Source organism: Chanodichthys erythropterus, chromosome 7, assembly GCF_024489055.1.
Source record: "Chanodichthys erythropterus isolate Z2021 chromosome 7, ASM2448905v1, whole genome shotgun sequence".
Classification (NCBI taxonomy): Eukaryota; Metazoa; Chordata; class Actinopteri; order Cypriniformes; family Xenocyprididae; genus Chanodichthys; species Chanodichthys erythropterus.
The window spans coordinates 33,801,104-33,923,645 of NC_090227.1; the positions used below are offsets into that span (position 1 = coordinate 33,801,104).

General features: G+C 37.9%; 3 protein-coding genes across 5 annotated transcripts; 2 read left to right on the plus strand and 1 right to left on the minus strand.

The window, feature by feature from the left end:
* Positions 1-35,461: 35,461 nt before the first annotated feature.
* n4bp1 (nedd4 binding protein 1) lies at positions 35,462-51,345 on the plus strand. The gene is made up of 7 exons (XM_067390297.1): positions 35,462-35,960; positions 38,501-40,035; positions 47,937-48,067; positions 48,171-48,267; positions 48,589-48,696; positions 49,700-49,801; positions 49,908-51,345. The coding sequence occupies exons 1-7, from the start codon at positions 35,652-35,654 to the stop codon at positions 50,212-50,214; spliced, it is 2,589 nt and encodes an 862-aa protein (XP_067246398.1). The 5' UTR covers positions 35,462-35,651; the 3' UTR covers positions 50,215-51,345.
* Positions 51,346-57,455: 6,110 nt separating this feature from the next.
* siah1 (siah E3 ubiquitin protein ligase 1) lies at positions 57,456-78,682 on the plus strand. 2 transcript variants are annotated; one of them, XM_067389280.1, is made up of 3 exons: positions 57,456-57,613; positions 70,800-70,856; positions 76,614-78,682. In XM_067389280.1, exons 2-3 carry the CDS (start codon positions 70,847-70,849, stop codon positions 77,462-77,464), a joined length of 861 nt encoding a protein of 286 aa, XP_067245381.1. In that variant the 5' UTR covers positions 57,456-57,613; positions 70,800-70,846; the 3' UTR covers positions 77,465-78,682. The 2 variants fall into 2 exon arrangements, with proteins under 2 accessions (XP_067245381.1, XP_067245380.1); XM_067389279.1 differs by lacking the exon at positions 57,456-57,613 and adding an exon at positions 66,192-67,012.
* Positions 78,683-80,392: 1,710 nt separating this feature from the next.
* On the minus strand, positions 80,393-120,692 carry lonp2 (lon peptidase 2, peroxisomal). 2 transcript variants are annotated; one of them, XM_067390298.1, is made up of 15 exons: positions 120,374-120,692; positions 115,552-115,786; positions 112,783-112,914; positions 112,529-112,651; positions 112,280-112,443; positions 103,825-103,919; positions 101,149-101,407; positions 98,763-98,904; positions 93,276-93,426; positions 92,835-93,078; positions 91,392-91,519; positions 86,271-86,389; positions 82,107-82,314; positions 81,483-81,667; positions 80,393-81,390 (listed from the first exon to the last, which is right to left on the minus strand). In XM_067390298.1, the coding sequence occupies exons 1-15, from the start codon at positions 120,604-120,606 to the stop codon at positions 81,169-81,171; spliced, it is 2,640 nt and encodes an 879-aa protein (XP_067246399.1). In that variant the 5' UTR covers positions 120,607-120,692; the 3' UTR covers positions 80,393-81,168. The 2 variants fall into 2 exon arrangements, with proteins under 2 accessions (XP_067246399.1, XP_067246400.1); XM_067390299.1 differs by having other exon boundaries at positions 80,394-81,390; positions 92,952-93,078.
* Positions 120,693-122,542: the final 1,850 nt, after the last annotated feature.

Consider the following 122,542-nt stretch of genomic DNA (forward strand, 5'->3'; position numbering starts at 1 on the left):
AGTTTGAGGCTATGCTGCATGGCTAAAGCTAACATTACACACTGTTGGAGAGATTTATAAAGAATGAAGATGTGTTTATGCATTATACAGACTGCAAGTGTTTAATAATGAAAATAGCGACAGCTCTCTTGTCTCCGTGAATACAGTAAGAAACGATGGTAACTTTAACCACATTTAACAGTACATTAGCAACATGCTAAAGAAACATTTAGAAACACAATTTACAAAAATCACTAAAAAATATCATGGATCAATTCAGTTATTATTGCTCCATCTGCCATTTTTCGCTATTGTTCTTGCTTGCTTACCTAGTCTGATGATTCAGCTGTGCACAGATCCAGACGTTAATACTGCATCCCCTTGTCTAATGCCTTGAACATGGGCTGGCATATGCAAATATTGGGGGCGTACATATTAATGATACCGACTGTTACGCCTGTTCTTCGGAGGTCTTTTAAACAAATGAGAGTTACATAAGAAGTAGGAAGCAATGGTGTTTGAGACTCACTGTATGTCATTTCCATGTACTGAACTTATACTTATTAGGTAAATTCAATTTTCAATTCTAGGGCACCTTTAAGTGGTTTGCCGTTGATTGCTGTCGTGACGCTCGTACAACTTGAAACATATTGTTATTCTAAACCTTTCATTAATTTCTGTAGGCTTTACAACAAAGGAATTGTAATTGGAAGCTTTTTCTGCAGAAATCTGATCTCTAGTGATGTGTGCAATTTTTTATTGGTCATTTGTTGGTAAAGGGTGAGAGACCTGGCGACATGATTTTTGTCAAAGATTTTGTGTTATATATGCACATAATATATTAAAGCATATTCAGTGTTTCCATGGTTGCTACAAAATAAAACTGGAAATCGAGGGTAACGTGGGTATGATGTTATTGATAGGCGACGCACAAACATGGTCCATGTCCTGGTTAAAATGGCATATTTCTCTGGATTTAAACATTCTTGGAAACATTTGGGATAATGTAAGTACACAAGTCAACAAAATATATAACATTGTTCTAGTGCTTTTTGGATATTTTAATCCAAAAATCTTACATATTGTTCACTGAACTGGAGCAGGAATTGTTTTGTTCTTAATGATTCCCTTCCCTACTGAATAGGGACAGTTTTTGATGGATTGTTCCTGTACTGGGTAAGTGTAAAATGCAGTGTTTCTGTTGGCTTTCAGGTGTCACTGATGTCCTCGTAGTGCTGGACAGAGAGGGGTCAGCGCCTCCCTGTGTCCCCTATGTCCTGTCTGTTTGCTGACAGGGAGGGCATGGCCCATTCTGACCCCTGGCTCTCGCTCCCCTGAGGTGGCTAACTTCATTTCTGCACAATTGAGTTAGAGCCCAGATTATCTCTGCATATTCAGCAGCCCTCCCTGTTTCATCTTCCACCTACACAAAACAAAAGTGAACACACACACTATTTCAGATACATATTCATGTTTACCAACCTTGAAACAATGCCATATACGCTGTTTTTTTTTTTTTTTTTTTTTTTTTTTTTTTTTTATGTAGACAATATTTGGGACAGAGCTTATATTTATACTGCGTACTTGACATGACAACTGTCACATGTACAGATTCTCCATGTGTTTTTAATAAATCAGCTTTACCAGAGTTGTGCAATGCACCATAAATCACTTATTGTCTTGATGCAGACAATTTCACAGGATCTCTCCCATCTTTCGCCCTCCGTTGCCATTTTGTGTGTGCGCAGGGAGCGCAATGCCTCGTCTTGCCTTGACTCTTATGAAAGCTTTATTGGATTCCACCATCCCCGAAGGGAAAACGCTTTAAATGTCTTTGCAATTATACCTCTAATAACAGCGCTGTGCACTTGGGCCAAGCCAACGATAAGGAACTGCAAGTTAGTCAGTCAATAGAGGGGCTATTAATCTCTGTCACCTGCCTGTCAAGATGAGTCGGCAACAACAGAGGCGTCTCTTGACCTATGTATGCATCCCGGCACCGTTGAGGAACTCAGTCAAAACATCAGTCTTTATCAGAGAGGGTGGCGTATGTCTACGGATCGGAGGAAAGAATTTTACACGCTCTTTTGGGACTTGCTTTGGGCTGAAGCCTTCAGACAGTGAGATGAGGAGAAGATGGTCATGAATGCAGACGATTATTAGTTGCCACCGTTTGTAATTTGCTTTGGCCTTATACGCTCACAGGCTTGACATCTTTTCTCAACATCACTCCCATATTGTTAATACGTGCCCTGAAGCAGTTATTCACCATATAATATGCAAATTAGGATAGATATCCATTTTCTATGATGATTTTAAAGAATTAAAATTATAATTGTCATTTACTCAATATAATGTCAATCCAAACCTGTATGACTTTATTTCTTCTGTGCAACACAAAAGATGTTATAAATAATATTTTTATTTTTATTATTTTTATTTATTTATTTGTGGTTAACAGACCTAAATTTATTGTTAGACTATGGCAATCTGGGCTCTCTATCACCATCTGTGGTTGAAATACAAAAGTTCAGATTACTTGTGAAGTAACATTTGCATTAAAGGGTTAGTTCACCCAAAAATGGAAATTCTGTTATTAATTACTACTTAATTACTCGTAAGACCTTCGGAACACAAATCGAGATTTTTTTTATGAAATCCGAGAGCTCTCTGACCCCTCCATAGACAGCCATTTAATTATCATTTTCAAGGCTCAGAAAGGTAGTAAACACATAAAAACACGAGAATACTTTTTATGCGCAAAAACAAAACAAAAATAACGACTTTATTCAACAATTTCTTCTCTTTCCTGTCATTCTCTTACGCTGTTTATGTTGTAAACCCGCTTCCGGGTTCTAAGTCAGAATGACAACTCAGTATTGGTTGACTCCTGCGTCAGCATCAAAACGCATGCATGCTCACGTGAACAGCGTCAGCCAATACTGAGTCGGCGTTCTGATGTAGAACTTGGAAGCGCTGCACCGTATCTACAACGTAAACAGCGTTACAGATTATTTGTGTATCCAATTGGAATCCGATCATAAATTATTCACTATCCACATTGTGTGATACAACTGTACAGGGGTGCGTTTCCCAAAAGCATCGTTAGCCAACTAACATCGCAAGTTCCGTCGTTACTTACATAGTTCAACGATTTGGTGTTTCCCGAAGCCATAGCTCAAACGAACATTCGCAAACTGCATCACAAACTTGTGTGGTTGGAACGACAGCACTCGAGCTGTGGTTAGAAGAATAGTTTCTTGTTTTTATGACGTGGACTAAATAAATCGTTATCTTGAGCAAAATAAGCAAGCTGACATTAAGTACAATGCATATATTTTATTTCGAATATATACAAATGTCATTTATATATTTTAGTTTGTCAAGAGAGCTAAAGCACCATTTTTGAAGAGTGCGCATGTACTGTAGTACGTCAGAACAAGCGTTTGATTCAATCTGGAAATAAAGCAAAATAATGTCCGTAATTTATAGCAGAAATTCTAGCATTAATTCGATCTAGGGATGGGCATATCGATATGAAGTATCGATATATCGATACTGATGTTAGTATCGAAAGTATCGATACTCAAATAAAAATATCGATACTAAGGTGTTTTTTTTTACCAGTGATTTTGTTTAATTAACAATAAATTTTATGCATACAATATGCATTGAATTGGACAAATAACCTATGTTAGCGAATAATTGTGTAGTAGAAGTATTTTCCTGCTCATCTGAAAACACAAATGCTGCAAGTCAGAACCAATCAATCACAGAGAGCGTTCGCTCACTGCTGACACTACATTCAAACGGCTGCATGCGTTTAACATTGTAAGAAACCATTGATGCTTTTGGGAAACGCAGCCCTGAACAATGCTTAACAGCAGACAGAACAACATAATATGTTTGAGTTATTTCACAACAAACAAAATAAAATAGTAGCCTACATAGTTTTTGCAATTACATTTATTTAAATTGAACATTAAAAGTTCGTATTGATGTTCTGTTCTGTAACTACACTATCAGAATACAAAGTTTGCATTACACCATGTGTAAGCAAAAATATAATCTAATAAACTGCAATTAATGCGAATTGAATGTTAAAATACCTTTCAAATATAATGTTAAGTTACCATTACCTATTTAACTCAAAGTAATTCAATAATTTAAGGACTTAAATTATTAGTAATTTAATAACTTAAATTCAGATTAGAGGTATCGTATCGGTATCGATATTGGCGATTTTGGCCTTGAAAGTATCGTATCGTATCGAAAACTAATTCGATCTCAAACAGATTCATTTAAAGAAGTTATTACTCCACCACCTGCGTGACGTCATTCACCAACGTGGTTGAACGACAAGTTTGCGACAATACGGTTTTGGGAAACAGTCGTAACTAGCTAGTTGATTTGTTCAACGATGCATCGTACTATGGTAGTTCAGCAGCGTTGTTCGGGAAACGCACCCCAGATCCGATTTGTGTGTCCCATGCCGCTCTTTCGTTTTCCGGAATATCTGCATTGGTTTCTGTGGCAATGACGTTGCGTTGATGGAGGGGTAAACGTGGAGGGGTTTGCAATACGGATGTTATCTTATTTACAACGTGATAATGTTGCGCTGGACTACTACATTTTATGAGGCTGAGGCAGAACCATAGGAGGCTAGTATGCGTGTCTTTATTCTGGGTTAACACTTGGGTGACACCAAAGAACTGGTTCTCACAGTCTCATAATTGAACGCAATGTGCCAAGTTTAGATATGCATCCCGTCGTTTCTTTCTTTCTTCCCTCCTCATCCCTCCTCCCATCTTCTGTTCGTTCCTCAGATGGGCTTCTACTTTCTTGTTGCCATTTCTCATTCCTGGATCAAACACTCATCATGTCCAACCCTTGTTCTTTCCCATCTCCCATCTTTCTTTGACCTTCCTCTCCTTCTCTCACTGTTTGATGAGGGGAAAGAAATTTGAAATTGCCCCCTGCTGTCACGGTTCTCTTAAATGTCCGGGTCACGCAGACTTGGAAAGACACTTTTTGAGCCGGATAGGAGATAAATCTGAGGAAAACGAGTCAAGCAGTCAAAGAGAGAGGGGGGAAATGCATGAAGTAGATGATTGCTGCTGCAGTTTACATAATGAAATGTGTGACCTGGAAGGTCTCTATATATGGAAATCTTTTTGAGATATTTGTTGTGATCTTTACAGATTTTATAAAGGTCACCTGGTGTTGTGAGAGCACACTGAAAGGGAGTTCGCTGCGTTAGTGCTGATCATAATGCCAGGGCACACCGTGACCCCTGAAAACAAACAGACTGTTGAAATGTAAGATACAGGATGAAAGTGAGAGAGATACACAGAGAAGTGAAAAATTCAGCAGGTACGCCAAAGAGGAAGCACTGCAAGGTAAAACACAGTGTTCCATCCAAGACATTCCACCTTTCTCCATTCATTTTTAATGTGCCATATATCTCTGCTACACTGGAACATGACATCTACCCTGAAGTGTGGGAGACTTTCATCAGAGATTCTGTGTGCATATGTGTGTGTGTCTGTCTTCGTAATAGAAATGGGTATAGAGGTCTGTGAGTAGCAATACCTTCTGAATGTGTATTTATGTCAGTGAGGCTAAAGATTTGCATGTGCGTATCGAATGAAAGATTAAGACAGAAAGCGTAGTGCTTTAAGACACGATGTTAGATATCTCGCTCACACACAGACTCACACACACTTACACACCCCTTCCATCATCTGTGCTGTAAAAGTTAAATGCCTTGGGCCGTCCCCGCTCGACTCTAAATGCTGTTGAACGTCATTGTTTGACTGCCGCTGTAAAAACAGAGTGCCTCACTCGTTCTTCCAGTTATCACTTCATCCCTCCATCTGATCCCTCCCCTCGATATCTCGTAAATCTATCTATCCTCATGCGCTTGCTCCCTTTCCACTTCATAAATATCCTTATCACATTCATTTATTCCTCCGTATTCTGTATCAATGTGAGCTTTACAGCTTTATTTTTCTTGTCTATGTGCACTTTTTTATCCTGTGATTATTTATTTTTTTGTCTTCCTATACCTTAACCCTTCTCATTTCTGTTTTATTTATTTATTTTGAAGCAAGTGCTTTATCACATTTGGGAATGCAAGCTTAAAGAGATGTGAATTTATGTAAATGTATGGCTGAAAAATGAGTATTCGCCTTCTCGCCAAGTACAAGGAACAGCAGTGACTCGTTATAATGTTTTCCCTTTGTTATGAATCAGCAGAATAATTATTAAGAATGATTTGTGGACTGAGCAAAACTTTTTTTTTTTTCTAGTGGGTAAATAAATCGTAAGACTTTAGCTAAACCCCAGCTGATATTCAGCAGTCTGGCTGATTAGACTCCTGTGTAATTTCGCCCAGTGGCAGTTTTTAATCATACCACAGGTAGTTGCCAGCACTTATTTCCACAATTGCCACTTCTGAAAATTAGTCCATACACCCATGTTTTTCTCGATGAGACTGTGCCTGCATATGAGTATGTATCGAGAAAATATGCATTCATTTACGTTTGTAAGGATCATTGTGGAACTTTATACACGTTTTTTGGAAAACATTAAAAAAAAAATATTAAAATGAAAATACTTGACAGTGAAATGAGTGTCATTGCCACCCTGAAGGACCTTCTATCACATTACACTGCTGACAGTGATGATGCAGACTGCAGTACACTACCCAGCAGGGGTCAGAGGTCATGCAAAAGAGGTCACTGCAGATTGTATGCCCTGACACAGTGATTGACAGATGGGTATGTCTCTGCAGTACAGGTCAGGATGCACAGTGTGGCATTACAGCGGGTCAACTGATGCAGCACTTGGCTGACACAGCAGGTATGATTTTACTTACTCTGTGATGCTCTTGTCCAACCTACTGCTGAATAACATAAGCTGTGTTCCCTTCACAGGGTCCTAAGCAGGGGGTATCTGTAGAAGTTCACAACAAAATCGCTCAACTGGAATGCCCTGCAACGTCATTAAACAGACAACACTTGAGTGACTCTGTCGAGGTACGTGGTATACTTGTGTGAATACATTTTATATAAATGACCATAGTTTTATATATATAAAAATATGGTGATTTATATAAGGAACAGCTGAATCTAATGGAGCCTCGTCACTACCGCTGTTAAATGCTGGTCTAAAAATTTATATGAATATAAAATAATTAATATTAAATATTATATATTAGAATCAATATTAATAGTTATTTATATCAAACAAAATAACTCATATAAATACATAATTAAAGGGTTAGTTCACCCAAAAATGAAAATTCTGTCATTTATTACTTACCCTCATGTCGTTTCACACCCGTAAGACATTCGTTCATCTTCGGAACACAAATTAAGATATTTTTGTTGAAATCGGATGGCTCCGTGAGGCCTCCATAGGGAGCAATGACACTTCCTCTCTCAAGATCCATAAAGGTACTAAAAGCATATTTAAATCGGTTCATGTGAGTACAGTGGTTCATTATTAATATTATAAAGCAACGAGAATATTTTTGGTGCGCCAAAAAAAACAAAATAACGACTTATTTAGTGATGACCGATTTCAAAACACTGCTTCAGGAAGATTCGGAGCACAAATGAATCAGAGTATTGAATCTGCTCTTCGGAGAGCCAAAGTCACGTGATTTCAGCCGTTGGCAGTTTGACACGCGATCTGAATCATGATTCGATACACTGAAATTTTTGGGTGAACTAACCCTTTAAAGGTGCCCTCGAATTAAAAATTTAATTTATCTTGGCATAGTCAAATAACAAGAGTTCAGTACATGGAAATGACATACAGTGAGTCTCAAACTCAGTTTGAGTTCATAAACACAACTTCATTCTTTATAAATCTCTCCAACAGTGTAGCATTAGCCATTAGCCACGGAGCACAGCCTCAAATCCATTCAGAATCAAATGTAAACAATATAACAGTATACAATACTCACATAATCCGACGCATGCATGCCGCATGCATGACGAACACTTTGTAAAGATCCATTTGAGGGTTATATTAGCTGTGTAAACTTTGTTTATGCACTGTTCAAGGCAAGCGCGAGCTCCGTGGGCGTGGAGCATGAGAATTAAAGGGCCAGTAGCCCTGAATCAGCTCATTTATAATGATGCCCCAAAATAGGCAGTTAAAAAAATGAATGAAAAAAGTAGAAGCCCATCTGAGGAACGAACAGAAGATGGGAGGAGGGATGAGGAGGGAAGAAAGAAAGAAACGATGGGATGCATATCTAAACTTGGCACATTGCGTTCAATTATGAGACTGTGAGAACCAGTTCTTTGGTGTCACCCAAGTGTTGTTCAGACTTTCAGTCCAAATGAAAAAATGAAAATCTATACGGTATTTTGAGCTGAAACTTCACAGACACATTCAGGGGACACCTTAGACTTATATTACATCTTTTAAAAAAAAGTTCTAGGGCACCTTTAAATAATACAATAAATATGATATAATATATGGTTTTATTATTATTATATTTTGTTTAGGCCTATATTTTTAATATTATGCTATATGCTAAACATTCATCTTACCTGTTGTACTTCAAACCCCTAAATTTTGTTCAAATCAAATTTGATATGAAAATAAATGTGGTTAATTTATTATATATGACCCATTGTCATAATGGCAATGTAATTTCCTATAAAGTCATATTTCAATGTGTATTCAGTATACAAAAAATACTGAGGAGTGTTCAAACCACTTATGCATTTAATTCTATACTTTTAGTCAGCAGGGACATGATAGGACAGAGAGATGCCGGCTACACCAATCTTTTTAATATTCACCAACTGTTTGGCGGTGCTTTTAACTGTATCTGCATATTCACAGGGAATTGTGGGAGATGTTGTCCTCTGGGGCTCGGAGGGGTTGCATCTGCTTTGCTCTTGAGAGGTCATTGAGAGAGTCTGAGAGGAGTCCAGGCAGATGGAATCTTCTCTGACTGCGTTGTCTTAAACTGCTCAGCTCCACAGCATTAAGCATCCTCTCTGTTTAATGAGCGTCTGCACAGCGAGGAGAAGTGCGTTGACGCTTTCCTCGCCTGTCATTAACGTGCCGACAGAGGGGACACGGGATGGGCTGAAATGGAGAAATAATAGGCAATTTAGCAATGCGTGGAGAGAAGAGGGGGATGAGAGGGAGGGCAGGGTCATCCCTCGCTCTGTTTTTAGGGGATCCTTTCCTGTCATCCCTGCAGAGCCGCAGGCAGATAATGAGGAGTCGCCTGCTGCATAAATAGGCTTAAAATAGAAAGAAGGAATAAATAACTTTAATAGAACAGCATCGGTGATGGGAGGAGAGGGATGAGGTAGGCGGCTCCTGTTCCCTGTCCATCTCACCCCAAGTCCTGTCCCATTGTCCTGCCTCTGTCCTTTTATCCAAACTCATCCATAGAAGGACAACCTGGCACTGACTGAACAGTCCAAAATGGGTGAAAAAAAGTGTCGTTGTCATTGTTTGGGTTCCACCCAAGCAGCAACCTCCCACTGAAGCCAACACGGAAGTGACTTAAACTGCAATTCATCGACTGGTCACTAGAGACAGAAGGGAGTCAAATCTGTACCTCCCCCATGTTAAAATGCCCATCTTTACAGCAGAAAAAAGTGTGTTTACAGCCTGGTACAAAAAGAGGTTTTGGTCTATACAGCTAATTTTGCCCTTCATGACAACTGTGAGGGGGGTGAATTTTTTTATAACTCATCCGTTTAAATTATATTAAGCCTTAAAGTTCTGCATAATTAAGGGTGTGGCCACTTGAGTGACAGGTGGATTGCCGCTGATGTCACTATACTAGTCGTTTGTCTGCTGTCTGTGAGCCGTCATGTTATTCCAGCCGGCATCTCTGCTGTGTTTGTGCTTTTTTGGGATTATTTCATATAATTATCAAATAATATGGCTTGCTGTGCGGTTAATGGTCGAGACAGATGTGTGTCTGTGTGTACAGGTACAAGCATGTGGAAGATAAACAGAACACACGTTGTTGGATCGTCTTGACATTGGCTAAAAGTTTTGTCTTTCAGATTTACTACAGTAACAATGGCTGGAGAATATGCCTCTCAAGACACCACAAAATCCAACAGCACTGCTTGGATATTATAACTAAAACTGCTGCACTATTTTGAAAAATTTTAATTTGGATGCGGGTTCATTTGTTTCTGAGAGTCCAGTATCATATATGGTTTTTACGGTGCATAATTTCTTGAAGAACGATGATGAGAGCTGATCATTCAGAAGAAATATGACGCAAGCAATGGACAGTATATCAATATTTTATAGATTTTATGTGTTTGTGGACAAAAAGTGCTGTTGGATATTTTTCAATGGACGCTAATCATGGACACTTTAAGTGTGATGGATTTGATTCATCTTGCAATCACTATTTCATTACAAAGGTATTAATCATGTTTTGATTTTGCATGTTGTCATTTGCACACCCGACACAAATTACAAGGTTACTGGTGCTGGAGCTTCTGTATCATAAAACAGACATCTTAGATTGACAGTAAACCTTTATAACTTTCAAATGATATATCTTTATTAATATTTTAGATGGTGTCTAAGATAAATAGATGGCTCCTTAGCCTGAGCTAACTTGGTCACATCGAGCTAGGTAGGCATTGTTTCGGTTACCAGGCATCTCAGTTCAAACTACGTCTCACCTCTTTGCCCATTTTCAGTTATCCGGGAGTGATGCGCGGTGATGTTCTGCCAAGATGGCGATGGCCCACTTTAGGCTTCAAAAATGCTCTTCAGAAACTTGCCATATAAAGTTCACACTAGGGGGACTAGTTCATTTGTAAGTAAATGTTTCAACATTTGTTCTTAAATTCGACAGAAGTTGAAATAGTCTTTTCTTCTCTATTGTGATGTATATATGAGTGAAATGGCTTATCATACAAGAAAAAATGTAGAGCGGGGCTTGATTTTATCCAGTGAGAATTGATTGGATGGTTGTGGTTTACTATTGCAAGAGAAGAGATGTCACTGCAAGAGGGAGGGGAATTTATTTTGATTAAAGATTACAATGGCGCTTTTTTTTTTTTTTTTTTAAATGATGTGCACAGATAAATCATTTACAACCTGAATTCTGGAAATGTTGGGATGTTTTGGGACGTTCAAACAACACTGATTCATTCGGCATGATTGTGTCAATGACATTACTAAATGGGCCCAGGAATACTTACAGAAACCACTGTCGGTAAACACAATCCGCCGTACCATCTGCAGATGCCAACTAAAGCTTTATCATGCAAAAAGGAAACCATATGTGAACATTGTCCAGAAGTGCCGTTGTATCCTGTGTGCCAAGGCTCATTTAAAATGGACTGTTTCAAAGTGGAAAAGTGTTCTATGGTCAAACGAGTCCAAATTTGACATTCCTGTCGGAAATCACGGATACCGTGTCCTCCTTGCCAAAGAGGAGGGAGACCTTCCAGCGTGTTATCAGCGTTCAGTTCAAAAGCCAGCATCTCTGATGGTATGGGGGTGCACATTCACGAGGACACATTCATTTGTAAAAAATAACATTGTGCACAGATAAATAATTTATAATAAATGCTGCAATATTCCATAAAAAATAAGGTGTCAATTTTTTGTCACATGTTCATTCAAAAATCATTCTAGAAAACGTTTTTTTTATCAATGTTTAGAACAGTTTTTGCTGATTAACGTTTTTGTGGATACAATGATACCATTCAAAAGAGAGAGGAATGAATACTTTTATTCATCAATGATGTGTTAAGTTGAGCAAAAGTGACAGTGAAGACATTTATAATGTCACAGCAGATTTCTATTTAATAAATGTAATAAATACATTTAATAAACGTAAATAAATGCTGTTCATTGAACTACCTATTCATCAAAGAATCCTGAAAAAAGTATCACTGTTTCCACAAAAATGTTAAGCAGCACAACTGATTTCAACACTGATAATGATAATAAGAAGAAATGTTACCTGAGCACCAAATCAGCATATTTGAATGATTCCTGAAGGATCATGTGACAATAAAAACTGGCGTAATGATGTTGAAAATCCGGCTTTGCCATCACGGGAATAAATTACATTTTAAAATATATTAAAATAGAAAACAGTTATTTTAATTTGTAATAAAATTTTGCAATATTACTGTTTTTACTGTATTTTTTTTATTAAATAAATGTAGCCTTCGTGAGCATAAGAGACTTCTTTCAAAAACATTTTAAAAATTGTACCGAATCCAAATAGTAGTGTACTTTTTTTTCTTTAGAAAGAGAGAGAGAGAGAGCTGACATGGTTGGAGGCTACCAAGGTTTAACTTACACAATCAGAAATCAGAAGAGTGATTGGCAGTTAAGAGCACTTATGTCTGTTTCAAAATTTGAAAGATTCTTACTAAAAAGCTCTGTTAAAATGTATGAAAGTACTCTTAACAACCAATACCTCCTATCTGTTCCAGGTGTGTTTGAACTCAAAGAATAACTGTGTTAACTCATGATTGTGTCGTCTCTGATGAGGTGAGATGTGATAATGAATATGTTTGACGGGTGAGAAAGGAAAGGCAGTGGGAATTTGAAACGTTCTGAACTTAAATACATTTTCGGAGATAGGAGTTTTGTTTTAGCTCCCCTCACCTGTAGCTTAGCTTTGTCTGAACCGGTGCTTCACGGGAACGACAGACAATTAGTAACTTGTGTCTGTGTGTGCGATAATAAATCAACAGGCTAAGGTGCACAGCTGTGAGAGAAGGATAACTGGGTTTTATTTCCAACTTGGTGACTCTGATGTGTGGCAGTGGCAGAGAGGGGAAGAGGAAATCGGTGTAATTATTCTCCGCGTGCAACAGAGCCAGCTGGGGACCCCTTCAACAACATAGGCTAATTTATATCTGCATGGCACTTTCCCGGTTTCTGACAGAGCCCCTCTCTGCTCTCCAGGCTCTCCTGTCCGTACTTCTGGGACTCTTAGTGCAGCTAGCACACTGCTTATAAACTCCCTCCAATCTCGCTCTTCTGCGGCACTGCACTGTGAAGGAGCGAGTCATTATGAGAACTGGCGGATGGCACAGATCGAGTGAGTTACTCTTGGTTCAAATGAACTATTGCCTCATGAGACTGAACTTTTAATAATTGGCTTTTAAATGAGAGGTTACACTGGGTTTTTTGAATGTTTTTTTGAATACTTCAGTAATCATTCACCCATTCAGCTGTTCATTTCATGAAAAATGTACTTGATCTTCATTTTAAAAGTGATCCATTAACATATTAGCATCAGCATTAACATTTGTTATACTCTTAAAAATAAAGGTACCAAAAGGGTTTTTTGTAGCAATGCCATAGAAAAACCATTTTAGTGAACAATTCTTAAAAGAAAGATTTTTTTCTTAGTGTAAAGAACAATTTAATAATCTAAAGAATATTTGTACACTATAAAGAATCTTTAGTGCAATGGAAAGTTCAATGACTGAATTAAAAGAATGATAATTTTGCTGTAAAGTCAAAGAGATTGTATATTTTTTGGAAGATTGCAGCATTTATTATGCTACCCGAATTCCGGAAATGTTTGGACGTTTTTTAAATTTGAATAAAATGAAAACTTAAAGACTTTCAAATCAGATGAGCCAATATTTTATTCACAATAGAACATAGATAACATAACAAAAGTTTAAACTGAGAAATGAGCTCATTTCAAATTTGATGCCTGCTACAGGTCTCAAAATAGTTGGAACGGGGGCATGTTTACCATGGTGTAGCATATCCTCTTTTTTTTCAAAACAGTGTGAAGGCATCAAGGTTATGGGTTTCTGGAGTTTTGGTGTTTGGTCCCATTCTTGCCTAATATAGGTTTCCAGCTACTGAAGAGTTTGTGGTCGTCTTTAATGTATTTTTCTCTATAGGTGAAAGATCTGGACTGCAGGCAGGCTAGTTCAGCACCCGGACTCTTCTACGACAAAGCCATGCTTTTGTAATAGCTGCAGTATGTGGTTTTGCATTGTCCTGCTGAAACACACAAGGCCTTCCCTGAAATAGACGTCATCTAGAGGGGAGCATATGATGCTTTAAAACCTTTATATACCTTTCAGCATTCATAGTGCCTTCCAAAACATGCCCATACCATCAGAGATGCTGGCTTTTGAACTGAACGCTGATAACACGCTGGAAGGTCTCCCTCCTCTTTGGCCCGGAGGACACGGCGTCTGTGATTTCCGACAGGAATGTCAAATTTGGACTCGTTTGACCATAGAACACTTTTCCACTTTGAAAGAGTCCATTTTAAATGAGCCTTGGTCCAGAAGCGCCGTTGTATCCTGTGTGCCATGTTCACATATAGTTTCCTTTTTGCATGATAAAGCTTTAGTTGGCATCTGCAGATGGTACGGCGGATTGTGTTTACCGACAGTGGTTTCTGTAAGTATTCCTGGGCCCATTTAGTAATGTCAATCATGCCGAATGAATCAGTGTTGTCTGAACGTCCCAAAACATCCCAACATTTCCGGAATTCAGGTTGTAAATGATTTATCTGTGCACATCATTTAAAAAAAAAAAGTGCCATTGTAAACTTTAATCAAAATAACTTCCCCTTCCCTCTTGCAACGATATCTCTTCTCTGATGACGTGTTTACCGGTGTGAGGGCAGTTTAACCTGTCACTCACATGAGATCAACCAATAGCAAACCACAACAATGCAATGATCCAAAATCAAGTCCCACCCTTCATTTTTTCTTTTTTTCGAGAAGCCTTTTCACCTGGATATGTCACAGTAGGGAAGAAAATATGATGGCAACTTCTGTTTTATGCCGACTTTAATGCCTTTTGACAAATAATTATATTGAAACATGTAGCTAGTAGTTGTAAAAGGTTATTATATTCTACTACAAATATTGTAAGTTCAAAATGGCATCAGTGTGGAGTACAGTTGTGAACATGCTGAGAATATTGTCATCTCTATGTGGATTCTGAGCACGGTTTCATATTTTCCTTCCATGTGTACAGCAGCTGCTGATTTGATCTTCCCTTTCAGCAGCTAATTAGAGTCTTTTAGTTCCTGTGAGAAAAGGTCACTTTCTCCCTCTGCACAGATGCATTAACAAGCCAAGTATTAATACACTCACCTCCATGTACAGGTCAGACAAGAGCAGACAGCTCCTTCAGTTTAAAACAGCCTTTTCCCTCTGGCCTCTCCCCCCAATTTAACTCTCAATTAAACTGTCTTTACGCTTTTGATGTTACAAAATGGTTGATGTGTGTGTAGTGGTTTTTTTTCTGTGAGTATAACCAATTTTTATGGATTTATTAATGGGAAGGTCTCTGATTTCACAACAAAATACATCACTCGCTAAGTCACTGTGATACTGCATTATGACAAAACACACACACAAACACAAATTTTTTAAAAAATTCTTCCTTCAGAGCCCATTGCATCTTTGTCCTCCATCAGAACTCACTTCTTTCTCCACTCCTGACAGCTCAATTACAATCCCGAGCAACAGAGGAACTGCTTAACCAGCCTGCAACTGTCCAGAACACACATTCACAGTTCACATAATAACATTCACATGTTATCTAGTGTTCATTCAATTCATGCAAGCACCTACACAATTAGGCAAAGGGGTTGTGCTATAAGGTTGTTGTTTTTCTACTGCTCTGGCTCATGCTGTTTTCGTCTTCCCAGCAGTATTGATTTGTCTTTGGTTTGTCTGTAGCAAGTACCTATTCTTGTCACAGAGACACTTAGGTGAACATCCTTTTAATTGCTTGCCATCTATTCTGAAATAAACACTGCCCCGGGGTCCTGTCGCCTTTGTATGGTGAGATTTAGTATGAAGAAAGAATGCAAGGTAGATGTTTTTGAGAAATCATCAGGGAAAGTATTTCTACCGTTAAACTTAATTTAATTTTCCACAAAACTTAAAGGGTTAGTTCACCCAAAAATGAAATTTCTGTCATTAAGTACTCACCTCCATGTCATTCCACACCCGTAAGACCTTCGTTCATCTTCGAAACACAAATTAAGATATTTGATGATTTTTTTTATATCCCCCATAGAAATTTCCATCATTGGAGGTCCAGAGAAGTAGTAAAGACATTGTTAAAATAGTCCACGTGACTACAGTGGTTCAACTTCAATGTTACGAGTGATGAGAATTTTTGTGCACAAAAACAAAACAAAAATGACTTCAACAATTTTTTCTCTACCCTGTCAGTCTCGTACGCAGTTGACGCAGTAAACGCAGTTCAGCACTTCCGTGTTTACGTCCGAACGCTGGTTCAGTATTAGCCGATGCTGTTCACATGAGCACCATGATGCGTTCAGAAGTTAACAAACACTAAACTGCATCAACTGCGTATGAGTCTGACAGGGTAGAGAAGAAATGTTTTAATAAAGTTGTTATTTTTGTTTTGTTTTTGTGCACAAAAAGCATTCTCGTCGCTTCATAACATTAAGGTTGGACCACTGTAGTCACGTTGACTATTTTAATGATGTCTTACCTTTCTGGACCTTGAATGATGGTAATTTCGTTGCTTTCTATGGGAGATTAAAAAAACCCTTGGATTTCATCAAAAATATCTTAATTTGTGTTCCAAAGATTTCGAGTTTGAAACGACATGAGGGTAAGTAATTAATGATATAAATGTCATTTTTTGTTGAACTAACCCTTTAATTTTAAATATTGTATGCATTGGTTACTTAGTGTATAATAATTACTATAGTCCTATACATTATATATGTGTGTAGGTAGGTATGACCGTCAGTCTGTGCATTAGAGTGACTTTTCAGTGATTTTAGTAGGTGGTAACCTCACACTCTTACAAAAAAAGGTTCAACTGTAGAACCCTAGGGTTCATGACTTATTTTTACAAAACTCTATGTGCCAGAAAGGTTCTTTATAGATATTTAAATGTTTTCAATTATTGCATAATAGAACAGAGAGTCTCCTGGCAAAAAGAGAACATGACAGAGCGTGTAATAAAACCAGAATCAACATTGGCTTGGCTTTTCGGAGATGCAGAGAACTGAGGGGTTTCAAATGTTGTAATAAAACGGTGATGGCATTTTAATATTCAACAGATGAGTAAGGTGTTTTATTGAACAGATAAATTACCATATGTAACTCTCTAACAGAGTTCATTTTAAAAAGTGTTATGTATTGCGAACAGTCATTTCATTATGGGTTGTATCGCAGTGCTGGAATTTATTCTCAAGGAAGTCTATTAATGGGTATAGCTACAGTAACGTCTTAAGCTAGTCAGCTTGAGATTTCCATTTATAAACTGTTTATATCTCTCAAATCTAGTAGTGAATGTTTTATGAGCAGTACAGTCTCTCTTTATTAGTTATGAGAAGTCAAGATCAAATGCACAACCAAAACCATGACGAAAACGTACTTGTGGGCACGTTTTTGCGAGTCGCGAAAAACGTACCAATGAGTACATATCGCTGCAGTTTCGATGCGAAATGTCCTCTGAACGACGCTAAAAGCGTGTTCGTTTTTTTTTTTTTGCCAGAGCAGATAATAGGGTGAATGTGGTACGTTTTTATGACGTTGCTTTTTGGACGGATCGCTGCAGTTCTTGATTTGACATTTGCGCTCCGTTGCATTTTAAAATAACTTCCCACCGACGCTACGCCTAAACCTACCCGATAGCGTTAACAAAAGCAAACGTGACGTAAAAAGCGTCTGTGATCGAATACCGTTTTTCAGCTTGTTTAGATCTCTCTTTGAGCTCTCTCTTCTTCTTTTTTTTGCCGTCGGTCGCCCAGGCAGGGGGGGCTCGACTCCTCGTCATAAGCCCAACTCCGTATCGGCTGAGCTACCGAGCAAGCTTGGTTGCGGCCAAAAAAAGTGAAACTCATAGAGCCGGAAAATCCAAAGTATGTTCGTTTACAAATCGGGCACTCTGGTAAGAAGCGTTTTGAAGTCGTAACATGATATTGCACGAGGAGACGTGAAAATTAGTCTTTATGAATGCATAATGCGACCCCGGCTGTCATCGAAACCGCGTGTGAAAATGAGCCAAAGTGCTCATTGACGTTTTACCGGCCTCTAGCGTTCATTTCAGGTTGACCAAAACAATGTTCTTCTGCAAAAATGAATGCAGTTTTGTTTATTAACCACTAGAGGGCCAAAAGTTACATAGTGTATGAACCTATTTGTTTAAAACATTCAATTATAAACAAAACAAGGGACTGGCTGTAGAAACAAGTCATTAAATCATTCACTAAACTGATTTGTTCAAAATGCCACTATGTTGCCCGTAGACACTCAGCGGTTAATTATGCTTTGGCTTCAAATTGATTTTTTTTTTTTTTTTGCTGACTCTAAAATGACAAAATTCTTGTTTATTGAACTGTTATAATAACGCAAACTATATGTAATATTAATCACAAATAAACAAATATTTTAAAAAGCAGAGATGTTTACTTGCACATGCCGTTCACTGGTGAAAATGTCACTCTCTCAATATTGGATATATCCTTATGTGTTTCCTCATGTGGAAAAGGATTATTGAATATTTCCTTGTGTGTTTCCTCATGTGGAAAAGGATTTGCTGGCATTGGTGTTATTTCATTCTCACCAGCACCAGGATCTTTACACCTTTTGTGAGAGTTTTGGATGGAGTGAATCAGGTGGAATGACAGCAGTGGCAAAGTAAATCCGAACCATTTGAGCTGCAGCAAGGAAAATCTTTAAAACAAACATGGTAACTGCTAACAGACAGAGAGAGTGACTGAGTGAGGATGATGGAAAAGATTTATGCAAAGAGATAGATAGTTGGGGGTGGATCAAAAGGAAGACATGGAAGAGAAATAAAATGAGATGAAAAGATCTGCTCTGACAAAGAGAACAATTGGACATATTTGAGAGAGTTTGATCTCTGAATTTTGATCATCTGTTGTTTCAATAATATATGTTTAATATTTTAAAGCTGTAAATATCAGTCTAGACATCTGAGGGAAGCATAAAGTGAGATTCATTGTACAGTGAACCTGTTTCTCACAAGCACAATGAAAAACATCATTTGAAAAGACTGCATAATTTGCCATCCCTCCATCCCACAGCCTCCTCCACCCGATGCAGGTGCAAGCGGCTTTATCATATTTCTCTCATCTGAGTCTTCCTCTCTAGTTGATTTCTGAAGAAAGACTTGTTATATGTGTTGTTACTTAAACTGTGAGCACACGCGCACACATTAATACATCAACCAAATAATATATATCCTTGATATATCAATCTCTTGGGGGCATAAGAATATGCATAATATAATAGCAATTCTGCCTTCCCCAAAACTCCCTAGGTGCCTGGTTGTGGGTAACATCATTAATGTAGGAGCTGATGGAACAGATAAATAAAGTGGTTAATCTCTGTCAGATTATTTTTGTACCCCCCACATAGTCTGCCACCTCCTCAAAGCCAACACACGCATGCAGAAATGCTGAATATAGTCATTTTACCCTCAAACAAACAGTGCTGATGACTTATAATTATGTATGGTAGGCATTACAGTATAAAAAGAATAAGAAATATTTAATTTTGCATTAAAAAAATTTTTGAACCTTGCTGTATGTTTAGGCAAATTTTATAAACTTTGGGTGACAGCTCTTTCAACATATGTAATCCGTAGTACCTTACCATCTCATAAAATGCTAAAACTGTTTCTCTGTGCTGAATTCCCCAGGGCACAATATAACCTCTATAGCCTCATATTATTGCAAGCTTCCATTAACTGTTAATAGGCGGTCAATAATCAGTCAGTTAAGTTAACTGCGCGTGAATGTGCAAGCGTATTTGTTTTCATAGATTATTAATTTCCATCACTACAGAATTGCACACCTGTGTGCCATAAATATCTCTCTCTCACACACAGTGTTCACCCAGGTAAGAATGATCTGTGCGCTCCTGTTTATCCCTGAATTCTCAAAGCTGATAGAGAGGTCTATTTTTGTTGATTGCTGGGGGAAAAAAAGCAGACTTTGGCCGTCCAATCAAAGCCCTCCACACATTCTGCCTGCCATGTCAAGGAGTTAAATGTCATGAATTCTTAATGCTTAATGAGCCCATCAACCCTTGAGTAAAAGTCCTCTGTAGTGCTTCTGCTAATTGGCTCCAGTGGCTGCTCTCCCCTGCTGAGCTGGACCCTGAGAAGAGGAGGAAATAGCGGGAAAGGGAAAAACAGGTTTTGGGAAGGGGTTCTGAGATGAGTGGGTCAGTCAGGTCCAGTGGTCTGGAACGACTGGTATGAGTGACACAAATACGCATGCACATTTCCCTACCACTCTACTGCTCTTATCAGCTTACAAAGTGTGGCACTTAAAGGTAGGATAGGCAGTGTTTTTCATTAACACTTTTTGTTATACTGGTTGAAACTCACTTCACATCCTGATAGCAATAAATATAAAAAAAATGTACATATATCTTCTGTGGAAGTCTGGATTGTCAACCCTGCCTTTAAATGGAGGATGTTGTTATTTTTGTATTGGAGAGTATTGAGAATCTTTTTTATTTGAGTGATACAGTATGATGCAGATGCATTCTTTCTTCTGTGGAACGTAAAGGAAGATATTTTGAAGAATGTTTGTTCCTAGTGACTTTTATTTTATGGATATATACATTTAGAAACTTCTAAATATCTTGAAAATAATAAAAACTCTTCAAAATATCTTGTATTCCTCAGAAGAAAGAATTGTATACAGGTTTGAAACAACATGAGGGTGTAAATGATGAGTAAATGATGACATAATCAATCGGACTTGACAACTATAGAAAGATGAACATGCTTAATTTAAAGGTGCTAAAGAGGATGTTTTGTTTTATACATTTTTGCAATATTACTTGAAACTGTCTTTACTAACTGATAAAAGACTATTTATTAGGTGCACTGAAAGGAATAATATTAATATACATCATCTGTGCACGAGGTAGAGCCTTAAAAACATCAGCCAATCATTTACGCGATCATCTCGTAAACGATTGGCCCTCTGACTTGTCAATCACTGCAGTGAAGTTCCTTGGGAGAGATGTGCGCGGCTGCAGTAACTTTCCACACTCCACAGGCGCCGCATGCAATGTTTTTGTTAGGAGACAGCAGTAACAACTGCAGATAATGAGTTACCTGCGGTCACTGGCGGACTGGGATAGTAAATCAGGCCGGGAATTTGACTCCACCCCAGGCCACCTCTGCTGCTGCAGTCACCACCACCAAATTCATGTGTCCACCAGCCTGCTAAACTTATAGGGTAACCCTGTTAGTTGATGTAACAGGTAGACTACCATTCATAATATGAATGGATAAATAAATAAACCCTCAAAAACTCACTAAGAATAGACCATCTATACTACCACGCCAAAGACAAATATAAAATTGGCTTACACATTTTAAGAAGGGATAATAAAAGATACATATTCACGTTAAAATATTTATATATTTCCAATGCTCAACTCAAGTATATCAAAAGTATCAGAAACACAAACAAAAACAACACAAACACAAAACGAACGGTTCGGTTTGTTTCATAGTTTTAGAGTCACGGTTTCGGTACCGTTGTTACAATGGCGTTGTATGTGCTATATTTATCGAAAAACTATACTTTCAAAAATATATATATTTTCTCATATTATTTAGAATATTCTAACTACAAAAAAACAGCACAATTAAATATAATAGATTAAAGATACAAATAAAATAAACTGACTTCAGTTTTTTTTTTTTAGGGAGGTCTAGCATTAGTTTTTAGGTACAGAAATTGAATAAAGTAATAATGTAAAACAGCATTGCATTTTGGACTATACATTAAAGATTATTCTTTATTAAAGTTACAAAAGCTTTTTAATCAAGAGCAGTGAGTGATTTCTTCGTTGTTGCTGTTCAATTAATATAAAGACTGTCACTTTAAGAGAATGCACTGATACTGTGTTCGTATTTAACAAGAGTGTGTGGTTTGTCCACGGTTTTATTTTATTTTTTTCATCGCTGTTGTTGTAATGTCTGGGAACCCAAAATGTGCATCCATCAACAGAAACATATATTAACTGAACCCTGATTGTTTTACGTGTTATTTATATTAAACCATATTACAGATGCTTCGTCAGATTTAAGTTGAACAGCGGTCCGAGCGCGTGCCGAACCGAGTGTGGAGAACCGAACGGATCGATTTTTTTCCCCCACCCCTGGTAAATATTATGTAAATGTAATTCTGACCGACCTGTTCCCTTACCGGCGAACATGGCTGGGATTGTGCAGCAACTTGCTGCGTCTGTGGCCAGGGCTTTTCTCCTTTTTATGCGTTCCCTCTCTGCTCCTCCTTTGCGTTTACGCTCCATTTTTTGCACTATTTTTCAAGATAAAGCCTGCATCTGGATATAGCCAATTAGGCAGTGCTTCGCTGATGTTGGGTCATGTGGTGGTGTCATTTTCACTCCGCGATCGCTCTGATTCGAAGATTCACGTCAATTAATTCGCATTTGCATACAGCCTATTGCACGTCAGTCTGATCGACAGCACAGCGGCAGCCGGCAGGCCAGAATGACCATCAGGCCACCGGGAAATGTCCCGGTGCTCCCGATGGCCAGTCCGCCCCTGCCTGCGGTGAATCCGACATAATGACTCCACTAACACACGCAGCGAATGCCGGTGGTAAACACTCGTGTTCCAATACTCGTGCACGAGTTTTGGGAGGCGTTCCTTTGAAATGAGTTGTGAAGGAGGGGGGTTGTTCTTACGCATGCGCTCATTTCAAAAACTCAGTAACAGTCTTTGGATTCTCAGTCGACGAAAAAATCCTCTCACCTTTAAACAGTGATGTTGATGTTTGGACAACTTTTTTGCGTGAAAAAAAAAAAATTACACTAAAAGCTACTGTTTTGATAACCCTTAGAGCTGTAGAGTCACTGCGATTACAACAGTTAATCGCCAACACTGTTTATTTTATAGTAAGCAATCGCTCTCCCTGTGCTTAACTCAAAGCCTGTCATGTGAAGTGGTATGATATCCATAAATGAACATGCTGTAGTTCCTTTTGGTTATTCATTTTCATTTATTCCATCCACCTGCAGTTCACAGAGGGGTGTCACTCTGGCGCAGTGTCAGCTTTAAAAAATGCCGTCTACAATATGCAAAGCTACAGGGTGGGGTTAACATATCAGACGGCCGAATACAAGTGGATAAATGTGAGATACAATGAGCGAGTGGGAGTTTAGAGAAGAGGGATGGAGTGGAAAATAAAAAGGGGAGGGTGGGGTGGCGTGTTGCAATAGGTAACATGAGGACTTTTACTTCTCATTCCGGCGACTCCCCTGCACGCTCATTGACAAGTGCGCACCGTCGCCGCCTCCCCTGCCGTCCGTGGCCAGCTTCCTCTAACCACTGCAATTGGCGTGAGCGGCGAGCAGGCACACACCGTCCTCCTCTCCCCTCCCTCACCTGCGACCGCTGTGCCATTCCCAGCAACTCTACCAATTACCTTCGAGCCCAGCTGCCAGGTCTAAATCTGTGGCTGAGGAGAAGAGGCATGTCTGCTGATTCAGCCCCTGCAGAGCCTTTACTCCCTGAGTATGGGATGCAGACTGGGCCGCCACCAGTGGATGTCTGACTCCCTCAAGAGTGAGGATACCGTAGCAAAGCCTAACCTTCCCACGTCACTCTTACACCCACCTCAGGCTGTTTGCTTCTCCGTGAATATCGATCGGATCAAGATAATCATGTTGTGATGCTGGATTTGCAGTTTTTCTTTTGTAATATTTCATTGCTCCATGCAGCTTCGTCCTCAATTGTTTTTTTGTTGATGTATATTCTTATATTTGCTTTAGTCCCATTTTAGAACAGGTAAAGATGCTGTGTTTAGGGGGTTATGTATCATGTATCCAAGATGTAGGTGACTTTTTTTCTTCACACTCTAAAAAATGCTGGGTTAAAAACAACCCAAGTTGGGTTGAAAATGGACAAACCCAGTTAAATGTTTGCCCAACCTGCTGAGTAGTTTTATCTAAACCAAATATTATTTAAAAATTGCTATATGGCTAGCTTAAAATGAACCCAAAATAGTTGGGAAATTAAAAACCAGATGCAATTAGAGGCAACAATAATAGACAAAATGTGAATGTTTATTAGTAAGATTTAATATTTTATTAATATAAATGTAATAGTTTAATAGTTTATTAATATAAATGTATTAATAAGCCTTTTAATAAATGTTTATTGTTTAATAATTATTCATTGAATATTAATAAACGTTCATTTCCAACATACTTTGGGTTAATTTTAATTAAGCAATACAGTCATTTTTAAACAATAATTGAGTTAAATAAAACTACCCAGCAGGTTGGGCAAACATTTAACCCTACCGCTGGGTTAAAACAACCCAGTTGCAGGGTTTGTCCATTTTCAACACATCTTGGGTTGTTTTTAACCCAGTATTTTGCAGTAGATCAGTAAATAAGCTGAAACTGTGGTCCTTTGTGATTCACATAATGGAAGTCAATGGGTGCCATCACTTAGGATACACTTAAAAAATAAAACAATCAGTCTATGCAAAAAACTGGGACACTTTTGGCCATTGAGATGACATTGAGATGTCCCAGTCATGCTGAATTCACCCCTATTGCATTTTCTTGATTGTACAGCATGTGTTGCTTTCAAATGTGCTTTATAAATAAACTTGAATGCACCTTAAAGGGTTAGTTCACCCAAAAATGAAATTTCTGTCATTAATTACCCACCCTCATGTCGTTACACACCCGTTAGACCTTCGTTCATCTTCGAAACACAAATTAAGACATTTTTGATAAAATCCGATGGCTCGGTGAGGCCTCCATTGACAGCAAGATAATTAACACTTTCAAATGACCGAAAAGGTACTAAAAACATTTAAAACAGTTAATGTAACTACAATGGCTGAACAATAATGTTATTAAGTGACGAGAATACTTTTTGTGAGCCAAAAAAAACAAAATAACGACTTTATTCAACAATTTCTAGTGATGGGTGATTTCAAAACACTGCTTCATGAAGCTTTACGAATCTTTTGTTTCGAATCAGTGGTTCGGAGCGTGTATCAAACTGCCAAAGTCACGTGAACCATTGAAATTTCTAAATGTTTTGAAACACTTATGACGTAAAAAAGCCTCGTTTACTGAAATCATGTGACTTTGGCAGTTTGATACACACTCCGAACCACTGATTCAAAACAAAAGATTTGTAAAGCTTCGAACTCAATATTGTCATTGGTAACTGTAATCTCCCCATCGTATTTCTGATCATTAAAGGTATAATTCACCCAAAAATGCAAATTTGCTGTTAATTTACTCAGGCCATCCAACATGTAGGTGACTTTTTTCTTCAGTAGAACAGTAAGATTTTTAACTGAAACTGTGGTCCTCTGTGATTCATATAATGGAAGTCAATGGGGACCGTCACATTGAGATTCAAAAAAACATATATGCAGACAAAGCAAAATTAATACCTGCAGCGCTTGACGATATATTGAGGTCCTAAGAAGGTCTTCCTGTCACATAATGACGCACAGGAGCTCAAACATTGAGAATCAATGAAAATTCAATCTTCTCGCTTTTGATGAACAATACAACACACGCGTCTTCCCTCTCTGTTGTAAACGATCACAGCGTCAGCTCACGTGTGAGTTTGCTCCCGCACATGTCATTATGCGACAGGAAGCTCGCACTCCAGACTATCATGAACGCACTCAGGACCATTTGCCAACGCTGTGGATTCGAGGTAATAATGTTGTAAATAATCTCCAATCACCATGAATTGACCCTAAATACAAAATTAGACAGAATAATAGTTAATACAGTGTTAAATAAGAAAATAACAAACATTATACAACATATACATAAAATCTCTTTACATAACAAACAACATCAAAGGCAATGAAAAAAAATTCTTCAACCTAGAGTTCAATAAGTGCAGAAATGATCTCACAAAGCTTGATCTAATTTCAAATTTTTTAGCAAAAGATGTGAGATTTCTAATATATTATAAATACAAAATAAAATATTTCTCTTAAGCTTTCAACTAGGGGCCACTAAAATGCAACCATATAACCATATAATAAGCATGCATAGTTGTTTAGGAAAGCAAAATAAATAGTCTTATCAACTTTTAATAGGAGGAGGAACAACATTTGTTACTGGTGACAGTATTTTAGCTCAAATTCATGTCACTTGGTTATATGGATAAACCTAATGAAATATTGGCCCTAGAGGTTGTTCGGTCTTTTACGCTGGTTTGAGATGTATACTGTTGTCAATACATTTACAAAATTGTTTGTTTTGCTACTCAGCCCGTTGTGTAAATACATTTCCATATTGGCAGGCCTATTGGGCCTAATGAATGTAATTTTGGTATTGTGTTGGGTCACCACTTCATGTCCTTTGTAAAATCTGGGTTTGAAGCAAGACCATTTGAAGCAAAAGTAGTTGAAGCTGAACCACGAGTATGGTATGAATTGCAAATGAAAAAAACAACAATAATAACAACATGCAAGCTGCACTGCAATTGGTACATATATTTTCTCTCCAATAAGTGTTTACCAGGCATAGTGTGACAATTTACTTTTTATCAACAGGCATCCTGCTGGGGGAACCAACCTAGTACATTTTCTCTGGAATCTTATGAGTCCTGTTCTTGTACGGGATGCCAAGGGCCGCCTGAAAGACCCTATTTGTCTCCCTAATCTTACTCGAAATAACATTTGCATTCAGCCAGCTGCCTGTAATAAAGGCTGGCAGTTATGAGGCCTCCTCCATGCATTACCATTAATCACAATTAAATAGAGCTTAGCGCTTGTCACATGAATATTTACAGTTTGGCCGGGGCCATCTCACACTGTAAATTCATAAATCATTTGGCCAGATTATGGAATTTATGGCTGTTTTATTATTCATGATCTGCCTTTTATGTGGTGTTATATTTATTTCCCTCTCCACCGGACGGGCACGTTGAGCTGGGTTTAGTGGGCTGTCCATCACACCTGTCACACACACATCTGGGCTGTCACAGTCACACACCTACAGGGACTGCACACTTCTCCGGTCACTTGCATATCTCTTGCTCTGACTCTTGTATGCCAGTTTTCTCTACACCACAGCATGTCGGAGAAGCAAATGAGATTTTTCTGCCATAGAATGAGTGTGTGCGAGTGTGTTTGGCTGCCTTCAAAAATAATCAAATCTGTCTTCTGCGGTTTCATTTTGTCAAGAGCTCCCTCTGGAGGACGGGCCAAAAATGCTTCAAGGATTCACACAGTTGAACATGTGACATGGCATCACTTCCCCACCAGCTTTCCCTTTATGTTCAACAAAAAGCAGCAGGTGTCTTTGCCATGTATTCCTATAAGAGAGACTGTGAAGTCACCATCCACCCCCTCCTTTTCTCACTCTCAATGGGACAAGTGACTGAGAAAGCAAGTGGAAGATCAGAATAAAAGATTCCGAGTGAAAACTGCTAATTGAAAACCACTCATTTTTATCTGCTCTCATTTTTTATACTCACCTTTATTCTTGGAGTAGCTGACATGCTTAACCTGTTAACTGTCACCCTTTTTGAGCATAGAAACATAAATTGTTGTAATACATGAATGCTTTGGAATACAGACCTGTGGATGGACTCTTCTTAAAGACAGTTATAAAAGTTTAATTTTATACAAAATATACACTGCCCTCCAAAAGTTTGGAAACACCCCTGGCAAAGTTTGGTTTTGGATGATATCAGCATAAATCCTTATCATTTTTTGGTGTAAATACATTAAAGTAACTTGACATAATCACTGAAGACTAGCAATAATAATTTTCATTTTGATTACAACATGTCAAAGTCAGACATGCCCCTTTGCCAGCTGTGATGCCTGGTTACTGGTTTAAACTTGGCCCGGGTTTGTAAAAGATTTTTGGGTCAGCACACCTTAATAGCTTCAACAATTGATTGCCAGTTAAGTTTAGAATACAATGAACCAATTAGAACCCAGTTTAGGTCAGATAGCTGCTAATGGTGGATATTTTGATGAATCGAAAATGTAAGTTTTTTCTATGTATACACTGTTTATGTAATAAAATATGTTTTCGTAGTTTGTGTTGTCCCTTATCAGTGCAAAATTATCACAAATTAAAAAGGATTCATCCCAATATTGTCCAAAACCCCACTTTTCTAGGGTGTTTCAAAACTTTTGGAGGGCAGTGTATATTGTACAAAATAATTTGGACTCTAGCATTGCTAGTAAATGAATGCCATATGTCTAACCAAGTTGTGTTTCAAATTTGAAGTTGATATCACAAAATTCAGGTTCCTGTGCTGTGAGAGTTTCTTTAGGAACTATATCAAAAATGCTAACTTGCTAATTTGCAAACATGTTAACAATAGCATGGTAAAGCACTTGCTAACTGAGTTAAGAAATATAAAGCATTTAACATATTGCTCTTAAACCAAGTCGCATGCACTTGTCACCATGATGGTAACTCTCCAAAAACCCACATTAACAGAAACTCTTCTGAATTAGCATAACTAAACATTAATCACTACTAAATCTCCCACTTAACATTAATCTTGCAAAATATATATATATATATATATATATATATATATATATATATATATATATATAAACACTTAATTTTAGCATTTACTCTCCCTTTCGAGTGCCATGGGCAAAGCATGCTAGGAAATAGAAACCCCAGCCCAGTTTCAGTTAAACTTAAAGGGTAGGTAACACACACAGTCTCTGCCAACCTCATGTTAATCTTGAGTACCTCTTCCAGGAGAAGTGCCAGTATAAGGAATTCCGCCCTTTATTACGTGATAAAGGGCCATGCTCAAAAAAAACTGTCCGAAATCTGTGAGAAATCTGCTAGTTTTGTGGTTTTAGCGAGTTAGCATTTTAGGACTTCCGGTTCCAACGCCGTCAAGTCTATGGGTTTTTTGAATGGGTTTTTGCTAAATCACCTGGTCTGTGGTTAACAAAGCCTCTAAATACTTTCACGTTTTGATCTATGACATAAATCACACCAGTTATAACCCATTTTTTTTTACTTTTACTGTGTCTTAAAATCGGCGGTTGCTAACAAATTGCTAAAAGGGACTACTTCCTTTGGCGGGGACTTTAGACGTCATCATTAAAAACAGGACATTTGGACAGCATTTCTCATGGAAAAGTGGATAAGTATTCATACACAGCGCAGATCATAATCAGCGAGCATGTTTGTAAAAAAAGTTGTTTTTTAAATACAGTTTGAGGAAGCTTGGTGGTGACGACGTTGATCCACGACCATGGTGTGCTGTAGTCCGTTTATTGCCTACTGTTAGCCTTTTATATCTGACGACTTTATTTAGGCTTCAAAATCTATAAATGTTGTGTTAACTTGTAAAGATTATCTTGATAGACAAAACGTGTAAGTGTCATAACCCTTTGTTAAACACAGAGCTTATTTTCTGCGATTTTCCAAAAGTCTATGGGAAAAATGAATAGGCTTTTTCAGTCGAGGGAACCCGTGCGCCGCTAGCTTCCGGGTTGGCCTACAAAAACCATAGACATATGAGTTTTGCGGCTGACTGTACAAACAGATTTGACACAAACCCTGAGGTATATATTTAAAAACTAGAGAAAGCTACAGGAAAAAAAAGCAAATTGATTACTGCAATTCACAGAAACAGCTGGACTCCAGCAGAGAAACATGGATTTGCAGTTATCATTTTGTGTCGAATTGTTGGATTTTGAGGTAAAATCATACATTATATATTGTATTGTTATATATTATGTTGACGACTCATAAATTAAATATTTTCTATCTTATATTATGCATAATTGGGTGTTTTTAAATAAACAACACTGTCAAAAACTATATTATAAAAGATTTAGGGCTGGACAATATGACGATATAACATTGATATAAGTGATTAAGCAGATTTAAATCTACCGATATTGTAGTTATATAAAATATTCACAGCCAGATTTGCTTTATGTATTTCCCGGCGTCAAATCAGGCACATATATATGTCAGGAAACACGACTCCTGGATGCATGTCAATATCCATGGATTAGGTTTATTTGACAGGTTGTAAGAAACACTTTCGAGTCCAACCTTTAGGGTAATTCGTTAGTTTTACTCGCGTTTTCGCCGTTTCTCCTATTAATCCAGTTACGCAGCTGGTTCTTTTGCCACTCAGTCCAGCTGAGGGAGCGCGTTTTCGGCGGGAAAGTGACGTCGATGCATACCCTCTAACGTTACGTCTTTTTTTACAGTCTATGGTCACAACCGGTCACAACACTGGAGAAAACTCGTTGGCAACTTCCAGTTCACGGGGACTTTAATGCAGTCAATTTTGTAAAATCTAAAACATGACAGCGCCCACTAGGGATAGGAGCCCGCTAAAAAGGTTTTAAAATACCGTTTCCGTGGTAACACAGTGTCCAGTTTCTAAACGGTTTTCACAGGATGAATCACACCTAATTTTATTATGATATCTAAAACATGTTATATAGAGGAGAAAAAGGCAATAAGTTCTACCGGGACACTGACAGTTAACAGGTTAAGGCGGAGATTTGCCTGAGCTTGATTCCCGTGATTAACAGCTGATTCAGCTGATGACCTGTGCTGTGCACAGCTGTGGCCTGAGCCCAGCCAATCAGAGCTTAAGTGGACCATGTGTTCAGGGTCAAGACAGAACGGGCCCAGTAGCCGAGAGGCCACCAGCTGCCTTCAGCTTGAGAGCTAGCCTGCGCCGTGTCCTTAATGAATGCCCTATAGCAGGTAATGCCTAGCTTACAATAGTGTATTTGCTGAACAAATCTTTTGATTTTTCTTCATTATAAATTACTGTTTTGTTTTCTGTATGTAAATGAGGAGAATTTTGGAAGGAAGATTTGGCAAATGCATTAGTCCTGTTTTGTTACTGTGTACGCACAGATGTGATTCATAATGTGTATAAGAGGGGGTATGAGTGTATTCCGGAACCAACTGACTGACAGAATGTCAAAAACATAACAGCAGCATTAAGTAATATTTGCACACAAACGGATCCATGCCGCCTTCTTCTCCAGTAGTAAATTTGCGAATATTTCAGCTGTGTGTATATGAAGGACAGCGTAGTCGCAGATATTACAGTCACTCCCATCTCCCATTGGATGGACATACTTTCCTTTCCTGTACTGTTCAACACTATCTCTTCGAAGTGAACTTTAATAAAAACTGTATTCCCCTGTTCTGTACGTCTGGACTCCAAATAATGAAACATATCGATCTGCGAATTGCATCTCGCTCAATAGTCACACTGCAGCTGGAAGGGAATCTAGGCAGACGTGGTCCAAAATGCAGGTGGAGAGACAGACGGAGAGAGGGAGAGAGAGAGTGCACCATCTAGTGGTTATAAAACAAACACTCGTGACAAATGTTAGCTTTGTGGACAAATTCATCAGTATAGAAATGCACATTTTGAGCCTTTAAATACTAGATAGATAGACAGAAAGACAGAAATCTGAATGTTACAGCAAAAATCGAGACCATCAGACCAGGCAATGTTTTTCCAATCTTTTATTGATCAATTTTGGTGAGCTCGTGTGACTTGTAGCCTCAGTTTTCTGTTCTTAGCGAACAGGAGTGGCACCCAGTGAGGTTTTCTGATGCTGTAGCCCTTCTGCTTCAAGGTTTGATATTTTGTGCATTCAGAGATGATCTTCTGCAGACCTCGGCTGTAACGAGTTTTTATTTGAGATACTGTTGCCTTTCTATCAGCTCGAAGCAGTCTGGCTATTCTCCTCTGACCTCTGGCATCAACCAGGCATTTTCGCCCCCCACAGAACTGCCGCTCACTGGATATTTTCTCTTTTTCTGACCATTCTCTGTAAACCCTTGACAAGGTTGTGCGTGAAAATCCCAGTAGATCAGCAGTTTCTGAAATACTCAGACCAGCCTGTCTGGAACCAACAACTATGCCACATTCAGATTCACTTAAATCATCTTTCTTTCCAATTCCGATGCTCAGTTTGAACCTCAGCAGATTGTCTTGACCGTGATTGGCTGATTTGTATTCAATATTCCTTTTTAATACTGATGTTTCTTTTCCAAAAACGGATGTGATGTTGGTCTAATATGTGTCAGGTTTCATTTTGATTTGCTTTTAAGAATTACACAGAATTTTTTTTTTTTTTTTTTTTTTGCTGATAAAAATTGTATAGTGAAAATATACCTTTTATAGATAATCATCATATTATTGAAAAGATGGAAAGAGAAGTGAAAGACAGGATAAGGAGTACGACGTGTGGGTGTAGTCACGCGAGCTCGCATAACTGCATGCGTGTCTGAATGCGAGCACTCTTTTGTGCTGTCTGAATATTTGTCATCTCTCGTCTCTAGAGAGAGTGCTCCGCTATGGCCCTTAGTGGATAACAGACTGTTGTCGTGAATGGGCTGTATAGCTACTGCCTCTGCTTGTGTAGCAAACTGCCTCATGGCCTTGCACTCTTACAACAGTCTACTTTTGTTCTAGTTCCTCTTCAGCCCCTCCCCCCTCTGCACAGATGCAGTGCCCACACACTCTCTGTCCCTGAGAGCTTGAAAGGAAAAAGTATTTCTTTTGATGCACAAGTTTTAATTGTACCCTGAAACTCAGGTGTTCAAGTCGTATGCCAGTCCTGTGAATGCGTGTGCTGTCACTTATGTAAATGCAGAGATTATGTAAATGTAGGTGGGATTTCACGGTAATTTTCAAAATGTCACTAAAGTGTTTTATTTAGAAATAAAATTTTGAAAGAAGATATTATGTCACTGGCAACTTTGGACCCTACTGACTTTTATTATATGGACAATAAAAAAAAAAAGAGAAAACATTAACTAATAATAAAAACCTTAGGATCTAAGGTGTGTGTCTACGCAGCACCATCAATTATAATTTAACTTTTTTTTTTTTTTTTAATTTAATAATATTTCAAAGTATCATCTTTTGTGTTCAAGTTTGGAACACATGCTTTGATAATTTATAATTATGACAAAAAGTTATAATAATAAAAAATCAAAATTATGAGAAGATATACCTAGTTCTGTCATGAAACTCTAGATGGCACAGGCTGGGTCCTTAACGCAAACTGATGATATTCTCAGTGTTAAAGGGTTAGTTCACACAAAAGTTAAAATAATTTATTACTCGCCCTCATGCCGTTCCACACCCGTAAGACCTTTGTTAATCTTCTGAACACAAATTAAGATATTTTAGTTGAAATCTGATAGCTCCGTGAGGCCTCCATAGGGAGCAATGACATTTCCTCTCTCAAGATCCATAAAGGTACTAAAAACATATTTAAATCGGTTTATGTGAGTACAATGGCTCAATATTAATATTATTAAGCGACGAGAATATTTTTGTCATTATGATTTACCAAAACATGACATAAAACATAATTATGACACAAAGTCTCAATTATGAGACACCAAGTCAAAATTATGAGTCACAGTTATGAGAGAAAATATGAAGCTATGACATACAAAGTCATAATTGGAAAGCCATTTTTTCATAATTGACATTTTATCATAATTGACTTTCTAGCTAATGATTTTAACTGTTTCATATTTTAACTTTTTAATGTCATAATTATGACGTTCATGTCATAATTTCAGATTTATATGTCATTATTTTGTATCATAATTTATTAAAGCATTTTTTTTTTTTTTTTTTTTCCCCTTTATAAGGGTGAGTTGAGTATATAATTTTGGTTAAACTACCCCTTTAATAATTAGTAAGCATTAGTTTAGCATTGAATCTACTGGACTTTTCAATCAGAAAAGATGTTTATTATGACAGTGTTGTGAGCAGTAACTCAAAGGATAGTCCTCCTTTCTAACATCCAGCAGGCCCCTTCAAGGTCATGCATTTTCTATATTTTGACACGCCATCTACAAGAACATAAATATTTGCAGGGTAATCAACATTTCCATGGAATGAAGGAGCGATTAGAATAAGGGCCCAGAACATCCCTTCATCTTGTCAAGGCCATCAGCTCTTTTGAGAGATGAAGATACTGCAGCTGCTTGTTATGAGAAGCAAGAAAAATCAGGGAGACACAGAACAACTAATGAAAAAGTATTTGCTAAATGAACAAATCATATACTACAGTAATGAAAATAATTTTTGGATCACATAATTGGGTAGATAATGAATGAATTTTAATTATGAAAAATAAGATGAGAAATGATTATAAGGGTGAAACTGTTTTTTAATAAGATAAATATTGAATTATTTAATTAGGAAATTAAAATATATATATATTTTTTTTTTATTAATTATATATATTTTATATTATAAAATTATAATTATTAAATATGAATACAATTTCAAATAAAAATTTGCCTTTGAATTAGTTTAATTTATCATCTAAAATTATATTATATATATTAAGTATTGATTTTCAGCATCATTACTCCAGTCTTTAGTGTCACATGATCCTTCAGAAATCAATCTAATATGATTTGATGCTCAAGAAACATTATCAATGTTGAAAACAGTTGTGTACAAGTTTTTTTTTAATTCTTTGATGAATAGAAAATTCATATCTGAAAGAACAGCATTTATTTAAAATAGAATATATAAATCTATAATTGTCTTTATTGTAACTTTTGATCAGTTTAACTCATCCTTGATGAATAAAAGTATCGATTAATTTTATTTCTATCCCCCAAAAATAAAATTAAAATTCTTACTTACCCCAAACTTTTGAACGGTAGTGTTTAATGTTACAAAAGATGTAGATTTCAGACAAATGCTGTTCTTTTGAGCTTTCTATTCATAGCATCATGAAATGTAAATGTAAATGTAAAAAATGTAAATAACTGTTTTCAACATTGATGATGATCATAAATGTTTCTTGAGCATCAAATCATCATATTAGATTGATTTCTGAAAAATCATGTGACACTGAAGACTGGAGTAATGATGCTGAAAATTCAGCTTTGATCACAGGAATAAATTACACTTTACTGTATATTCACATAGAAAATGGCTGTTTTAAATTGGAATAATATTTCACAATATTACTGTTTTTGTTTGTATTTTTAATCAAATAAATGCAGGCTTGGTGAGCAGAAGATACTACTTTTATAACATTAAAAAAAAAAATCTTACTGACCCCAAACTTTTGAACGGTAGTGTGTGTGTGTGTGTATATAATATAATACACACACACAGGCTCCAAATAGTGAAAATTTAACTCTTTTACATTGTGATAAAAAAATCTATAGATAGCATATGTGTGTGTGCATTCAATTTGATACTATAAATGGGCATAATTCATATAGTTATACTATAGTAACCAACAGCTGCTGTAGTGTGGTATTTTGTGTTGTTATTTTTTAAACTATGGTTACCTCTTTCAACAGACTCTTATCTGCAATCAGAGCAATGACTTATCAGCAACTATGATCAGCAAACGTCGTCGTCTGCTGATGACGTGCGCGGGGTTTTCCGGGTGCGACGATTTGAGATGTAGGCTAACAGGCTAACTGAGAGCAGCGTCAAAACACAGATACTACAGCGCTGTTGACAAACGTCAAGAGACAGCGGGTTGGAAGCTAACATGAAAGGGGTAAACGATTCATTTTATAAGTAGTGGTTTTAAAAGTGAAGTCGCCGTGGTCAACATAGATTGATATAGCTTAAAAAATAAAATGTCAACAACGCGGCCCCTCCTCGGGATGAAGCGGATCACCGAGGTAACTTGTACGGAGCCGCCGGGAGGCAGGCTGTCCCCGACCGCCAATAGAACACAGTCACAGCCGCTCACCGTAGATGAGTTCACGGTGCACGAGAACAAGCAGGCAGAGCTCAGATGCAGTAAACCGAAGGTCGAACAGGTTTTCCAAGTGACGTTCACGATTATTGGGCTCTTGGATCCCACTGGAGCCCACGGAAGTAAGGCTTCCAGACAGATCTGGCTCCAGCTGAAGGGGAAAAAGGAGGATGTGTTTAAAGCGAAGGTAAACGAATTGAAGATGTTTATAGTGAACAATGTTGCTGTTTGTCTTTATTTTTTGACTCTCAGAAGGGAAATTGATGACCTTAAACTTGTTTTGAGGCAAATTTGCAACGTAATAGCTGGAGGAAGCTGATGTCAGACTGAACTCCGCTGCTTCTGACAACAACAGTTTGTCTTTATTTGACATTTAAACCATGACCATTATTTAGCTACTAATGTTCATTTTCAGACAACTTGGCATGTAAATAAAGTTATGCAAAAGTTCACATAGGACTGATATTTAGTCCTCAGTCTATTTAGTCATAGTCCATGCTTTTAGTCATAGACTGGTCTTTTTAGTATTTACTTTGCTTGGTGAAACGCAAAGCTTGATGCTTTGGCTTTATTGGATCCATTTTATTTTGCGGAGTTGATAAACAGCAACTAGTCGGCCAGTTTTTGTCAAACATAAGTTCGATATTATTTACTTGTTTAGATATGATATAGACACAATCATGTGGTATTATTGACTGAACATCAGCAACGTTGTGATTCATACCTTTGAATCACACTGGCCAAAACCCAGTTGTGCTGTTGCTCAGTAAAACGGCACAATTGTAAGAGGTTATTCAAGCAATATCAATCACAGTTGTACTTAATTATATACTTTGGGATTAACTGTCGAAAAAACAAACCACATAGATCCAACATAGCCAATGCAAATGGATCAATGCATTTCATAATGTCTCCACAGACATAAACACTAACCCTGTACATTTTCACACAGATGTTTCCCGTTAATGTTGTGTTGAAAAAATGTTACCAAGACAGCAACAAAAGACGTGGTTTCTCACTGAACATGTGGCGTCATTACCTAGTTCTGACATGCCATTGTTAGCAATTCTAGTCCAATCTAATAAGGAAATTATAACCACCAGTGCCAGTAAACCTGGAATATCCTTATTGTTAAGCCATGAAACGGAAACCACTCAGTGGATGTGTTTCACCACCATGTGTACTTCCTCTTTGTCTAAACATTTTGATTTTTTTCTAATACTTTTTCACAGGTGTAAATATAATATCCCACATTTACAAAACTAAAATCAGATTCACATGCAAAAAGCTCTTGTCTCCACATCTCAGTGACTTTTGAATATCTCTCCCCGTTTTAATTAAAAATAATCCGGTATGTGCTTCTCATCCAAACTGTGTCATGAATTTTCTCATGGGTCTTTGACAGAGACCTGTTTGCTTAGTCAGGACAAGATGGGAGGCCCCCAGTGTATTTCACTTTCGGTTTTAGTTACTACTCAGAGTAGTGGCTTTTAACCTAGTGTCATTACTGGTACTGTATATGAGTATTTCTTTTACCGTAACTTGCCTGTCAGATCAAAGAAACAAAAAGTTCAGCATAAATGTGACACAATGGTCTACCCCAAGGGGTTCCTGGGTAGTTGTGTTTTTTTGTTGTTTTTTTTCAATGTATGATCTTTAACTGGTAGTTATTTGCTACCCAGGCCCACCCTCCTATTCAAAGCCACACAATCATGTCAAAATGATGAATAAGAAGCTAAGAAACCCCAAAGACGCCCAGTTATACCCATTATTTTGAAGCACATTAGTACATTTTAGAATACAGTACTTTTAGGGCTGCACGATTTGGGGGGGGGGGGGGGGGGAAACGCTCTGAAACATGGGAATTCATCCTGAATTCCCAAACAGATATTTAATGTCCCTTAAAACAAGATTTGGTCAGTGGTGTTCACCAGATGTCGTATAGGTCATACAAGATTGATTATTTTTGCTTAAAGACAAAGATTTATGTATGTTTTGCCTCTTTCCATTAAACATATTTTATTGAACTGTCCCACTTTTAAAGCAAGTAGAAAACATTTTTATGAAGTAAGCTCACTTAAGGACTTCAGTAAGATTTTGCTAGAAAAGGTTTTAGAATTTTTCACATGTTAATGTTAAACCTTGTATTATAATTTCTGTATTTATTTTAATTGTGTATCTGTAACTAATATTTTTGTAATTCAGTTTTTGGCCTTAAGATAGCCACAGATGCTGACATGGCATTAAATAAAATTATAGTGATACTCTGAGACACACATATAATATAATATTTTATATATATATATATATATATATATATATATATATATTAGCCAGAAGTGCTTTTGGAATTTAATACTGTACACAAATATGTATACTAATATTTAGCATAATACATTCACTTATACTCTGTGTTGGCACGTTGTGAAATGCAAAACACAGACCAGCTCTGTATTTTAGCCAGTAACAGTCTAAATTTGGGTGTGTATGTATTCACACACTTTCGTCAATATGATAATGAGCATGTGGAATCTCCCTAGAATGACAGTGTAGTTCTTGGTCATTTGGTCTCTCAAGGCAAATCATATGTGCATACTAGTTTAAAATAAAGAAGCTAGTTTGACTTGTTTTGCTTCTGTGAGTATACCTTACTGATTGTAGAAGTGAAGTTTCCTATCTTTTGCAATGTATGTGTTGTAATCATGTTTTGCTGTGATTGTTTTGCAGGAGTATGTGAAAGGCCTGTGTGACCCAGAACTTCAAAAAGAAGAGTGGTACCCAGTGGACATGCACTGCATTTTCGCTGGTGCTCGTGGACTTTTTTTGGACCGGCTGCTTAGAGACACGAGTGCAGAAGTCCAAGTTTTGGAGCCAGGCCGACTGAGGTTGAGTGGGAGCGCGGAGGCTGTCGTTATGGCGCAAAGTCGCGTTCAACAGTTTGTTGCCCTCTTTCAGGAGAAGCGGAGCTTGCCAGCTGACAGGGAGCCCTTGGTAAAGCGCACTTTTAAGACTTTTGTGGAGGACCGGGCTGATAAATATGCCATGGAGCTGCTGTTGCTGCCCAGTGCTCTCAAAGAGGAACTTTTGGGCTTGGCCCAAAGCCCCACACAACCTTTAGCTATCATAGACCTTGAGCAGGACCGCTCTCAGACCAGCACACCCGTAACTGACCTCTCCAACCGTATCTTGGACACCACTTTTGAGGACAAAACCTCAGGTCCTGTGACCACTCCTGACATTATGCCCGGTCTCAATGGTCGTTGCAACAAGCGGCGGTCCTCAGAAAGTGAGCAGAGGGACACTAAGCGGCAATACTCGCTGGAGAGGAGAGAAGAGGAGCAGTGTGAAGAACGGCAGCGAGAGCCGAGTCAAACTTGGGCTGTTGCTCCTACAAAGGGGACACTATCTGCTAGTGAAGCGACAAATGAAAGCGAGGCGGTGACTCCTGAGACTAACTTACGCTGTCTTGTTAACTTCTTCCGAACCATGGGCTACCAGCAGGAGGTGGTGGAGCGGGTGGTACGGGAGACGGGGCAGACGGAGGACACGTATTTACTGCTGGAAAAAATTGTGGAGGAGACCCAGAAGACCCAGAGCACGCAAGGATCCCAGAGCACCTATTGCATACCCGACCCGACCTCCTGCGTAAACGCCTCGTCTACACTCACCTCCACCAGGGTCAAGGAGAAGGAACGGGTACAGATGCGAGTTCTCGAGAGATCGGAGATCAAGTGCAAAGAAAACATTAGACCTGCTAGTATTAATGGCATAGGTCAGAAGAACCAGACAAGCACCGTGCCACTGGCCTCAGCCACTCTTAAAAGAAACAATGGTGCACAGAATGACATATGTGAAGTTATCATCATCGATGACGATGATAACGAGTTCACAGAGATGGAGAGGAAACCCAGAGTGGCTACACTTGATTTGAAGTCGGAGTCTCGGTTTGATTACCTACCCCGTGGTAGCTCTCAAACAATAGTTCCTGTGCGTACCGAGAGTGTGACCAATCTCCGTAGTTCTTCTCAAGGCCCTCCTCTCCGGACTGCTGACACACGACCTGGTTGCTCTTACCAGACGCTCCCTGGAAGGGCCCCTTTTCTTCGCTCTGAGGCACATGGCACCTCTGAACCAGCACCCCTCACCGGCATGTCTCGTTTTCAGCAGTCTTTGCGAACCCCCTACCGACTAGTCCTACAGAACGAACCAGGCTGCCCCAATCTTCGACACATCATCATTGATGGCAGCAATGTGGCAATGGCGTAAGTATCCATCAAATTGTATAATTTTTGGGGGGTAATTCTCATTCTTTCATGTAGGTCAGCAGCGGTATTTAAATTTGGTTCCATCTATGGCTGTACAACGATTAATCGTGATTAATCGTTTGCAAAATAAAAGTCTCTGTGCTCTGTGTATAATAATTATGTATATATAAATACATGCACATTTATATATATTTTGTATTACATATATATATTTTTTTTTTTATTTATATATATATATCTTTGTATATATATATATATATATATATATATATATATATATATATATATATATATATATATATATAATATTATACAACGAACGCACACATATTTTACGTAACAGACTTTTATTTTGCAAACGATTAATTGTGATTAATCGTTGTGCAGCCCTAGTTCCATCCGGGCCTTGGGACATAATTGCGCCATTTTACAGTTTCTACAGATTAAAGTGAGCAGCGCGTCAAAGCAGAGAGGTTCACACCACAAGCGCTCAGGGTCATTTAGGGTAATGATCTTTCGGCTAGTGTTGCACGATATACCGGTACTAGAAAGGTATCGCGATACCCTGCTTTTAGAAACGGTACGGTTCTTCATTTTATTAGTACCGGTACTTTGAGTGCCAGCTGTATTTCCTAATGTGCGACAGCAGGGAGCAGTGTGTGTGCAGCGCGCTGCTTCTGAGGCACATTGAGTGCGTGTTTATTCCTGTCACCTGCGCAACGGCAGATGCACAAAGCAAAATATGGCATTATTTTGCTTACATTGCCGACAGTCAGGGCAAGCCCACGGACACCACAAAGCCCGTCTGCAAAATACGTTACAAAATAACGCAAGCGAAGGGAGCATCCAACTTGCCAAACATCCCGATTTGTACAGAGAATTTAAAGAGCGACAGGTTAGTGAATGTGATACCAGCGTTATGTTTATGCTCTCAAAAATTAAATGAGTGTTATTTATATTACTCATGCAAGCAGACATCCGCAAAGAGGTGTATTATTGAGTCTAATAAGTGATATCTGGTTGCTAAAATAAAATTAATTTTAAAAAACAAATATGTGAAGGGACTATACAATTATATTAAACCAATTTATGCTTTAATAACATTGCTCTAATTATTTACAGTAATCAATATTCTCACTGTCAAAACACTTACATGCAGGGCTTGATGACAGCCACTCCCACTAGCCACTTTGGCGAGTTGAATATAATTTAAGTTTACAGCCAAATGGTCGTCGAAGATCGTCGTAGCACAAAATTACAATCCAATCACACAATTCGTTATTTACATGCAGTTAGTGAAGGAGGGATAGGCGGAATTGCGCTGAATGACACACAACAGAAGCGCTCTCTCTCTCTCTCTCGCTCTCTCTCTCTCTCTCTGTCTGTCGCGCGCGCGATCAGTTTTCCACGCGTCTGAATAGTCAAATACACGTGCACACAGATGTCTAAATGTCCATCATGTGGAGTATCTCGCGTGAATACAGTCGGTTATGGCTTAAGTGGACGTAAACAGGTGGGTAATAACTGGATATTTGTCAGTTACGTCCATGCATTCAGCAGCCCAATTAAATAGGCCTGTCCATCATTAATGTTAATCAAACAACAAAACCTGTTAAATATGTTAAATAAACTTAGTGTATCTGAAAAAAGATTATTTTTAATTTACTACTGTTTTTGTAATTTGCTTCTTTGTTCTTTTATATAGCATAACACAAATAACTTGTTCTCATACTAGCTCATGCTCATACATTGTCCACCTCTTGCCCACCTGTACATACCAGCTGATATAAAATGTAATCTTGATTTGGGTGGTCAGTCTGCATTTAAAAGTTTGAAAGTGTTTTAAATCTTCTAAATCAAGTAAAATGACTCAAAGTAATTTAAGCATAAGAAAGTCAGCTTTAATCATATAAAATGTAATTTACCAACATCAAAATTGTGGCCAATAAAAATGCTAGCCACAGTTCTGTCATATGTTATTTATTTACTTTTCCTACTGTTTTAGGTTTTTGCCATAGTATCGTTTAAGTATCGGTATCGTGATACTGAAGTTGGGTATCGTATCGAAGTCAAAATTTTGGTATCGTGACAACACTACTTTCGGCGCTATAATATTTATATCTAGAGCCAAACGTGCTTCATTCAAGCCTGTGCGTGTTGCTTCTGCAGATGACTCCGTTATCTTAACAACATTTGCAGAAACACGGTGAGCAGAAAAATAGATGCTTTTGCTAAAACGATGCAAAAAACAAGAATGCAGCAAATACAATACGACTCTGATCGTTTAACTAAACCAGGTTTGTGATATTAACGCGTGGCACCTTTAGAATTTTCCCCCATACATTTGGCATTATTAATCAGCATATTAAGAGCATTTCATAATAAACAATGTTATAATTTGGAAAATTATTTAGAGATAGCAAGGGAAGGTAAAAAACTTACTAGTTAACTCATTAGCACAAAACAAAGTTTTGATTATTAGATTATGTACACTTTGTTTTTAGTAGTTTATTGCGTTGAGCAAAATATAAAAATGATGCATACTTTTCTTAAGAGGTAAACTATGCACCCCCAGTATGTTTTCTCAGTCCCATGGCCTTCTGTGTGCCTCCTAAATGTTTAAAAAAAAAAAAAAAAAAGCCTGATAAAACATCTGTTCTTACCTTTTTCTTATCAATATCCAGTTGGAAAAAATATTTACTTTCTTGGTAAATATTGGTGTAAATTTGTAGACATGACTGCTTTGGCTCTCAAGGCCCAAGATTCTCATCTTTGATTTTTTTTTTTTTTTTTTTTTTTTTTTTTTTTTTAAGTACTATGGTTGCCCCAATGGAAATCTATAACTGTTCCAAAAAAGTATTTTCCAGACCTCTGCTGGGAAGGAAATATATATATATATATATATATATATATATATATATATATATATATATATATACAGTATATATATATATATAGAGAGAGAGAGAGAATATAATATAGAGAGTGGACCTCTTGGAACTTACTGAATACCTGAACTGATGTATGTGAAAGAATATTTCAAACAATAATAAAATTCTGTGCACATTAAGCCTGGAATACACAACAAGAATTTTGCTCAAATTTATGCCTTGATTTGCAGTCTTGATGAGGTGACGCTAGTTGCCAAAAGTCATAGCCAGTCTGCAGATTTTGAGCTTTTGGAGTTACCAGATTTTACAGAAAACATCCTAGCAATGAGGCGTGTGTTTCTGTTTGAGTTTATTGTTTTCAGATCATCTTAAGTCTGGTGGTGTGTGATCCTCAAACATTTAGTTCATGATGTTTTTCTCTATAAACATTTACAAAGTTGGCAAATGATGATGCATAGTGTTTTAAAATCTGTTCAGATTTTTATGTGGTGTATTCCAGCCTTCACTCATCTTTGTTTATTATTAATTATTATTCATTATTTTTGGTGATTTTTAGATATTTTACATTTGCTAGCAATAATCATTTACATTTGAGTGAGTAAAAGTCTTTGTCAGTTCCAAATTGCAATGGCAGCTTTGTCAGTGAATAGTAAATTATTTCTTCTTTTGATTCTTTTAGTTACTTCTGAGTGAAAGTTGTGTAAAATAAAAGTACAACTTATTTGCTATCATTTAGTTTTATTATATTGACATAACCTTGTAGGTTCCACCCATTGTCAAATCCATCTTAGAAATTTGGTTGACGGCTAGTTACTGTCAAACTCCAAAAATGACCAAAAAAGCACCATAAATACAGCCTATGCAATTTATGTGCTATATTCCAGGTCTTCTGAAAGCGCACAAATTTTATGTGATGGAGAGACTGAAATCTCAGTCTTTATAAACATTTTTGGCCTGTTCTTTGTACAGTGCTATTGTATGGCTTGAAGACTTTTATGACACTTTATGGTCTTTTTTTTTTTGGAGCTTGACAGATCCGGGCACTGCTGCTTTCATTGTTTGGAAAAGAACAGTGTGAACATTCTTTATAATTTCCCCTATTGTGTTCCTTGGGAGAAAGAAAATCATTAGGGTGAGTAAATGACAGAATTTCGGGTGACCTAAACTTACTAAAACGAAATGCGTTCAGTATTTCATGCTTCTATTATGAAACCATTGTAAAGGACAGATGTGATTGATACTTTTTTTGGAGTCAGGTTGAGGGAGTGTGAAAATGTAGTGTTGTGTGAGTGTGTGTGAGTACCCATAAAGGTTAAAGTAAGTCACTTCCAGTAAGGTCTGTGAGAGTTTATGAACTCTAGTCTGTAAATGTTTGTGTTTGAAAACCTAAAACCAGGTGCAACCCCCCTTCTTTCCTTTCTGTCTTTCTCACCCACACCCTCCCACCTAAAAGGCAATCTCTCAGTGGGTCTCTCCCATTGTCAGCCCCTTATTTTGCCCTTTAAGTGGCTTACTGGAGGCGACTGTGCTTCTTAGAAATACTAGTATGGAAACTGAGGTGTTACACAGGGGTGAAGGGAAGAAAAATATCTTTTTAGACCCTACTGGTAAAGTCTGAGGATAGAAATCGTGGGATAAGGTGTTAGCTGGGAGTTTTTAAAAGGTAAGACCTTTACTTCAACAAAAGATGTGGGCATATACTAGAAAGATGTGAAACATGGAGTATTCTTGAGTTTAAGAAATGTTCCCACTCAAAAGCACTCGCAAGAAACAAAGGGGTATGTGTGACTAATTATGTCATATTATCCATGCAGAGCACCGAACAGTCACTCTATCACATGTTCACCCAGACTTGAAGACAACGGCTCACACAAGGTTTCTCATGGCTGAATTGTATGCTTGCATGATATTTGAGATTTGAATCCTCAGGTGAAATCTTGTTGCCATAGCAGCCCAAATATGCAGTTACCAAGAACCGCTGCCACAGCAGGTCAGGAAGGATCTCAATATCTTGCAGTTAAAGATTAACCTTCATTGTGAAGGAGAGGTCAAATGTCATGAGCTGAAACTGGTGCAACTTATGTACAGTTCCTGATCCTGCTGTAATGATGTTGCTCTGATTTGGCACATATCCAGGATTTTGTTATGGTTTCATTTCTCATATCTCTATCTCCGTTTTCTCAGTTGGTATGATTGTTTTGGAAGGAACACACCTAGAGAGTCACTGTTGGTAAACAACATATATCTGATGGGCTCCACACGCTTGCGCTACTTCTGACAAATCGGCCTGGGTTACTTTAGAGGTCTGGTACAAACATAACATGCAAAAATACATATGCTTATAGGCCCATATGTATGCACGATTAATCCTTAAAAGATTGCGATCTTATTCTTAAATGACAGTGATTCCTCTAAAGCTTTGAATTAACGATCACACTGGAATAGTTAATCCGGCTTTTTTTCTTTTTTTCAATTGTTGACATCTCTTACCTGTCCTTTCAGTTTAAGAAAATTAGGTCAGAGTCTACAGTCACTGGATAAGATCTTCATAAGGATGAGTTAGAGGTGAACCACATGGGTTTTTTATTTGATGTTTTTTTGTCAGAAATACAAGGGAGAAATGAAAGGTTTTTTTGCATATTTAGCAATTTACATTTCCAGACTGGGAAAGTTATCTGACTCTTTACGTCAACGGTCGTTGATTTTAGTAACACTTCCTGTTTAAAATAACTTTCTCTCGTAGAGGGAACTTCCCCGTGACCCCTCTGTGGTTCATTTGTGTGTCTGTGTGTGGATGGATGGGTGTGTGTGTACATGGCTGCACATCTGTATACGTGTGTCATTCTGTCTGAGCGTTCTGAATTGATGGAGATGTGCGTCTGTTTTTGCACCCTTTTGCGTCAGTTGCATCTAATCGAGAATTGCTGAAGTAAAAAAGGAAGTAAATGGTTGACCACTGTTCTCAAATGCATTTACATATGCACTTATCTCTCTATCAGTGGTAGATGCATTGTGAAATTGAATGCAGAGCTGTTTCCTGATCGAGCAAATTGATATTCAAGAGGGAACTTTGGTCTTTGGTTATATAATCAGCCTTCTAGGTGAATTTTGCATTTGTATTACACCTGTTACTTTTCTTGCTGCATATGAGAATATATTGTACACTGCCTACTATTTAAAAATTAAGTATGCAGAATCCAATGATAAATGTTTCAAACAGCAGTTTGTTGGTACAGTACAGTCTCTTATAATGTATTAAGCACTATTTGCAATGCTTCCCACAGGTTTGGAATATACTTGCGGTGGTAACCAGGTGAAAAATCCTCATATTACACACGGCACAAAAATGGTCTACTACATGTGACAAACAATGTGTGATTTTTAACAGTATTTTTATTTATTGAAATTTTAATTAAATAACATTACTTTTAATTACATACTAATTATGCATTATGCATTGTAAATTATGCAAAATTACAGCATTTAAATGGTTCTCCTTGCTGTCATATAGTGTCTCTCAGTGAATGGGACACAGATTTTACTAGTAAAATTTATAAAATGAATAATATGTCAAATAATGTTCTTAGTCTTTTCTTTCTGTGGGGGAGACTACAATAATTTACTATGAATTAAATGGAAATCAAATTAAATACAATTTATAGTGTAGCCAAAATACCAATAATGCCCAAAAGAGAGAACTTGGCGTGTGACTTTTAATTATAAACAAGCCTGAAATACACCGGGACTCTTATTTTGAAATGTCTGTACTATTGCAGGCTGATCCTGCAGGTACGAAACGACTAGTTAATCGATCGCTCGATGGTTTCATTATCTTGCGCGGATATAAAAGTATAAGAGGATAAAAAATAATAAAAGCAAAAATGTGTCTCCGAATATACTTGGGCGGCCGTTATTATACGTGGGCAGCCCGCCCAATTAAAGTCTGTGTGGGAAGCACTGATTTGGTCAATCAGTTAGAAAAAAAGTAATTTGCATATGCACTGTTCCTTTTTTTTGCTCTTCGGCTGCGTCCGAAAACCTAGGTATCTGTCTTGCTGCCTCGCTCCTTTATAAGAGAATGACTTGTACGGCAGCATTTGTGCATGAAGGTACCTCACGAAATTGATTTCGGACAGACTTCTGAGGCAGCGTAACAGTTTAATGATCTACAGCAATATAGCGCAAGCTTTGGTGAGAACTAAACAAATATTTAATTATTACAATAGTAATTTCTCGATAGAAATGATATCATAATTGAAATATGTTGGTCAAAATCGTACATTTATACACAAACTGAGCAGCAAACGCAACTTTCGAATGCCATCTTTATTTTTTAGCTCAACTGTCACAGAATGGAAAGCACAGGATTCTGGGATATCAAAGGCAGCTAAGGATACATCCATGCTTCCTTCAAAAATCGATCTGTGGAAGGTATCTCAGCAAACAGGAAGTGAAGCTAGCATTGGATTTGGACGCGCCTTGATGCCTTACTACCTTGAAATGTGTCCTCAGAAGGCAGCATTTTCCAGTTTTCGGACGCAGTCTGCGTGTTGTTGCAGTTAGCAAACCACGCTGTATTACAGCATGCGCCCCCTTCTGGATTGGAGTGTGGGTCGCCTGTGATTGTATTCATCGTCTAACTGCATGAATCGAACCGTGACATCCGTACTGTATGGTTCGAGACAAATACACGTACCTTAACACTCCTACATCTTAGTAATGTTGTGTAGCATTTTTATTTCAACTGTCAAATATGAGTCTAGAATGAGATTTTAAAAAAACAAGTTGTGGTTGATCTTTATGGCTGCACATCTATAAATAGAGTGGAAAGTGTTGCACTGTGATCTACATTTTGGTATAAGTAGGTTATCCAAACATACTATAAACAGAAAATGTTCACGCAACATACATTTAGATACTTCATGCTGCAAAATTTGTACGAGTAGTTTACAAGCATGTTATTCCAAACTGATCATGAACTTTGACCTCCCTATTTGCTCTCACCAGGCATGGACTCCATCGGATCTTTTCTTGTCGTGGGATTGCCATAGCTGTAGAGGCTTTTTGGCGCAGAGGGCACAGAGAAATCACTGTCTTTGTTCCTCAGTGGAGACAGAAGAAAGACCCCAACATCACTGGTAGGAGCTCAGCTTTCTCCTGTCACTAGACCAGCAAGACGTCTGTTTTTATTTATTTACATATGAATTTAGTCAAAAATTGGATGCATCCTTATTATTGCAGAACAACACTTTCTGAACCAGCTGGAGAACCTGCGACTTCTTTCTTTTACCCCGTCTAGAGAAGTGTGTGGACAGAGAATTTCTTCCCATGATGACAGGTACAAGATCCAGTCATGTAGATTTTTTTTTTTTTTTTTTTTTTGTCTGTTCCTCAACACCTTATCAAATAAAATAGTTTTTAGCTTGTGGATTCGATTCATTTGCATGTAGATTTTCAGTGATGCTTCAGGAAATCACACAAATGTATTTAGTCTATAAGAAAGTTGTGTATGCATAAAAATAGTGATGGGACTTCGAAAAGTGTATAAACCATTTCACTATGTCTTGTGCACACATCAGAAAAAACAAAAAATAAAGTTAGTACACTACATATTGTTGTGTTGGCAAATTTATTTACAGTGTGTATCATATATTAATAGGTTCCTGCTTCATCTGGCTGAGAAGACAGGAGGGGTCATCGTCACCAATGACAACCTGAGGGACTTTGTGAGCCAGTCAGAAGCGTGGAGAAGGATTATTCAGGAGAGGTAAAAAGAACACCTTTACAGCAAGATGTCTTGAAGAACATCAATTATTTTCTCAATTCCTAATGTCGATATCATACACTACCATTCCTTTTTTTTTTTTTTTTTTTTTCTTCAAATAAATGCTGTTCTTTGAACATTGTGTTCATCAATGAATCCTGAATAAATGTTTCACAGTTTCCATAAAAATATTAAGCAGCGCAACTGTTTATAATAAGAAATGTTTCAACGTATTAGAATGATTTCTCAAGGCTCATGTAACTGAAAACTGTAATTTATTCCTGTGATGCAAAGCTGAATTTTCATTATCATTACTCCATTCATCTTAAATGGTTATCTTAAATTGTAATAACATTTCACAATAAACTTTAAGGGATAGTTCACCCAAAAATGAAAATTATCCCATGATTTACTTACCCTCAAGCCATTTTTGGTGCATATGACTATCTTCTTTCAGATGAACACTGTCTGAGATCCATTTAAAAATATACTTGCTCATCCAAACTTTTATAATGGTTATGAATGGGGGCACATTTTGAAACAATCCATCCATCTATAATAAAAGTAATCCATACGGTGTTTTGTTTTGCTCTATCTTCTGTGCTTCCACATTCCTCATTGTGGCGGGTCAGAGGTTGCTCTTCTGCCACAGATCGAGGTGTAAGCTAGTTATTATAGTTAAAATTTTAAACATTTTTATTATATTTTTTTTTTTAAACTCTTCGCTTCACTTTAGGCCTTTATTAACCCACTGGAGCCGTATGGATTACTTTTATCATAGATGGATGTAGGTTTGTTGTTTTTTGTTTTTTTGTTTTTGTGCCCCCCAATTTTTTTTTTTTCCTGTATTTTTGATCAAATGAATGCATCCTTTGTGAGCATAAGAGACTTCTTTCAAAAAACCTCACCAACCCCAAATCTTTAAATGGTAGTGTACCTGGATGCACCTTTAGTGTGTTCAGTTACTATTTGCTTAGATTTACAGCTCATTGTATGGATTTTTCAGACTCTTGCAGTTCACCTTCGTGGAAGATCACTTTATGATCCCAGATGACCCACTTGGAAAGCATGGACCTCACCTAGATGAGTTTCTACTTAAAGGCAGTCGGTGAGTTCAAAAACACACCTTTTTGCTTAAAGTAATACCCTGCAGTGATTATCACACACTCGCTGTCTTGTCTGTAACTCCTCATAACTTTTCTGTCCTCTCACAGTGGTAGTCCCATAATGCCCCCCCTGAGGACAGACCTTCGGGCAACCCCATCAGTTTACACCCTGGCAGCACAGTCCACAGCACATCCCTCTTCCCCTTCCCACTGGCCGCACTCGGGCCCTCCAGACTGGCACCTTCCTCGACCGTCCCCTTCTCCACCCCCGCAGCGGTCACCCTCAGAAACCACAGAGCTCAAAAGGAAGCTGTACGACATCTTTCCTGACCAAAAGCAGCGTATTGACAGTATCCTACGAGATAATCCTTACATGAGGGACTTGAATGCGCTGTCGGGCCTCTTGCTGGGCTGACGCACACTTAATTAAACACAAATTTAAATATTTTTTTTTAATTATTATTATTTTTTTTTTATTCTTGTGCAACATAATTTAAAGTTATTTTTAAGGAATACCATAATGGAAAAGCGCTGCTACAAGCTTTTTTTCAAGGTTTGTTCAAGGGGACTCTGTTCCGTCAACTAATTTAGATTATGAGATGACTGCAAGCACAATAAACCTAAGTTATACATTGTTTAAGCACGAGCTTTAAATATACGAGATTGTACAGTCCGAGTGGCATAAATTTGATGTAAATATTCATGAAGAATACTCTTCCTTTCCTGTAATTATCTATTCAGAAATCTCTAATCCAAAAGGTGTTCCAGCTACACAGTTGTTTTGAACTAAATTACTGCTGAAGGACAAATGTTGATTTGCTGTTTTTGATAGGATTGTGCTTTCTGTAACTTGTAAATAATGATATTATTGAGCCAAATGAGTACTAGTTTCCAGTCACTCAAAGTGCCCTACTGAAGTGCCCTATTATCATTTCCTGTTAACCTTGGTGGTGGTTACAAAATGGTATGTTGTTTCTAGGAATCCCTGGAGACCCCCTGTATGACAGAGTAGACTGTGAAACAGTTAAATGGCTTTAAAAAAAAAAAAGTTTCCAGATTACTCAGTGACCTAACATACCCCTTCTCTGCCTGTTGTGCAAGTCACTCTCTTTTAGCAAACAGGAAACCAGAGCCATCATCGATGGAAACCTTTGTCCCAGTTACGAACATCAGAGGGCGCTGTGGGATTACTAGTTCTTACCAACCTCATAATGTAAAGGAAGACTGAGGGCATGAGCAAAATGCAGTTGCACAGTTGAAAAACAATATTGTTCTATTTGAGCGTCTTATTGCCACCGAAGTGAAAGTATTTTCACTGTCATTAACGTCAACTTTTCGCTGTTTCTGAAATATGTTTAGCGTTGCGTTTTGTGAATTGGTATTCAATTTTGGGAATGAATGCATAGACGTTAAACCCACGGAAACGTCGCAGACTCGGCAGGCGCTGTGGGTATCTCACAGTATGGCTGCTGAAAACCTTTTGCTTTTTCTGGAAGGCAGTTAATAAAGGCCAATTGTGTTTATCAGGACTAATGTAGTCTGTCCTTTTTTCATACTGAAGTATCAAATATTTTAACGTGAGCATTTCACGTGGATTGCACTGTTTATTCTAATGAGAACAATATCCTCTGACGGTAGGGGGCGACATCACTTAAAGACTGAGCTCATATAAATGCAGTAGTCAGTCATTGAGAAGAGTGTATGAGCAATGATGTTACGCTATCACATTTCTTTGCCTGTACATGAGTAATATCAGTAGGCTATATTATACTGAACCAACATCTTTGAATATACTCCAAATAATCATTTTTTTTCTTTCTCATTTCCAACCCCATTTGAAGTATGGATACTTTCAAAACATGAATGACAGCTGCAAGTTTTAGGTAACTAGTTTTTGGCAGCATTCAGCAGGGATGTCCCTGTCCTTCCTTACCTTCCTTCCTTTGACCTTACATGCGTCTCAGGTTCTTTAAGGTTGCGCAAGATGAGCTAACTGAAACCTACCTCATTATGCAAATCCTGCACACGCCTTAGTGAATTTGAATGGTGAATTCCAGAATGCAGAATGTGTTTCTCTTTGTAAAATACACTGAGACATTTTTTGTCTTAACTGGTAATATGTTCCCTTTGTTAATTTATTCTTTCTATCTGCATCTATTTGGATGGTTCTTAATTTCAGCATAAGTTTGTCATCAGTTTTAAGCAAAAAAATTAGCCACTGTTTAGTCATGAGTGAAAATGGGAAAGCCTCGAAAGCTATTCCCAGACCTAAACCGTTCTGTTTACCACCTGTTCCAATTTTCTGCTGAATATGGTGAGTAAAAACTTTCTTTGTCCAGTCATGGGCGGTTGGATTAAATACCCTCAACATTCCAGAAAAGCTCAGCATTCTCAGGAACACAGAATTTCTTCTCCCCATTATTGCTTGCTTCCCTAAATCTACTATTCCCACTGTTAATCTCCATCTCTCTTTCTCTCTCCTTTTAGTTGGATGGCATGCTTACATAACTTGTCAAAGTAATCCCTATACCAGCCCTCCCCCTTCTGTCCTGAACCCACTGGTTTAAGCTAAACCAGCAATGATGGGAGCAGCATCTGCTGGGATTACCAGTGAGGAAGTCATATAGCCCTTTAATCTTTAACCGTAAACATGCCAAAGATTCCAGATCTTTATTGCACATAAAGGAGGCAAGATTGACTGAACAGAAGATCAGAGGAGATCAGCTAGTCATTCATAATTCGCACAAGTATGCATAGAAACATTTGGTTCTGATAGAGATAGATTGAATAGAGGCATTGTTAACACGGATTATCATTAGTAGGAAGGCTGAAGCGAGTTGAGGAATGTGGATAATATTAGTTCCAGAAAAAAACATCAGATAGTTTGTGGTCATGGACTGTATCCAAAATTTTTGAACAGAAATTGTGCAAGACTCTTCAGTTGTATATGTGACCTTGGACCACAAAACCAGTCATAAGTTGCACAGGTATATTTGTAGCAATAGCCAACACAACTTTGTATGGGTCAAAATTGTCTATTTTTCTTTTATGCCAAAAATCATTAGGATATTAAGTAAAGATCATGTTCTATGAAGCTATTTTGTAAATTTCCCACCATAAATATATATATAAATATTTTTGTGTGAATATGCATTGCTAAGGACTTCATTTGGACAACTTTAAAGGCGATTTTCTCAGTATTTTAATTTTTTTGCACCCTCAGATTCCAGATTTTCAAATAGTTGTATCTCAGCCAAATATTATCCTATCCTAACAAACCATATATCAATGGAAGACTTATTTATTCAGCTTTCATGTGATGTATAAATTTCAATTTAAAAAAATGGACCCTTATGACTGGTTTTGTGGTTCAGGGTCACATATACTTTATAATTTTACTCAATAGTTGCCAAAATAGTGTTTTTCAAAATGGGGAAAATACCTTTTTAATTAATAAAAACAATAATATATATATAAAAAAAATTTTATTAATTCCAAATTTCACAATTTTAGTTTTGCTTGAGATTAGTCATGATTATTTAATTCCACTGATTGCCCTCAAATTTGTTTGCCCTCAATTTTTACCCCCCTGACTGTAACAACAAAATATGATTAAAAAGTCTGTTTTAAAGGCACAGTATGTTTTTTCGCCGCTAGGGGTCGCTAAACCCTTCAAAACAATAACAAAAGCGTAGATTGATGACGCGGTGAATGAGCGTAGACATTCCGATGGATCTAATAATGTTTATGGCGAAATAATGGATGAGTGAATGCATTCAAGCAGGGCGTGGCCGAGAATCGCGGGCGCGATTGCTAATGAGAGACAGATATCAGTGCCACACGCGAATCCCGGGGGATATAAAGGAATGAGGACATTTCATTCTACCGAACTAACTTACTAGCAAAGCTGAATACTACAAATACAGGTCAGTTTATTTGACGACTTAAAATTGTGAGGTAACGCAGCACTGTTTCACTTGATATTGATATACGATATTGATCCTCGTCTTATTTCTCCTTTTGTTCCAAAATTTGCTTGCCATGGTCTGTAATGTTTGAACGAAACAACAACAGCGTGTCGCTAGACTTTAGCTCTCCCGTTTGTTGCCATGGTTACTATACAGCACAAGGAAACCAGGGATAAAGCAGATATTACGTCACTGACAGGCGACAAGTGACAAGGGAGGGACGGGCACTATTTAAAATGGTGAATTTCTCTGAATTTACAAATTCTTGGAAACATTTAGGATAATGTAAGTACACAGCTGAATTAAATATATAACACTGTGCAAGTGGTTTTTGGATATTTTAATATAAAAATCTTACATATTGTGCCTTTAAGTAAATTTCCATTAAATTGAATCATGGAATAGTCCTTAAATAGTATTCATATTTTGCATTAAAAATTATATATGGCAATATAGAAGTCAGTTATGGATCTTTATGCATGAAAATATCTGCATTTATATTTTAGAAAGAGGGATATCATCATATTTGGGGGTACAGTATCTCACATATTTTTATATAATGTGAAGAAGGAATGTCTACATTCAGGAGTTTGCTGACAAGGCAGGTTCAAGCAGTGATGTAGTGAGAGCAGGAGCACTCTGGGATTTTAACACACTGGGCTGTACTAAGGGAGAGTGACTAAACACTGTTTTGAATCATCAGTGTGGCACACTGGTTGCTCCCGTGGCTGAGGGAGGGGCCACTCCTATTCCTCCATCTGCTGCAGAACTGTAAACAATGATGTCATTTCCTCTCAGTGGCTGAGTTGGCAATTTTGGAAGCTTAAAAGAGCACAGGGCTAATTTAGATTAAGAGTGCTACTGTCCCATTTTAGTGTGCTTTATTTAGCTTGCAACTAATCTAAACATGTTAAAATATGCATTTGGTGTGTCTCTAACAATTGACTCATAATGAGTCATTATTAATATACAACTACAGGTGCGGTTAATCTTTATCGATACACATTTCCATAGGTGTGTCGTCTAGTCTACAGTCATAGACAATGATGGCACGTTTGTATTAGTAATAAATTTTGGCTCTACTGACAGACAGGCGTGTTTTTTTCCATTCCCAGCATATTATACACTCACCTACTTCCAACACCTGTTTGACACAATTCAGGTAAATACAGTGGTTGTATAATACTGATGACTGCTAATGGGTTTCTGTTCAGGTCTGACAGAGCATGAATGAATGTTCTTGTTTTTCAACCGTCTGTAACTATGGACCACAAATATGGAACAAACTGAAAAAAAAGCATGTAAATAAGTTGTCACAGAATAAGAATATGTGAATAACTCAAATTTGACAAAAATGTCACATAGAACCTTATAATTCCAAGGTGATGAAATATGTTTGTTCACACTTTAGTTGAAGGTCCAATTCTCACTATTAACTATGACTTCTGCCTCAATATACTCCCAATTACTTAATATTAATAGTTAGTAAGGTAGTTAAGTTTAGCACAAGGGATGTAGAATATGGTCATGCAGAATAAGACATTAATACAGTTTTTATAAACAGCCTATATCCTATTTATATGCATACGAATCAGTGTTGGGGGTAACACATTCCAAGTAACACGAGTTATGTAATCAGGTTGCTTTTTCAAGTATCTAGTAAAGTACAAATTTACAAGAAAATATCTGAGTAACTTTTTCAAATAAGTAACGCAAGTTACTTTTGCTCTCCTGTCTTGTGTGCGCTGTGTAAGTTAATCATGATGGATATTATAGTTCTAGACTAAATGTGAGCATGCCTTTTACTCATCTCACTTGCACAAAAACAGATTCAGTATTCAATCAAATATCATCAAAATCAATAAAAAAAGTGAAATGCAAACTCTGAATATTACCCACAATAATTAAAATGTTAAATAACACAAATATACTTTATGTATTTAATCTCACTTTATTAACCAATGTCTTTGCTGCTTACCTACTATGATTGAATTTAACAATACTGATAAGCAAAAATGACTCTAGATAAAAATGACGTTTGTGTTTCATTGTTTTGTTTTTATTACTTAAGTAAGAGTTTTGAACTTTCTTCTCCTGCATCCTATTTTTCTGAAGTCCAGAAAGGCAGCACAGCTGAAAGGTTTGTTTGAGCTTCACCCTCTACTGTACAGGCATAAATTTGCATTTCCTTCAATCTGAGGCTTATTCATTTGCCATATATATATATATATATATATATATATAGATATATATATATATATATATATATATATATATATATATATATATATATATTAAAAGCAAACAAGGAAAGCCAGCCCAGATGAGTTAAAGTAGCACAAACGCAATATTGCATGCATTACGTTTGAAAGGATGCTAGTAAACCTAAACTAAAGTACAATTTGTTTATATTATATTAAGAATATGGAGTGAATTCAGATAAATTGTGCTACTTTTTAACATTGAGGTTTCTGTAGCGGTCCAATTTAGCTGAATTTACCCAATATATAAATTACAAAAAAGGTCAGTAGTTGAGTTTTATTAAAGGAATTTGCATTATAGTAATATTATTTCTTTAGTGTTCAGTGGATTATAAAATGTGGGCACAATTTTCAATGTCTTATAAGACAAACAGCAGCTTTTAATTGCACTAAAGCACTGTCTGTTCGTGAGAAGTGACACGAAGAACACATTATTGTGATAATCAGTAATAGGACACTTTGCAGTAGTAGGCTACCAAATGACAGGTAAAGGTATCTCTGTTAATTCTAGACAGGGAACTCTCAGGAGTCCTCCATCAATAAATAATTTAAGAACCTTTAAGAAGTCAGACAGTAAAAATAGACAGGCATGGGAAAAGGAGCTATTTGCTTAATTACAGCAGGTGACGTCACAGGCTATTTAAATCACTGACACACACCTTAATAACTCAAGTGGGCTTATTGTTACCATTATGTAGGCTAATCCATAGAAATCCTGTCCAGTTCATTGAACATTTATAAACCATCACCACTGTCTGCTAGTCTTCTCAAGTAGACAAATTATCTTTTTCTGTCGAAGTGAGGTCCTCCTTTGAATAGGATACTTTTATATAAACAATTTTCTGAACGATTCGTTCAAGAACCGATGAGCGATTCGGTGATAAAAGATCATTCAAACCGATTGATTGGGCTAAAACATTTACAGAAATATAATAAAACAACATGTTTATAACTTTATTGGTGATCGTTTTATTAACATAAGCATACAAAACAGCCTTGGTTTTAATAAATAGTATTGTATCAAAACATCCAGGCTTTTCATCCAAGAGATGCATATGAAATTTAACATTTTGAAATTTAAATGCAAATTATATGACGTTATCTTGCTGAATCGTTGTCGCAACAACATAGCATTAACATAACGCATAAAAATAAAACATAATTTAAAAATAGAATAAAACGCTGAACATTTTAAAGTAAACAGGGACCACGTGTTGCTGTGTTGAAACGGTTTTCTGAACCGGTTCTTTGAGATGAACTGTTCGAAAGAACCGATTCGTAGACATGAGACGGACATCCCATCACTAAGTCTGTTGTTGACCCAACGTTGTTCTCCTTCCCGCGTTCATGTGGCTGAAGCGCGTTCACGTCGACTTGTAGCGCCGCTCCCGTGAAAAATACGGTATATTTCAACAGCTTCAGTCAGTGCGCGACACCGAGACTGCCGGGCGACAGCAGCGTCTCCTTTTAGCGAATGTGGAAACACAAACATACAAACGATTAACGGACGAGGACCTAGGACCGACGTGTAGTGGATTATTTTTTTAATTGTTACGTTTGGCAGCAGAAGGATATTTTTCCAGGGGTAAGTGCAGTGCTTAAATCCCTCATTCGAGGATAATGGCTCTGTTGTTGATTTTAGCGAGCTAGCTAGCTTAAAAAGCGGCTAGCCGACCATGCTATCAACCCCTTTACTGTGTTCCTCAACAAAACACCTATATTTTGACCATATTTTTCTGTTAACACATTAAGGTTCCTGGTGTGGTTCGTAGCCAATCCTAAAATGTTTTTTTTTATTCTCTTAAACGCTGAGATTTGGTCCATGTAGCCATTATTAGCCCGGCTTTGCTAGCTCTCTCTTTGCTTGTACTAAGTGAGACACTGTTAATGAGATGAAATGAAATGTAATATTGCCATTGGAGTTCCTTCCAATATTAATAGTCAGATGCATGCATGCAGACATGCTATTTGTGTTCAATTTTTAATTCTAAGCTTGAGGCCTCGTTAATTGACATTGAATCATACTGGACTCTAACCGTAAGAGAGATGGCTTGACTGACAGATACAGTATTAATCTCTGCAAAAGGAGCCTGACATTATATACTCATGTACACGGGTTAGCTGGTCAGCATGCGATATAAGAACATGTATATAACTTCAATATAACCTGTTATGATGATGATTTGGATAATAAAGCATAAAGCTAACCATCAATGTTGAGTCTCGACACGACTCTCTCAAACTCAAGATGTTACAGTAAATTCATGTGCATGGGATTGCTTTGAGACCTAAAGAAGCTTAATGTCATGAATGCCAGTCTCTGCTACACACGGGATTTATTTTAAGCTTCCCCGCTCGCAGACGCCTTGAACTTGGCATCTGGATCATCACTCCGTTTTGTTTACAAAGCGACTGCGATTTGCCATTGAGGTGTTTTGCTAGCATCGTTGTTGCTACTGAATTGAGCTGTACTGTTTTCGTTGTTCTTTATCCTTAAAGATCCATTTAAGCACCTCCCCTATCGATTACAGTAAGTGAGGTTAAGTTGCAGTTGGTTGAAGCAATAGCTAGATAGGAGAGGGTCAAATCCCTTCTGTAACTAACCTTATTCTACTATCTTTATAAAGGTTAGGTTGTTATAAACAATGGAGTGTTACCACAGACTTGATATTTTACAGCATAAAATAAACACATATTTTAAGAGAACCTTCAGGCTACTTATTTAAAGTACTGTAGATCTTTCTCAGATGTCTTATTTCTTATTATTGGATTGATCATTGATTGGTTGATTGTCCAGGGCTGTGTTTATCAAAAGCCTAAATGGTTATCAAGCTCACAATGCTTTTGAGAAATGCATAAGGTTAAATGTATAAACCCTTCTGCCTTTGCTTTGGGACTCATTTGTGTTTCTGTGTGTCCAGGTGCTTGGAAATGCAATCCTCCTCTTTCATTCTCCTCCTCACACACCTCAGCAGTGAACTAGAGATCATGTTATGGAGTGTTCATCACAAAGTTATTGATTGATTGTTTATGTAGAGATTTGTGCTGTTTAGTGAGATCTTCAGAAGGCCATGGAAGTTGTTTTTCAGTCTAAATGTTAACAGTGTCTTGTTAACATTTAGTGTAGTCTCCAATATAACTATAAAAAGCAGAAAAGACTAAATATTGGTTTAAAAAAAATCATCAAACCATTTATCAGTCTACCCGTTTCTGAATTCTGAAAATGAATATTTGCCTAATAAATTGTGGTTGTTGGTACATTTCGATCATTTCAGTCAATGGCTGGCGTTATTTGATTGTGACTCTTGCGTTTTCAACCTGTCTTTATAGGGCAGCTGCAGTATCACTTGGTCAGACGAACTTGGTCGCTCCCCCACAGAAATGACATCTGTCTTTTAGAGTTAGACTCCACAGACTCAGGGTAATGGTGAGGTAACCTGACCCCGTTTATAATAGCTGAAACAGGAGTTAAGAGCAGGGATCGAACATTTCACACTCTCTATCCCATTGCATCTCTCTTCTACCTCTTCTACTTGCTTGCACACACACCACTGTTCTCTTTATCCCCTTGTGCTGCCAATTATGTCTACTGAATAATCACTACAGCATAGGAACCAATCACAACATGGCCAAGCACTCACAGAAAAACATGAGATACTCCATTCATTTTAAACAACCAAAATACCCATTGTGTAAAAGTTTTAAGGGGCATTTGTCACTTTACTTAGCCCAGTTATCATTTGCTCATGGAAACCGAGGTGAATAAAGATTTGTATAAATGTGTTTGGTAATGTATTGGTTTCCAATAAAATAAATAAATAAAAAGACGTGTGTTTCTCATTGTGGGGGTGGGTTTATTGGCACCCACCGGCAGAAACATAAATCTCCGCCCATGCAGTACTTTTTGGGCGAGTGTTTCGGCTGTGTGTTACGAACAACTTCTCACACAGCGAGTACCAAATTGAGTTCTCTTTTACGTCTTCTTTTGCTTGAAAGGACATATTAACACTATTATTGACATTATAACATTATTGACAAATAATGTCAAAATGCTTGTGCAGATGAATTCATTCAGAGTTATATTAAATAATGTCCAGGGTAATCCATGGTTTAAAATGGGAGTGGATGGTGGCCCAAAATTTGAAGTCCAAAAAATTGCACCCATCCATTAAAAAAGAAGTACACACGACTCTGGGGTTAATAAGGCCTTCTGAAGCGAAGCAATGCGTTTGTGTAAGAAAAATATCCATATTTAAAACTTTATAAAGTGTAATCTCTAGTTTCCGCTAAGTGTCATATGCGCGTTCACAAGAGAATGGCGTCCCGGCTTATGACGTAAGACGCAGGCGCTGTGTGAGCTCCGGTGAGAATATGCTAGTCTCGCGAAAACCAAAGTTGTGTGCACCAAAGGAAATCCACGTGAATTGTTTGAGCTATATTCTACATTTTATTAGAGTTAAAATGGTGATTTCTTGTGAATAGCTTTGTTGAAGCAACCCGGATAAAGTCTTGAGATTACGTCTGCCGACATCAAAGGGAGATGCTCCATTAACATTTCACAAATTTCCTGTAAAGGATCCTGAACGATTGAAGCTATGGCTACTCGCTATTCACTGGGATGTAAATACACCCGTGGAAAAATTATATAAACGCGTGCTGTGCAGTCAACATTTCTGCTTCGAGGATTACAAGGCAGAGAAGAGTGAAAATACAAGATGACTTCTGAAATTGTCAGCTGTGCCTACGCTGTTGTTTCAGCCAAATGAGGCATATATTCAACAAGTACCGTAATATGATTGCTATGTGAAGTTTTTAAGTAATCGCTCATGTAACTGTTGTAAATTTTTTTTTTTTTTTTTTTTTTTTTTTTTTTTTTTTTTAAATCTCTACATGCAATTTGACATTTAAAACTAGCACAACTCGGTATGCCACCAACCTGACTGTTCATCACTGGAGCTCACACTGTGCCTGTGTCTTACGTCATAAACTGGGGCGACACTCTCTCGTGAAAACGCATATAACAGTTAGCGGAAACTAGGGCTGCACGATTAATCGCATGCTATTCTCAAGCGCATTTCGTCAGTAAAGCCGGTTCCCTGATTACCGCTAAATCGCCATCACCTGTTTTTAAACCGAGCGCCTTTTAATAGACAGAGCCGTAGTTCACAGACAAGCCACGCAATATCGCGTTCATTATCGCAGGCGATTCATCTGCGATATGAACGCGATATTGCATGGCTTTTCAGTGATCTACGGCTCTGTCTATTAAATGCCGCTTCGTTTGAAAGCAGGTGATGGCGATTTAGCGGTAATCAGGGAACCGGCTTTACTGACGAAATGCGCGTGAGAATAGCATGCGATTAATCGTGCAGCCCTAGCGGAAACTAGAGATTACATTTATAACGTTTTAAATGTACATATTTATAAATGGATATTTTTCTTACACAAACGCATTGCTTCGCTTCAGAAGGCCTTTATTAACCCCCCGGAGCCATATGGATTTCTTTTATAATGGATGGGTGCAAGTTTTTGGACTTCAAATTTTGGGCCACCATTCACTCCCATTATAAAGCATGGATTACCCTGGACATTATTTAATATAACACTGAATGTATTCCTCTGAAAGAAGAATGTCATATAAACCAAGGTGGCTTGAGGGTGGTAATTTTAATTTTTGGGTGAACTATCCCTTTAAGATATATTTGATGAAATCCAAGTTTTTATTTTATCCTCAGTAGAAAGCAACAAAATGACCACATTCAAGGTCCAGAAAAGTAGTAAAAACATTGAATTAAGTCCCATTAAAATAGTCAATGTGACTACAGTGGTTCAACCTTAATGTGACAAGAAATCTTTTTATGCGCAAAAACGAAACAAAAATACCAACTTTTCAACACATTTCTCTGCCCTTTCATTATCCTATGCTATTTACTTTGCAGCGCTTCCAGGTTGTACATCAGTATTGGCAGACGCTGTTCACGTGAGCAGCACGAGGCATTCGTGTGATGCTAATGCAGAAGCCAGCCAATACTGAGCTGGCGTTCAGACGTAAAAGTGCTGAACTGTGTTCACTCAGTCAACTGAAAAAAGTATTCTCGTCGCCTCATAGTATTAAAATTGAACCACTGTAGTCAAATTTATTTATTTTTTTTACTACTTTTCTGGACCTTGAATGTGGTTATTTCATTGCTTTCTTTTGAGGATAACAAACCTCGTTTGGAACGACATTAGGGTGAGTAATGGGTGAACTAACCCTTTAGGTGAACATAAACGATTGAGAAAAGTAATGGCAGCCTAATAAACCTGCTGTCTGTTTTTAATGTTAATTAAACAACAAGGGACAAAGAAAAAAAAAACTCTTGACTGGATAACTTTTGTAACTTTTTAATAAGGTTTGATCTGTTTAGTTTACACAGTGAAGACTATGCTGTTGTTGTTTTACATTTAATTTATTCAGTTTCTCTGTTAGGTGTCCTGGAAAACCTGGAAAGCACTGTTTATTGTTCTGTTATTATAATTATTTGTACTATTGTTAGTAATTTAATTATTTGTTCTTATTTTATCACTGACAGATTACTTGTCTGTAACAAACAGTTAGGCTAGTAGTTTTTGGTGTCATGACCTTATTTATTAATAAACATTTATTTATTCATTACTTTTTTGTGGTGGGACCAGTGAGAATTTTGGCAGGGCATGTACAAATTTGAACCACTGGGCAAGTAGAAAAAGCAGAAAAAAAATCACGTTGAGCCCTGAATTGTGCTTTTGTTTGTTTAGATACGGTTATTTTTATTGTAACTACTTTTTGTATATGCTTTGCTTGGCTCTCAGATTCTGCCTTGCGAAAGAGCACAGAACATGCTGATATTTTTGGTTTGTGTCATTTATGTATCTGGAGAAGTTAAAGTCTGCTTTTTTACACCGTAACATGCATGCATTTGTAGCCTGTGAAACTCTTCCTGCTTGGTCATGCATCATAGAGATTGGGTGTTATTAGTGTATTAGTGCTAATACAGTATGACTGAGCATGATAGCTGTTGAATTTTCAAGCTAAACAAAGATTCAAACCCTCTTGTGTAAGTGTAAATGACAACACAAAACACCTCATTGTTTGTCAAGAGTGCCCACAGCAATTTAATGTTTATAGCTGCTAGTTACATTAGCAGCCCCTGCCCAGAGCTCTTGCTGTATATAGAGTTACAGGATAGAGCTCTAATGGACTCTGTCCATTGAGAAGATCTCTTCGAGATGAGCAAGAGATAATGGACGGGATAGAATCGCTAATGAAGTGTGCATGGTATGCTTCATTTCCCCCTGTTTGTCTTCAGGTGTAGCTTCTGTTTCACTTTTGAAGTGAGTGGCCCAACTGGAGACATGGACTATCATCTCTTTCACTATTGTGCTCACATTATGTTGCCGTGCTGTTCCGTCATGAAAGCTTGTCATTTGAATGGTTTTCAAGCCGCGTGGTTATAAAAACGAGTGATTTTAAACCATTCAAGCACAATAGGGAGCGAAGAAGGACTCATATTGTGCACGCTGTCTGAGAGATGGTTTCTGAGAATACACACCTGAAACGCACACATGAAGCTGCTGCTCATACAGTGTGTGAGTACTGAACTGAGTTCTGTTTGGCACCTGTTGAACAGACATGTGCTATCTGTTGCTGTCTGTGTCATTACTGTTAATCAAACCATCTCATTGCTGTTGATTGAATCACTTTTGTAACTTTAATCAGAATAAATCTTTATTTACTTTATTTCTATAGGCCTATCTAGAACTTTATAAAAATATGTTTTGTCTCATTTGCAAGCGAATAGAACCGTCTAATGTCTAAGTTATCATAGTTGGTTAAATGAAGTCAGTGTGCCACCTACTGGCCTTTTGTGTGACGTGTAGGTTGGTGAACGTGCGAAATGGCCATTATTGCATTACCCTATTTGATAGAATAAACGTGATTACCAGTTTAACCATTATCGTGCAGCCCTAGGTCATTTCGCCCACACATAGATGAGCGTCATGTTGAAGATAGTCATGGTAATGTGATATATATTTATTGTAAGGCTGTGGAGGATGAAACCTTTTTGATTTTGAGGGCTGTCTGCCAGTGATCATTTCAATTCTGCTTATTGTATGCCTTTTTTGTTTGATTATCAATGATGTTGATATTCTCACCACTTAATGCGAAACAAGGCTGTGGATGTCCTGCTATCAGTGCGTGTGCTTACAATTCTCTTGAGTGTGTAAGGCCATCTGTTTAGACAGACGTAGTAAAGCTGTTTCTCATGCAAAACAACTGTAATGATGATTGTGGGTTTCACTTTCTTTCTATTTTTTTTAATCCTAAATTATTTTCCACTGGAAACTTGTTTTGCATCCCAGCTGTAGTTTAGAGGAGCTCTGGTGTTTACTCTACCTGGAGTATAATGACCTGCATGGAAATATCATGTCTAAGCCCTCATGTAGATGGAAATACTGTGCAGAATCTCTGCCCTGCCCTCAGCCCTTTTGTTTACAAGTGCTTGTCCTGATGATTGGAGATTTGTACCATTAACAAAACATCCTGCTGTCAGCATATGATCTGGGCCCTTGGGGGCAGTGTGGAGCACATGGTGTGTTCAACTGTAATAGTCTTGTCAAGGATGCATATAAGTCCTTCTTTTTTTTTTTTTTTTTTTTTTTTTTTTCTTCAGGCTGGAGTTTTGATTTGTTGGAGGTACGGTTTGCGTTTTTGTGTTTAAGTAATTATTCTTTTTATCACACTGGATCTATTATTTTACTCAAAAATACATAAGATGCAGATCAGACGGTCACTGACTTCTGACAGTGTTTAAAATGTCATTGAATTCAGAAGATGACCACATTTTCTGTGATCTGTTTTCTATTTTTGAATTAAAATGAATACTTTGATATTGTAATGAATAAAAAAAAATTAAAAGGTAAATTATTCAATTGAATATTACATTTACTTTTGTATTAATTCTTGATTTAATAGTGACTACCAGTTGATGCATTTATAACCAACATGCAAGAAGCCATTTTTATTCTTATGTGAAAAGATATTAAACAGATTTTTTTCATGTATTTTCATGTCTTCTGTCTTTTAGTCTTTTATCATGTAAGACTTCATTTATGTTTTTTTTTGGGGGGGGGGGGTTCCCCCACATAGCAAGATGTTTTTCCTTGAATCCATGTAGACAAGCTGATGAGAAATTTAAAAAAGGACCTTTACCACAGTGCAGGATGCCTGCAGGTGTTTCAGTCACACTGTACGTGAGGCAGGACTGGGCACAGCCCATTTTACATGCGTGACCCCTCACATCTGCCCTTTCAAATGATAATGTAGCAACACCGGAACAAAAGACTTGGCAAATGGTCTTTTATAATTTCAAAGGCTTTCATTTCTTTTGTAAGGCCATCACTGATTTTAACAGCTCTATGATTAACAGATGTTTTTACATAAATAGGAAAAGACTGTCTGAAGAACACCATTTGTTGTGACTATAATGGCAAGGATTTTAATAAGAGGACTCATGAGCACAGCATTGAGGAATTTAATGTTTTGATTGTCGTGTTATCACTAGTTAAATCTACAGGGCATGTTTTGATGAAGGCGAGGGACCAAAGGTCACACGAGACAGTCAGAGCCCTGTAGAGTCACACTGAAACGTTGATATGGGGCCATCGTCCGGGCCTTAATGTCAGTTTCAAGAGCGGATAGGTCAGATTGTTTTAATCAGCTGTATTCTAAGTATGTGGGCATGTGCTGGGGTATTTTGGGTAGTGGTGAGAGGCGATAGTGGTATATGATGTGGCTCTACACTCTGAGCTTCTTTATAGTAGTTAAGACTGGTGATATTGGATTTGTCGTAATGTGCCACTTTCTCTGTCTATACTTTCAAATACATTAATATGCCCATAAAGCTGCTTTTCTCTGCATTTGTGGTTTTGTTAGTGCCGTTTATGAGCAGCGTGTGTAATTGTGGAGGGTTTTGTTTAAGTTGCCGGCTGTCATAGAGGTGCCATGCTGTAAAGTCTTTGTCTGGGCGACATGAATAGAGGCAGCGGCAGGAGGAGGAGCTGTGTAATCTGACACGGCTGGGCCCATGAACCGGTCCCACTCCTCCTCGTCCTCGGAGAGAGCGGGAGAGAGCATGCTGACTTCAGACTGACATTTGACTCCTCAACCCACAGGCAACAGTGGTGACTGTGCAGGCGGGACTCTCCTTATTTCTGCGGTCGTTCGGAGAGTTCACTTCTCTGTGCAACAGCATGTTTCTTGCTTCTCCGTTTTCTTCACTTGGAGAGCTGACGGGGTACTCCGAAAGTCCTGGGAGTGGTCTCTCTCAAATGAGTCGTGGAATGTACTTTTAAAGGGAGGAAAAGCCTATCAACTCGACTCCCTAACCGTGTTTTTTAGTTTTTCCCTTTTTTCTTGGGATTGCCGCTTTAAGTCTCCTTCCAAGCGCTGGGAACTGGATCTACTTGTGTAACATTCCTAGATTACAGCAAATCCTCCCCCCACACTTTCCGCTTTACCAAATTTATTTGCTCATCCTGGACTGTTCTTTACTGAAGAGAAAGTCTTTTAAAAAGGAAATCTCCTGCTCTCCATTTTTTAAGGAACAGCTGCTGCTGGAATTACACGAATTACGCAAATTGCGTGAGTGTGTTGGTGTTCGGGTATCATCCCTTCCTCCTTTGGGGGGTTGGGGGTGGGGATACCTTACAGTGGCCCTGAGCGACCTGTTGGAGCTGTGTCTGTCTATCATGGCTATTAGAATAAGATTATAGGAGAAGGAGAGTGAAACAAGAAAGGAGGGACCCTGTCTTATGGGACCATTTGTTTTTATGGAAAGAGCATGATGAAGAGTCAATCTGCTCCCCATGTCTGCTACTGTTAGACTACAGCCTGTGTACTCATGGAAGGGGGTGCTCAAGCTCTTCTCTTGCATAGCGGCCCGAACTGCTAGCAAAACTAAAGGTAACAGAAACATGCTCTCATTGTTTACTTCCACCACTAACTCACCTGTGAGAGGAAGGCCATTTCTTTCGTCTATCATTTACTGTGTTAAAGGTGGCCAAAAACTGTTTTTGCCCATACAATGAAAGTCAGTGGAGTTTAAAACAACATTGCCTTTATTGTATGGACCAAAATAACAGACTCATTTTGACATAAACCATGTATTCATATATTCTAACAGTTTGTTTTCTTTGGGCTTCTGATTACATTCTGCTTTCTACTGTAGACAAAGGGAAAGTTGTCTGTTTTGAGAGACAACACTGATGATTTTCTTTTCTGTTATAAATTGCTGAGAACCCTCCCATCCTTGATTTTTATTTTCTTTGTCTATGTGTGTGTTTGTGGTCTAGTCATAGTTTGAGTCTGTGGCATGGAAGCCTAACCTCAATAGAGCTGTCTTCAGACCTACTGTGTGCATTGTTAGTACTGTAGTAGTGCATACTAGGATTGTTTTGGGTTGGTGTGGAGGGTTGAACACTAAAGGGGGGGCGATACAGCGAGGGCAGGCTGTGACTCGTCTGCCTGTTCAGGGAACTATGACTCACAGACTGGAGGATCATGTATTTCTGTGGCTTGTACATGGGTAGTCGATGTTACGTGATAAGTATTACGTATATTTAAAAAATATTTACATCTGTAAATAATACTAAAGAATAATTTGCATTTTATTACTTCATTATTTTTTCATTTCAAATTCTCAGTTTCATAATGCAGTTTTGAGACAAAAGGAAAGCCCTCTCCAGAAACTGAATAGCTCAATAAATTAATTAAATGTATATATTTATTTACAAAAAAAAGACAGCTGTTGTGTTTATTGTATCTCCATGATGATACTTGTCTAAATGGTATTTATAGAGATCCCCCCCCCCCAAATTTCTTTAAAAAAAAGTCTACACATTTTTTTTTTTGTCACATTCCATTGAAATGAAATGTTGGTTATAACTGTTGACTAATTACAGCATCTGAAAGCATACTCGTTCCCTTACAAGAATCCCCTACAAGAAATATAAATTTATCAAAATAAATAAATAAATGCATGCCCAACTACCCACAATACATTAATATTTCTTTCCCACATCTCACATTTTGATCCCCCTCAGGCCAAAGCTTTTTGCTGGTGGCTGCATTAGTTTTTCTATATTACATAGAATTGGTCCTGAGATTTAGATCAGTCACTATATGACTTGTAATAGGATTCATAACCTTATCTGATGTTCTCATAGCAGCCAAGTCAATTACAAATGTTGATATCAAAACAAAATTGAATTTTCAGCTTTTAAGTCCCTGTTGGCTTTTGGTCATGCTGATCCATGCTATTGACCATCTGCCAGATTTGGACTTCTACACCACCTAATCTGCTGAATAATTTCACCAGATACTTTAATGCATATTGATCGACCTTCCATTCTGAATAGCTTCTGATGAAATATTGAAGCATGGCCTAATATGGAGAAATCAATGTGAAGCCCAGCCAGTATTGTGCTCCGCATTAGTCTTGCCCACTGTGAGCATCTGATTTAACAGGATTCGCATTAGAAAAGATATGAAAAGGTATTTAGGCCTGGGCGATATCATTAGTTCCCTTCAAGGAAAGTCTGTTCACTCGGTGGCCATATTTGCAATGCCTCCGGGCAGCAATTTCGGGCATCCAAGACCAAGTCCTATCTATTTGAATGGGGAGGATTCTGAAATCTCAACGACTCCTTGACAAACTTACAATTAAATAACATATTTCAAATCCGCAACAAAATCTGACATGAACTTTCCCATAAATGTTGTTTCTTATTCTCAATTAGCGTAAAAAAAATGCTTATTTTTCAGGCTAGACGAGCCAATACGCATTTGCAGTCCTAAGCGGGAACCGGAGCCTCTAACGGCAGCTGCAGTGATGCATTTTGGGTGAACTAACCCTTTAAAATGCAAAAACTTTTTGAAGCAGATGTTAAAAACACTTAAAAATGAAAATAAAAACAAAAAGCATAGGCTCATCTACATAGAAATAACATTTACATTTGACGAGTATATTTTCCATCTGTAAGCTATGCACCGAAGAAAACGTCACGTCTTAAACACAAAAAACAGCATGAGTATCGGAGCATCTGACATGGCAAGCTGCGTTGAACTATACGCGTTAACTATATCGTACAAGTTATTTTCAATATAAAGCATATATCATGTTTAGGACAATTTAGATTATGCACTTACTCCACAGCAGCTCACTCTGTAGCCTCCGCTATTTTTCAGATATGCTCGTAATGCCGAACTACTGTATATTGATATAATCGGTATTGCCCTATTCTGTATCGTTTATAAAAAATTTATTGATTATATCATACAAACTCTGTATACCGCCCAGCCCTATATATATATATATATATATAATATTATTCATAGGGGTGCTAAAAAAAAGGTTTGGTTACATGGGTGTGTCTTCATGGTATGAAGAATTATCTGTTTTACTTGTTTTGTACCTGTATTGTTCCCAACTTCATTGACTCTTCTGTTATCATAATGTATTGTACAGTTGCTATAGAAAAAACAAATGTGTTGGTGTTTAGAAAGTCTTTCTGGTCTGAGAAGGGTGCTTTGTTGATAAGGATTTGCAACACTTAAGTAGTTTTTTAGTTGGTGTGGGTGCTTAATGACACTTAACATGGAAATAAAATGTTTTTGTTACACAATGAGCAAGCTGTGAGACTTGATTTCACCCGTCTTTATTCTTTGTGGAAACCCCCCATTTTCCCCCCAAACCTTTTCAGTTAATTTGCAAAAACAGATAACTCAGTTTTTATTTCTCACAAATCATGTTTTTTTTTTTTTTTTATTGTGCATTCCAAGTAAAATCAAACTGCAGTTGTTATTTTTATTAAATAATAATAACTCCAAAAAATACAGGTAACTTACAAAATTAAAGTTCACTGAAAGTGTATATATATATATATATATATATATATATATATATATATATATATATATATATATATATATATATATATATATATATATATATAAAATAATTTATTTTTATTATTATTATTATTATTTTTATTATTATTATTATTATTATTATTTTTATTTTATTTTTTTTTTTTTTTTTTTTTTTTTTTTTTTCATATATTAAAAGTTTGTTTTTTGGCAAAAGCAGATAACACGTTTCATGTTAAACCAAACCAAGTAATTGCTTTGTAATTGCATTTACACACACTCAAACACATGTACGCACACGCACGCACACACACGTACACACACACACACACACACACAAATGCAAAAGGACAAGCAAAGTTTAAGCATGTAAGACATGTATGGTATACAAGGACTTAAAGGAGTCAAAATTATAAATCCTCAATCACTTTAGTCAGCTTTGACGTAACTCCCCTCAGCTAGCACGTCTTTTTGAAGTGACTAGCAGCCTTGTCACCTGACCTGAATACTGCACACTGATTCGCTAAAATGGACTAATTGGTTTCTGTACACAAACAACAAGGGCACATGTAAGTTTCTGCTTTAAAACGTGAACTTGCGATGCCTTGACAGTGGATAATACTGGCTTTTCTGACTAAACATATTTAGGGTTAAGAACATGCTATATGTGGTGAATTTTTTTTTTTTTTTTTTTTTTTGCTGTTTATTGGTTTTTGCAAATGAAAGACTTTTTTTCATTGTCTGTTACAAAACTGACACATCCTCCTCTCTCTCTCTCTCTCTCTCTCTCTCTCTCTCTCTCTCTCTCTCTCTCTCTTTCCAGAGGTCCACACATTTCAAGGAAAAAAGAAAGACGTACTTGGGAATCATATGGACGAAGGCAAGTATTCAGTTTTATGTTGTCACTGTGCATGTTCTAAAAAAAACACTAAAAGAACTCACAATGTTTGGGAATCCAAGTAGAGTCCTCTGCCAATGTGTAGACCTTTGCAAATGTAGGTTCGTTGTAACTTGCAACAGGGTTGGGTATTTCTTGGCTGTGATGCTTCAATTCATTTTCAGCTGATGTTTACTTCAGCTTGAATTCATGGGGATGTGTAAGGCTTCTTAGTGGAGAGAATGGAGAACTATCTGAGGAAAGATAAATGATAAGGGTTTGTCGTTTGTGCCAGTATTCACACACAGTCCCCACCTGGAATAGCAGGACCGTTCAAACACCCATTCCCTCGAAGCCTGTTACCACAGGCAGAACCACTAGACATTGCAGAGTGACCCATCTCTACCAAAACTGTTCCTGCTGCTGGGCCACATTAGCTTACCATCTCCTTGGCCTTAATCTCTTCATCCCACCAGAACCTTGAATACTGAACCTCTTGTCTGTGTCTTGCATCAATTCTAGAAGGAATTCTTCCAGAGAACTGTGTTCCAGAGCACTGTTTACAAATGAAACTAGACCAAAAGCAGTTCATTTTATTGGAACATATCCCAGAATATATCCCACAAACCCTTTCTGCAATCATACATGTAAGCTTGTTTCCATGGCACATATAAGCCTCATAAAGAAAGTGAAAGAGCTAGTCAAACTTTAATCATAAATCTTAATAACCCACAAAGCTTTTATTATCCATTTTGAGTACTGACTTCAGATCTCAGGAATAAAACTAATTCCCATTACAGAATGTTGCAGACCACTAACCACATTAGAGACTGCAGCAATCCTAAATCCAGTGGTAACACCTACTGAGTGAACAAAGCTCTTGACCACAAACTTCTTCATGGAGTCTGGCATCAGACCACATCATTACTGTACCTGATAAAACTGCAAGACTGCAAGAGTTTAATAAACTTGAATTTGCTATCCCTTTTTATGTATTGAAGTACACAGTTAATTGGCGCTACCATCAATTTGTGCAGCTGCAAATGATGTTATATTATACCTCGTGCTTTACAAAGTGCTGCATTGTAAGTAACTGTATTCAAGTGTTTAATTAACATAGATATTTGTAGCAGAGGTTAGTTATGTAACTTTGTACTGTGTAAACAAGATGCAGGAAGATAAACTCTTTCATTTCACATTATGAATATACTTTATTACCATGAAATTGTTTCTGTACATTTTCTTATTTCTAATTCTTGCTTCATTTTAATCAGGTTTTTTATTGAGGTTTTATGCAGTTATAATATATTGATTGTTACATCAATTAAAACATAGAATTTTTGAGTTTAAATTGTTAATGTGTATTAAAAAAATGCAGTTATATTTTAGCTCAGATATATAGTATATATTTTTGTTTTTAAGTGTTTAAATTAGTTCTGCCAACTCGTGTTTTTTTTTTTTTTTTTTTGTCATGTCCCATATATCTTAACAGACATTTGGAGTCCCAGCTCATGCCTAAACTTAGGCCCTGTTTACACTAGTGCGTTTTAAAATGAAAACTATCCTCGTCTACATTGGTGTTTCCACAGCATTTCAAAAACATTCTCCGTCTATACGTCACGACCGAAAACGCATGTCACATGACTGTTAATGCACACTTGGCGTGAGCATACAAGTGTAAACAGTTGCCTCTTGTGCATAAAGGTAGCTGCAGTATTAAAAAAATTAAGAGTTTAACTGCACAATGGCTGCTAAAAATGACGACAAAGCCAGCAAAGACTGCAGTTCAGTATTGTTATTTTTTTATACGCGTTTTCAAACTAAAACAAGGTCTGCAGGGTTTATGAAAGTCTCCATTTTCGAGGTTCAAAAATGCAGGCGTAGTGTAAATAACAGGCGTAACCATAGCAAAACGTATGCGTTTTAAAACGAAAATGTACTAGACTAGTGTAAACGGGGCCTTAGGTTGCAGTTTTCATATTAGGATTCGATTGCAAGAATTCAACAGCAAATATTAGAATACTTGATGTGGCTGTTTTGCAGTAATCTGTGTCTTGACTTGGAGATGAGAGATGACTCCAGAGATTAGATTTGTGCTTTTTGTTCTTGCTGCATGGTGTGATATGTGGAGGTTTTTGTTTGTTTGTTTGTTTTTTAACCAAGATTTAAAATGTGTGTTAGGGGGAAAGTGCTATTCTATGATGTAATTGAAAATGACATGTTTGAGGTTAACATCTTGCAAAACGTTAGCTTGCAAATAATCATGTTGGGACCAATTTCATAGTTATTTAAATAGAAATTATAAGATGCAAAACTTTGATTAGAATTGTTGTTCAAGTTGTTACATTTTCTAGGTATGAATCTTTTTTTCATATGTTTTCATTGCTTCATACTTCAATAAAATAAACACTAGTAAAACAATTAAGTTACAAAATTGTAATAAGCTTTATTGAAAATTAAGATATTATTTTAAGATACAGGTCTCTTTAGAACTCTCTCTCTTTATCTATGCAAAACTTTGAAAGGTGAAATGCACAATTCTCTAATATGCAGTTACAGCTTCACAGAGAGATGATGTAATTGCAAAAATGTATTGGCAAATCCAAGTTTAACTGAAATCTTACTTTGTGTTGTATCATATACAGTAATAATGTGATCTGATGCCAGACTCCAAGGAGATGCTTGTGATCAAAAGTTTGTTCACTCAGTAGGTCTTAGTATTGGGTTGGCTTGAACTCTGGACCCACAGTATTCTTTAGTCAAAGATTACAGAAACATACTGGATGCAAATATGCAAACGCAGTTGCAAATTCTTTGCCAAAGTATTGTATATAATATAAGTAGTACCACTGAACATAATATATGTTCTTAGGTGGTAATGCTTTCAAATGTCTGTGCCATTAAACCAGATATGTTTTAAGTAGCTACTTGTGTTGACCTTATGTAGCTTTTTGTTCACATACTTGCTTAGTTTATTTTGGTCCTTGGACTTGTCCAACTGCCATGCTTGGACTCAGCTCAGCACTAATGCTGATGTTACCCTCAGCATTAATGTTGATGTTTTTGCTGAGGCTCCATTAATCTGATGTATTAACGTTACCTGACTTAACTGTCTACCTGAGACAAAATAACAGTCTTGGATATTGCAGCATTTTTAAACTTCAGCTTATGCAGTGTAGGCCAGTTGCATTGCCTTTTGTTCAGTCTTCCTAACTCCATTAGAAGACCTGACAACGAGCCTGCTCTAACCACTTCCTCTGGGGTTACAGGATTTCCTGTTATATCTGATGGACTGCAAACTTTCCACTGACATCAGCTCAGCACTGCTGGAGAAAAGACACACCGCACACCACCTTTTGATTCCCAGACGAAGAACTTTTACAAATAGAAAATTCAGCAATTCCAAAAGGGCTCTTACCATGCTTTGCTTTCTTCCAGAGTTTTAAACAAATCCTTTATTGAAGTCAACTTTTTTTCCCCCAAGTCTACTATTTATGTGCCATATAATTTGCTTTCTAGTCTCACAAAAAAATGTTTAGGGAAACTACTCCTGGCACAGTGGACTAAAAAGAGAAACAAATTGCAAACCACTGTGATTTACATTATAGGTTGCCTAAAGAGTAACCCATACTGGACATACAGCCTTTTTTAACATTTGCATTGATTTAATGATTGACACTTACTTTCTCATTACTTTGAAGGTTATTTAAGATGAGACTATTCATGAGACAGATGAACATGATGTTTAAACATGCTGCTTTGGAATGCTTCTTCTCTGTTCCCCCTCAAGAAACAGATTTCTGATGAATTGATATTTAGCTTTGGCAGAAGTAGGATATTTTGCCTGCCAACCACAACTTACAAAAGTCAATGTCCATAAATAATCCTTTCTCACAAATCGAGCACTATCTCTCAAACTGTAACTCTAAACTTGACAAGACCTTATTCCTTTCCCTTCCCTTTCAATGTAAATTTACAGTTTGTTTTTTCTCTTAGTGAGACACATGCATCACTTCAGCTGTCGTTAAAACCTCTACTTAATGGACAAGCACTGTTGTAACAGTAGTGTACAACAGCCATCAGTTGCTCAGACTCTTTCTTGGTGGGAGGGTGGCTTACTGTCTCTTTAGCTAAACTTCAAGCAGACGGACTGTCATTGCTTTTCTCATTGTATCGGGGACATCTGCTCTAGATATGAGGGGCAACATCCTGAAGAGTTTAGCTTCAACCTGCCCCAATGCACCTGCCTGAAGTTTCTACTAGTCCTGAAGACCTTGATTAGCTGGTTCAGGTGTTTAATTGTGGTTGGAGTTAAACAGTGGTCCTCCAGGACCAGGATTGGACTCAACTGAAATATGTTGACCAGTCGCCTGTTAATTGTTTCTTTAAAATGTGTACAGTTTGGGGGCTCGTCTGGGATTTGGATTCGATTTTTATGAACTTATAAAAATGTATATTGTGAATGCACTGTCACGTGCTATTATACGTATATATTATTATACGTGCTAATGTAAAACATGTTCCTGCATCATTTATTATCGTTCTAGGACCTAAGGTTAACCCTTTGCCTAAAGTCTGACTTCTGATTGGTTGATAGAGATTATGTTCCAAGACCATGGAACATGTGTAAATTATGTTAAGAATCCATATATATTCTTTGCAATGATACAATTGGAAACAAACATGTTTTTTGTTTGTCATTTCTAATCCCTTGGTCTTTGACTACAAGGCTTGAAAGGCATTGGGGACATGGTGTTGGGCTAATTTTGGCCTCAGTTGTTACACTCAGAGCTGCTCGGTGAGGGGGCTAAAAATACTTGGCTTTATCAGAGCAGATGTGTTTACTAGCAGATTCTAAGCCACCTACATACACGCACAGCTCGCCGTCTATCCACACCCCCACCCTCCTTTCTGGCACTGTCCTTATTCCTCTACATGAGACGATTTACTGTGCTCTGATCCTTCCACACTGCTCCTTTGTTCTGTAGTCTCTTTATTCCTCACTTAATTGATGTCTGTGTTAAATCTGCAATCAGTCTTTTTCATTTGCTCCCAGTCCTAATTTACAGTTGCTCTTGTGCTTCCTATTAACTGATGTCTGGATGAAGGATATATATAGCGGTCGGGTGTTACAGCTGGGTCACACCATTCCTTTTGTCATGAATTAGGAAAAAATCCATCCCAAGTCCTATACGTCTCTCCACAGGTCGTCCCATACACGTTCACACTTCTCACTGCAGCTTGTTGCCATAGGAACACTCTTGCAGCAGACATGCGCTCTGGCCTTCTGAGTCCACTCTCCATGTCTGGCTTTAAAAAAAAAAAAAAAAAAAGGCGAGGCGTGAAGATCTGTGCATTTTACTCATGCCAGAAATAGCTGCCCCGAGTCTTCCCCTGAGGCCCTTGTCTGACTTATCGGTGGCACTAGATGGCTATATCTCTGAGCCACTCGGGGAGAACAGGCATTGCCTGGCTCATAGCACTGTTGAGACTTTTTCATTGCTCTATTTGGAGTTCATACTGGTTGAATCAGCAGAAATGTGTACATTTTACCCTGAGGCTACATTCTAAAATGTCTACTTCATGTTCAGGAAGCAGAATTGCTCGGATCAGTGCATTAGATGCCAGCTGATCTCTGCAGTCATGCATTATGCAGTTGCTTAGCTGGTCTTGGATGTTCCTTGTAAATGCTTGCACCTCCATTTCTATCTTGTCGTCCGTTTGCCGAACTAACTCTTTTCTTTATCTCCTTTTCTTTAGAAATGAGTCGCCAGACTGCCACAGCGCTGCCCACAGGAACCTCCAAGTGTCCCCCTTCTCAGCGCGTCCCAAACTTGTCGGGCACCACTGCATCCAACAGTGACCTCGCCAGCCTGTTTGAGTGCCCGGTTTGTTTTGACTATGTGCTGCCACCCATCCTGCAGTGCCAGAGCGGCCATTTGGTTTGTAGCAACTGCCGGCCCAAACTCACCTGCTGCCCCACCTGCAGAGGCCCACTTGGGTCAATTCGCAATTTGGCCATGGAGAAAGTGGCCAACTCGGTGCTTTTCCCTTGCAAGTACGCCTCATCAGGCTGCGAAGTTACCCTCCCGCACACAGACAAGGCTGAACACGAGGAGCTTTGTGAATTCCGGCCATACTCTTGCCCCTGTCCTGGCGCCTCCTGCAAGTGGCAGGGATCTCTCGATGCCGTCATGCCTCACTTGCTGCACCAGCACAAGTCCATCACCACGCTACAAGGTGAGGATATTGTCTTCCTGGCCACAGACATCAACTTGCCTGGGGCAGTGGACTGGGTCATGATGCAGTCGTGCTTCGGCTTCCATTTTATGCTCGTGCTAGAGAAGCAGGAGAAATACGACGGCCACCAGCAGTTCTTTGCCATCGTGCAGCTGATCGGAACACGAAAACAGGCGGAAAACTTCGCCTACCGGCTGGAGTTAAATGGCCACCGGCGGCGGCTCACCTGGGAGGCGACGCCACGTTCCATCCATGAGGGCATTGCCACCGCTATCATGAACAGTGACTGCCTGGTGTTTGACACCTCCATTGCTCAGCTGTTTGCAGAGAACGGCAACCTGGGCATCAATGTCACCATATCCATGTGCTGAGGACTAACAGCTGTGCATACTTGAACACATACACACACACACACACATAAAACCAGACATTTCAGAACACCGCAGGATACCTTGAGTTGTGCTTGGGGGACGGGGGAGTAGCTATCCTAGGGAACTTTTTGCTGTTGTACGTTCCGAGTAGTCATCAAAAAAAAAAAACTGTTATTGGTTGGAGCTTGGCACGTCCGACCAGACTTTACTCCTGGGTTCTCAGTTTTATGCTACAATATTATATAAATTAAATAATTAATGTATTCTACATTTTTGAGAGCAACATTCATTGCCCTTGAAGGTATAGGAAAGCCACGTTTGTGGAAATGGACATTTGCAAATGTGGCATTTGGAACAAGGGTTTGAGGAACAGCACGCCGAGCTGGATGGCGGTTGGGAATATTGATCAATTTCGAGGTGGGTTTGCTCAAAAGGTGCAACCCTTAGAGCAAATTTTTTTCATTCTGTTTTGTTTCCCAAGAAGTTTTACATTTCAGTTCAGATGAAACACTAACGTTTGTTAAAATATTAGGTTTTGTTTTATGTCTTCCCCACCCCAAGTTAAGATTTCATTTTAGAGTTCTTGTTTGTTTCTGCCTATCACTGCAGTGTTTCTCCTGTTTGTTTTTGAAGGGATAGTTTCATAACTTGGCACACGCACATCAAGCCAGGTTGTAAAAATGGTCAAGTTTCTGTCTGTCAATGCCACACTTTTTTTTTTTTCTTTTTTTTTTTTAATATCAAAAACTCTTAACAGCTTGATTCAAGTTGTGCAAGTGTATGCATGAGATCTTAAGTTTTGTTGCCTGAGATGGAAGCCCTCCATTACAAACAGTGGAGTAAACACTGCACTGAATATCAGGCTAGGAACGGGGGCAATTAATACAGTTATTATGAGATTATTGTCATAATTATCATTTTGTAATGACTTATAAGAAAATGGAATGAAAAAGGCTGTTGTAACCTTGTGGCTAATCTTCAGTGTTTGTAGATAGTGTTGTTCTTCAGAAGACCTCAGTGTCTTCTTTTTCTCTTTTTGTAAGTCAATAATTTTGTTGCCGTTGTTCTTTGTATGTCTGTATTTCTGTTTTTTGCAAGGATAGGGTGAAGCAAAGCCAAACATCTCTGTGGATACATTGTACTGTTGCTAGTCCTGATCTCTAATTTTATTTGTTTTATTGTTTGTTTTGTTCTATTTTGCCAGTAAATAAATCTATCTTTTTCATACCCACTTTCTCACTCCTCATTCTAAGTTGCAACTGATGATGGCTTCTTTTGGTTTCCCCTCCACCTAATAGGCGAGAATGAGTGAAGCAAAGCAAGTGATACTCAAAATTGTCCTGTTATATATATAGCATTACAATGGCTTATCTTGGTTCTAAGAAACAGAAAAACCAATGTTTCTCGTGTATGGTGCAAAAACACAGCCTCTGTGTCCGTTTTCAAGCCTTCCCCCTTAGGTTTCTCCAGCGCTGGAAAGCTTTTCTAATATTAAAGGGGGTCCTAAAGCTCATGCTTGATCATAACCCTTCTTTGTCCAGTGATATTCCTCTGACCTTTTCTTTTTGTAATGTATCTCAGCCATCTCTCTTTCTACAGTCTTTCCTCAACTCTATCTTGTTAACTCTCTCCTCCACCATCAAGAATGGACACGCCCCCTACTGCTGATTGGCTACAAATGTGTTGGCTCGGTCCAATCCAATCCAAGTCTCGGTCCAATCCAAGTCTCAGAAATTGCTTACTGCGTCTTTTAAGTTTTTTGTTTGATTCTCCAAAACCTTTTTTTCCCCCTGATTTCAAAGTTGTGATTACACTTGGTGGTTCATTACTTTTAACTTTTAGGAATATTATTACCTTTTATGGTACTACTAAGATCAGAATTAAGGTGTAATGTATAGACCTATTTGGAGCAGACATCACAGTTACGTCACAGTGGTGGCAGAAAAATGGCAGTAAAAAGTGGAGGCAAATGTGCAAAATCCACAGAATAAGAGAAAAATGTTTTGTGGTGCCTTTGGATGTCAGAATCGGAATGCAAAATATATAGATTTTTATAGAATACCGTCATTGACGACACCCTTTGAAGATACGTAGATGTTTGTTGCAAATATGTTGTAAATAATATTTAAACCTATAACATTTTACATATCTTTTAAACAGCCTATAATATTTTTATTTCCCAATTCTGACTTTTCTTGCATTTGCGTGTTTATATCTCCCAGTTCGGACTTTATCATTCGCAATTGTGAATTTATATCACAATTCTGTGGGGAAAAAAGTTGTGGGATTTAAACTGAGGAAAAAAGACGAGTATCTCACAATTCTGTTTTTCCTTCCAAGAAATGTGAGATAAACTCAGATTTGCAAAAAAAAGGTCAGAATTGTGAGATATAAAGTCGAAATGAACTTTTATTCCTTGGCTTCCATAGACTGCTACTGCAAATTTTCTGCCACCAGGTAGGCTCTGTCCACAAAAAAAAATGTCATCGCTGGGAGGATTTTCACTCAACATTGAATGCTGAAATTTGTCATTTCTGTGTTGCTTATGTCATCAAATGGAGTTGCAAAATGATTTTCAGCTTTGTGTAACATTTCGCCGTCTTCCATTGGTTGACCTAAATCTAGTCCAACCCCAAACTGTCATTGGTTGAGCCAATGTTGCTGGTCAGGATGCTCAAAGAGCATTTATCCATTTTGGGGAGATCAACTTACACAACCTCTAGCTGTTTACACAATTTAGCTTTCAAACAGGTTATTTCAAGAACAGTGTGTGGAAAATAGTGCTTCTCACAAATCTCTACTCTTTATGTTGAACTGACGGACTCCAGTGAAAGTTAGTCTACATCTTATGACATTTCCAAACATGCCTTGTTTTCAGGCCAGAGCTGTCATGCAGGTATTAATGCGTTCTTGTTCTTGATTACTTTAACTGTTTATAACTCCCAAAAGTAGGTAAAATGTCAGCTTTGTTTGCAGTAAAGCATATCAAATTATCATGTGCATGACAACTACAAATACAACAACAATACATGGTTTAGTAGTCAAGATGAGTCATTTCAGCAATCCTGGTAGAAGAAAGTGCACCGCTACAGTGACTTTTTTAATTATAGATGTAAAATTATGGAAAAATCATGTTTATTTCAAGGTTAAGAAGCATCTAAATATTTGCAAACTGCTGATCTAACTAGTAAAACTATACTACCGGTATGCTATTCCATGATCATCACCTCAATGAACTGCTTGTGACTTTGTACTCAAAGGAAGAATGAGGTTTGAGGGTGCAACCAAGTCTAGAAACATTTCCTGTACAGACACAATGAGATTTCAGGCAATTATTTAATGCCAGCCTATATTTCAAAGACATGAATTTAACATATTCAAATTCATTCCTTTAAATTGTACTTAGTTGTCAACATACGTTTGAATTTTCCAGTCTTCATATTTAAGAACTTTGACATTCATTCATCTGATTCATTTTATGAGGATCACTAAATATGTATAAGCAACATTTATTGTCAGTTGTACAGGAGCAAAATTATACTCCGTTACAATCAGCCAACAGCAGTCCTGTTATTAAATTAGAAGTTATTAAATCAATGAATTAGAGAAAGCGCTCAAAGATGTCAAAGTAAGTGCTGAATGTTCGACTTCCTCTGTGAGGAAAAAAAAAAGTCTTCTTGAGTTCATGTCTATCAACTACAGTCTCAGAGTTTACTAACAACTTGTGGATGACCGACAGCTGAGGGAAACCCGCCATCAAAGGCCGCATTCAGGACTTCATCCAGAGTGCTGGCGAAAACAAAATCCAGATCAGCTCGCACATGGGTTGGTATCTCCTCCAAATCTTTCTCGTTGCGCTTGGGGATGATAACACGTTTCAGATTGGCCCGATGAGCAGCCAAGACTTTATCCTTTATACCTCCCACCTGTAGAGAGACAACATACAATCTTGTGAGATCAGACAATCAACATCTCTGATGATGAACGGTCAGTGAGAGATCTGCTTTAGGTTCCTCACCGGCAGAACCAGTCCTCTCAGAGTGATCTCTCCAGTCATGGCCACATCAGAGCGCACCAGACGCCCACTCAACAGTGAGGCCAGGCACGTTACTATGGTAACACCAGCGGAGGGTCCGTCCTTAGTGACGGCGCCTGCCGGGAAGTGCAAGTGGATATCCGTACCCTCCAGAGGATCAGCGCTGCCTACAACAACATCATTCAAACAGGAACATTGTGATAAATCAGTCTCGCCCACAGTCGACCATGAACAAATTTAGGGGAACTAAAAGCTGTCACATAAGAGTCAACTTCTCTATTTATCTATAAATGACTGCTGTAAGTACAGTACCATACAAAGGTTTGGAGTCAATAATCACTTATTTTGAACTTTTATTCAGCAAGGATGGGTTAAACTGACAGTAGTGACAGTAGTAGAATGTTAGAAAAGACATATTTCAAATAAATGGTATTTCTATTCATCAAAGAATGAATTTTTTCCTCACAAAATGAATATAGCACCAGCTCTCCCCCTTTAGCTTTCACTTTCCCCCCTCTGGCCTCAATGTCTGTCACCTTCTTTAATGAAAAGCCTCAGATAGGTAGTATACATGTATGGGTACTGTAGTCAATGTCTATTACTTACCATTAGAGAGGAGGTAAGTCTTGGCATTGCTGCGCAGCCAGCTGATAGCTAGATGGGCAGATTCCTTCATGACATCACCCAGCTGTCCCGTCAGGGTCAACTGACCTTCTCCATCCATACGACTGGCCTCCACAAACATGATCTCTCCACCCATAGGAGTCCAGGCCAGCCCGATTGCCACACCTGGTAGGGTCAGTCGCTCTGAGACCTACAAACATATACTGCTCTGGTTACATACTTAACATGTCAAACAGTGTAAAAATCAGAGCAGCACTAAATAAACTTTTTTAAGTGACAAATTCCAAACAGCTGATGTAAACTTGTGACCACAACTTTGAATGCTGAAAAGAACAGCAAGCCCTTTTGATTTTTTCCCCCCAGCACATCCAGACTGAGAATTTGCCCCATTAAGAGAATTCCACAGAAAAAGACTTTATTTTATAAATGTCCCAAAAACTTTTGTCTGTTTGTATATTTGGTAAACTAACTGCAGAAAGCTGAATGCTAATATAAGGTTTGAAGGAGAAGATGTGTGTGATAGTTCAGCAGAACTGAAATAGGGTGACTTTGACTCTGACTGCCTCTGGTCTTTCCCTGTCCCGTCCCCATAGGCATGGCAGGAATGCAGCCTCTGTTACTGAGAGGAAAGAGAGCACTCCTCTGAGAAACACAACAGCACACACAGGGCCGGGGCTGAAACGATTAGTCAACATTATCGACAATAAAAAATTCTCGACAAACATTTTTGTTGTTGAATAGTTTTTTGATCTCATATGACCTATTTGAAGGGCCTGCAATAACGTGGTTTGACCAGTGGGGCGCTGTAGCACAATGTAATGCAGCCCTACACGGCGCTTTGGAGTGCACAGTGCAAGCGAAGTCGAACCCATAAAATGTGGGAGTTTAACATAGCATAATTCAAACTCACTGTTCGCCACACGTCCATTTTTTCATGCAGTGAAAGATACATCGCAGATCAAAGAGGACACAGACAATGGGCCCTATAATACACCCGGCGCAATGCGACGCAAGGCACAGCGCAAGTGTGTTTGCTAGTTTGCGTCCGGCGCCCTTCGCGGTTTCCCGTTCAGCGCCACGTCCTTAAATTAGTAAATGCATTTGCGCCAGTTAGTGCACCCATGGGCGTGCTGGGCTAAAAAAGAGGTGTGTTCAGGCGCATTGCCGGTGCATTGCTATTTTAAGGAGCTGAAAATAGACTGCGCCATAGACCAACTCAAACCTGGTCTAAAGTCTAAAGTCAATGGCGCAATATTTTTTTGTTAGAGCGCGTTAGTAGAAGCTGCGCCTCTGGGCGCGTCCACAGTGCGCGTTGACTTTGCTTATTACACACAGGGATGCGCATCACACAAACATGCCAAATATTAAAAACAAAAGGATTACAGTGTAAAAGAATATTATTGTGTAGGCTACATAAATATAAAAATGTAATGATGAATAGTCAGTGTGTGTATTAGAATTAGGCTACCTATTTTCTATTCAGCCTATTATTACTTTTAACGATGAACGAAATTGGCTAATTAATTAAACAATCGTGTCAATACACACACATATATATTAACTGACTCATCGCGCGGAGCTATTTGAAAGCCTGCATTTGCAAGCCCGCTTTAAATTTGCGCACGAGCAGATCGGTTTCTTCGCTTGAAAAGCGTTCAGCTTTTCCGCCAACAAATTTCACCATGTAAATAGCAATCCGCCATGGCGCGAACGCATCTCGCTCTTAAAGGGAATGGGAGATGACACTCTGATTGGTTTCTTGAACGTTACGCCCATTACTCATTAAGAGCATAGGGACAACCCATTTCAAAAATGCGCCCCTGCGCACGGACCGTTTTTCCGTCGTTAAAATAGCAAAAGTGGATTTGGACACGCCCTGAGTGCACCTGCGCCATGCGCTTTACACTTTGTGTTTAGATCGTTAAAATAGGGCCCAATGTGCTGACAGATCAGGTTACTTTTGATATAAAACAAAGTTTCGGCTTTTAAATTCTGTCAATTCTACTATGGGATTCAAACAGTACATGTGGTTTTGGCGCTCTTTAATGTGGTGTGACAGATCGCTGTAGCGCTTCAGGTCAAGCGGCACGTGAACCTATTATCTCTTTCTCTTTTCTACTTTTACAGCATGAAATAAACATGAATGAACATCAAAAAGTATGTTGAAAGATACAGTACAACTTAAAAACAACTGAAATTAATTCATCTCTAATGTAATCACTTAAAGGGATAGTTCACCCAAAAATGATAATTTGATGTTCATCTGCTTACCCCCAGGGCATCCAAGATGTAGAGGACTTTTTTTCTTCAGTCGAACGCAAATTATGATTTGTAACTGCAACCGCTGCCGTCTGTCAGTCAAATAATAGCAGTGATTGGGAACTTGAACAATAAGAGTCGAAAAAACTTCCATAGACAAATCCAAATTAAACCCTGCGGCTCGTGACGGCACATTGATGTCCTAAGACACGAAACGATCGGTTTGTGCAAGAAACCGAACAGTATTTATAGAATTTTTTACCTCTAATACACCACTATGTCCAACTTCGTTCAGCTTCTGGTTAGTGAGGTCTGATCGCGCTCTGACAACGGAAGTGATGTCTCGCACTCATTGAAGTATATGGGCGAGACATCACTTCCGTCTTCAGAACGCGTTTTTTGACCTCACTAACAGGAAGCTGAACGAAGTTGGACATAGTGGTGTTTTAGAGGTAAAAATTATATAAATAAACAAACCGATCGTTTCGTGTCTTAGGACATTAATGTGTCGTCACGAGCCGCAGGTTTTAATTTTGATTTGTCTAAGCAAGTTTTATTTACTGTTATAGTTGAAGTTCCCATCTACTGCTATTATTTGACTGACATACGGCAGCGGTTGCAGTTAAAAATCATAATTTGCGTTCGACTGAAGAAAAAAAGTCACCTACATCTTGGATGCACTGGGGGTAAGCAGATAAACATCATTTTTGGGTGAACTATCCCTTTAATAAAAACACAGTACTAGTCATTTTAACAGTAATTTTAACAAATTCATTAAAAATACACTTTCAAAAGCTGAAGTGATTTCCTTGTTTTAATTATTAGTTAGAGTATAATTCATTATTTTAACTAATTGGTAGTGGAATAATCAAACAAAGCATACTGATTAACCAGTGCAATAACCGATGATTAGTCGATTAATCGTTCCAAAGATCGGTAGATTAATTGATTATCAAAATAATCGTGAGTTGCAGCCCTAGGTGCAAACAGTCCAAAAGTGTTGTGGATAAATGAACAATAATATGCGAGTAATGACAGGACTGCACCAAAAAATAAATAAATAAATAAATAAATAAATAAATAAAAAATGACACTGGCCTTCAATTTGAAAGAACACAGACTACTAGATTTTTACATTTTCTAAAGAAAATGTGAGTGGTGTTTGCTCATGCAAAACTTTCCACTGTGATGATAAAAAAAAACTAATATTATAAAGTATTATTACTATTTAAAATAACTGCTTTCCAGTTTAACATATTTTAAAATGTAATTTAATCCTGTGATGCAAAGCTGAATTTTCAGCATCATTACTCCAGTCACATGTTGTCACATGATCCTTCAGAAATCATTCTAATATGCTGATTTGGTGCTAAAATAAAATGTTGAATGATGTCTTCTTATTATCAGTGTTAAAAACAGTTGCACTGCTTAATATTTTTGTGGAAACTACGATACTTTTTAGTGGAGACATTGTAAAATGCTTTTGACTTTTTTTCATAAGGATCGTACACAAAGATGGAAAAACTTGAAGGATTTTCTACGTTTTAGAAACATTTCCTTCAGAGACACAAAAAGTGGTACATCCCAATTTGTGTTCTTATGGACTTATTCTATACCATTTTGTAGTATAAATAGTGTGAGTATTGTGCTCACACTGAAAATACCAAAAATAAAAGTGCATTTTAAATATTTTTAAATGCTGGATGAATGTTAGACACTTCATGCGCTCAACTGTCACATGTTTAATTATGTAGCAGAAGGGGAGAGGCTATCAGACATGACAAAATAACCTTATACAGTTCATAATCTACACAGTTGAGTACATAGTGTATATTGCCTCATTTGGGACGCAACTAAGGAGCTATCAGGCATTTATTTAATACCAACCTCTATTTCAAAGAGTGGCGGTCCAAGAATATCCTTAAGGGCAATGTGATCAATAACAATTGGCATCTCTGGAGGTGCCGCTATCCCAGAATCCTCCACCTTGGTCTCTGTATTCTGGTCTGAAAAATATAGACAGACAGAAAAGGTGAGAAACTGGTGAAAACTGTGGTGGAATTCAAGGTTTATCATCAATTTAAAACTTTAAAACTTTCAATATAACAGAGGTGGGTGATTGACATTACATGAACTAAAAGTAAACTCAATTTAGGCAGGGATAAAAGCATATTCAGAAAAGTGAATTACAAGAGAAAAAAAAGCGCTATAAAATTTTATCGCACCAGCACTTCCATTATCATGTCTATTTGAGGCTTTTTCATTAGAGAAGGTGACAGACATGGAGGCCAGAGGGGGGAAAGTGAAAAGAAAAGCGAGAAAGAGCTGTCTGAAATAACGGAGAATTATAGGCTGCCACAGGGGTCCAGCTAAAGGGGGAGAGCAGGTGCTATCTTAATTTTGGGAGGAAACAATAAGGTATTATAGGTTTTAATATCATAAATAACAAGGAAAGCAGCTTTAGGGTGTATATATTTACAGAGTATGTCTATGTGTCTATTTTTCTGAAAGCGAGTGTTGTGTATTAGCCCTTGGCAAGACACACAATTATGTACATGCCCCTTGCTGCCCACAAGTCATGTGACCAGACTGTTAATGACATGCAAAGGAGGAGAATCATGTTCTGAAGAACAAAGAAGGAAAGAGCATATGCCATTCTGAGGAAAGACATAATTAAAATGTCTTTTAAGATTTTATTGTGCTTATGATATGATTGATCAGTGCACATTATTCTAGGAAAAAAAGTTTGCTTTCATAAAAATTCTTCAAAGTCAGCTTTCTCCACCTTATTTTCTACTAACATAAACCAAGACAGACTGCAACAAATAATATTAACCAATAATGTCAAGCTCAATTTTCATGATCTAATCAAATTCCGATGGATAAAATTAAGTCCTGCCTAGCATTATTTTGCACTATATCTTTTCGCTCAGAAATGCTTCATTTTACAGAATTTCGTGTTAGTCAAAATTTATCATATATATTTTATTATTTCCAGTGACTGGCCTTAATGTGAATGATTAGTCCCTTTTTTGTGCTTTTTATTGAATAAAATGTGAATTTTTTATACTTTTTTTTATAAAGTACTTATTTTATAAATTTAATTACTATTATATATATATATATATATATATATATATATATATATATACACACACACACACACACACACACACACACACAGGTATAATTAAAATATCATCAAAAAGTTGATTTCACTCATTTGAAACTTGTATATAATATTCATTCATTACACATAGACTGATATATTTCAAATGTTTATTTCTTTTAATTTTGATGATTATAACTGACAACTAAGGAAAATCCCAAATTCAGTATCTCAGAAAATTAGAATATTGTGAAAAGGTTCAAAATTGAAGACACCTGGTGCCACACTCTAATCAGCTAATTAACTCAAAACACCAGCAAAGGCCTTTAAATGGTCTCTCAGTCTAGTTCTGTAGGCTACACAATCATGGGGAAGACTGCTGACTTGACAGTTGTCCAAAAGACGACTATTGACACCTAGCACAAGGAAAAGGTCATTGCAAAAGAGGCTGGCTGTTCAAAGAGCTCTGTGTCCAAGAACATTAATAGAGAGGCGAAGGGAAGGAAAAGATGTGATAGAAAAAAAGTGTACAAGCAATAGGGATAACCACACCCTGGAGAGGATTGTGAAACAAAACCCATTCAAAAATGTGGGGGAGATTCACAAAGAGTGGACTGCAGCTGGAGTCAGTGCTTCAAGAACCACTACGCACAGACGTATGCAAGACATGGGTTTCAGCTGTCGCATTCCTTGTGTCAAGCCACTCTTGAACAACAGACAGCGTCAGAAGCGTCTCAAAGACAAAAAGGACTGGACTGCTGCTGAATGGTCCAAAGTTATGTTCTCTGATGAAAGTAAATTTTGCATTTCCTTTGGAAATCAGGGTCCCAGAGTCTGGAGGAAGAGAGGCACACAATCCACATTGCTTGAGGTCCAGTGTAAAGTTTCCACAGTCAGTGATGGTTTGGGATGCCATGTCATCTGCTGGTGTTGGTCCACTGTGTTTTCTGAGGTCCAAGGTCAACGCAGCCATATACCAGGAAGTTTTAGAGCACTTCATGCGTCCTGCTGCTGACCATCTTTATGGAGATGCAGATTTCATTTTCCAACAGGACTTGGCACCTGCACACAGTGCCAAAGCTACCAGTACCTGGTTTAAGGACCATGGTATTCCTGTTCTTAATTGGCCAGCAAACTCGCCTGACCTTAACCCCATAGAAAATCTATGCAGTATTGTGAAGAGGAAGATGTGATATTGCAGACCCAACAATGCAGAAGAGCTGAAGGCCACTATCAGAGCAACCTGGGCTCTCATAACACCTGGGATGTGCCACAGACTGATCGACTCCATGCCACGCCGCATTGCTGCAGTAATTCAGGCAAAAGGAGCCCCAACTAAGTATTGAGTGCTGTGCATGCTCATACTTTTCATGTTCATACTTTTCAGTTGGCCAAGATTTCTAAAAATCCTTTCTTTGTATTGGTCTTAAATAATATTCTAATTTTTTGAGATACTGAATTTGGGATTTTCCTTAGTTGTCAGTTATAATCATCAAAATTAAAAGAAATAAACATTTGAAATATATCAGTCTATGTGTAATGAATGAATATTATATACAAGTTTCACTTTTTGAATGGAATTAGTCAAAATAAATCAACTTTTTGATGATATTCTAATTATATGACCAGCACCTGTATGTATGTATGTATGTATGTATGTATGTATGTATGTATGTATGTATGTATGTATATTATATAATATATATATATGTATATATACATATATATATATATATATATATATATATATATATATATATATATATATATATATATATATATATATATATATATATATATATATATATATATATATATATATATATATATATATATATATATATATATATATATATATATATATATATATATATATATATATATATATATATATATAAAATTACTTTTTATTTTATTTGAACATAAGAAAATAAAATAAATAAGGTAATATATTATAATTAATTTATTTAATTTATTTTATTTAGTTTACACATAAGAAAATGAATAGTGCTTTTAAAAAATGTTTAAAAATTATGCAGTAGTAATGAAAGCAATTTTACATCACATTAAGTGGGATGCTTCATGGGGCAAGGCATGTTGGTCACATGACCAGCCAAATTCTGCTTGATTTATTTATCCACCCTATTATTGGATGGCATTAGTAACTGAAAACTTTTGCCTGATGCTGCATCCACAGCATGTTCCATATCAGTCAGCGCAACAAACAAAATGTGTACCTTTAAAAGAACATCAGACTTCTGCTCCTTTATGAGGAATCGGCTACCTGACAAACAGATTTTTTAATTTCCCTGTAACTTAGGAGGTTAATGCAAACACTGAACCATAAGAGAGGACTGAGATGTACTGAATGAGACTGAGAGTGGATATAACAGCAGGAAGCACATGCGACAGCTGTCATGATGTTAAGACTAAGAACAACACCTGCTACAGCGAGCGGCAGATAGAGCCTGAGAGACTGAATATAAAATAAAGCAAAGCAAAGCAAAAAAAGAACCCCTGACCCTCGTCTCTCTAAATCTCTTCTCACACATGGGCCATGCAGGAGAGGACTGAGAAACAGAGTTGGGGTAAATCAGAATCTAAACAGAGCATTAACTGACTGGGCTATTACTTCTGTTACAGAGGAGCAGCTGCAGTGGGATGTAAAGGGGGGTTCTAAAGCCGTCTGTTAGCACGCTTTACCCTCCTCCCCCTCTCTGGGGGCCCATGCTTAGAGAGATTGATGACCAATATGTGCATGTGTGTGCTGAGGTTCTCATAATGTGTGAGACTAGTTTTTCTGACTGTACGTTTGATATTTTCTCAGCATGGGTTGCCTACACATGCTCTTTAGTCTGAACACACATCTAGAGTTAGTGTACTTGATTCTGTCTGTGTGGTACAGCAAGGGTAAGTAGGTGTTATGGATTGTGCTGAAGTCAGCCGTCTGTATGTGTCAGGGAATGCTAAACCCTTCCTGAGCTGCTGCTGTTGGTGAGTGAAGCACGATACACATACAGAAAAGTTCCTCACAAAGTGTCTTACTAGCTGACAGGACTAGTGGTCCATCATTATAGGGATTTTTAAGGACAATACGGATACCAATAATATCTATAAATAGCAGGGTGAGGCAAATAAAATAAATTTATTTTATTTTATATATTATAATTTATTTTTAGCGCTCTCAAACTATTAACTGCATCCAAAATAAAAGTCTGTGTTTATATAAATATGTATGTGTCAATATTTTTACATATTGAATATTTAATTATTTTAATATATTTCTTTTTTTATAAATTATATAAATATATTTAAAATACATTTACTGATAACAAATTATATATATATATATATACAGTTGCAAAAAATATGCTTGTGTCCATTTTCTAAGCTTGTCTGTAAATTATGTGGCTGACACAAAGGGAACTACTACTACCATTAAATGACCGAACATGATCAAAACAGCTAAATCTTGCCAGATTTTCTGACTCATTTAAATGAATAGTTTTGTAATTGAATGTTTTTGAATATAGTTTCATAGTTACACTGTGTATAAACCAGGCCTAAATGCAACATGTTTCCAGCAACATCAATTTTCCTGTTCTTGATGAAAGCAAAATACTGCACAACGTGTCATTCTAGCCAATCAGAACATACCTAACATGTAATATGTAGCTATTGTGGTGCAGTATTTTCATCCAATGAGACTTCACTGTTGGCAGAGATAGGCATCGGGATGCAACAAAGGCGAGAGCACACTGGGACGCACAGTTTTATCTTTGCCCAAAGGCTACTACCATCAATCCTGACTCTACGACTGTAGCAGAGCCTAGGGGAGCTAATGTAATTCCAGCCATAAACTACAATGATGTGAGAGATGAAAAAAATCCCACTTTTACCTGCATGCTGCTCAGTGGGGGACTCTGCTCTAGAGACCTTATGACCTTCAGCGACCTTCACAGCCACTGCTCGACAGATGGCCCCGATCTTCCTCTCCAAAGAGCGCACGCCTGCCTCCCGTGTGTACCTACAAACACACAGTCACACACAAATCACTCTGTCATTACTGCTGCCACTGCTGGGCCTGGCCATGTATTGATTGCTTTTTAGCAGATAATCATCCCCAAATTAGCACCCTCTGAGGTAATTAATTAGTTTGATGTGCAAATGTCTCTAATTGACAATCCCCGGTGGACTACAGACTTTTAGAAGAGAAGTTTGGCAGCTTGTCTTTAGATATGGGTTTGAAGGAGAGAGTGAGACAGCAGAGGATATAGTTTACAGGAGGGAAGCCCGATCTGTGACCCAAGCTGCCCCTCTGTTCCTCTGTTTCACCTGACATTCTCTCTTGGCAGTAGCTACATTTACATGGACACCTTTTGTTTCAATCGGAATGCATTCATTCACAAATCAAAACGCAGTGTTTACATGAATGCTAATAAAGTGATTGGGTTGATGTGTGCGTTTATATGCCACAAGCTTCAAATCGGAATTGATTTTTTGATATGCGCACACTGCACGAACATTATATATATATATATATATATATATATATATATATATATATATATATATATATATATATATATATATATATATATACTAGGGGTGTGACGAGACAGGTATCTCACGAGACGAGACGAGACTCAAGACGAGATGAGATTTTTACACATTATATTTAAGAAATCCTCAATGGTGAAATACATGACTAGAAAAAAATATTCTGCAGGTGTATTTGAAATGTTTTAACTAATCATCTTGTAATGAATGTCTGAACTCCTTTCCACAAACTGTTCATAAAAAATAAAAACAGTATAAATAAAAATGGTAACACTTTACAATAAGGTCTCATTTATTAACATTAATGTATTAACCAACATCAACTAACAATGAGCAATATATTTGCTACAGTATTTATTCATCTTTGTTTATGTTAGTTAATAAAAATAGTCATTCATTGTTAGTTCATAGTTTACAGTGCATTAACTAATGTTAACAAATGAAACCTTATTGTTTGTGCTTAATAAGATTAATAGAAAACTGTTATTCGTTTAATATTCAAAGTGCAAATAAGACCACATTTTTCTTTGATACAGAGCTGAGAGATGGTTACAACTACACTGCCCAGCCTAAAATAGCTTTCATATTGAGAGATATCTGCATTCATCAGGGAGCCGCTTTCTGATTATGTTTATGTTGTGCTGATCATATATCACCAATATATTCACCATTCAGAGTCAATGCATATGGCATGTTAACTTACAAATACCAGCATACTAGCGTGTGGATGGAGAATCATCTGTTAGTGTGTGTGATTATTTCTTAATTGACAATGACTGCACCTGTCTGGACACTTTAATCTTGTCCTTCTGTCCTCCACGTGGGTTAAAAGGGATGTTTTCTGCCTGAACCTGTTTAGAACACAAAGTGTGTATGTGTGTGTGTGTGTGTGTGCATACTTGCTGATAATCTCATGTGTAGTGTCCTGTGGGATCTGGAGCTGTTGTGGGGTCAGCCCATGCTGCTCCAGCTGATGAGGGATCAGGTGTCGATGGGCGATTTCTACCTTCTCCTCCTGGATGTACCCTAATGAGACACACATGCTGATATTCAGAACACAAATTACAATATACTAATCATGTATTCAACTACAAAACCATCTGCTCAGCTGTAGGATAGAGTTAATTGGGTTCAATTTAAATGGTCAGGAATTAATCACTAAAAATGTCACATCGTCAATGCCACATCCTGCGGTCTTTTTTTGTCCAATATTGAACTCTGACCTGGCACCTGGAGGACCTCCATTCTGTCCAGCAAGGCAGGGGGGATGGTGGCCGTGGTGTTTGCGGTGGCAATGAAGAGGACTTGTGAGAGGTCAAATGGCACGTTAAGGTAATGGTCGGTGAAGCTGTGGTTCTGCTCCGGGTCCAGAACCTGATAATGACCACAGTTTATTAGCAAAAAATTAGGTATTAAATGGATAGTTTACCCAAAAATGAAAATTATCCCATGATGTACTCACCCTCAAGCCATCATGGGTGTATTTGACTATCTTCTTTCAGACGAACACAATCAGTTATAAAATATCCTGGCTCTTTCAAGCTTTATAATGGTAGTGAATTACACTTCTGATTTTGTCAAGTCCAAAAAAGTGCATCCATCCATAATGAAAGATATCCACACGGCTCCAAGGGGTTAATAAAGGCCTTCTGAAGCAAAGCGATGGGATTTTGTAAGAAAAATATCAAATTTTAAATCTTTATAAACTAAAATAACTAGCTTCCAGCCTACACAAATCAATTTACGCCAAAAAAAAAGTTTACTTTTATTACTTTTACTTTTATGATGGATGATGCACTTTTTTGGACTTCAAATTCAAAGTACCATTCACTACCATTATAAAGCTTGGAATTTTTAAATATATCTCTGATTGTGTTCACCTGAAAGAAGATAGTCATATACACCTAGGATGGCTTGAGGGTGAGTGAATCATGGGATCATTTTCATTTTTGGAACATTTTTGTGAACTATCCCTTTAACACAAAAGTTAGCTTCACAAGTGAAAGTGTGCATTTTAACCACACATCAAATAGATCTCATGATCATGAACAGAAACTGCTCTAGCCTGAGTAGGTAACCATAGCAACAGGCTGCTCAAACCCCTTCTGTTAGAATCAGCACTGGTTGGTACATCGACAAAACAAACACTGTCATTATTTATTATTTGATCAGGGATTCACAAATCATCATACAGTTCCAAACAAAGATTCCCTTACAATCTGGTATTAATACGCTAAACAATAACCAGTTTGTTAAAACCATATTTTAATGCTTTCTACACCACCATTATTAATCTTTAATTACATGTTGGCATATTAACATTCAATCAGTAAACAAACCGATGCCTCAGAATCTATAGTGTTCACTAAAGCATTTCTTCTTAAGCAATCAATTGTTTGCTATGGGAGTGTTGCATATTTATAAAAAAGCCAGCAGAGTGTCCATTCCATGCTAAATGTTGTGCTTGGCATTTTTTGCTAGTAGCCAAGAGTTAAAAAAATGTTTAACTTTTGCTGCATTCCATTTACCTTGGAAGACAGATTTCAGAGCTGGGAATGGGTGGAAAACTAAGATGGACGCATCCAGGCAAACCTTTACTGTGCTTTCTCTTTCAGAATACAAACACATAAAAAAGCGGAATTTTGCACAGTCCACAAATAGATGTTGGATAGTACTGTGTGCACCACTGAGTTTACGGACACATAGACAATAGAAGTGCTAATAAACAATATTACTACTGTTTCACTACGGTTGATGTGCTGAGCAGCCATATTGGATTCTGAAGTTGTTGTGGTTCCCTCGATTTTTCCAGTTGCAACTCGAGAACTCGAGAGGGCATTCCAGTTAAAAGTTCCTACCGGAAACTAGGAAGTTCTTACTTCCGAGGACAAATAGAACATACCAGTTTTTACCCTGCCATCCAATCACAGTGAAGGAGGGGTGGGAAAAATAACATACCGACCAACCATCACATTATACTTGTACAATGAATGATTAAACAACAATGAAGGAAAAGTTAATACTGCTGACCTTTGAGTATCTATGTCTATACCATATGACATCTCCAGGCTACCGCAATAATAATAATAATATGAAAAATATTTCAAAAGAGCTCCTGGCATTTTAAGCTGGCTAAAAACGCTTTGGTGGACACTGGACACTAGTTTATTTTGAATCAGACATTTTTGAAAAAATGACTCGCTGTTCAGTGAAGGAGTCAGTAATGGGTTTGATTGATTCACTGACTAAGCGAGATGTTTCAAACTGCTAACTCCAGAGCATTTCAACAGGAATCAGTGCAATCAAGGATTTCGTTTGAGGGTAAGAGTTTTTCCAAGTGAGTTCAAGTTGGTCATGAGAATTCATCACATTGACCAAAAGAATGCTGCTTTGGTTTGAAAGTAACTTCTGTATGAGCTGTGCTTCACACATCACTAAACTATTGACAATAAACAATGGACCTTTTTGGCCACAAAATTTCGCTGATGGGACAGCACCTTACCACGCAAAGTGATATTTGACAAAACCGAAAAAAAAAACAGTAAGTCTAATTGTTTAAAATCCAAGGACGATAACTAATAAATAATGATATAGTTTTTAAAATCATCCTTAATTTAAAAGAATAGAAGAGTCCACACCACAACTATAACTATAATGGCACAGTCGAACAAAATCATGGAATCACTCTCAGAATGATTTTCCAGCTGATGAATGAGCCTTTGTGCGAACAGGCCTTTAGTCAAGTAATAACACACCTCTCCATGATGCACCATGAGGTATGAGATGAGTTATGGGCTGAAGTTTAATACTCAGGGTTAAGGGTTTAAAACAAGATCGATATAGCTATAAACAACCATCTTAAAACTATTTATTTTGAAATGCTTCCCTAAATAAAGCATGTGTATTCTGAGCCTCTGACAAACTAAATCATAGAGCTTTCTGCTGAGCTTGTCAGGTCACGTCCACCCTGTGATGAACTTCCCTATCTCCAGATCCTATCTGGAGCACAATGAATGGAGTCACATGCTTTACAGTTGTGAACGTCACTCCCTGGATGATTTTTGAGTGGCGATCTTCTCATCACACGATGCAGACTTCTGATCTCTGGTGAAATTGTAAGATACATTTCTCTCCCCCTGAATTACTGTAAAAGTACGTCATGCCAACAGATAGGAGGATTAGATATACAGATGTTCAAAGCATGCACGGCGATATTTGGAGATTTATCTCAGTGGAAACAAACTGGCTCATGTGCAATCAAGTGTATGCAAATGGAGATGTGTATGTGACATTGTGTACAGAAAGTACAACAAACTACTACCTATGGTATGCGTGCGCTTACCTTGCATGCAAAAATATCTTGTAGACCACACGTGAACACATTTCAAAAAACATTTTCTTTCAGTATCCTGGCATACAATGTCATGCAGTAATACTATTCTGGAACAGAGCGACCTGCCCTGTCAGAAATATCTGTCGGTTTTGCACTATTCCATCTCCAGTTTTTCCAATTTGAAAGCATATCACAGTACATCCATCCATTCATCCATCCATCCACTTATATAAGGCCAATATTGCCCTTGAATGCAATTTAAAACATTTTTAGCCTTAATCATCTAACCATCTATTCATCCATCCATGCTTCCATCCTTACTTTCCTCCATCAATCCATCCTTTTATCCATGCTTCCTTCCTTTCATCTATCCCTTCATCCATCCATCCAATGGATGAAGGGATGGATGAAGAGATAGATGAAAGAAAGGAAGCAAGGATGGATGGATGATGAAGGGATAGACAAAAGGATGGAACCATGGATGAAAGGATGGATGGAGGAAAGTCCATCCATCCTTTCATCCATGCTTCCTTCCTTTCATCTATTCCTTCATCCATCCTTACATTTCTCCATCCATTCATCTATCCCTTCATCCATCCATCCTATCATCTATCCCTTCATCCATTCCTCCATTCATCCTTACATTCCTCCATCCATCCTTTCGTCTATCCCTTCATCCATCCTTACATTCCTCCATCCATCCTTTCATCTATCCCTTCATCAATCCCTTCATCCATCTATCCTTTCACCCATGCTTCCTTCCTTTCATCCATCCCTTCACCCATCCTTTCATCCATCATTACATTCCTCCATCCAACCATTCATCCTTTCAACCATCCCTTGATCCATCCATTCATCCATCCTCCCATCAATTCATCTATCCCTTCACCCAACCCTTCACCCACCCCTCCATCCATCCTTACATTCCTTCATCCATCCTTTCATCTATCCCTTCATCCATCCTTTCATCTATCCCTTCATCCATCCCTTCATCCATCCATCCTTTCATCTATCCATTCATCCATTCCTTCATCCATCCTTACATTCCTCCATCCATCCTTTCATCTATCCCTTCACCCATCCTTTCATCCATCCTTACATTCCTCCATCCAACCATTCATCCTTTCATCCATCCTTACATTTCTCCATCCATCCATCCTTTCATCCCTTCACCCACCCCTCCATCCATCCTTACATTCCTCCATCCATCCTTTCATCTATCCTATCATCCATCCATCCTTTCATCTATCCCTTCATCCATTCCTTCATCCATCCATTCCTTCATCCATCCTTACATTCCTCTATCCATCCTTTCATCTATCCCTTCATCATTCCCTTCATCCATCTATCCTTTCACCCATGCTTCCTTCCTTTCATCTATCCCTCACCCATCCTTTCATCCATCCTTACATTCCTCCATCCAACCATTCATCCTTTCATCCATCCTTACATTCCTCCATCCATCCATCCTTTCAACCTTCCCTTGATCCATCCTTTCATCCATCCTCCCATCAATCCATCCATCCATCTATCCTTTCATCCATGCTTCCTTCCTTTCATCTATCCCTTCACCCAACCCTTCACCCACCCCTCCGTCCATCCTTACATTCCTCCATCCATCCTTTCATCAATCCCTTCATCCATCTATCCTTTCATCCATGCTTCCTTCCTTTCATCTATCCCTTCACCCATCCTTTCATCCATCCTTACATTCCTCCATCCAACCATTCATCCTTTCATCCATCCTTACATTCCTCCATCCAACCATTCCTCCATCCAACCATTCATCCTTTCATCCATCCTTACATTACTCCATCCATCAATCCTTTCAACCATCCCTTGATCCATCCCTTGATCCATCCTCCCATCAATCCATCCATCCATTCATCCCTTCACCCAACCCTTCACCCAACCCTTCACCCATCCCTTCACCCATCCCTTCACCCATCCCTTCACCCACCCCTCCGTCCATCCTTACATTCCTCCATCCATCCTTTCATCAATCCCTTCATCCATCTATCCTTTCATCCATGCTTCCTTCCTTTCATCTATCCCTTCACCCATCCTTTCACCCATCCTTACATTCCTCCATCCAACCATTCATCCTTTCATCCATCCTTACATTCCTCCATCCATCCATCCTTTCAACCATCCCTTCATTCATCCTCCAATCAATCCATCCATCCATCCATCCCTTCACCCAACCCTTCACCCATCCCTTCACCCATCCCTTCACCCACCCCTCCATCCAGGTAAATTTTATTTTTATAGTTCCCCATGTTGTGTCACGACAAAAAAATAAATAACATTTTCTTGTAGTCTGAAACTCTGATCAAGGCAAGTAGCAATACTGTAACCTACATGTAGTTTCTCTCACCTCCAGTAGGGCGGCAGCAGGATCTCCCTGCAGGCTCTTCCCCAGTTTGTCCACCTCGTCCAATAAAAAGACAGGATTGTTTACCCCAACAGTCTTTAGTCCATTTATAATGCGGCCAGGCATGCTACCTACGTACGTGCGTCTGAGGACAAAGACATAGGGAGATAAAGTGGGAGTGGGAAGGAAAAAAGTAGTGAGAGGGAGAGATAAAAGATGGGGTGGAACGTGATGAGAGGAGTAAAAAAGATCTGTATCAGGGTTTAGGTGAATAATTTCTTTACAATGTTGCTGGGGCTCGAGTGCATCTGATGGGGTTGAAAACACTTAAGCCGTAACATTTCATCCTGCTGAACTACCAAAGAGGCAGGATACGAAGACAGACAGGATGGAGTTGTGCCCTAATTACAGTCATTAGGGGCTGTAAGACTGTCATTAAATTTTACACACTCTACTGTAGTAAACTAACGCAGACTCTGAGTTGTGAAGAGACAAATGCAGAGAGTGTGTGGGGAAAAGTCTCGTAAGAGCCTTTTGTCCTAAGGACACATTTTCCATATGAGAGTGTGAAGTTTGACATTATCCAATCAGAAAGCACAGAGGCTCCTCCCGGCCTGCAGGGTGTCATGATGTTATCACCTTCTAGTTTCTATAGTGACAAGAGATCAGAGGGAACATCAAAAGAAATCACAGTGCAGGTCAAGTTTTAAAGTTTCTCTCGTTACTAATAGGTCACTACGTCACACGTCTCTTTGGTGGGTTCATCATAGTCTGACACCTCAATCTGACACATCTAAATCGCTGCATGCTTCACATCTTGGTTATGACTCACCATTTGATTGCAAAACAAAAGCTTGAATGGCTTGAGTTTCAAACATCTGATAGAACTTGGATTAGTAACGTAACACCCAGGTTAATCACGGTGGTGTCACAGGGTTTTAGTAATGCTGTGGAAATATAGCCTTTTTTCTTTTTCTTTCTTTCTTTTTTTTTTTTTTTAACAATAATCCAAAAACTGGTTGATGATTATATAGTATACACTACCATTCAAATGTTTGGGGTCAGTACTTTTTTTTTTTTTTTTTTTTTTTTCAAAGAAATTAATACTTTTTTCAGCAAGGATGCATTAAATTGATCCAAAGTGACAGTTAAAACTTATTTTGTTACAAAAAAGTCTGTGAAATAAATACTGTTATTTTGAACTTTGAATTCGTCAAAGAATCCTGAAAAAATGTATCATGGTTTTCATGAAAATATTAAGACTTATATTAACAACTTAACAATAAATGTTTCATGAGCACTAAATCAGCATATTAGAAAGATTTTTGAAGGATCATGTGACACTGAAGATTGGAGTAACAGCTTCTGAAAATTAAAGGCACAATATGTAAGATTTTTGGAATAAAATAATCCAAAAACAGTGTTATATATTTTGTTGACTTGTGTACTTACATTATCCCAAATGATTCCAAGAATGTTTACATCTAGAGAAATTTTAACCAGGACAAATATTATATTTTTATAACTTTAATATTATATAGCGACGAGAATATTTTTGGAGCGCCAAAAAAAACACAAAATAATGACTTATTTAGTGATGGCCGATTTCAAAACACTGCTTCAGGAAGATTCGGAGCACAAATGAATCAGTGTATCGAATCTGCTGTTTGGAGCGCCAAAGTCACGTGATTTCAGCCGTTGGCAGTTTGACACGCAATCTGAATCATGATTCGATACACTGATTCATTTATGCTCCGAATCTTCCTGAAGCAGTGTTTTGAAATCGGCCATCACTAAATAAGTCATTATTTTGTGTTTTTTTTGGCGCTCCAAAAATATTCTCGTCACTTTATAATATTAATATTGAACCACTGTACTCACATGAACTGATTTAAATATGTTTTTAGTATCTTTATGGATCTTGAGAGAGGAACTGTCATTGCGAACAATAGAGGCCTCACGGAGCCATCGCATTTCAACAAAAAAGTGAACGGAAGAAGTGGAAACAGCGACTGTGGCGTAATAAAATCTCCGCTGCTCTCAAGACGTGTGTCGCCCTCGTCTCTCATTAGCAATTGCTCAAGCGGCCTTGTTTCTGCTTGCACAGCACTCGGCCCTGTTCTGCTTCATACTACAGTAACGTTAATAATCTTATCCATGAATATGATTTCTGATCTCAGACTTTTGATTATCAGCATGAAGTCTGGCCCACACAGTTTATTCTGGCCAAGAACGCGCCACAAAAGGATCTGTCTGACCTGCCTGTATAATGACCGTATAACTACAGTTTCTTTCTCAAAGCAGTCAGACACTGAGACTATATGTATCATGTAGCATGCCTGTTTGAAGATCAGACTTAGAGTCTACAACCTTTATGATGACCTCTTACCTGTGGCCACGGATGTCAGACTGATCACAGACTCCCCCCAAGGCGATGCGGTGGAACTCTCGACCCAGTGTGCGAGCGATGGAACGCCCAACGCTGGTCTTTCCCACACCGGGGGGTCCCACAAAACACAGTATGGGTCCCTTAAGGGTGCTCTTGAGCTGCCGCACAGCCAGATACTCCAGCACCCTCCTCTTCAGTTTCTCCATGGCATAGTGATCATTATCCAAGAGCACCCGTGCCGCACGGATGTCCAGGCAATCTAATTAGATAACAACGAAACATGTTATAGAGTTAAAATAATGATATATACACTACAATTCAAAGATTTTTTTGAAAAAAATTAATACTTTTATTCAGAGAGGATGCATTTCATTAATCAAAAGTGACACTAAAGACATTTATAATGTTACAAAAGATTTCTATTTCAAATAAATACTTTAGTTTTAACTTTTTTATTTATTAAAAAAATATATCATGGTTTCAACACAAATATCACGCAGCCCAACTGTTCTCAACATTGGCAATGATAATAAATGTTTCTTGAATAGCAAATCAGCATATCAGAATGATTTCTGAAGGATCATGTGACACTGAAGACTGGAGTAATGATGCTGAAAATTCAGCTTTGCATCAATAATTTGATTTTAAAATATATTAAAATAGAAAAAAGTTATTTTAAATTGATTTTTCAAAGTATTACTTATGTTAACCTGTACTTTGATCAAATAAATGAAGCCTTGGTGAAAATAAAAGACATTTTTTCAAAAACATCTTATAGACCCTAAACAGTCATTGTAGCCCTTGATTGCACACATGATGTAAAAATTCTGAAAGGAATGTGAGTATTTTATCAAAGACATATGCATTTCCACTGCCTGATGTAATAAGATACAGACATACGTGCAGCTGTCTCATAAAGTAAACTTAAACTGGGCACAGAATTTTCTTTATGGTTCTCACAAATCATGGATTGTCTAATTCTGTATTTACAGGAGAACATTCCTGTAAGGGCAGACCTCTCTATTCCCAGCTTTCAAGCGCCGATCAAACCACTAAATCAGTTTTCTTCTAATGCTGTCCCACCCTTAAGTGCTGAGCTTAAAAGACTGTGAAATGCACTTCATGTACATGAGACTTTCCCAGCAGAATTCCTGCCCCAAGGTCTGTTACACATCTAGCAAGGGAAATTCAGAGGTATGTATGTCGTTCTGTGTGTGTGTGGTTGTGTGTGTGTGCTCATACAATCACATGCGCATGTTTGTTTGAGCCCTTCGTGGATAGTCAGAGATCCTATTTCAAGGCAAGCTTTAACCTTAGGATAGTAAGTAATGCATACACTTTTGAACATTACTTTGAGGGTGCTAGTAAATTGATAAGAAATAGTTGCAATCCTGCACATGAAATAATAATAGAAAACACCAAAAATGAATGAATATAAAAGGTATGTTTAATGCTTCTCAACATATGGTCAAACATTCTAGCTATGCTTGGCAATTTGATGTACTGTATTTGAATTCTCAGATTCCCCCATGTGGCCATGGAGAACATGACAAGAATAACACATGTAAACAGCTCTCTACCACTACAGTAGACTCCCAGCAATTCATTCACAAAATTTGGTAAAAGACTCCCTCTACTGGTGGAGAAACAGTGTAAGCAAACTCTCAGATTGATTTTATATGAAAAGCTTATTTAATAGCTTAAGTTGTTACCAACAATTAAAACGGCTCTAGACGAAATCTCAAGATAACTGTTTTTGATAACTGATTAAATTAGCCATTTTTGTATCTGAAAAATTAATGAAACTATTAAACATTTCTTTAAATTAATTTTCAAAACGTTTATTATACATTTAGTGTATAAACACACTACAATTAAAAAATTGGGGTCAGTAAGATTTTTTTAAATTAACATATATTAATACTAGTGCAATACCACATTAAATTAATCAGAGCATATCAGAGCATACTGAAAAAAATGCATCACGTTTGAAAAAATATTAAGCAGCGCAACTGTTTTCAACACTGGTAATAGGAAATGATTCTTAAGCAGCAAATCAGCATATTAGAATGATTTCTGAAGAATCATGTGACACTGAAGACTGGAGTATTGATGCTGAAAGTACATTTAAAAACATCAAAATATAAAAGTTTTTTTTTTTTAACTGTTATAAAATTACTGTTTTACTGTATTTTTGATCAAATAAAAGCAACCTTTGTGAGCATAAGGGACTTCTTTCAAAAAGATTTAAAAATCGTACCAACCCCAAACTTTTGAACATTAGTGTACAAAACACTGGTAAAAATGAGCCTAGGTCATTTAGAAATATACAATATATCTACAGTAACAAATTGTCAAACAAATAGTTACATAGTACACAATTTTAATTTAAACATGTATGAAGTAAATAACATAGAAATACTACAATAAATAGTGCTATATTTTGAATTAATTTAATAATATAATACTACATATTTTAATTATATTTAGTAAACAAAATTATATTTAATTATATAAATATACTACTATAATAATTTGAGATTTGACATAAATAGTTGTAATAATTAATAATTAGTGACTAACAGTGTTTGGAAACTTAACTTGAAAAACAAAAATGCATGTATAAAAAAAAAACAAATACATTTAATTTAATTTAATTTTAAAAAGCTTTCTTACCTGTAGTGCTCTTGCTCCAGGGCAGCTCTACCATCATCTCCAGATAGTTCCGGGTGAGGGCATATTCTGGCATGGACTGTGGCATCTTTTTTAATCTGTGGCAAAAAAACAAAAAACAAAACAAAACAACCTTTCTCTTAACTCTCTGGTGCTCTTTGGTCATTTTTGACAGAATAATTGAGGAGAAAAAGTGTTTTGTTTATGTGGTGGTGTTTTTTTTTTTTTTTTCGAATTTTTCGGATGGTAAAAATGGCACTTGCTATGTTAACACAAACACACACACACACACACACACACACACACACACACACACACACACACACACACACACAAAATCATTGACATGATTTGAAAAGGTTAAATGGTCCTGGAAAAAAAAAAAATAGTCACACGTACTTAAAGTCAAATATGACTACTTGGGAAATGAATGGGAAATTAATGTTATCTAGAGCAGTGGTTCCCAAACTGGGGTACGCGTACCCCTGGGGGTACGTGAGGTGACAAAAGGGGGTAGGCAAACAAAACGCTGAGTAACATTAGTTAATTTAATTCTACCTTAAAATAATATTAAAATCGAGCATGTATTTCTAACTTCCAAAATATCGTAAATCCAGTAAATTTAATCAAATGACCTCATCATTTGCAGTCAAAAATGACTGTATCCACCATAGACTGTAAAACAAGCAGCATGCAAATGATAGATTGCGTGCAGAATCTGCTGCCTTAAATCGCGTTAAATTACTGTCGTTCTCGACAATGCACCTTTGTAAAAGTAAAGATTTAGCACTTACTCACATGAAGAACAAATATAGACACAGATAATGGATTAATTTCGATTTAAAGGGCATATTGCAGGTTAGAGCTTTAGTGATTCAATGTGTAGAAAAATAATGTATGAAATAGATTTTCTTGAAAAAACACGCATAAATACGCTACATAGGCTTCTGGAGTCGTTTTTTGTGAGAAAATTTTACTTCCGCATCTGAAAAATGCCTAATCGAACGTGACGTCACTGAAGGGAACGCGATCAATATAAACTATAGGAAAACAATGGATCGCAATGACAGTTCGGATGCTGAGGAAATTGTAAATGCTTATTTATACTTGTATAACTAATCACAGCCATACAATTAGCCTGCTATGTGGTTGTAATAGATGTGCTAATTGACTGGTATGTTAAGCCACGCCCTTTTGTATGTACGTAAGTTCTCCGTACGTGTTGAGCAATTAGTAAAAAAGCAAGTGTACATGTAAAGCGTGTGTCTGTCGTTCATCTCTCCGATCCAGCCTCAAACCATAATATATTACAGTGGCGACGAGGATTAAGAGTATATTTAGAGACTGATAGTCGCTGAGGAGCACTGTTGCACTTGTCGTAAAAGAAACTTAAAAAGGAAGGAACAAGGCACGAGTGAAAAGCTGCTAACAACGTAGCTAACATGGCAGCGACACAGTTTGGCCGTGTGGATGAGTACAAGGAATCGAAGGAGGATTTCGAATCATACATTGAGTGTTTTGAACAGTGGCTGCTGGCGAATGACATTGCAAGTGAGAAAAAGGTTAGTGTGTTTCTCTCCGTGATAGGGGAAGAGACATATGGACTGTTAAAGAATCTAGTCACGCCGACGAAGCCGAGTGCAATGTCATATACCGAACTGAAAGCAGCGTCGCTAGCGCATTACAGGCCGCAACCACTAGTGATCGCGGAGCGTTTCAAATTTCAGAAACGCAACCAAAAGGAAGGTGAATCCGTGGCGGATTACATCGTGGCTTTGAGACAGCTATCAGTGAGCTGTGAATTTGGACAATATTTGAGTGATGCGCTCAGAGACAGACTTGTAAGTGGACTGAACTCGGAGGAGTCGATGCAACGCAAATTGCTGAGTCAGAAGGATCTGACGTTCAACCAGGCTTGCGAAATTGCGTCATCTATGGAGCTGGCCTCTAGAAAAACGCTGGAAATTGCGGGTAAGACCAAGGATTTACAGTCAGTGAATGCTGTGAGCGAAGCTAAACTTTTTCAAAAGAAAGGCAAAAGGAAAGGAAAATACCAGAAGAGCGAACTGAGAAAAGAAGAAAGCAATAAATGCTACAGGTGTGCTGGGAAACACTCAGCTAGAGACTGCAGGTTTAAGAATGAGAAGTGTCATGTGTGTAACAAAATTGGACACATTGCAAGAGCCTGTGGGAATATGAGAACAGCCAGACAGACGCAGTATGTGGAGGCAGAGTGTTCAAATGAAAGAAAAGAGGATGAATCAGAGTTATTTGGAGTGTATACAGTGTACACAACCTCAAACGGGAAAAAAGGAATTGTGGTAAATGTAAATTTGGATGGAAAGTGCATGGACATGCAGCTGGACACGGGGGCAGCAGTGTCGCTGATGTCAGAACTGTCATACAAGGAGTTCCTGTCACACATACCTTTAAGCAAAACAAGCATGCAGCTAACTACATATTCAGGGGAGAGAATTCCATTGCTGGGATCCATTGATGTGCCAGTGAAGTATGAAAAGCAAAATGTCACACTACCGTTGGTCATCGTCAAAGGGGACAGACCGGCCCTGCTGGGCAGAAACTGGTTAGAGAAAATTCAGTTGGATTGGCCAAATATTCTCATGGTGGAAAAAGCTGAAGTGGCCTCTGACCCAGCATTAAAAGCAGTGTTGAGACGACACTCCGAGATATTTTCTGATAAACCAAGTGCAATTAAAGATTTTAAAGCTACCATCCGTGTTCGTCCTGATGCAACTCCGATCTTTCAGAAAGCGAGACCCGTTCCTTATGCTTTACGAGAAGCGGTGGAAAAGGAACTGGAAAGACTGGAAAAAACGGGCATAATATCCAAGACCGAAAGAAGTGAATGGGCAGCCCCAATAGTAGTCGTGCCAAAAAGTGATAAGTCAATCCGCATCTGTGGTGACTATAAAGTCACTATAAACCAGAACCTAGAGGAAGAAACATATCCACTGCCCAACACAGAAGATTTGTTCGCTAAGTTGGTAGGCGGAACGTTGTTTAGTAAACTGGACTTGGCGCATGCCTATCAGCAATTAAAATTAGACCAGCATTCAGAAAAATACCTCACCATCAATACTCACCGTGGCCTGTACAAGTACCATCGTCTCAGTTATTGAGTGGCCAGTGCTCCTTCTATTTTCCAGGCTGTCATGGATCAAATCTTGCAAGGGCTAGATCATGTCACCTGTTTCCTTGATGACATCCTTATCACTGCCAGTACAAAAGAGGAGCATGTTAGGAGACTGGATGAAGTGCTTTCCAGACTAGAGAGGTATGGACTTAGAGTAAAACTTTCCAAGTGTCAGTTCATGCAAGGCAGTGTTGAGTATTTAGGCCATCGTATCGACAAAGAGGGTCTACATCCAACTGAGGAAAAGATTGCAGCAATTGTTAATGCCCCAAAACCCAACAATGTCACAGAGCTATGGTCGTTTTTAGGCCTATTGAACTACTATGGTCGGTTTTTGAAAAACCTCTCCAGTCGGCTGCAGCCTTTACACAATTTGCTGAAACAGAAGCAACCTTGGAGCTGGACTTCAGCATGTGACACAGCTTTTGAGGAAGCTAAACAGCTGCTGCTCAGTAGTACAGTGCTGGTACATTATGATGGAACCCGACCCTTGAAATTAGCATGCGATGCCTCACCTTATGGGGTGGGTGCGGTGATCTCGCACATTATGGACAATGGTGAAGAGCGCCCAATAGCTTTTGCATCCCGTACACTGACTGAAACCGAGAAAAAGTATGCCCAAATAGAACGTGAAGCCTTGTCCATCATCTATGGAGTTAAAAAGTTCCACAAATACATCTATGGATGGAAATTCACACTCATAACTGACCACAAGCCTCTGCTGGCGATACTTGGACCGAAGGCAGCAATACCAACCTTGGCAGCCCTTAGAATGCAGCGCTGGGCTTTAGTGCTCATGGCTTATAATTATGACATTGAGTACCGCAAATCAGCTGACCACATGAATGCGGATGCAATGTCCAGACTACCAACTATGGGCAAAGACTGTATCGGGGAAGAAGGAAGTGTGTTCTACTTTTCCCAGGTGGATGAGCTCCCTGTGTCTTCTAAGGACATAGCACAAGCAACACGGAACGATCCAACACTATGCAAAGTGTGGAATTACACTGTGAATGGCTGGCCAAACTATGTGTCAGAGGAGATTTTGAAACCATACTTCACACGCCGGCATGAATTGTCAGAGAACCAAAGGTGTGTGTTGTGGGGTATGCGTGTCATAATTCCACCCAAATACAGATCCAGAATACTAGACGAGCTACACCATGAGCATCCAGGAATTTGCCGTATGAAGGCCCTGGCCACAGCTACCTGTGGTGGCCAGGATTAGATGGCTGCATTGAAGAAAGAGTGCGGAGCTGTAGCGGTTGCATGTCAGTTCAAAAGTCACCTTCAGTGGCACCCCTTCACCCGTGGAGATGGCCTGAGCGGCCATGGCAGAGAATCCACATTGATTTCGCAGAAAAAGACAAGCAGTTTTTTCTAGTAGTGATCGACAGCCATTCAAAATGGCTAGAGGTGGTGCCAATGTCATCAACCACCTCCTCGCTCACCATTGATGCACTCCGAGGTTTGTTCGCGGCTTATGGATTACCAGAGGAGGTGGTCTCTGATAATGGGCCGCAGCTGGTGTCTGCCCAGTTCACAGATTTCCTGAAAGGAAATGGAATCAAACATACGCGAGTTCCTGCCTATCATCCGGCTTCAAATGGTGCTGCAGAAAGATCTGTTCAGATACTGAAACAGTCACTCCTGAAGAGTGTTGGTGAAAAACGGAGAAGGCAGATGCTTTCACTCAAGCACAAATTGGCCAATTTCTTAATAATGTACCGTAGTACACCTCATACAGTCACAGGGAAAACACCAGCGGAGCTGTTTCTTAAGCGCCACATCCGAACACGTTTTTCGTTGTTGAAGCCTGATCTGGCCAAATTTGTTCAGGAAAAACAGCAGGAACAAAAGAAACAGCATGACCGAGGAAAAAGGGTCCTAAGATTTTTCGTTGAGGAAGAGCCAGTACGAGTCCGAAACTTCAGAGGAGGGCAGGAGAAATGGTTGAGCGCAACTGTGATCGAGCGGAAGGGTCCTGTAAGTTATCTAGTACAGGAGGGTCAAAAAAGGCGCACTGTGCATGTGGATCATATTCTGCCAGGAAATGCTGCAGAAGGATCTCCTTTGCATGGTGTGTTGGAGATCCCAAATCCCATTGTCAATGTTGACGACATTGGAGCCATGAACATTCCTTCTGCCAGTGACCGCCCTATGCCAGTTTTTGAGCCAGAGGTTACTGGAAATGCAGAGAACTGTACTCCAAGAAGTCCAGTGAGCACCTCGCCACACCCAAATGTTGTTCGTAGATATCCACAGAGGGTCCGTTCTGCTCCAAAAAAATTAGATTTATAAGTATTTGTTTTCTACTATTAGTGGTTTTCAGTGCAATAGTTTTTGACATTGAAGGATGTAATGTGTAATATCGTTAGCTGAAAATTTCTGTGCACTGATATATATATATATATATATATATATATATACACACACATAAAAAAGTTTGTTTCTAAACTGTTTTGAAAAAAAAAAGAGATGTTCAAATCTTAAGGGGAAGGAGTGTAATAGATGTGCTAATTGACTGGTATGTTAAGCCACGCCCTTTTGTATGTACGTAAGTTCTCCGTACGTGTTGAGCAATCAGTAAAAAAAGCAAGTGTACATGTAAAGCGTGTGTCTGTCGTTCATCTCTCCGATCCAGCCTCAAACCATAATATATTACAGTGGTCAAGAGAGCAGGGACATGCCAGAATTAGACAGAATAAAGGTCAAAAGAGACAAATTGAGCTGTTGTGTGAGGAGAAGCAGTGGAGAACAGGACAGAGACCGGTGTTAGCTTATAGATTACGTTAGGTAACGACATGTGCTCAGATCACAATATTGTACAGATTATTATCATGAATCAGGAAATAGCAAAGCTATTGGTCATCTAGGAGTAGGCCTAACTGATTACTAATTACAGAAATTAATAAACTTTGATCAAGCGTATGTCACACGCGTTAATATCCGTCCACATTTACGTTATGTGATATAGCCGTTTCTCATCACGACTGATTTGGTAGTTCGCAAATGTAATAATCAAACACAAAACTTAAAATGTGCACCGTAAGTCTTCATCGAGCTTCATCTCTGACGGATCCGTGATCATGTCTCCCGCCGGCGGCCAAACATATAGTGTTACTGTATGTGTTTCATGTTATCCTTTATTCATTAATTCTGTGTTATGAGTTTATTCCGTGCCCATTCACTGATAGTGTAAGGATGTATATGACGCCGTGATTATGTAGTTGTGTGAACTTGAATGTATATATAAGTTTACATACATGGCATGCATGAAATTGGAGTATTTACATTACCAGCACATAATTCAAAACTGTTTTGTGTGAGTGTGAGACTGTATGCATGTGTACATAATTTGTATTCATCAGTGTTGAAATTGATTCAAGTAAAAACGGTGAAGAAGCATCGCGTGTGTAAGTTTATTAATTTAATATAATCATTTACAGAAGGATTACAATGTTGAACTCCCATCATATCGCCAGGATGATAATCCTCCAGTCTAAAATGAACGCGTTTTTCGAAGCACATGCAGAAGTGAAGTCCCGTGTCTTCACCTGCACAAAACAAACCCCGGCACGGAAGATAGCAGCGTAGTTTTTCTTGTTAGTAAACCTCTGTACTCGATGTCCTGACAGGCTGAAGTTTGTGCAACCTCCACAAACACAATAATTTACCATTACGATGATAAATAGAATACAAAAACTACCGAAAACACACTGATTCACGGGCGCTATTGCTAAATACCAATATATTCTGCACTGAATCAACACAGAGCTCTGCGAACATCTCCCTGTAGTGACGTAAAATGATGCGACGCTGAAAAAAAAAGTGGTTTACTTTATCTACTAAATTAATGCCCTTATGTCTCGCAAAACATTTTTAAACCATGCAGTACCTTTATATGGTATTTTTGTACAACGTTATATATTCATCTCGAAAAAAATGTTAAACCTGCAATATGCACTTTAAGACTCAAACTTTCTCCGATACAAAAACATACCTTGTGTAAGTTCCTGCATTTAACGAGCAAGAATGCAATTGTTCCCAAATATCCACATGACTGCAAACATAACATTATTATACAACATGTCAAAAAACAAAACGTAAATTTTAAACACAGTACTGTCAGTATTTACTCTATTTGCAATGAAATAATAGTTCTAACGAAAACCACAGCAGAACTACAACACACGTCTGTGTTTCGCGCACAATTCTGCAAATTCTTTGAACGAATCGTGAGAGTCAATGATTCATTCACAGCCACTTGCTTTGTTACTGAATGAATGACTCGATGACTCACTCATAAAAACAGTGACTTGCCTCCACCTACTGGCAGTTTTAGTTTAATATTTAAAAGTTTTACTTAGTTTTACAATCATTGCATATTTCTCTATTGGACATTTTTTATTTAAAAAATTATTTATTTTATAAAGTTATTCATAAAAATGCACTGGAAAATCAATTTAGGGGTCAAATATTGTCCCTTAATAGTAAAGGTGTGACTGCAGTAGAAGTGGAATAGAGGGGGTACGCGGAAGGATGGTAATCCCTTCGGGGGTACTCCACGCTAAAAAGTTTGGGAACCACTGATCTAGTGGAAACCTTTGGTACCTGTGCCCAAACAAAATCTTACTGAAAGCACGTTTTTGAGATATCAAGCTCAAATTTGGAACACAACTTGTTTAGATTTATGACTTTGACTTTCTTAGAGAAAACGTGTTTTAGAAAATATATATTTCATATAAAAGTTGAAAATATTATTTTTGTGCACTTTTCATAACAATAAACATAACTTTTTAAAACTTTTTTTCAATTCAGCAATAATTTGCCAACTGTTGTCCTTAAAAAGAGACTTAAGTCTGTACTCCAAACCATTCAATATTTATGACAGTTTAAGTTGTAAATTTGGATTATAAAAATGGATTTTAACTACTGCATACATATAATTTAGTACCATAAAATTCCCTAAAAATACAAAATATAAAATAAAAAACATTATCAAAATAAAACATAGTATATTAATTTAATTGAAAAAATTATAAAAAAAATAATCATAATAATAATAATTTTTGGCCACCATGTGAAGGGCACCAGAGGGTTAAGATGTTGGGTAGATAAGGAAGAAATCCAGGGAGGAAGCAGCTCAGCAGGGGGAGTCATGAATGTGTTATTAATTAAAATGATTAAACTGTAAAGACATTGACTTCATTTTAATCTAACATGCAGGCATTGGTCAGTGCAAAGTCCCTTGTGCCTAGCCAACTGTGAAATGTTGTTTCCTCTCAAATTACCAGAACATACCTTCTGAGCTCCTTGAGACACACGCGCAGTGCTGCCTCTGGCATAGCTGCTGCCTTCACCTTCTTCTCTAGCAAAGCTGTGTCATCACCATCTTCATCCTCCGCCTCCTCGTCCAGCGAGAACTGACGACCTGGGAACACACCACCTTTACGGATGGCCAGCACCTAGGAAAAATTAGAAGAACTCTGATTTAGCAGGAAGTTGCGGAGGAAGGTGACTGTGCAGAAAGATAAACAAATATTGACCTACTCTTTTGTCATCATCAGGTCTGAGTTTACGGGTCTTCTGCAGCAACTTGAGCCCCTCGATTTGTCTGGTGAGCAGAGGAAGGGCCTTCTTAAACCGTTCCTCCAAGTCTACTGCATCCAGCACCTGACAACAACACATTCAGAAAACATAAAAAACAAAAGTACTAAATTTAGTTTAGGAAAACCTGGTGCATGATCACACTAGATGAATCATACTGATTGAAGAACAATGCACAATAACCCTTATTGTTGCACCTGCAGTTTCTCTTTGTTGGAAGTGCGGATCATGGAGGCCAGGACATCCGGTAGGGTTTCTTTAGGCAGACTGTCCAACAGCCGCCTGAGTTTAGCCACCACAGGCACAGACATGTCCAACATCCCGACCAGCTGGACAAAGAGAGGCCAGAGAACACTATCAATGAATGAAAAGCCTACATGCAATGATTCATTCTGTAGCATTTGGCAAAGAATGAAGCCTTTTTATTCATTCAGTGTTTAAATGATGACTCACCGTATAGATGACTGGTGCCAAATGAGAAAAAAAACACTTCACATTCTTCAAAAATCACATTCATCATTTCTTCAGTCATGAAAAAAAGGATGTCTTTTTTTTTAAACATATATTTAGCATATACAGTCGTGTGAAAAAGTTAAGACACCCTATTGAATTCCACGGTTTCCATGAAATAACAAAAAAAAAAAAAATCATCTGGTCTTTGGCAGGTAAATAAAACCTCAGATGATCAACAACACATGACACATGTTATTACTTATTTAACAAAAACTAGGCCATAATGGAAAAGCCATGTGTGATAAACTAATAAAACGCTTACTGTTAACATAGGAATTAAGAGGGTAAGTAGCAGTCAGACACTGCTAATCAAATGCCTTTGATTAATTGATCATCACCAAGTGTGGGCAAATCTAAAAAAACTGAAATCTTGGCAGTTTGCTGGTCTGGAGACTTCAGATGTGCGTTACCAAATGCGAAGGAGGAAAGACATGAGCAAAGATCTTAGAGAAGTAATCCGCTTGTTAAGTCGTGACGTAAGGAACGCCATTTCCGGGTCCAAGCCTCGACTCATTTCACTTGAGAATGCCATCTCGATGTCCATTTATGAGTGCTATTTATTCATAATAAACATTTAACATTGTAAAGTTAAACATTTAAAATACTTACAGTCTACACAACAGTCTCCATGGTCACAGCATTACAGATATTAACATTTAGCGATTTATAAAAGATGAATCACTGTCTGGCCATCTGGGATTTTGGTATGGAGATAAAGGTTATGATTATAATATTTTTGGTAGTATCGTGTGTGTATATTAGCACCTTTTGTTGTTTTCTTGTGGTATGAGATAGAGTGTTTGGACTCAGAAGCGCTGCCGCGTGACGTCAGACTTAACAACCGAATTGTTTTGCCATCAATCTGAGACAATTTGAAGTCCATCATTCTACAGTAGGGAAGATTATTTACAAGTGGAAGACATTCCAAATGTCCAAATGTCCATTCCAAATTCACCCCAAGATCAGACTGTGTAATGCTCAGAGAAATTGCAGACCACCCAAGAACTACACCTCAGACTCTACAGGCCTGAGTTAACATGTTAAATGATAAAGTTCATGACAATACAATTAGAAAAAGATTGGTCAAGTATGGCATATTTGGAAGGGTTGCCAAGCTTCTTCTCTCTAAAAAGAACATGGCAGCACGGCTTAGGTTTGCAAAGTTTCATCTGAACAAACCACAAGACTTCTGGAACAAAGACCTTTGGACAGACATGACCAAAGTGGAGATGTTTGGTCATAATGCACAGCGCCAAGTTTGGTGAAAACTAAACACAGCATATCAGAACAAACACCTCATACCAAAAGTCAAGCATGCTGGTGGAGGGGTGATGATTTGGGGCTTGTTTTGTAGCCATAGGCCCTGGGCAAATCACAGTCATTGAGTCGACCTTGAGCTCCTCTGTATACCTAAGTATTCTAGAGTCAAATGTGAGGCCATCTGTCCGACAGCTAAAGCTTGGCCAAAACTGGGTCATGCAACTGGACAATGATCTGAAGATCACCAGCAAATCTACACCAGAATGGCTGAGAAGAAAAGAATAAAGGTGTTGCAAAGGCCCAGTCAAGTCCAGACCTCATCTTGACTGAAAAGTTGTGGCGAGAGCTGTGCATAGACAAATGCCCACAAACCTCAATAAACTGGAGCAACGTTATGAAGAAGAATGGGCCAAAATTCCTCCTGAATGATGTGAGAAACATAATGTCATACAGAAAATGATTACTTCAAGTTATTGCTAAAAGTGGATCTATAAGCAATTGAATCATAGGGTGTCCTTAGTTTTGTCACACATGGCTTTTCCATCTTGGCTTTATTTTTATTAAATAAGCAATGATACGGTGTAACATGTCATGTGTTGTTGTTCATCTGAGGTTTTATTTATTTATTTTTTTAAGACCTGCCAAGGACCAGACGATTTTTTTATTATGTCCTGTTCTGAAAAAAAAAACATGGAAATCAAAAGGGTGTCCTAACTTTTTCATATGACTTTTTTCGAAACATTTGGCTGCCATCAATAACCATTATTTGACTTTATCAAAAAAATTATCAAATTCTCATGTTGTTTATCATTGCTCAAAGAGGTGTTTTGGTAAAAGTAGGTTAATAAATAAAAGATTATTTATTATTTATTCATTAAAATACATATATACTACAATTAAAAGGTTTGGGGTCATTGGGGACCTTTTTTTTTAAATACATTAAAATAAAAAAGCTGTTATTTTAAATTGTAATAATACTTCACAATATTAATGTTTATTTTTGATCAAATTAATGCTTGGTGAGTGAGACTTCTTTCAAAAACTTTTACATAATCTTACTTAATCTTATATTATACACAGGTGTATCAAATGAATAAAATCTGTGACTTGTGGAAAAAGACTTTATTTAGTTATTTTTATAGCCAACAGAATCATGGCATAAACACCTAAAAGCCTGTCTCTTTCCTCCTGACCTGTACAGCTGCCTGATAGAACCTCTGTGACAGCTCTCCCAGCTCTCCATCAGCCGTATCCCCCTCTGTGTACTGCTCCAGCTTGTCTAGCTGTTCCACCTCTGCCACAGGGAAGGGTCTCTCTCTCAGCAGCTGGGTCACACGAAAGCGACATAAGCCCGTAATGAGCAGTGTGTAGTGCGGTTTCGGCCAGTTGCTTCCCACGACCTGCACTGCCAGTCCTGCTGTGCCAATACTGAGAAGACAGAAGTACAGATTAAACCAAGCATTGAGGCCTAAGTTTTGCTTTCTGTCAAATCTAATTTGTGATATCCGTGTAGGTTTTATGCCAATCATAACATCTAACAGAGGCACACACACTGATTTAAATATTGATTATAAATAATAACTTCATCAATACCAGAATTTTTTTCATTTCCATTTAAAATTCTTCTAGACATTGAAATCATATAATAAAGAAGCTAAAATGTGATTGAGTTAATGTACAAACATGCTGCTGATGCATAGAGTCAAGGTTGAGAGAAATATTGGCTGTGTTAAAACCTAGTGAGCTGCCAACTAAGACGGTGCATGGCAGCAACTCGATGCATTTAGGCACGTAGACATGGTCAAGACAGAGATTCAAACTGAGCATCAGAATAGGGAAGAAAGGTGATTTAAGTGACTTTGAATGTGGCATCGTTGTTGGTGCCAGACGGGCTGGTCTGAATATTTCAGAAACTGCTGATCTACTGGGATTTTTACGCACAACCATCTTTAGGGTTTACAGACAATGGGCCAAAAAATAGAAAATATCCAGTGAACGGCAGTTCTGTAGGGGAAAACGCCTTGTTCATGCCAGAGGTCCGAGGAGAATGGCCAGGGCTGCGTTTCCCAAAACCATCGCAAGCCTAAGTTTATCATAGAAACCATTGGTGGCAATGGTTCTACAAACTACTTATGCTTTTGGGAAACGCAGCCCGAACTGGTTTGAGCTGAGAGAAAAGTAACAGTAACTGAAATAATTACCCATTACAACCAAAGTCTGCAGAAGAGCATCTCTGAACAGCAGCAGAAGATCACACCAGGTGCCACTCCTGTCAGCTCAGAACAGGAAACTAAGGCCACAATTCACACAGGCTCACCAAAACTGGACAACTCTGCAGCAACTGTGTGATGTTATTTTGTGCTAGGTGTAGGGTGGCAAAGGGGTGGAAAGTTTACGGTATTTGGGGAAATTTATAGAAATTTCTAAATAAATTTTATATAAAATGTATCATATACAAACACAAATATAAACATTTTGTTTGGTCATAATAACAGTTAGTCATGAAATTTTCTTTTTTGCAAATTTCCTTTTTGCATCCAATTAATTCTAATTAAGTAAATATGTAAAATAAATATATATTTTTATTGCAGCAATTGTTATGTGTGTGTTATTTATTTCAGTGTCACATGATCTTTCAGAAATCATTCTAGCTTGCTACTCAAGTATCAATGTTGGAAACACTGGAGTAATGATGATGAAAATTCAGCTTTGCATCACAGAAATAAACTATTTGAATGAATATTAAAATAGAAAACCATTATTTTATTTAGATATTCATTACATATTTATTCATTCAAATAATATTTCACAATATAAATATAATATAATACATGTTTCTGTATTTTTGATCAAATGTGCATGTTATGGAGGAATGCACAGTGCATGCAGGGGGTGTGGCCTCAATATCCCTGCAGTAAGCATTGTGCTTTGTGAATGTGATTGAGGAATGTGTAGGGTAAAAATTCAACAGAAAATGCTTTAAATCTGGTTGTTTTATCCAGGATTATGCTGCAAGATATTTTTTTTTTTCAAATACATTTAAGTTCCCTTTTATAGGATAACCTGCAATTTTGCAAATTCCCTGTCTATTAAAATTAAAATTTTCCTGATAATTTACTCACCCCCATGTAATCCATGATGTTATGTCCTGCGCCTTCCCTATTCTACTTACGGAAAGACCTGAACCTTCATTCCGTAAGTAGAATAGGGAACGCGTAGGACACACAGCATAAGCTTTTTGAAGAATACCAAAGTGCGATTTTGGCAGAAGCACGTACAAGGCGATGATTTGTTTATATAAAGCATATACATTTAATTTTTTTTCAAAAATGACAGATCATTTCGCTAGATAAGACCATTATTCCTCGTCTGGTATCGTTTAAAGTCCTTTGAAGCTGCACTAAAACTGTAATTTTGACCTTCAACCGTCTGGAAGCCATTGAAGTCCACTATAGCTCAGAGACAGCACTCATAAAGATAATAAATGATATTCGCCTAAACACAGATACAGGTAAATTATCAGTGCTGGTTCTACTCGAACTCAGTGCTGCATTTGACACAACATCCTTCTTGAAAGGCTGGAAAACTGGGTTGGGCTTTCTGGGATGGTCCTTAAATGGTTCAGGTCATACTTAGAAGGGAGAGGTTATTATGTGAGTATCGGTGACCATAAGTCTGAGTGGACATCCATGACATGCGGAGTCCCTCAAGGTTCAATACTTGCACCCCTCCTGTTCAACCTATACATGCTGCCACTGAGCCAAATAATGAGAAAGAACCAAATTGCATATCACAGCTATGCAGATGACACCCAGATTTACCTAGCCCTATCACCTAATGACTACAGCCCCATTGACTCCCTGTGTCAATGCATTGATGAAATTAAAAATTGGATGTGCCTAAACTTGCTTCAGTTAAACAAAGACAAAATTGAAGTCATTGCGTTTGGAAACAAAGGGGTCAAACAACTAAAAATCAAGTCAGGAATCTAGGTGTGATTTTGGAGTCAGACCTGAGTTTCAGTAGTCATGTAAAAACAATAACTAAATCAGCATATTATCATCTCAAAAATATTGCAAGAATTAGATGCTTTGTCTCCAGTCAAGACTTAGAGAAACTTGTTCATGCTTTCATCACCAGCCGGGTGGATTATTGTAATGGGCTCCTCACTGGTCTTCCCAAAAAGACCATAAGACAACTGCAACTCGTACAGAACGCTGCTGCCAGGATTCTGAGCAGAACCAGAAAACATGAACACATCACACCAGTCCTCTGGCTTCCAGTTTCATTTAGAATTGATTTTAAAGTACTGTTACTTGTTTGTAAATCACTCAATGGCCTAGGACCTCAATACATTGATCACTCAGATCATCAGGATCAAGTCATTTAGAAATACCAAGGGTTCACTCAAAGCAAGGAGAGTCTGCTTTTAGCTGTTATGCCAGCTGCAGCTGGAACCAGCTTCCAGAAGAGATAAGGTGTGCTCCAACAGCAGCCACATTCAAATCCAGACTCAAAACACATCTTTTTATCTATGCATTTGCTGATTGAGCACTGTGCTATGTACGAACTGTTTGCATTTTATTTTATACGCATTATCTTTTTATTCTTTTATTTCCTTTTCCTGTTTTTATTTAATTTTTAATGTATTTTATATCTTTTATGTATCATCTTGTTGTTTCTGACTTTTAATGCATTTTAAATATTGCTGTCTGTTTGAAAGAGCTGGGAGAATTAGGAAGAAAGCATTTGTGATTAGGTTAAAATTTAGTAAATTTGGATAAGGGGACAAACCATGGGGAAATTTGAGCTGTGGTGCATGGTTAAGATATCTCTGGATTACATTCAGGACACTTTCCAAAGGGGGAAATTTCCAAAGGGGAAATTTGAACTGCATTGCATAGATAAGATTTCCAGAAGGGGGATTAGGGCCGGGTGGCGCAGTTTGAGGTGTCTTGGCAAAAGGGGAGATTGAAACTTTGTTTATCAGTTTGAAGTGCCTTAACAGGTCCTGTTGTATGAGGAAGATCCATTTAGATCTGCTCTGACGGACAATTTAAAAAATAAAAAAAAAAGCACCTCCCTAAGACTTCCTTGCTCATCCGTCCAGACAGCAAAATTCTGTTTTCACTGTTATTTCTATTCCTTATGTTCTATTTTTATTATTATTCTTTATGTAAAGCACTTTGAATTACCATTGTGTATGAAATGTGCTATACAAATAATATTGCCTAGCCTATATGGAGAAACATCCTGGAAAGTTTTCATCAAAATCCTTAATTTCTTTTCAACTGAAGAAAGAAAGACATGGGGGTGAGTAAATTATCAGGAACATTTTTTTTTTGAAAGTGGACTAATCCTGTTAATTCCCATATATTCCCGTTACTTCCCATGGAAAGTTTCCAGCCTTAAATTCCCAGAATTTTGCAACCCTAGCTAGGTGTACCTAATAAAGTACACCCAGCTAGGAATAGATATATCCCATTTATGACTTTCAACATTTTATTACATTTACATGACTTGCTTAATCTTATATGTCCATGTTTTACATTAAAGCCTGTCTAGACAGGTCGCAAACACATGAGACATGTCCATTGATCGCTTACAGAGCAGAGACTCGCAAGGTTAAAGTCCATCTGCAGCTCAAACGATTATTCTAGAAAACGAACACCGCTACTAGTCTTTTAACATATAAAAACGAGCATTTAGATTAATGTTTGATTTTGAACACCATTTAACTAAAACATCCTCAAGGTAAAGTTCAGTGAATACAAAATAGTGTCTAAATGTCAGTCATCACCCTTATAAACAATACCATGGTAACCAAAAAGATTCCAAAATGTCAAAGTTACACATAAACTAAAGTTTAAAACTAAAGCTTAGGATACAATAAAAGTAAACGATTGTGTAATAAAATCATAATAAATGACTATTGGACCTCCTTCAAATAGTTTCATAACGAAACTCAATGACAGTTGCATCACACTGAATCTGCAGCGGGTTTGACAGACCCACCTGTGTAAGGACGGGAGCTCATCGCTGTCGTGCTCGGGGTCTCTAGTGTTAGGAATGATCCCTATGATTGTGCTTTTCAGGGAGGTCCCCTTTAGCAGTCTGCTCTTCACTAACTGCATGTTTCTCGCCGTGTCGACGCTGATTCTCATGGTTGAGCCGGGTAACAGCACTCCATCATGAGTACACAGCAGAGGCAGCCGGCTGGGGATTTGAATACCACTGTTGGATGACATTGTGCAGAAGCTGGATAGACGTATAAAGTTTAAAACTTGTATTCGCAGTGAACTAGGGTGTAAGGAACGCCTTCATCGTATGACAATCTGGGACAAATGAAAACAGGAAGTTGGAACTACGGCATGTACACTAGAACAATTTTTGCAGAGCAAACGGAAACGCCTACTTTAGTGAAACCACGCGGACTGCAGCCAAATGTACACTGTGTTCTCTCTCTTCGTAGTGCGTTTACTCAGTTTTACTTTGGGGACTTTACAAAAAAAAAAAAAAAAAATTTGAAGCAGGTCTAAAATTCAAGCGTTAAGGATAGAATCTTTATAGACAGACCCTCCCCTGGCCCAGTGACCGATGAGGCGGCCGGGGTCCATTAGGGGGCCTCAGCAAACGGGCTGATAGAAGACTTAAAGGGTTAGTTCACCCAAAAATGAAAATTCTGTCATTTATTACTCACCCTCATGCCGTTCCACACCCGTATGACCTTCATTAATCTTCAGAACACAAATTAAGATATTTTAGTTCAAATCTGATGGCTCCGTGAGGCCTTCATAGGGAGTAATGTTAATGTCACTTCCTCTGTCAAGATAAAGGTACTAAAAACACATCTAAATCTGTTCATGTGCGTACAGTGGTTTAATATTATGAAGCGACGAGAATATTTTTGGTGCGCCAAAAAAACAAAATAACGACTTATTTAGTGATGGCCGATTTCAAAACGATGCTTCAGGAAGCTTCGGAGCATAGTGTGTCGAATCTGCTGTTCGGAGCGCCAAAGTCACGTGATTTCAGCCGTTTGGCGGGTTTGAACCGCGATCCGATTCATAATTCGATACACTGATTCATAATGCTCCGATGCTTCCTAAAGCAGTGTTTTGAAATCGGTCATCACTAAATAAGTCGTTATTTTGTTTTTTTGCCGCACCAAAAATATTCTCGTCGGTTTATAATATTAATATTGAACCACTGTACTCACATGAACTGATTTAGATGTTTTTTAGTACCTTTATGGATCTTGACAGAGGGAGTGACATTACTTCCTATGAAGGCCTCACGGAGCCATCGGATTTGAACTAAAATATCTTAATTTGTGTTCCGAAGAGGAATGAAGGTCTTACGGGTGTGGAACGCCATGAGGGTGAGTAATAAATGATATAATTTTCATTTTTGGGTGAACTAACCCTTTAAAATGATTGAAAACATACTAAAATAATCAAAGCTAAATGCCCAAAACGCTAAAATAAAAATGTAATGTAAACATAGCCTATTTCTTATTTTAATTTGTCCCCTCAACTTGTATTTGGAAAATTAGTTTAAGTTTATTCTCAATTCTATTCTATTGACTAGTTTTTGTTTTACTTTCTAGGGGAAACAGACAAGAGATTGACTGAATATTGTCTTTGATTGAGGACCTTAAAGGTTCTGCGCTTCACATATTTTGGTAACACTTTAGAATAATGCATCAATAATTACTCAAGTTTTACCAAGTCACTATGCAGGAACTACTAGTGATCAGGACCATTATTTTAAAGTGATCCAGATCACTAGTAGTCTTGAAGATTGTCCTTTTTTTACTCTCAACATGGTCATAAAATGCATCACTAATTACTCAAGTGACTAGTCATTCTTCAAGAACTACTAGAGATCTGGACCATTATATTTAGAGAAAAAGATGTTTTTCACTTTAAAATAAAGTTCCTGATCACTAGTAGTTCCTGCAAAGTGACTAGGTAACACCTTAGTAATTAGTGATGCATTTTATGACTATATTCAGAGTAAAAATGATGACTGATTACGTCTTAAACACACAATAATGTTCTTTAGAATTTGTCCGTTAGTTAATAGTTATTAATGATGGTAAGTAATCTCATTAGGTTGATTAGCTAATAAGGAACTATCTTCTAAATTTAATATTACTTACTGACTAGTTAAGCTTGTTTC

Coding starts and splice junctions, on each gene's coding strand:
- n4bp1 (XM_067390297.1), top strand. CDS start 35,652: ATGTCAACAACGCGGCCCCTCCTCGGGATGAAGCGGATCACCGAGGTA. Junction 35,961..38,500: donor AGGATGTGTTTAAAGCGAAG/GTAAACGAATTG, acceptor ATTGTTTTGCAG/GAGTATGTGAAAGGCCTGTG. Junction 49,802..49,907: donor TTTCTACTTAAAGGCAGTCG/GTGAGTTCAAAA, acceptor GTCCTCTCACAG/TGGTAGTCCCATAATGCCCC.
- siah1 (XM_067389279.1), top strand. CDS start 66,916: ATGTCTGCTACTGTTAGACTACAGCCTGTGTACTCATGGAAGGGGGTG. Junction 67,013..70,799: donor AACTGCTAGCAAAACTAAAG/GTAACAGAAACA, acceptor CTCTCTTTCCAG/AGGTCCACACATTTCAAGGA. Junction 70,857..76,613: donor TGGGAATCATATGGACGAAG/GCAAGTATTCAG, acceptor CCTTTTCTTTAG/AAATGAGTCGCCAGACTGCC.
- lonp2 (XM_067390298.1), bottom strand. CDS start 120,606: ATGTCATCCAACAGTGGTATTCAAATCCCCAGCCGGCTGCCTCTGCTG. Junction 112,444..112,528: donor GACCTGATGATGACAAAAGA/GTAGGTCAATAT, acceptor AATTTTTCCTAG/GTGCTGGCCATCCGTAAAGG. Junction 82,315..86,270: donor CGCCACTCTTTGAAATAGAG/GTTGGTATTAAA, acceptor ATATGTTTGTAG/GTCTCAGAGCGACTGACCCT.